The 144,179-nt window shown below is 38.4% G+C and overlaps 4 protein-coding genes and 2 long non-coding RNA genes across 25 annotated transcripts; 2 read left to right on the forward strand and 4 right to left on the reverse strand.

The window, feature by feature from the left end:
• Positions 1-261: 261 nt before the first annotated feature.
• On the reverse strand, positions 262-32,007 carry JCHAIN (joining chain of multimeric IgA and IgM). 2 transcript variants are annotated; one of them, XM_049093036.1, is made up of 4 exons: positions 31,658-32,007; positions 4,330-4,456; positions 1,798-1,878; positions 262-1,134 (listed from the first exon to the last, which is right to left on the reverse strand). In XM_049093036.1, exons 1-4 carry the CDS (start codon positions 31,668-31,670, stop codon positions 930-932), a joined length of 426 nt encoding a protein of 141 aa, XP_048948993.1. In that variant the 5' UTR covers positions 31,671-32,007; the 3' UTR covers positions 262-929. The 2 variants fall into 2 exon arrangements, with proteins under 2 accessions (XP_048948993.1, XP_025291480.1); XM_025435695.3 differs by lacking the exon at positions 31,658-32,007 and adding an exon at positions 8,312-8,480.
• A 113-nt stretch (positions 32,008-32,120) lies between these two features.
• Positions 32,121-33,905, forward strand: UTP3 (UTP3 small subunit processome component). Its single transcript, XM_025435684.3, is given in 2 exon segments — positions 32,121-33,267; positions 33,269-33,905. Coding segments are annotated over 2 exon segments (1,437 nt in total). The 5' UTR covers positions 32,121-32,391; the 3' UTR covers positions 33,830-33,905.
• Positions 33,906-44,928: 11,023 nt separating this feature from the next.
• On the forward strand, positions 44,929-117,201 carry RUFY3 (RUN and FYVE domain containing 3). Of its 18 annotated transcripts, none has more exons than XM_049093039.1 (19): positions 44,929-45,346; positions 46,653-46,769; positions 87,478-87,651; positions 88,448-88,565; positions 89,399-89,500; positions 90,941-91,064; positions 92,930-92,991; positions 94,201-94,266; positions 95,878-95,947; positions 98,421-98,478; positions 100,029-100,114; positions 102,061-102,228; positions 103,496-103,593; positions 107,680-107,799; positions 109,233-109,332; positions 110,978-111,057; positions 113,011-113,038; positions 113,813-113,881; positions 115,742-117,201. In XM_049093039.1, exons 1-19 carry the CDS (start codon positions 44,995-44,997, stop codon positions 115,883-115,885), a joined length of 2,136 nt encoding a protein of 711 aa, XP_048948996.1. In that variant the 5' UTR covers positions 44,929-44,994; the 3' UTR covers positions 115,886-117,201. The 18 variants fall into 18 exon arrangements, with proteins under 18 accessions (XP_048948996.1, XP_048948999.1, XP_048949002.1 ...); XM_049093037.1 differs by having other exon boundaries at positions 44,932-45,346; positions 98,421-98,513; positions 100,031-100,114; XM_049093038.1 differs by having other exon boundaries at positions 44,933-45,346; positions 98,421-98,513; positions 100,031-100,114; positions 110,978-111,042.
• On the reverse strand, positions 87,594-92,656 carry LOC112652256 (uncharacterized). The gene is made up of 3 exons (XR_003131314.3): positions 92,073-92,656; positions 90,576-90,605; positions 87,594-87,707 (listed from the first exon to the last, which is right to left on the reverse strand). It is a non-coding gene; the product is annotated as an uncharacterized LOC112652256 (long non-coding RNA).
• On the reverse strand, positions 106,395-110,501 carry LOC125752364 (uncharacterized). Its single transcript, XR_007401748.1, has 2 exons — positions 110,222-110,501; positions 106,395-107,820 (listed from the first exon to the last, which is right to left on the reverse strand). It is a non-coding gene; the product is annotated as an uncharacterized LOC125752364 (long non-coding RNA).
• Positions 117,202-126,201: 9,000 nt separating the features above from the next.
• On the reverse strand, positions 126,202-140,769 carry GRSF1 (G-rich RNA sequence binding factor 1). 2 transcript variants are annotated; one of them, XM_035712431.2, is made up of 10 exons: positions 140,351-140,769; positions 137,978-138,134; positions 136,386-136,541; positions 135,839-135,982; positions 134,961-135,096; positions 132,276-132,460; positions 131,178-131,299; positions 129,701-129,836; positions 129,260-129,335; positions 126,202-127,625 (listed from the first exon to the last, which is right to left on the reverse strand). In XM_035712431.2, exons 1-9 carry the CDS (start codon positions 140,714-140,716, stop codon positions 129,286-129,288), a joined length of 1,452 nt encoding a protein of 483 aa, XP_035568324.1. In that variant the 5' UTR covers positions 140,717-140,769; the 3' UTR covers positions 126,202-127,625; positions 129,260-129,285. The 2 variants fall into 2 exon arrangements, with proteins under 2 accessions (XP_035568324.1, XP_025291363.1); XM_025435578.3 differs by having other exon boundaries at positions 126,202-127,576; positions 140,351-140,768.
• Between the last annotated feature and the right edge of the window lie 3,410 nt (positions 140,770-144,179).

Below are 144,179 nucleotides of genomic sequence, written 5' to 3' on the forward strand. Positions count from 1 at the left end.
GGGTATATACATCAATTGGTCTTGGCTTTCTGCCCTAAGAACTCTTCTGTGCCATGATCAACACTATGTTTGTCAAGAGGGACCTTGCCTTTTAAAGTTTAAATTACAAAGCTATTTCAAATATGTATGTGTATGAATTCAGTGATTAATGCCTAATTATTTCATACTTACAAACTGTTCATCAGTAATAATTTATATTTTAACTTATATACAACAAAGTTAATACGAGTAAACTTTTCAATAAATTATTTCACACAGGTATATGCTTATGAATCTATTTAATTAAGCTGTGTTAGAGAATACATATTTTTATACATATTTCATTAGATTCAGTTACAACATAGATTATTTCCAATGGGTATTTCTTATACTACCTTGATTATCAAAAACAGTTTGTATCATCTGCCACCAAACCTGTGCTATGTCAATAGATATTTTTCTATTATCAACTTAATTACGTCACTTTCAGCTCATCAGTTTCTTAAATGGACATCCTATTTTAAATTATTTGCGAATTCCCAAAATATGTTTTCCAATTATTATTTCTCTAATGAAGATATGTAACTGACCTATATTTACATATGTTTTCTCTACACAGTGATACATTTTAGAAAGAGAATAGTGTGGAAGGTGCAAAAGCTCTGGCTCTCCAAGGCAAGGCCAAAAAAAAAAAAAAGTGATATTTAGTTATATCTTCTGATCTTTACTCTTTGAGTTTAAGTATGAGAGATTTCAATATTAGAGTGAGAACATACAGTTGAGATGTAATTTCAGTAAAAATAATAATGTTACTATTCTACTGGGGGTAGTTTTATAGTATCAAAAAAACACCACGGTTTCAAATTCATTGGTAGTAAATATATTAGCTTTCTGGGCCAAAATGAAGAGCCTTTTAAGAAAAGGAGCCGTGCAGTTAGCAATGACGTAAATTAGTCAGGGTAGCAGGAATCCGGAGTCAAGGCTGTTTCCACCATCTTGGTCTGACCGCCATACATAATTGGGACCCGATTTGTGTAGCATTTGTTTCTGTCATAAGTGTAGCAGGTCTCAGTGTCTTCATCACATAAATTGCTCTGCGAGGCAATAACTACTTGATTATCCAGCTCCACTTCTACAAGATCACATTTTTTACAGCTGAAAAATAAATACATTCATTAGACAATCCCCATCAAATGTTGCCTCAGAATCTGAGTGACTGTTCATTCCTATCCAAAATCAGCTAGATCTGACAACGGACAAAACATAACTTCTTTCAGACCTCAGCTACTCTCCAATACAGAATAGTTTATAGGATTTTTCAATCTTTAACATATAAAAGTTAGTTGAAAGTAAACAATGCAATTAATGCTATGATAATATGATTGTTTTGTCTATACCATACAACAACTCCTATTCTGTTAGGTTTGTTTCCACCTGTATACTGGGATTAAACAAATTCTCTATGGTGACAAGGAAAGCAGAATATCTTTAGGAAAAAGAAATTGTTTGCTGTTGGATTCCATAGCTTCTAAAGAAAATCTACATGTTAATATGTCTGAAATCCAATTATTTTACTATTAAGACAAACTGGCCCTTCCTGTACTAATGGCAATAATGTCTTATTTAGAATGAATTTATAGCTAATTTTTATGTGATAAAGTCATAAATTTATGATATCTAATAATTAACATAGAAATTAATGTATTCAAAATCTCAAATTGTATTGGTAAATGTTTGCACCCCATATTTTCAGAAACATTCCTACTAACAAATTTAAAGTTATTAACTTCTATATTAGCATGAAGGAAAATCTCTTACAGGTCAGACAAATGGTACACAAATTTCGTTCTCACTGGTGAGGTGGGATCAGAGATATTCTCCCTATTGTTCAGAGGAACACTAAAAAAAAAGAAAAAAGAAAAAGAAATAATGAAACAAGCAGATATTGCTATTTTTGGTAATAAGTATATTGCTGAGACAGTACCTACTATTTCATCAGGAATTTAGTACATTTAGCACTCTAAACACTCTAAAAGCACTCCACAGTAATACTACTGCTCAGATTTCACAGTAATTTGCCATATTTGAAACATTTCTCATTCAAAATAAACCTCAAAGAAACTCCTCTGTCAATGATCATTGCTCTCCTGGCAAATCCCTACTTTTCCTTCAAAAACCAGCTCAAGATTTACCCTCTATATAATGATCCATTCTCACTCCTGAACAAACTCCTTCCTCTTCTGTTTCACTGAAGTTCACATATCTTTATTATAACAAATGCCATATCATAGTTGCTTGTCTACAGAGAAGTTGCTTCCCCAGACTACATAAATTCTTTGAGGCAAAACCACTTAAGGGTTTTCAGTGCCTTTCTAGATGTGTGGTGTGTAGAATATGTTCAATATTTCTGGAATAAATGGACAGATATTATTATCCGTATTTTTGGAATGCAGAAATTATAAGCCAGAGATCTCAATGACCTACCCAAGTTCACACAACTAAATAGTAAAGCTGTAACTGGACTCGAGACCTCTTGATTTGGTGATGTTCCATGAAAAATTAAGTAACACTTATTAACTAGTTGAGGTGATTTCATTAATTTTTACATTTTTTCATATATGTCATCATTCCTCCACACATGCACCCCTCCCTACCAAATGGCACAAAGGAAAACGTGAAGAGGGATTTAGCAGTACTATCTACATAGATATCAAGCCAAAACCTTAGATACCATCCCTGAGTTCCCCCCACCCCGTGATGATCTGTATCTAATCCACCTCACAGTTCAACTGATCCGGATTCTTGTTAATCTGTGCACTTGGTTCAAGACACCGCCATTTCTCTCCTAGATTGTAGCAATACACTCCTTTAGTCTTGACCCCTCCAACGTATTAGTCACATTATTGCCAAAATGGCCTCTAAACTACAAGCCTGATATTCTCGGCTTAACAGTGTTTCCACAAAGAAAACAGAATAGCCCTTTGATGGCATAGAAGGCACTTCAGGATATGCCTCCACCTCTCCAACCCCATCTCTCCCCATACCATCCTCTTTACATGCCAGCTATAAACAACCACTTGCAATTCCACAAATTTACCATGCTTTTCCCATCTCGAAGTCTTAACAATAACAAAAACGATAAGAGTTCTAACATTAACTAAGTACTTACAGTGTGCCTGGAACTAGGGAAAGCATGTTATGTGATGATCTCATAAAACCCGCACAGCAACCATTTCCTTTTCCTGGAATGATCTGCCTCAACTAGCAACCCTGTCATTCCGCACACACATTTACCCAGTTAACTCCCACTCAACCAGCTAAAAGCGTCTTCCACTACTTATTCCAAACACCCCTGCCTGACTCCCAGTGCCACTCTCCCTTCACCCTCCAGGATTGGACCAGGTGCCCCTCTTTAGTCTCCTATAACATCGTGTGCTTATTCCTGCCATAGCATTTACAATACTGTATTGTAATTGCCTTTTAAATTATTTAAAGTTCCCTATTAGACTGTAAATTATTTCATGGCATGGACTGTGTTTTATATAAATTGTTGTATCAGCTCCAATCCTCAGTGGAATTCAGTAGAACTCAATAAATGTTTGCCAAATGAATGAATGAGTGAATGGATTTATTCTTCATTAGATTGTAAAGGCTCTAGTAATATCAGAAAAGGCTTTAAGTAATGAGAAAGATAAACACATATGAGTGTCTACTATGGGTTTTCAAACACTGTCCTAGATGCTTTTGTCTATTAGCATATTTAATTTTGTCCATTTAGCATATTTAATTCTTGCATATTTGGCAGCGTGGGTGGCTCAGTGGTTTAGTGCTGCCTTCAGCCCAGGGCGTGATCCTGGAGACCTGGGATACAGTCCCACGTCGGGTTCCCTGCATGAAGCCTGCTTCTCCCTCTGCCTGTGTCTCTGCCTCTCTCTCTCTCATGAATAAATAAATAAAATCTTTAAAAAAAATTCTCACATAAAGTCTATGTGTACATATACATACATAGATAATTATCTAACAGGTTCATGTAAGTGCTACATATCAAAAAGAGGAGTAGCGGGGCACCTGGGCGGCTCAGTTGGTTAAGTGGCTCACTCTTGATTTCGGCTCAGGTTATGATCTCAGGGCTGTGAGATAGAGCCCCCCAAAGAGCACCAGGCTGGGCATGGAGCCTGCTTAAGAGTCTCTCTTCCCTCTGCCCCTCTCCCCACCCCACTCTCTCACGTGTGTGCTCTCTAAAGAAAGAAAAGGAAAGGAGACATACGTATTGCGTTCAAACAATGACTAATATCAGAAAGTATCTCTGCTTACAACATGAAGAAAAAAGAAATTTAAAGTGCCACGTACATAATTCTGATGTTTCTCTCCACAATGTCTTCATTAGGATCATCGGGAGAAGGGATGATCCTGGAAGTAATCCGGGCACACTGACATTTGTTGTCAACAAGAACAGTCCTTTCTTCTTCATCTTGGGCTTGAAAGACAAAACATATTAAGAAGAAAGGGGAGAAAGGCCTATTCATATAGTTTTATTGAGTTAATTTATCTTTTTTCAGTAGAAAAATTAAGTCTTATGATCAGTTTCAGCTTTCTTCCCCCCCCCCTTTTTTTTAAGATTTTATTTATTTATTCATGAGAAACAGAGACAGAGACATAGGCAGAGGGAGAAGCAGGCTCCATGCAAGGAGCCCGAAGTGAGGCTCAACCCCAGGACCCTGGGATCACACTCTGAGCTGATGGCAAAAGCTCAACCGCTGAGCCATCCAGGAGTCCCCAGATTTCTCCATTTTTGTTCTCTTTCCTAATCTAAAATGCTAAGTGGAATCTCACAGCATCATGAAGGAAATCCAAATGCCCTCCAAACAAATTGTTTTCTTTTTCCCTTACACCAGTCTGTGGGAACCTGGGCTAGTTTTCACCTAATGCTTTTAACAGAAGCCCAGCGTTCTGAATTAATGTAGCCTTGTAAAAATCAGTGCCAAATGACAAAATAATAGACTAGATTTCTCTCAGGCCAAAGTAATTATTCAAAAATGAACAAAAAATAACATCAGATTTTTAAGTCCCAGTTTGAAGTGTAACATCCTTCTTGAACTCCCACTTACACACTTTTTTCTCCTTAGATTGAATAAGAGTTAGGAACAGGAAAAAAAGAAGTGGGGGGGGTGGGCAGCCTGGGTGGCTCAGCAGTTTAGTGCTGCCTTCAGCCTGGGGTGTGATCCTGGAGACCCGGGGTCAAGTCCAACATCGGGCTCCTTGCATCGAGCCTGCTTCTCCCTCTGCCTGTGTCTCTGCCTCTGTGTGTGTGTGTGTATGTGTCTCATGAATAAATAAATAAAATCTTAAAAAAAAAAAAAGTTAAGAACAGGCTCATTTGGGGGCACCTGGGTGGCTCAATGTTTGAGCATCTACCTTTGGCTCAGGTCATGATCCTGAGGTCCTGGGATCGGGTCCTGCATCAGCCCCCCGCAGGGATCCTGCTTCTCCCTCTGCCTCTCTCTGTCTCTCTCATTCTATGTCTCTCATGTATTAAAAAAAACAGACAAAAAATAAATAAAACAGCTACCAACTTCCCCAATATAAGCCTACTTTGTGAGACCTTTAAATATTCTCCACTATAATTTTCCCAAACTTGATTATATTCTTCTTTTTCATAACAATCAGGTTATTATTGCATAAGGATTCAATCAAATAAAATAATAAGTGCTATATTTATGAATATTTCTTATAAGAATTATTTTTAAAGATATGGCATAGATAGATGTAAAGTGCTATAAATTTGCAAAAACAAACAATAATAATGATGTTTGATACATTTTTGTTCTATTTTGTTTTTAAATTAAACTTTTTATTTTTAGATCACTGTAAATTCATATGCAGTCATAATAAATACTAGAGAGAGAACCCAAGTACATTTTACCCAGTTTTTCCCAGTGGTAACATCCTGTAAAACTATAGTACAATTTCCCAACTAGAATGCTGAATTTGATAGAATTTACTAATGTGAGCTTTTACTCAATGTAGGGTACTTAAACAAAAAAACTTATAACACAATACCATAAAATTAACCCACTAAATATGTTTTTTATTTCTATAATTTTAACTAAATGACCTTTAAAATTTCCTCCCATCAAGCCTCAACTTAAAAAAATATTTAGCACATTAATCCAAGTTATAAAGGTTAAATGATCAGGATATATATAATTGTAACAGGAAGTCTACTTATTTCAGAGGTGTCCCAGAGCAGAAAGGACCTAATTACAGTATTTCAGTCCCAATGATATCAGTCATTACAAAAACACTTTAGACCATTGTTTTGTCTTCTAATTGTTGGAAGTACTTTACAAGCATTATTATGGCATTATTCATAACTTTTTAATACATCTTCTGATAAAAGTGTATAGTATTGGAAAAGAAACATCAGGAATTCAATCCAAGATAATAATATAACTCTTCCTAACATTTTGAAAAGAATGAGATGACTTAAATTGTATTCTCTTCGCTACTCCTATATTCCTAAATGTTTTTTTTTAATTTAAATTCAATTAATTAGCATATAGTGTTTTATTAGTTTCAAAGATAGAGTTTAGTGATTCATCGGTTGCACATAATACTCAGTGTTCATTTTTTCAAGTGCCCTCCTTAATGCCCATCACCCAGTTACCCCATCCCCCACCCTCTAGCAACCTTCAGTTTGTTTCCTATAGTTAAGAGTCTCTCATGGTTTGTCTCCCTCTCCAATTTCATCTTATTTTGTTAAATGTTTTTCTCAATAAAACACAAACGAATGTGTAATGCCTGACCAAAAATACAGACTGAGTATGAGACTTGACTATTAAGTCTTAAATAGAAAATTGCTGTATTTTACTTATAGCATATAACTTATTTTCTTACCAGAAACCTAGGAAATAGCTATCACTTTTTATTACTATTTACTGTTATTACATAAAAATATTAGGCAGCCTAATATATCTACCAGAAAATGTACAAATACAGTTAATTCACCAGGACTTAGAAAATTCTAACGTTCTCACTGACAGGCAATATTTTTCCAAATAAATCTGTTGTTATAGATTGTGCCTTGCTTTATCCAAGAGTACCTGAGACATATACCAGGTGCTCAGTAAATATTGTTAAATTTAATTTAGTTCAAACAAATAAGAAAATATACTTAACAACACATACTTGATATGAACATAATGAGTTTACTAAAAGGTGATTCTTCAATACAGGCAAAATAGGACAGAAGTTAGGAGTGTGGGCTATAGGGTCCAATAGCCTGGGTTCTACCTACCACATGTTTACTGTGTGACTGTAGGTAAGTTATTTCATCTCTTTAAATCACAGTGGACTCAACTATATGTTAGAAATATTAATAGTACCTATCCTCAAATGGTTATTGTGAGAATTAAATGGAATAGTACATGTAAAGCAGTAAGCATAATGCCTGGAAAATAGTATGTACTCAAAAAATGATAGATCTTTTATATATATTTTAGGTATATAAACATGTTCATAAACATGTATTTATTATGTATAATTATAAATACTGTACATGTTTTAATACTATCATTGTGTTTAAATATTATTAGAAATTTATTATTTCTAATGCTACATTAGTTTAAAATATATGTAAAATGACTATTCTTAATTACATCATACCCTGTTCTGAAATAAGAATAGTAAGCTCAGTAAGTGTTAGAAACAATCAGGCCAAATTATATCACTTCTAACTCATTACCCTTCTCGGTGAAAATTACTACATATTCAGAGTGTATTCCATTTTCTACATTAGTTTGAAAGGTTAACAAACAAAATAACCAAAGTTATGCCATCAAGTCATAGGCAACCTGTGTAACATTAAACATTGTTAAAGTTTACATAATAAATCTGTAGGCTCAAATCCAGGAAAGTTATTAGAACTAATATCAGTCTCTAGGGAAGTAAAATCCCAATGCATTCCATATTGTAGTATAGTAATTATTACTTCATTTCTCCAAAATATTTATTTAAGAAACTCAAGGAGAGGATTACTTACTTTCAAGATTCAATATGAATATTTATATAAGTATAGCTATCAATACTTATCCAGAAATACATATTTTCTAAGTTATAGTAGGCAAATGAATAAGAGAAAAAAAAAGAATAAAAAGAATTACAATGAATCTTCTCTACAAAAGATCACTGCCCATATAAAGATTAAGGAATGTTAGAAAAAGTAGCCAGCTAGCTAGCTAACCAAAGCACAAACACAAATGTTTAAATCTGAAGAGCAGATCTGTGTTATATTTTTCCTTTTATGTGGGTTAATTTTCAAAATACCACATACCTGTCACAAGAACAGCCTTAACAAAAATGGCTAGGAATCCCCAGAAAAGCAAATAGTTCTTCATCATGACTTCACTTCTTTTTGAGAAACTGAAGCTAAAAAGTCAGGGTTAAGGTGTGTGATCTATAAGGAATGTGCAAATGATGGCGCTTCTGCTTTCTTAAAATAACACTCGAGGTAGCTAACAAACTAAAAACAATCACAACTGCGGTTGGAGTCTGAAATTCAAATGCTGCACTAGACAGATTACCCTATTTTCTTCCAAAGTATCCCCCCAAAAGCCATGATTGATGCAATTATTCTTTATTTTACATTTACTGTATAATATTAAACCAAGAAGATTAATGATAATTTCAAGTAGGAGTACATTACGAATGTTTAAATAGGGGTTCTCAACTTTATTTCCTAGATAATAAAGTTTTCAAATCAAATATGTGACATTTGTTGTGCCCAGAACAGAAACTGAAGAGAAAAAGAAATTCATTTAAAGCCTTTGAAGGAAAAAATAAATAAATAAATAAATTAATTAATTAATTTAATTAAATTTAAAAAATAAAGTCTTTGAAGGTCCCAACTGTATCTTACGTCAACTTTTTCTCCAAGTCCTCAATTAACCAAGCTACCATATTTAAATATACATATTATATATGATATACCTAATATATACATATTCTGATTGCTTTCAGTTATTATATAAACTCAAACATGAAATTGGAATTTGAAACAGATGGATACTAGATGTATCAGTTGCCATGGTTTAATTTGATAGCATTAAGGCAGACCTTGTGTTTGATCATCTAGTAACAGCTTTCAGAATTATAAACCCATGAAATGATTTTCATTTGAGATGCCTCAATAGAAAACTGAATCACTACAGGATATTTTGTAAGTTTTTGTCATTAATGAGTGTCAAAAAGCAAACAAACTAACAAACAAACAAATAAACAAAACTCTGAGCTTTTGGACAGGACTGCCTCAATATGTTAAGAATTTCCTGTCTCTTAGGCAAGGCTGGTTCCAAGAACATGTTGGTTTTATATATATATATATGCAACATCAAATCTATGTTACTTTTGGTTCTCAGTTCTCTAATTTTTTTAAGGGTCTCCTAGAATTTTGAGAGGCACTAAAGAAGTATTTCAGGATCATAAGTAGGCAAGCAGATTTCATAGCTAATGGCAGAAGACAGCAGAGTAAAAACTAATTATTAAAGGCTGGCACATAATTGCACTCTTTCAATCATGTACTGAATGTCTAACATGAACAAAGTGCCAGACACTAGAACATACAATGCTACTATACTGTCAAACTGTACTTTCATTTTAATTTCTACTACCATAGAACTTAGAAACTACTTGGGGTTAAGGAAAACATACTGGATCCACATGAACAATCGTATCTATAGAGAAAAAAATAAATCTGGAAACACATTATTTTAGTGTATGGTCAGGATGTCAAAACAACTATCAACACTAACTCTAACTGTAGTTTCTAAATGACTGATTTATTCATTCACTCTAAAACAGAGTAATTAAAAATTAGCTGGATACTATTTTTTTTTAAGTCATTATTTCCTTGAAAATAAACTCAAAGCTAGATTTCCTCACCAAAGCAAATTGAGTAAATCTCTGGGGACAAAATTTTCCCCTAAAACTTGTTTTGTTTTTAATAAAGCAAATATTATTTAATCCATAGTTACTAAGCTAAAGAAAGTTCCATAGTTACTAAGCTAAAGAAAAGTTCTATATTTGATGTTTCTATTCTTTCAATTTTACAATTTTATATTTCTATTATGGAAACTATGCATCTAAAGGAAAAAAAAATAAAAGAGATTTACCCAATAAAAATAAGGTGTGGAAACAAAGTGGCACTTTTGCCACCAAAAAGGAATTACCCATACCTGCAATATAGGATCAGGACCAGAGTATTGCCAAGCATGGTCCAAGGATTATTTTCCCTAGACCCATGTGGAATAAGTCAAAATATGGATTTCCCGGCTACATCCAATCAGAATTTCTAGAGATATGACTTGTAATGTGTATTTTTAAAAGTCTTCCAGTTGATTCTAATGTAAAGTTTGAAAATTTGTAGACTAGAAGCATGAGAGGGAGGGTGATAACTAGCAGTATCATCTATTTATAGAAGACCAAGGGGTCATTAAAGGTGATTTTAAAAAAATAAATAGGCTTACATTGAAAATAATTCTGTTATATAGGCAAATTGGTTCATAATTTTTTAGCACTAACCAATTATATATAAATAACAGGTCCTGGTTTAATTTTTAAACCATTTCGTCTCCAGTTGTAGTTATTTTCTTCCCACCAAAATATGTGAATAGTAGAACACTTCCATGCAAGTGAGCTAAGTTACTGGGAGCTCAGCCACATGTTCTAAATTCTTCACCAAAAATGGTTTATTTTTCTACATTCATATATAAGATTCTTCTAATAAGAGTTTCAGTGATAGACTCATCTGGATGAAAGAGATCCTAACATAATCTAGTCTTATCTTCTTTACTCCCACTCAGGTTTTATTTCAATTTCCTATACAGCAGACAGTCTGAGTTCAGCATTTGTTTAAAAACCATCTGAAATAGGTTGATGCATCACTTCCTCACAGCTTATTATATATTTGAGATATTCAAGTCATGAAAAAGACTTTATTCTCTTGGGACACAGAGAAGACACTCTCCTTGTTTTGCTCCTATCTCATAAGTGACTCTTTCTCTGTCTCTTGCTGAATTTTCCAATGAATATTGAAGTTTGATCCTCAGCCTATTCTTTTCTCTCATCCTCTCCTTAATTAACTTTATCTGATCCCATGGCTTTGACTACAGGACATGTTGTGACTTTCAAGTGCATAATTCTGGGGTAGCCCAGGTGGCTTGGCAGTTTGGTGCTGCCTTCAGCCGAGGGTGTGATCCTGGAGACCCGGGATCGAGTCCCATGTCGGGCTCCCTGCATGGAGCCTGCTCCTCCCTCTGCCTGTGTTTCTCCCTTTGTGTCTCTCATGAATAAATAAATAAAAAAAAAGATTCAAGTGCATAATTCTAGACTTTGCCTTGCCCATTGAGCTCTAAACTCCTACATCCAACTTTCCATTTGATATTTCCACTTGTCTGCCTAACAAGTATCCAAAATTTAACCAGGCAAAACAGTACTCTTGATAATCAAGCCACCTGCGCACCTCCAATCCAATCTTTTACTGTCTCTAGTCTTACTTATCTCAGTACATCCACCTGTTTTTTTTTCTTTTTCTTAATATTTTATTTATTTATTCACAAGAGACACAGAGAGAGAGAGGCAGAGACACATGCAGAGGGAGAAGCAGGCTCCATGCAGGGAGCCCGACGTGGGACTCGATCCCAGTCTCCAGGATCAGGCCCTGGGCTGAAAGCGGCGCTAAACCGCCGAGCCCCCCGGGCTGCCCTCCACCTGGCTTTTTAAGCCAAAATCCTCTTTTTTGATTCCCTTGTTTTCTTCTTCCCCATGTTCAGTTTACCACCATATCCTGTTGGTTTTATTTGGAGAATATATCTCAAATTTATCTGATTCTCTCCATTTCCACTGCCACCCTGGTCCAAGTCTCTATCCTCCATCCTGGATGATTACAATAGCCTCAATCATGAAATTATTCTTCCTTTGCCCTAGCAATGGCTACTATGGCTCACAGCTAACAAGAATAGCTAAGTATCCTAAATTCTAAAGAGAGTCAGACACTTCCTCCAAGCCTTACCAGGAGGCAAAAGAACTCAATTTATGACCATCAACCACCAACCCCAATCATGAGCTCTCTCCTCTAGTCTTTAGAGGACATTGGAGGGAAAAGGGAAATGATATCATTGGAGTTGTTGGCTTTGTGGAAATACTAGTGTTTGTGGTAAGACACTTTCCCCCTTTACTCTTGGGAGAGGGAAATACAGGGGCCTTTTTCCTCCCCAAGGTCAAGTGAGGGAAAGATTCAAGAAAATAATTCAAAGAAATCATGGACTCTGCAAAAAGGGAAAACTGAGAAGCAATAGAGCATAATAGCTAAGAGAAAGGATTTTGAGTCTGACTGCACGAGTTTTTTCCCAATTCATCATTTACTAGCTCTGTGAAGTTGGTAAACTGAGCACTCATTTGACTTCTATCTGTAAAATGAGGATAATAACAATATATATTTCATAGGGTTATTGTGGAGCTTAACATGTATTATAACATAAAAAGAAGTTAGAAAAGATCTTGGCATATGGTAAGCACTCCATAAGTAGTAGTGATTATCATCAGAACCATCATCATTATGTCGGTCACTCCCTGTTGAGTTGCAGAAAATGCAAACCCAGCCTAGAACTGTCTACTGCAGTGAAGTTTGAAGAAAGCATTCATGGGAGAACTGGACATTTCCCCTTGGGTTGTGGGCACGTAGGAACATAGAAACTGAGATGTGCTCGTGCTATATGACCATTATGAGGTATAAATGAAAATATCTTTAAAAGGCTATAATAACCAAAACAATATGTTACTGGCATAAAAAACAGACACATATAAAATAAAAAACAAATAAACAAAAACAAATACATAGACCAATGGAACAGAATCTAGAGCTCAGAAATAAATTCACACAGATAGGGTTTACTATTATTTGACAAGGGAGATGAGAATATTCAATGGCAAAAGGAAAGTCTTTTCAATAAATGGTCTTGGGAAAACTGGATATTCATATGCAAAAGAGTGAAACTGGATCCCTATCTTCCACCATTCACAAAAACTAACTTGAAATGGATTAAGGACAAAAATGCAAGACCTAAAACCATAAAACTCCTAGACAAAAGCAGTAAAAAATTTCCTTGACATTGGCCTTGGCAATGAGTTTTTGGATATGCCACCAAAAGCATAAATAACAAAAGCAAAAATCAACAACTGGAACTGCATCCTAAAATCTTTTGCAGAGCAAAAGAAATAATCAACAAAATTAAAATGCAATTTACAGAATGGAAGAAAATATTTGCAAACCATATATCTGATAGGAAATTTACAGAAGATACAAGGAACCAATACAACTCCATAGCAAAAAACCCAAACAATCTGATTTAAAAACGGATGCAGGACTTGAACAGACATTTCTCCAAAAAAGACATTCAAATGACTAACATGTACATGAAAGGTGCTCAACATCACCAAACATCAGGGAAATGCAAATCAAAACCACAATAAAGATATTACCTCACACCTATTAGAATGGCTATTAGCACAAAGAGAAGAGATAAATGCTGGTGAGGATATGGAGTAAAGGGAGCCCTTGCGCACTGTGGGTGGGAATGAATGTTCATTGGTACAGTGACTATGGAAAACAGTATGAATGTTTTTCAAAAAATCAAAAATAGAACTACCATATGATCCAGCAATCCCACTTCTGGGTAATATCCAAAAGAAAACCGAAGGAAATTAAGCCACTGTCTCAAAAAGATATCTGCACACCTATGTTCACTGTATTATTATTCACAATAATTGATTCACAATAGCCAGGACATGGAAACAACCCAAGTGTCCACAAACACACAAATGAATAAAGAAAATGTGATATATATGATGGAATATTTTTCAGCCATAAAAAAAGAAGGAATTCCTGCCATTTCTAACAATACAGATGGACCTTAAGGGCATTGTGCTAAGTGAAATAAGTCAGACAGACAAAAACAAATACTTATTGATCTCACTTATATGTGGAATTTAAAAACATTGAACTCATAGAAATAAAGAGTAGAATTAGTGGTTGCCAGGGACTGAGGGGTGGAAGAAATGGGAAGATGTTGGCCAAAAGGTACAAACTTCGTTATAAGATGAATAAACTCTGGGATGTAAGGGATAGGATGGTGACTATAGTTAATAATACTGTACTGTATACTTAAAAGTTGCTATTAGAGAAGTTTAATGTTGTAGGATATGTTAACTAATCTTCCTGTGGTAACCATTTCACAATATGTATCAAATCATCATATTATACACCTTAATCAGTTACATGCCAATTATTCCTCAATAAAGCTGGAAAAGAAACAGAATACATCCAGAGTTTTTCTAACCTGGGGAAGGAAGACAACACTTGGAAGAAGTGTTAGCTTTATTTGTAATAGCCTAAAACTGGAGCAGCCTAAATATCCATATACAAATTGAATGAACAAATTGTAGTATGTTATTCAGCAATGAAAGTGAATAAACTGGGGATCCCTGGGTGGCTCAGTGGTTTGGCGCCTGCCTTTGGCCCAGGGCACGATCCCGGAGTCCCCAGATCGAGTCCCGCATCGGGCTCCCGGCATGGAGCCTGCTTCTCCCTCTGCCTGTGTCTCTGCCTCTCTCTCTCTCTCTCTCTCTCTCTGTCTATCATAAATAAATAAATAAATCTTAAAAAAAAGTGAATAAACTATTCATACACACAACATGAATGAAAAAAAGTAATTATTAAAAGTGGAAGAGAGCAGCCACTCTGGAAAACTGTGTGGAGGTTCCTCAAAGAGTTAAAAATAAATCTACCCTATAACCCAGCACTGCTGGGGATTTACCCCAAAGATACAGATGCAATGAAACGCAGGGACACCTGCACCCCGATGTTTCTAGCAGCAATGGCCACAATAGCCAAACTGTGGAAGGAGCCTCGTGTCCATTGAAAGATGAGTGGATAAAGAAGATGTGGTTTATGTATACAATGGAATATTCCTCAGCCATTAGAAATGACAAATACCCACCATTTGCTTCAACGTGGATGGAACTGGAGGGTATTATGCTGAGTGAAGTAAGTCAGTCGGAGAAGGACAAACATTATATGTTCTCATTCATTTGGGGAATATAAATAATAGTGAAAGGGAATATAAGGGAAGGGGGAAGAAATGTGTGGGAAATATCAGAAAGGGAGACAGAACGTAAAGACTGCTAACTCTGGGAAACGAACTAGGGGTGGTGGAAGGGGAGGAGGGCAGGGGGTGGGAGTGAATGGGTGACGGGCACTGGGTGTTATTCTGTATGTTGGTAAATTGAACACCAATAAAAAATAAATTAAAAAAATAAAAATAAAAGTGAAAGAGCCAGACAAAATATTTGAAAAAGAGTATATACTGTATGATTAAATGTGTGTATAGATACACAAAATATAGAATTTGAATATAGAGACTTCATCAAGACAAAAAATTTCGGGATCCCTGGGTGGCGCAGCGGTTTGGCGCCTGCCTTTGGCCCAGGGCGCGATCCTGGAGACCCGGGATCGAATCCCACATCGGGCTCCCGGTGCATGGAGCCTGCTTCTCCCTCTGCCTATGTCTCTGCCTCTCTCTCTTTCTCTCTCTGTGACTATCATAAATAAATAAAAATTAAAAAAAAAAAAAAGAAAAAAAAAAGACAAAAAATTTCTACACAGCAAAGGAAACAATCAACAAAACTAAAAGGCAGCCAGGACACCTGGGTCACTCAGTTGTTTGGGCATCTGACTTCTTGTTTCTGCTCCAGTCTTGATGTCAGGGTTGTGGGATCGAACCACCTGTCAGGCTCCACACCCAGCATGGAGCCAGCTTGTCCCCCTCCCTGCTAAGTGAAATAAGTCAGTCAGAGAAAGACAAATACCACCATATGATTTCACTCATATGTGGAATTTAATAAATAAACCATATGAACATAGGGGAAGGGAAAGAAAGGAAAAATAAAATAAGATAAAAACAGAGAGGGAGGCAAATCATAAGAGACTCTTAACTATAGGGAACAATCTGAGGGTTGCTAGAGGGGAAGGTGGGGGGGTAGGATTTGGTAAGTTGGTGATGGGCACTAAGAAAGGCACTGGTAGTAAGCAGTGGATGTTATATGCAAGTGGTGAATCACTAAATCCTACCCCTGAAACAAATACTACACTATATGTCAATTAAATTGAATTGAAATAAAACCTTGAAAGAAAAAAATTTGAACATATATTATAAAAATAGTTGTACATTTTAAATAGTATTTTAAAAGTGTATTTTAATATATTTATATTAAATTTGGTGTTATATTAAATAATAAATTAATTTAAATAATTATAATAAAATTATAATTTAATAAAATTTTATTTTTGTATTTTATTTAATTTTTAATACAAATAATCCTAGAAAATGCAAACAAACCTACAGAGAACAGTCATTGCCTGGGAAGGGAGGGACCAGGAGAGAAGAGAAGAAGAGAAGGAACACAAGGGTGCCTAAGGAAACTTTTGGGAATAGATATGCTCATTGTCTTGATAGTGGTTACAAATTCCTGACTGTACATACATGTCAAAATTTATTGTACAGTTTAAATGTGTGCATTTCATTGTGTATCTATTACATCTCAATAAAGCTATTAAACAATTCACATCTTCAGAATTCAGTGTTTAAGTTTCATGTTAGGTTTTACTTGAATGTTCTTTATCAAGTTGAGGAAGTTCTGTCCTATTCCTGGTTTGCTGAGATTTTTTATTTTTTCAGAAATGGATATCTCACTTTTTCAAATGGCTTTTCTCTAATTATTGAGATGACCACACAATTTTTGCTTTTTTGTTAATACAGTGAATTATAATGATTTTAAATGTTAAACTAATTTGGCATTCCTGGCATAAGTTTCACTTACTCATGATGTAATATCCTTTTTATAAATTGATGGATTTAGGGATCCCTGGGTGGCGCAGCGGTTTGGCGCCTGCCTTTGGCCCAGGGCGCGATCCTGGAGACCCGGGATCGAATCCCACGTCAGGCTCCCGGTGCATGGAGCCTGCTTCTCCCTCTGCCTGTGTCTCTGCCTCTCTCTCTCTCTCTCTCTCTGTGACTGTCATAAATAAATAAAAAAAAAATATATATAAAAAAAAAAAAAAAAAAAAATTGATGGATTTAATTTACTAAAATTTTGCTTTGAATTTCTGCAATTATGTTCATAAAAGATATTGGTCTGAAACGGTTTCTTTTCTTCCAATATCTTTGCCTGATTTTGTTATCAGGATAATCCTAACCCAATAGAATAAGTTTAGAAGTATCTTTCCTCTCCAATTTGCTGGAAGAGTTTGTGTAGAATTAGTATTATTTTTCTCTTTAAATGTCTGGCAAATTTCACCAGTGAAGCCAGGCCCTGGAAACTCTCTCTAGGCAAGAAGCTGGGGCAATTGCAGATGTCTTCACATTTGTTTCTGGTCTCTCAGAAATCATTGCCCTTTGTCCAATTTCTTAAAAATTATTGTTTCATATGTTTTTCAGGTTCTTTTAGTTGTTTCTGGTGGGAGGGTAAATCTGGTCTCTGCTACTTGTTCAAATTATACTGGAGATTTGAAGTTAAAAGTGAGTTTGGGATATAAGTTTTCACACTGAAATAGACTTTTTTTTTTTTAATTGACTACTCTCTTTTTTTTTTTAAGATTTTATTTATTTATTTATTTATGAGAGACAGGCAGAGACACAGGCAGAGGGAGAAGCAGACTCCATGCAGGGAGCCTGATGTGGGATTTGATCCCGGAACTCAAGGATCATGCCCTGGGCCAAAGGCAGGTGCCAAACCACTGAGCAACCCAGGTATCCCTAAATTGACTATCCTTTAAGCCTGTTTTGGGTTCAGAGAAATTAAATTAGACATTTAATGATAGAAAATTTCCAAAATTATTGAATCTCCTTAAATCACTATCAAGGGAAGGCAAAGAAAAATTTAATCATGGTATTTTGGAAGCAATAATATGGAGAAAAAAAAATTGTTTCATGTTTACGATTCACTAAACTATTCACTGCTCCAAATTCTTCTCTATACCCAGTCTTATCCATTACTCATTGTCTACCCAGCAGACAGTGATCTTTTCAAAAGGTAAATTAGATCATATCTGACTCAAAACCCTCTACTGGCTTCTCATTATACTTAGAATAAATTCAAACTCATTATCTTGCCTGATTTCCCATAATTCTCTTATCACTCTCCAGCTACTTACACTCAGGGCCTTTGGACTTTTTAGTCCCTCTACATGAAAAACTTTTCATATCTTTGCATGTCTGGCCCCTCATCATCATTCAAGTCTCCAGTCAAGGGTCATTGCCTCAGAGAGAATTTCCCTGGTTGTTAATCATCCTAACCAATCACTAGTCACTGTCTTATTACCCTATTTTACTTTCTTCATGGTATTTATCATAGTTTAAATTTCCTATTTAGTTTATTTAGTAACTATCTCCTACCCATTAGAATAAGAGCTCCTTAATCATGGCCTTGTCTTGTTGCTCACTTGTTTTGGAAAACAAATAATATCAAAGCATAATAATATCTAAAATCTATTGATTAAATAAAGGATGAATGGAGAACATTTTTACAAGGAGTTGAAAACTGTCTGTAATTTTAACTGTTTCTAGCAATATTAGTCTCTTTTTTTAACAGACTTTATAGTGTCAATGTTGCTTTTTTTAAGTGTAGTTTCCAGCTATGCATACAGTAGTCCAAGTGTTATTTGACAAGTATAAAACAGCAGAAGAGTAATATTTTTCAAAAAATGCCACTTAGGATAACATTATCTCTCTTTTGGCAGCTATTACACTACTGGCTTCTAACAACTCTATAGTCAACTAAAATCCCCTTTAAAAAAAATGCTCCTATATAGTAATAACTTCCCCATGTTTAATACTAAACAGTTGGAATTTGGGTATGAGATTTAGCATTTATCCTTAAGTTTCATCTTACTAAACTCACACCAACACTACAACTTATTATTTTTAAGTCCAGATTCTGAAACCTAGCACATTAGTTATTTCTCTCAGCTTCAGAGCATCTACAACCTCAATACGCATGCCATTAGGATCCTTATTTGTTTAGAAAAATGTTCAATGGGCTAGTGCTGAAGACAGATTTCTTTGGCATACATCTAAAGTCTCACCTCCAAGCTACCACCAATCTGTTAATAATCACATTTTGAGTACAGCACTTCAAGATAATTCATATAATTCCATACTATCACACAGACTGTAATTCTCCACATCATCCATAAGGATAGTATGAATACTTACCTTAAATAATCTTTCCTTAGCCCCTATTTTTAATATCATATGATTTCTCCCCTTGAAAGTCTTTCATAATATAAAAAGATCCTTGATATCCTGGCATCTTGCCACTTACATACTTAAAAGGGATGATGATATTTTTTAATAGCCTTCTTGGCTTTAAATCCAAGATGTAGCTGAATTCTATTTTCCCTTTAATGGATTAAATTCTGCATTCAGCATAACAAATTATTGTTCCCATTTGTCCTTGAACTTTATATGGAAAACAAGTTTTGGTAATGAATAGTATTGTCCAAATCTGCTACAAAAACACAGCATCTCAAATAGGATGATCAGGAACACGGCCTCTATACCTACATCTACCATATCTCTACTTTCTATACCTCTGAAATGCTAGTCAATATAAAAGTAACTTTTGAATCAACCCAGAAAAATAAACTGAGAGAAGATCCTATTAGCACCCGAGGAAGGATCTTCAGCCAAGACAAACTAACAAAAAATAATCTCCAAGAGAAGTGAACGAAGATAAAGCATTCAAAAGTGGGAAATTCTTTATGTGTGTATATATACACAATATAAGGAACATATAATTGCAACCAGTTTAATTTCAAACATCCTGAAAGTCCCAAACATCCTGTAGTCACTCAGAGTTCCACAAATCTGTTGTAGATAAAGTATTCACAAAGATTAAAAAGGAAGTTTTCTAAAATGAGCTAAAGCCTTTTATCTGACTGGCAATCTACTCTTGCCCGCAAGATCATCCTGACTGGGTTGCTCTGGACTTCCCAAAACTCCTGTAAGGTACTCTCTTCTCAATTCCACAAGAGCAGATGTAACTTATCAAGAATCATTATCAGCTCTCTTTCATGGTGCCTTGGAGGCAGTGAGCTACTTTAGGATGAAGACGAACACCTCTTTCTCAGCTACTGGCTGCCAGAAACTCACTCATTGAAGTGGACGATGAACGCAAACTTTGTACCCTTTATGAGGAGCATATCACCACAGAAGTTGCTGCTAACACTCTTGGTGCAGCATGGAAGGGTTACAAGGTCTGAATCGGTGGTGGTAATGACAAACAAGGCTTCCCCAGAGTGTCCTGACTCATGGCTATATCTACTTGCAGCTGAATAAAGAGCATTCTTGCTATAAGCCAAGGAGGACTAGAGAAATAAAGGGCAAATCTGTTTGGGGTTGCATTGTGGATCCCAATCTCAGTGCTCTCAACTTGGTCATTGTAAAAAAAAAGGGGGGGGGGATATTTCTGGACTCACTGATATGATTATGCCTCATTGCTTGGAGCCCAAAATAGCTAGCAGAACCCACAAATTTTTCAATCTCTCTAAAAAAGATGATATCTGCCTGTATGTTGTGATATAGCCCCTAAACAAAAATGAGAAACCTAGAACCAAAGTGTCCGAGATTCAACGTGTTGTTACTCCACGTGTCTTCTAACACAAACACCAGCATATTGCTCTGAAGAAACAGCATACTAAAAAAAGTAAGAAAGAGGCTGCAGAATATGCTAAACTTTTGGCCAAGAAAATGATGGAGTCCAGAGAAAAACACCAGGAACAGACTGCCAAGAGACAGAGCCTCGCTCTTATCTTGAGGTTCTGACGAAGAATATACTTCTAAACTCATTCCGGGTTTTGGCAATATTCAGTACTTAAGCTTTAGGGGTGACATCTCCATTTCCTTGCCTACTATCAGGTGGAGGTTGTTCTCAGCTTCTAGATGATGACAGTATCCCTGGCTAGTGGCCTCCTTAATCTTTAAAGGTAGTAATAATGGGTCAAGTCCTGCTCTGATCTCTGCTTTTGCTTCATCTCCCTTGTTTCCAGCCAGGGAGGTCTCTGCTTTTAGGATGTCATGTGACTACATTGGGCCCATCCAGATAATTGAGGATAAACTCCCCATGTTAAAGCCCACTCCCTTAGCCACATCTGTAAATCTCCTTTGCTATGTAACAGTTAACATATTCACAGGTTCTAGGGATTACATGCACTTGGGGTGGGGGTGGGGGTAGGGGTTGCAGGGGACATTATTTTGCCTGCCACAGAATCAAACACTGTTCCAAAAAGAAAGGAAATATCAAGTAAAAGGCTCAAGATGGGAAAGAGATTGGTTAGGTCAAGTATCAGGGAAGATGACCCTAGAACTGTAGCAGAACTACAGTAAATGATACCATTCACTTCTTTATAGGAGTAACCTTTTTTCCCATTTGAATTGTCTAAGTTTAGGATCTATTTTGAATTTCAGAATTAAGTCATTCTAAAGCTAAAAGTGGAGCATAGGTCTCCTAACTGCCAATCCAATTTATCTGCCACAAAACTAAGTCATTATTTTTTCATATCTATGAGGAAAAATTTCATCTAATTGAAATTTTTTAATCCTAAACATTTTTTGCTGATTGCACACAGAATTTCTTATTATTTATCTGTACCTAATCACAGCATATGTAAAACTTATATTTAGACATCAGGAGGCAAAAACTAAGTTTTAAAAGAACACAAATTATGAGGAAGAAACTTTTCCCAAGTTCTTTTTAAAACTTAAAAAATTAAGACAAAAACCTGACCTCTCTTTTTTCCAACGGCTTTCCACAGAGACTTTTAGGGTAATCTTTTGTGGTTAAATGTTTATGAGGAGAATTGCACCTGTGTTGTGGTCTGTTTTTAAATAAACTTGCACCTGCAGTGGCTTTTCATAGAACTGCTATTTGGGATGTTACATGTCAGTCGTCTGACTATAACGCAGAGCTCTTTCCTCTTACCGTGTGGGCAGGTCCTGGTTTATAATCAGCCTATTTCTAAAAATCCATTAAAAAAGTCCAACAGTGTAGATTTCACAATAATTTCTTTAGAGATACAATGATTAACAAGATTTCCCGGAAACCCCTCAAACAACAATATTCTCCTTTCAGTTCATGAATTCCAGTGGTCTGGTCCCTTGCTGCTTTAAGGAAATTGTAATCTATTTTTGGAGGAGGCCTCTGCTCTATTCAAATATGTCTGCTTTCCTTTTCCTATACATGATTTGCTAATTCCTGTTTCAGAATCTTTTTTACTCTGTCATTCTCCTCACCATAAATTTCTTCTTCCTTTCTGTCAGTTCTTGTCAAAAATCCTAAAATCTTTAAAATTAATTCTCCTAAGTCTTCCCCACATAATGTCATTCCATTCTGTTCACTCCACTATTCTCTGTACTCATTGCTCATCTTATATCTGTCATTTTTCATGAGTTAGCATATTATTTTACATTTTTATCACTTCTCTTCATGTGTGTTTAATTTATCCCTTGTACTAAATTAATGTTTTCTAAATGCAGAGAGAGGTTCATAAAGAATGGTAGCAATTGGCACCAAAGAACAGGATATGAGGAAACACCAAAGAAGAATTATAAAGAATCAGTTAGAAAAATGGATGAGAAAATAAAAGTTTTCTTGCTCTAACTCTTCTATTCAGAGTTTTTATGTCATATATAAGTGCCGTACTAAATCTTTTTTCCCTGATAAGAAAGCATAGATTCATGCTGGAGAATATTGAGTTAATTATTTTTAAAATACCTAATGCATTCTTGTAAGACAATCATAGTAATTCTTTTGTATCTCCCTCAGAGTTTCAAATAAGCTGCTTTGGCCCAAAAGATATGCAATAATTGATTAATTCCCAACCAATTTTGCAACATTATACTCATAAATTTATCTTAATTTTAATAATTTATATAATACCTAGAACAACATAATACTTTACACTGTAGAGATATGTTTTAAGAGACACACTGCTCTATCTACCATCTTCCTACTGAACAAAGCAAAGGCTCTGAAGTCAGATTGCCTGGGTTTAAATGGGGCTTTGGTAAGTTATTTAAACTCCTTTTAACTCAATTTCATCTGTAAAATGAGCATAGCCATGGTCCATACTTCATGGGATTGATGAGAATTAACAGTCGTAAAGCACCTAGGACATGCCTGCAACATATATAAAAACTCATTTATTTTAACAACTATTATTATTCTTCTTTTATGTTGAGAAAAGATAGCATCTTCTTTCAGAATGACATAAATACCAAGGTATAATGGTTGGCAGAACAGTGGCCCATCTAAGATATGTCCATGTCCTAATTCTCAGAACCTATGAATATGATATTACATGACAAGAAGGAATATAGGTTGCGGGTGGAATTTTGGTTGCTAATCAGCTAATCTGCAGATGGGTACATTATCCTAGATTATCCAGGTGGGTCCAATATAATCACAAGGATCCTTATAAGGGAAAGATGGAGGCACGGCATCAAAGACTGAAGGAGAGGCTTGAAGATCCTGCACTGCTGGCTTTGAAGTTAAAGGAAAAAGCCATTAGCCAGGGCATGTAGGTAGCATCTAGAAGCTGGAAAAGGCAAGGAAACAGATTCTCCCTTAGAGCCTCCAGAAGGAACACAGCCCTGCTGACACCTTGATTTTAGCCCAATCAGACCATGTCGGACTTCTAACCTACAGAACTGTAAGGATAATAAATGTGTATTGTCATAAGCCACTAAGTTTGTGGTAATATATTATAGCACCAATCAGAAATTAATTAGGTATCATTTTAGCTCATACTATCCTAGTATAAATGGGGCAACCATGTATTTTTATTTTAAAAAAAGTTTCTCTTTACGGGCACCTGGCTGGCTCCATCAGGAGAACATGCAACTCTTGATCTAGAGGTTTTGAGTTCGAGCCCCATGCTGGGTGGAGAGATTACTTAAAAATAAAAATCTTTTTAGGGTCACCTGGGTGGGTGGCTCAGTGGTTGAGCATCTGCCTTTGGCTCAGGTCGTGATCCCAGGATCCTGGGATCAAGTCCCACACTGGGCTTTCCTCATGAAGCCTGCTTCTCCCTCTGCCTATGTTTCTGCACACTCTCTGTGTCTTTATGAATAAATAAAATATTTAAAAATCTTTTTAAAAAATTTCTCTTTAAGGCACTGAAATAAATTTGCCATTATAGTAAATATTTATGAGGCGGTCTATAAGGCCAATGCTTCTTACCTACCCCTTAATTCAAATGTTCATTCATTCATTTATTTTTTCTTTCAAAAAATATCTATTGACATCTACTCTACATGGCAGGGATACAAGTGAACAAGAAAAGTTTGACCTTTAATCAGAGGGTTCACTGTTTATTAGGTAATAATAACATATATTTACATAATGACAAAGTACAATGTGCCATAGGAGCACAGATGTTCAGGGGAGAGGGTAGGCAGTGTCAAGAAAAGCTTCCAAGAGGAAGGAATATCTACAGTGAGATTGAAAGATGAGTAGAAGTCAGGCAAAAAAGGGATGAATATGGTTTAGGATAAAATATAACACTGACAATTTGGAGTTGAGAGAAAACACAGCTATTCAAGGAAATGAATGTTCAATATGGGCAACAGAAATTCAGAAACTGTGTATTATATGTTTCAACATATCCTCCCTTAAGTATCTAGTGCAATTTTGTATGCTGTGCAAAATAAAAATATTTTACATGGATGTAAATTTAGCATTATTGTATGAATTGGTTGTAGAGTAGTGATTTTGTTTAGATAATTATATTATACTTGACTATCAAATATCTTTAGTTCAGTTTCTTAGCAACATAAAATAAGTTTTTTTTTTAAAGATTTCATTTATTTATTTGAGAGAGAATTAGAAAGAGAGAACACAAACAGGCAGAGCGGCAGGCAGAGGAAGAAGAAGCAGGCTCTCTGCTGAGCAGAGAGCCTGATGTGGGGCTTGATCCCAGGACCCTGGGATCATAACCAGACCCAAAGTCAGACACTTAACAAATGAGTCACCCAGGCACCCATAAAACAAGTTTTCAAATATAAACAGAATATTTTCAGTTATTTACATTTATACAAAAGGAAATACTTCTGTAAACACTAATGTGTTCACTATTACTTTAAATATTGTATAGCAGAACATTAATTATAGTGGCTCATAATCACAGTGTGAAGTAATGCTCCAATATGGCAATCAGTGTAGACAGAAAGAAGTTGAAGGAAAATAATTTACAACAAATAAACAATTTTACCAAAATCAGAGAAGAAAAACAGAATAAACCTGCCCAAAATGAATCAATGTGGAAACAGCAGAACAGTCTCTGAATGATAGCCTCTAACTATGCCTTATGTTTATTTGCCTGTATTCTGAACACATCTACTACATCCATGCCAGAACGAGAGAGATGAAATATAGCTGATCGCTCTTCTCTTGTTTTTCTGCCATTTTGTTGGTTGAATTTCATATCATATCTATGAGCAATCTGAGTTTATAAATCTGAGAGTCCAGGTTTTTCAGCACATATTGAAAAAGAAATGCGTAGGTTTTGGGGCTCTACAAGTTTTCCATTAGTGATAAAATATGTTAGGAAAAAGTAGAATAAAATGATTTTAAAAACCAACCTCAGTGTGAGACAGACTTGAGTTGAACTGCCAGTTATATAACCTTGGGTAAATTACTTTACATTTCTGAGCCTCATCTGAGAAAAGAGAATAATAATAGCACCCTTCTCATTGACATAGTGTAGTAAGATAATGTACTTAAAATACCTAACACAGGGTAGCCCGGGTGGCTCAGCGGCTTAGCGCCACCTTCAGCCCAGAGCCTGATCCTGGAGACCTGGGATCAAGTCCCACATCAGGCTCCATGCATGGAACCTGCTTTTCCCTCTGCCTGTGTCTCTGCACCCCACCCCCACTCTCTCTCTGTCTCATGAATAAATAAATAAAATCTTTAAAAATAATAATAAAATAAAATACCTAACACAGTACCAGATACACAATCAGTATCTCCCAAAATATTCAATGTTAAAAATTGATAATAGCTAGTGGAGAAAGCCCAGACAGGTATTAAAACCTGGACATGATAAAAATGCAAGTTGAGCACACATGGAGGCTTTATTCAGATGTATTTTGTTGTTGTTTTTGGTGGTATGTTCACAGGGTACATGTCTTAAACTAGATGTCTTAAACTTTAATAGGTTTACATTATATATTTAACTGCGTTAGAACTTATTTATGAACCTGAACCTTTTAAGTTTCATACTTAATGATAGACGCTCTTATAACTGTAGTGGCAAACAGGTAGTATATTTCTTCTAGTTCATGTGTGCTAGCTACTTAAGTAAAGACAATCAAAAGTTGTTGTCTGTTTTCAATTAAATATCATATAGTTCCATGTTCCATCTGAATGTTGAAGACTCCCAAATGTCTTTTCTGGTTTAAATATTTTTCCTAAGCTTCAGGCTCATATATTCTACTGTCAATAAACATTAGACACTTGAACCTCTTCACAGACACCTCAAATGCAGCATGTCTAAAGCTTATTGTCTCATTTCCTGCACCCTGCTAACCTCTTTCCTCCTGAGTTTTCTATCCTGGGGGGGGGGGGGGGCGGGGGAGTAGTTTACTATCATCTTACTCATTTGTCCAAGAAAATCTGGGAGTCACTGTAACTCTTTGTCCCTTACACTTAATCAGACACTAAATCTTATAATACCACCTCCCAAATAGTTCCTAATCTGTCCACTGTTTATATCCTTGTTCACAGGGCCCTAGTTTAGACACTAAATCATCACCTAAATGCTGTAACAAACTCAATACAAACATTCTGCCTATAATCTTACCTCTTCCCTTTACTCCATGGTTTTCCTTTGCTCTTAGCATAGAGTTTAATTTATCTCTTAATATCAAAAATAGGTATAGACCAATGTCCCATTTGCAGAAGCTTATTAACTTCTTAGGTTGCTTTTAATAACTTCTAATACCTTACTGAAATTTAACAGAGCTCAATTTAACTCTCATTACTTGATTAGCTATTTATCAGTACTTACTATGTATAGTAACTGAGTAATTGTATTAGATATCGTAATGGTTGGAGATGAACAGTGATATATCTTGGAGGAAAGATGAGACAAGTGTATAAATATTCTTAACACAATGACACAATGAAGACAATGTTTTAAAATCCCAACATAGGAGGAGTTAAAGGGCTGTCAGATGCTAATGGAAGGAAGATCAGAGAATGCAGCCTGGAGAAGATGAGAGTTTAGGTGGGCCTTGGAGGCCATCTAAGAATTGAGCTGTAGGGCAGCATAAGCAAAGGCCAAGAGAAGGAAATCTCAAAAAGAAAAAATAACAATGAGTATTTTAGTTTGGCTGGATGGTAGAATTCCTCGCGGAAAATAGTAGGAAAGTAGCTGGAAAAATAAGTTGGGACCACATAAAGGAAAACCCTGAATATTAGGCTAAGAGCTAAGTCCTTTTTTCTATAGAGAATGAGAAATGGCTTAAAGAAAAATATTTTATCTGAACCATGTTTCAAAAGACCTTCCCCATCAAAGCTATAATTTTCATTGAATCAATGGCTACTATATAAATAATTATATCTACAAGGTTCCTTATGATAAAGAAAAACAAAAAGGATTAAAATCATGTTTGGGAAACAATTACACAGTATTTAGTTATATTAGAGTTTGGAAGGGGAAGTGTGTGTTACAATCTCAGTAAATTCTTCATTTTTTAATTAAGGCCACCAAACCCAAGTCATCTTCAGTTAAAAGCTTAGAAGAGTTCATATGTTTATTCCATATTTCAGTACAAGTTCTATATTTTACTTCCAGATCACTTTTAGGATTTTTTTGTGTCTTTAAATAGATACAGTGCTTAGTTGCAAAAAGAAACTAACCTACTGGTTTCAGGGTAAGTGGTTTTTGAGAGAAAAGAAAGCAGATGGCAACTATATTTCTTCTCTTCCATTTTCTTTTTTACAGTTAAAAATAATCCTTCTTTCTTTTCTGCACCCAAAAATAGCTCAAGGAGTTTCTGTGATTATGTCGAACTATCTAAAGAATTTGGTAGCATTAACATCAAGGATGCATTTTCCCATTATTACTACATATAAAATTATTTTCACCTTTACTATTTCTCTGAGCATTAAAAAAGAAAACAAAAAACAAGCTACTTTGGACAACTTCAGTCATCACTACCTACTCTGTGATACTGGTATTAAGAGTAAAAATGCATTTAACTATGAGCCAAAGTACACAAAGCCATGTAATAAATATTTCATGTTTCAAATGTTACTTTTAAATTAAAAAAAAAAAAACTGCTGATGACTGGAGAGGCAAAAAAGACACTGTGTAATTCATTGTTTTAAAGGCTGCCATTCTGATATGCTGAGACTGAGTGTAGAAACATTTACTCAAGTACTGACCTGGATTCTGGGGATTCAAAAAATGACTACATGGATCTAGACTTAATGGGGCTCATAGACTTAGGGGAGGGAAGTAGAGTAGTAGAGCATGTAAATTAGAGGGAAAAGTTTTAGTTGAGGAGTAATCAAAGATATGGCTGGAAAGGTTACTTTTTGGTAAAATTGAGGGAGGGTCACATATGCTGTGAACTTTATCTTGATAGTAACTGAGAGTCATTGCAAGTTTTATTTTTTTTTTAATTTTTATTTATTTATGATAGTCAGAGAGAGAGAGAGAGAGAGGCAGAGACATAGGCAGAGGGAGAAGCAGGCTCCATGCACCGGGAGCCCAACGTGGGATTCGATCCCAGGTCTCCAGGATCGCGCCCTGGGCCAAAGGCAGGCGCCAAACCGCTGCACCACCCAGGGATCCCTCATTGCGAGTTTTAAAACAAGGATGTGTGATGATAGAGATGATATTCTAGGAAGGTATATCTGGCGATCCTGAATCAAATGTACAGCAGAGACTGGAAATGAGAGTCATAAAGGGAACATTTGAAAGCCAGTAATAGCCAAGTAGTTAGCTACAGTACAGTGTGGATTTGAAGCCAGACTATCTGGGTTCAAACCTACCTCTACCACGTACTAGCCTTATGACCTCCTCTAGATTCTATGTATCTCAGTTTCTTCAGTTGGAGATTATTATAGTACCTTCCTCATACAGCTGAATGCCAAGAGCTTGTAACGCTCTTGGCACATAATAACCGCTCTCAGTGCTAGCTATTGTTGCTGTTGTTGCTATTATTATTGCTATTGCTGCACAGTCACAAGGGATATCGATTCCAGCACGTCTGGTGGTAGAATACCTTCAACACCCAAGACTCATGCCTTGAATAAAGAAAGCATCCTCATATCACCCAGCCTGCCATTCACCAATCCCTATCTTCCACAGTAAGCAAGTCTCCCAAAGGTCCTAGAATAAGGCCAAAGGGTATTCTGAGAAAACAAAAACCTGTTGGCCCTCATTAAGTGTAGTTTGCTAACTCCTAAGCCAGGCATCACAATAATGTAATAAATATTAAGGTTGATGATGAATTATAGTTGCCACAAATATAATGGTTAAATGTCAAATATTATTCAATATTTGTTCATTTCCTCTGGGGATCAGGTGTTTTTCACTTTATTTTTTTTAAGACTTTATTTATTTATTTTAGAGAAAGAGACAGACCAAGAGCAAAGGGAAGAGCAGAAGGACGGACAAGCAAACTCTACACTGAGCTCAAGCCTCATGGGAGGCTCAGTCTCATGACCCTGAGATCGTGACCTGAGCCGAAACCAAGAGTCAAGGATGCTTAACTGACTGAGCTACCCAAGCATCTTGTTTTCCACTTTGGTTGGCATAGGCTCATAACAAAACTATTAACCTGTCTTTTCAGAAATACAAATTTTTGAGGTGAAAAAAAAAAAATCTCCTCACCTAAATGGTAAATTAAAAAACTTGTAAGATTAAGCCATGGAAGGCCAGGCTAGAGGAGCTGTTGGAATCGAAAAACTGGCTTCTGAACGGTTCTTTATCAAAAAAGTCTCAGAATGTTGGACTACAGCTCTCTCTCCACGCACATTGGATATTGCAACTCTTTTTCTGGTCAGGAAATGTAATCTTTAGTAGAAATAATATTAGAGCAATCTGATCATTCCCATCAAAAATATTTCTCTAACTTTTCTATAAAAATATATGCATTCTGGTCCTGAAGAATGGCCATAAATTCCAAATAAGTTGCAATAAAATTAAGCAGAAAAACTGGGATTTGTGGGCCTCAGCGAAACTTAATTTTTTATGTATAATGAAAATTTAATACATTTAAAGCAGGATATAATTACAGTCCCACTTAGGTGCAACATTCTTTAAGCAGTATTTCAGAATAACAGTCCAGAACCAATCTCTCACCCCTCCTCCAACCTCTCGCAGCACTAAGTTTACATCACAGATTGCTTTGTATTTTAGTAATTTGTATGTATGTCTTCTTTTATACCTGATTATAAACTCTTTGAGGGGGCAGCCCGGTGGCTCAGCGGCTTAATGCCGCCTTTGGCCCAGGGCGTGATCCTGGAGACCCAGGGTCGAGTCCCACGTCGGGCTCCCTGCGTGGAGCCTGCTTCTGTCTCTGCCTCTCTCTCTCTCTCATAAATAAATCAAAAAATAAAAATAAACTCTTTGAGGGAAGACACTCTGGCTAATTCACCTTAGGATCTACATGTAGCAGCTGCTACAGTTACTAAGCGGCTAATATTTGCTCAATAATAAAATCCATTAAAATTTACATTCAAAAGTGAATTCTGTGCTTACCGTCAGAACATAGGGCTTTTTTTTTTTAATTTATTTTTTATTGGTGTTCAATTTACCAACATACAGAATAACTCCCCTCCCCCCCCCAACCCAGAACATAGGGCTTTTCTCCACACCTTTTAATTTCACTACATTGCATTTGTCTAAAAGCTTACAAAGGCTTTGAAGTGCTTAAGAGAACATTTAGCATTTCGAAAATATTTAATCCGAAACGTCACTCTTCTAAAAATGTGTATGATTTTTCCAAAAAAAAGGACGCTTTTTGTTCTTCAAGGAAACTGTACGTCGCTCCTAGGTTTAGGATCTTGCTGAGGGTTCAGACTCCAACTCCCTACATCTGAAGGCGTCATTAATACTGAATCTATTCTGTGTAGTGTCTGAAAACTTAAACCTTGAATCATTCCAAGATTATAGGACAGTCTTTTCGTACCTGTAGCCCTAATAATACTTCTGAAGACAAGTTGGATGGATTCTTCTCTATTATGACCACCCTCTTCCTCAAAAAACAAAAACAAAAACAAAAACAAAAACAAAAAAACAAAAAAAAAACAAAAACAAAAAACAAAAAACAAAACAAAAAAAAACAAAAAAACAAAAAAACAAAAAAAACACAAAAAAACAAAAACCCTTTCCACACGTATAAAACGACAGTCTCCGGAATGAGTGATTCCTAAGAGCCAGTGCAGCCAGGCTGCCCCCTCCGGGATGCGCGCACCCCTGCGGGCATCATTCGATCTCGTGAAGCACCTGAGATGCCAGGAGGTCAGATACCCTAACTTCAGTACTTACTCGTGAAACACATACTGACTCTGTGCCAGGCCACTGTGCCGGGGACCCCGCCAGGGCCGCAAGCCCCCGTGGGGTCCCCGCGCCCGGGGCCAGCAGCCGGGGGCCCGCCAGGATGCCCGACACCCGCGGCGCCACGCGGGCCTCAGGCCACGGTGCCCAAGAGGTGTAGTATCTGCACGTTGCGGGGAGAAGGGCTGTTTGACCTCTCGGCAGGAAGAGGAGAGGAGCTACGACAACTGCACAGCCGGAGACTTGCGAGAGACCCACATCGGCCCCGGCCCCGGCCCCGGCCCCGGGCCCGAGGCGTAGAGACGGAGCCCCCCCTACTGGCCCCGCTGCCCTCGCGCTCCCGGCCACAGCCACGCCCAGACTCGCGAGAGTTCAGAACAGGCCGACGGAACGGAACTTCCCACGTCTGTTGTTCCTACACGGACGGGGTTCGATTCACCGGAATCGATTGGCGTTAAAGGGCGAACGCGAAGGGAGGGCGGTGCTCTGGCCGACACGGAGTGGACGCGACGGAGCGGAAGTCCCGGTGCGCACGCGGCGGGGAGAGCATCCTGGGGGCCGGAAGGAGGCGGCGCCCCCGCGGCCTAGCGACCGGCCCGCAAGCTCCCCGCGGAGGAGGGCGCGTGGCCGAACAAGGAAGCGTGTTGCCCGAGCGCGCGGCTGGTTCGCGGAGGTCGCCGGTGGCCGAAAGCCCGACTTCGGCGTAGGACGTGAGACCGTGAGTTATGGCGGGGGGATCCCGGCGGCGCGGAGCGGCCAAGTGGGCCGCGGTGCGAGGCAAGGCGGGCCCCGGCCCAGCGGACGGAAATGAAGACGGTCTGGAACTGCCACCCTCGCCGGGGGACTCCAGCTACTACCAAGATCAGGTGGATGATTTCCATGAGGCCCGATCTCGGGCCGCCTTGGCTAAAGGCTGGAGCGGAGTGGAGAGTGAGGAGGAGGATGGCGATGAGGAGGAGGAGGAGGAGGAGGAGGTTCTAGCCCTAGATGTTGCTGATGAGGACGATGAAGATGGAGACAGCGCGGGGGAGGAAGAGGACGACGAGGATGACGGCGGGAGCTCCGTGCAGAGCGAGGCCGAGGCATCTGGGGATCCCAGTCTGTCGTGGGGTCAGAGGAAAAAACTTTACTACGACACAGACTATGGTTCCAAGGCCCGAAGCCGACAAAGTCAACAGGAAGTAGAGGAGGAGGAAAGGGAGGAGGAAGAGGAAGCCCAGCTCATTCAGCGGCGCCTAGCCCAGGCCCTGCAGGAGGAGGATTTTGGGGTGACCTGGGTAGAGGCCTTCGCAAAACCAGTATCTCAGGTAGATGAGGCCGAGACCCGGGTCGTGAAGGATCTGGCGAAAGTTTCAGTGAAGGAGAAGCTGAAGATGCTGCGGAAAGAGTCACCAGAACTCTTGGAACTGATAGAAGACCTGAAACTTAAGTTGACTGAAGTGAAGGATGAGCTGGAGCCATTGCTACAGTTGGTGGAGCAAGGGATCATTCCCCCCGGAAAAGGAAGCCAATACCTGAGGACCAAGTACAACCTCTATTTGAACTATTGCGCCAACATCAGCTTTTATTTGATCCTGAAAGCCAGGAGAGTCCCTGCACACTGGACATCCTGTCATAGAAAGGCTTGTCACCTACCGAAATTTGATCAACAAGCTGTCAGTTGTAGATCAGAAGCTGTCTTCTGAAATTCGTCATCTCCTCACACTTAAAGGTGATGCTGGAAACAAAGAACCGATTTCAAAAGCGAAATTCACCAAGGCCAAGCCAAAATCTGTTTCAGAGACTCCTGCTGCTGCCTCTGCTGTTACAGACGTATCTGATGATTCTGATTTTGATGAAGAAGCTGCACGGAAATACTATAAAGAAATAGAAGACCAGCAAAAGTTGAAGAGAAAGAAAGAAGAAGACAGTATTGAAGAACAGGCTCTTGAAGATCAAAATGCGAAGAGAGCCATTACCTATCAGATTGCTAAAAATAGGGGACTTACACCCAGAAGAAAGAAGATTGATCGCAATCCTAGAGTGAAACACCGGGAGAAGTTCAGAAGAGCCAAAATCCGCAGGAGAGGCCAAGTTCGTGAAGTTCGTAGAGAAGAGCAACGTTACAGTGGTGAACTCTCTGGCATCCGTGCAGGAGTTAAAAAGAGCATTAAGCTTAAATAAAGTTTTCTACTTAGCTTAATGTTTTTGGTTTGGCAATAATTTTAAGATCAATAAATTTTTATTTTTATCTAGTGAAGTGATTGTATTGATACATATATAACACTAACCTTAAACTTAAAAAAAATTTTGTCAACAGGGAAATTTGGCTTACTGCTCAGTATTTTTTGTTCTTTATATTATTAAAGTCATATAAGAATTTGGGAGCAATACAGGAGTTCTTGGTAAGAGACGGTGTTGAAAAGAGTTGTCCAATATTGTCAAATAGTAGCCTAGGAAAATTTCACAGCTGGTTGGGGAGCAACAGTCAAATTTAGAACACTTTTGTAATTTTCCTTGGGAAGAGAATGCACCTTTGGAATCATCTTATTTGTAAGATAGTCTATAAAATAGTTCTGACAGATTTCATTTACTTAAGTGTCATTCTTGAGCAGGATACTTGTAATTAATAGATTTTAATTAAAGATCTTGTACATTGTGGTAAACGCTTAGGAATGAAGAGGAACTTTGGTTAAAAGCAGAAAAAGATATGCCTTAATTACATTAATTGTGAACATTTTTCTAATAGTCCTTAATGTGGTAAATAAGGTTAAAATTCCATTTTCAATATTGTACTGGTGACTTGCAGCTGTTGCTGTTTGTACACCACATTTGCCGAAAACTTGGTAGGATTACTACAAGGTAAGAGACAAGTTCAAGTGGTAAAAAACGTTATATTTTTCTTTAGTTATTCTGACCTTTTATAGTAGGATAGAGATGCAGAACTTGAAACTATTTGGGATGATGCCAGGGAAGAAAATGACAAAGACTAGTGAAGGAAAGCACAAAAGATGTTTTAACTATATCATTGTTCATTAACTATTCATTAAATCTCTCTAGCTGCTAAAGATGCAGAGATGATCAGTGGTTAATACTTATTAAACACTTGCCATGTGCCGGTTGTGCATTACCTCATTTAATTTGTACAATAACTTTGTGAAGTGTGGTACTGTTCTCTGTAGCACTTAGGAGGATGCTGAAATTCCTGGAGGTTAACTTTACAAAGGACATAGGCTTGGAATTTGGAACCAAACCGGCTTAATTTGAGCCTTATCTTAACCTCTGGTTTACAGCTGCCATATCAAAATTATTTTATCTTTTGTTTTCTTGTAGAGAGGTAGATTGGAAATAAAATTAATAGTAAGTGCTAAGAGACTTTTGTAAGCACTTTGATTTGTATTTAACTTTCTTACAACTTTTGTGCAGTAAATTCTATTAGCCCTATTTTAAAGAGGAAACTGACAAAAAATGACTTTCAAGGTCACATAGCTATTTAGTAGAGTTAGGATTTCAATCCAGCCTTTGAGGCTTCAGAGCCCTGTCCTACACTTCTTTTTCTGATATAGTGGGAAAAAGTACAGGTTAGGGTGCTTTTGAGTTTCTTACTTGATCTCCAACTCATTTCTTTCATCTATATGGTACAATGCTACCTACTTTGGAGAGTTGATGTAACAATGGTGAGAGTTGTGAAATCATAGAAAATACGTGTTTTGGCTTGGCGCCTGGTTCTTGGCACAGAACTCCTAAACCCTTGTTATTTCCTAAGTGATAAGAGTACGAGGAGCATTTTTTGTTCTAATTAGGTGACTTGTGTAGGGCTCCTGCTTGGCTCCAGGATGGGGGCTGCTCCCCAGAAAGACCATATCATAATTAGAAGCTTGGAATTATCAGTCCCACTCCCCAGTCAACAGACAGGGGAGAGAGGCTGGAAATGGAATTAGTGATTTGTTGTGCTTATGGTAGAAAGCCTTCATAAAATCTCAATAGTATGAGGTTCAGGGAGCTTCAGATTGGTGAGCACATCCACACCCACAGGGTGATGCACTCCCAACTCCACAGGGACAGTAGCTTCTGTGCTTGGCACCATCCCATACCTCACCATATGCATCTCCATCTGACTGTTCGCCTGTATACTTTGTCATACCCTTTTATAAGCTGGTAAACCAAGTAAGTTTTTGCAAGTTTTTCTGTGAGCCACTCTAGCAAATTAATTGGACTCTAGCAAGTTAATGAGAACTTCAGATTTATAGCTGATCAGTCAGAAGCACAGGTAATAACTTTGAACCATCCAGTAGAGTGTCAGAATTTAGTTAAATTGTACAATACCCAACCAGTGTCAAAGAATTGCTTAATAAAGGGAAAGCTCACATCTGGTGTTAGAAGTATTATGAGTGTAGTAGTAGTGTAAAGGAGAGAGGTGTAAAACAGTTTTCCCAATTCTAGGGCAGACTAGACCACCCAGGTTCCTAACCCATTTCCAACACTTAGCCCATGACTTCGGGTAAGCTACTTCATCTCTCTTCCTTAGTTTTTTCATCTAAACTGGGAGTATTAGTAGTAGTACCTACTTCATAGGGTTTTTATGAGGATTAGTAGAATTATTAATTAAAGCAGTTAGAACGACTCATGTTATACAGTAATCACCTAGTGTTGGCTCTTACTACATAGTGTTAGGACAACACATCTCACAGGTGCCCAATGAGTTGTAGCTAGGGAACATAGAGAATAAAGTATAGTCCTATGTAAAAATGGTTGAGAAATTAATACCCTAAGTTTGAAAGAAGAGGGTGAGTACATGACTGGAGAAAACCTGGCACAAGACAAAAAGCAAGGAAATAAAGGTTAAAAAATATTTGATGTTCTATGTCAAATCCCTGCCAGATATATAAAGTTGTGGTGAGGGAAAAATGTTTTAAAGGAAGAAAAGCCTTCCATTTAGGAAAGTGGAAAAAGTTATGCCTGTTAAATATTTCTCCAAATATTCCTTCGGAGACCTCACAACACATTGTAAACCTTAATTCATTTGGAATAGTTAGGACATAGATGGTGCTATCCTAATTACAAATGTAAAAAATGACCTTGCCTGATGTGAACTGATAGCTTTGTAACAAAGAAATTGCTGGATATAATATTTACATCATCCAAATTTTGTCCTTACTCAAACATTTAAAGGGCACTGAGATGCTGGGTACCATCCTAACATGGGAATAATTAACTACTCAGTGTGATCACTTTACCATAGTGACTCACTTTGTGAACTCAGGAGTGTCATGGGTAACAGTTCTAATAAAAATCAATACAAAGCAACACCCTGTTAGTTTTATGTCAGCATGTTAAGTTATGGGTAACTTGAAAATAAAAATATTAACAATTAAGGTAGAAAATACCAAATTAGTGATTTACTCTACCACTAACCAGCTGACTAGCTTTGAGTAGTAGTTTCTCTAAGCCACAGTTTCTTACCTATATTTTTATGAAGGAATTAAATAAATGTATCTCTTTAATTTTTGTGTAAAAATAAATGTATTTCCTTATCAGACCTCTAAAGCTACCTTAATGGTCAAAGCTTTTGGCACCTGGGAAATTCCTTTTTGTGGTCTTAAAGATTAAAAAAATAGCTTAGATAACTTGAACAATTCACATATCTGACACAAAAGAGGTATCTCTGAGGAACCACTAGAATTGCTTATTTCTTGCTTGTCTGAAGTAAAAGAATTTTAAGTTAATATGTTACAGTAATATAAGTTAACATTACCAAAACAATTTAAGAAAAGTGAAGGTCAGTATAATTTACATCTCAAGAGATCACAATGAGGAACATGTACCACTGCCTGAATAGTAAATGATCTCAAAAAAATCATGTTCAACTAGAGTTCCAAATCTTTCAAACAATATTGCTTCAGGTAATTAGAATTTAAAAATTCTTTTAGTTATTAATTTTTTCAACACATTTGCATTTTGCCTTAGTTTAGGCACAGAAACAATTAAAAATTTAACAGCACCGAAATCAAGAAATGTTAACATGTATGTTTTAAATTTACTTAAAGTATATTTCTCAATATCAGTATTTTTGATTTAATGTAGTTACTTTAACTATGCATTCCAGATGTTTTCTGGATTCCTTCAGCTATACACTTTTGAAGAAAAATTGGTTTTTTTTTTTACATTTGCTTCAAAGTGAAGCTTTAAATGATAGTATTAAAAATCCACATTTTTAAAACTATAAACAAAACAAAAACCCTGGAGGAAGTGAATAAAATGGTGGGCCTTAAGAGAAACAATGTAAAAAAATAAACAATGTAGGGTAGCATTAAGAGTTTGACCTCTGGAGCCAGACTGAGTTTAAATCCCAGTGTCACCACTTACAATGTGTCTTTGATCTACCAGACTTCAGTCCCAATTTCCTCATGTTGAATAATGTATGATGTTAATAGCCATTTAAATAGTTAAACCAGATAGGGACACCTGGGTGGCTCAGCAGTTGAGCATCTGCTTTTGGTTCAGGGCATGATCCCGGGGTCCCAGGATGGAGTCCCACACCGGGTTCCCACGGGGAACCCTGCTTCTCCCTCTGCCTGTGTCTGCTTCTCTTTCTCTGTATCTCTCATGAATAAATAAAATCTTTTAAATAAATAAATAGTTAAACCATATAGTAAGCATTTAGAACAGCAGCTGGCAGGTAAAGTGCTTAGTGTTAGTTAATATCTTTTTTTTTTTTTTTTACTATTAATCATTTTAAAAAATAATTTACTGCACCTGAGTTAATTTTTTCCTTGGTTCTCTCATAGTTGCTTTTCAAACCAGAGTGCCTAAGGATGAGGTGGTAAGTTTTAAAAAAGATTTCTGTGCCCTACCATTACAAATTCTGATTTAGATGGCCTGGTGTTAATTCAGGGACCAGTATTTTTAACAGACAAAACAGATGATGCTGATTCAGATAGTCTATAGAATACACTTTGGGAAACATTGCCCCGGGCACACTAGTTTTAGGTTTCTCTTAGCCAATAACAGAGACATGGATGAAATTAATAACAAGAATGAAATATGATATATTAACATGATGTATAAAACCTAACTGGTAGTTCCATGGATCTTACCCCCCAGAACTATACCCTAGGCTTAATCACATTTAACATACCACAAGTAGGTTCCTGGACTCTGAAACCAGGAGTCGTTGGGACTCCGGAAACCCTACACTAGAGAACTGTTGGCTTTTATTCACCCTTAAGCATTGCTTTAAGTGGCCTATGCTAATATATATCCCAGGAGATCATCTTACAATAAGTAGGAAAAGGGATAATTCAAAATAAGTAGATGACTAAACAGAACTTTATTAGCAGCCGTAATTCTTTTATACTTATTAAATGAGCTCTTTCAGACATACACTTGACACTTGAACAATATGGGGATTAAGGATGCCAACATCCCTCACCCCATGCAGGTGAAAATCCACTTATCATTTTGACTCCCCCCAGATTTAACTAATAGCCTACTCTTGACCAGAAGCTTTACTGATAATATAAACAGTCGATTAACATGTACTTTTTATGTTATATGCATTGTATACTGTATTTTTTTTTTTTTAAGATTTTACCTATTTATTCATGGGAGACACAGAGACAGAGAGGCAGAGACACAGGCAGAGGGAGAAGCAGGCTCCATGCAGGGAGCCTGACGTGGGACTCAATCATGGGTCTCCAAGATCACACCCCAGGCTAAAGGTGGCACTAAACCGCTGGGCCACCAGGGCTAACCTGTATACTGTATTCTTAAAGTAAGCTAGAGAAAAGAAAATATTAAAATCATACGATAGAGAAAATACATTTACCAAAATGTTCTGTATTGAAAAGAATCCACATAGAAGAGTACCTGCTTAGTTCAAAATCACATTGTCAAGAGTCAACTGTACTTAACATTTCTAATTGCAACACATTCAAACATACATGTAAAGGGAAATTAAGGCCAAATAATTAAGTTTATTCTTTAAATTTTATTTCAGTCCAACTTTTCTTGATCACTTCTATTTAGGGTCCCAATGGCACAGAATTTTGATAAGATTTTAGAGGAAAGAGATTTCTGCGAACCACTAGAGGAGTAAATCTGTAGTGTATTGTAAAAAGGAGAAATTCAAAGATGTCAACTTTGGGAGTAGACACACCGGTAGAAGAGATAGGTCTGTTGCAGTTGGAGCAATTAACTCCTTAGTTAGGATACTATGGGAACTTAAAAGAGGCACGTACCTCTTACATAAGGAAGGCAGAGAAGTTCTATTTGAGTAGAATCTTGGAGGAAGAGTGAGTATGGCAATATGGGGAATGCCAAACATTTTAAAGTTTATCCAAAGGCAACAAGGGCGAAACAAGTTTGGAAGATAATATTAGGAAGGTGGAGAGGGGTTAGATCATGAAAGACTTTACATTGTATCCAGATATGAAGATGACAAGCAAGGTTCTTAAGAATCTATGCAACATAATTAGATCAGCCTTCAGATAAGTAAATTACTCATTCTAACTGCTGTTGAGCAGTGGAATTGGAATAGATTAAAAATAGAGGCAGGAAAACCAGCTAGGAGTCATTTGCAATGATACAGGCAAGAAAAGAAGATTTCAATTAAAGCAGAGAAAAGTCAATTAAGCAAAAGATTTGACATAAATTTATTTTTAAGATTTTATTTATTCATGAGACACAGGCAGAGGGAGAAGAATGCTCCCTTTGGGGAGCCTGATGCCGGACTCGATCCCAGGACCCCAGGATCATGACCTGGGCCGAAGGCTGACGCTCAACCACTGAGCCACCCAGGCATCCCTGACACAAATTTAAAAGAGAACTTGATCAATGTGTAAGAAGAGGAACAAACGGTGAATAAAAAATAGAAGGTCAGAAAGCAGAACAACCAAATAATTTCGCAACACTACTGAGGTATTAAAATTCCAAGCTGACACAAAATATTTATAAGCTTCTCTAGCATAAGCTTGTTGAACTCTACTTCTCCACAGTAAACACAGGGATCACCACTTTGCTCTTTACTGTTAGAACTTCATAAAAAAGATATAATCATCAAACTACTAATCCAAATCATCCCTCAACTATAGACTACTTGCAAATACAGGAAAATAGAAAAATGGAAAAATACATCCATATTTCTTCCACCCAAAGAAAACTGCCACTGTTTGACCAAGGTTAAATATATTGCTGAAAGGAAATATATTTCTTAAAAATCCATTGTAGGGATCCCTGGGTGGCGCAGCGGTTTAGCGCCTGCCTTTGGCCCAGGGCGTGATCCTGGAGACCCGGGATCGAATCCCATATCAGGCTCCCGGTGCATGGAGCCTGCTTCTCCCTCTGCCTGTGTCTCTGCCTCTCTCTCTCTCTCTCTGTGACTATCATACATAAATAAATAAATATTAAAAAAAAATTAAAAAAAATTCATTATTAAAAAAAAAAATCCATTGTAATCTCATTAAGAATACTGCATTAAGAGTAGTACTTATAGGGGAGCCTGGGTGCCTCAGTCAGTTAAGTGCCCAGCTCTTGATATTGGCTCAGGTCATGGTCTTGGGGTCCTGGGATTGAGACCTGTATTGGGCTCTGCACTCAGCAGAAAGTCTGCCTCAGGATTCTTTCTTTCCTCCTTCCTCTGCCCCTGCCTGCTGCTTACTTTCACTCTCTCTGGGATAAATCAATCAATCTTAAAAAAAAAAAAAAAAGTAGCGCTTATATTTCTAAGAGTATATGAATAAAATAAACATGGAGAGGACACATATATCGACTAAGTATTTTTGTAATTAATGTTTTGCAAAAATAACAGTCATCACAACCTTGTGATTCAAAAATAAAGAACAGTGGACTCTACAGAGAACTTTCACACTGAGGCTTTATATAAATAAATTCCTGTATTTTTAAAATCAGAAGTTAAATATGAAGCCTTAAATTGAGTGTATAGTTTTCAAATAAGTCTTTTCCCAAGTACGACACAATGAAAAACGAACAGCTCAAGTAAACCATTATTTTTTTAAGTTTTATTTAAGTAATCTCTGCATTCAACATGGGGCTTGAACTCATGACCCTGAGATCATGAATCGCTTGCTCTTCTGACTGAGCCAGCTAGGGGCCCAGAAAACCATTATTTTAGAATCATAAGAAGCCTATACACTACACTGAAAAAGAAAAAAACAAAAAAACAAAAACCCCAACCATTCCAACTGTCCCAAATAGTGTTTTTTTTTCCTTTCACTACAGCTCTAAAAAGCTTATGCTAAAAAATGCATGCATGACATTGATCTCTAAAAAGCTTTGTCATATATATAAGGGTCCATCCTTAAGATCACCAAAGGATTTCAAAAACTTACGATGGATAACTAAAAACAAAATGCAGTTAAGTTGAAACACATCTCTTTTGCTTATTCCACAAGAAAATTAATAAAGCTTAATTCTTAAAGTGGCTTGGATTTTCTCACTTTAAACAGTGACAAAAGCAACATGTTTAGGCTTGTTTTGATAATCTCAGCGTACTTAAATGTGTATAGCCGCTGAATCAACCCTTATTGTGCTGAAGCTTATGCACAGTTGTGATCATATTATTGATCCAAAAAGCTAAAAGCGGGATCCCTGGGTGGCGCAGCGGTTTGGCGCCTGCCTTTGGCCCAGGGCGCGATCCTGGAGACCCGGGATCGAATCCCACGTCAGGCTCCTGGTGCATGGAGCCTGCTTCTCCTTCTGCCTATGTCTCTGCCTCTCTCTCTCTGTGTGTGTGTGTGACTATCATAAATAAATAAAAATTAAAAACAAAACAAAAAAAAAAAACAAAAAGCTAAAAGCATAAGCAACTAGGAACTTGGAATACCATCCACCTTTAACAAAAAGGCTCATAAATAGTCTTACCTGTAAATTTTATTTTTTTACTTTTTTTTAACCTGTAAATTTTAAAGAACTCATATTTCAGCTGGTTTTCTATATTCATTACACAGCCACTTAATTAATGACATAAAACATAAACAGAACTGCTTTTTAAAATGCAGAGAGACACATACAAAAAACAATTATACTGCAAGGTTGATTCCACAGCAAGTCAGTGTTCTAATACCTAGAGGGATCTTGGCTAACTAGAAAGGAGAATGCTGGCAATGTAGACTAGTTAACATTTTGTACTTTAATTCGGTGACTTTCTTGGCTGATTGTGATTTGTGAGGACTCTGCTCCTCTTCCTTCCATGGAGTCAGTATGTATTCTTGTCAAATTCCTTACTGAAACGCTGCAAAACATCCCAGTGAAGGAAATATAATGATACTTAAAATTTTCTGCATGCAAAAACAAGTTAAAAGATCCAGTTAAGGATGAACATTAGAACCATTTACTACATCTGGATCTTTTTCTTTTAAAAGAGATTAATTATGTATTTGACAGAGAGAGAGCACACGCACCGGGAGCGGGAGAGGGAGAAGCAGGCTCCTGGCTGAGCAGTGAGCAGGACCAGGACTCCATCCCAGGACCCTGGGAGCCTGACCTGAGCAGAAGGAAGACACTTAGCCAAACTGAGCCACCCAGGTACTCCATACATCTGGAATCTTTTAGTTTTTCTAAGGTATTTTACAGTTTGTAATTCCTAAAAGGCAAACATGTTTTTTAAATCAAGACCCTCACCAAGACTGAAATGAAAAGGCCCAACAACCTCCCAAAATGTTAAAGACACAATGAAAAAGGTTTTTCTTTTTCCCCCTTAGTTGGGTTTGTTACTGTAGGTTATATGCGGTTTTGCCATAGTGATAAAATATAGCTAATAATACTTTACCCTATGCCAGCTCTTGTTTTAAAGGCTCCACGTGTATTTCTCATTTAATCCCCACAACACCTCTACAAGTAATACAACGATTTTTACAAAAGAGGAATCCTGGCTCAGATGAGAATAAGTTAACTCAAGTGGGCAGCCGCGCTGGGATCAACAGGTCAGGGAAATGCCAGAGACCGAAAAGCTACTAAGAAATTGTCAGACTCCTTGAAGTTAGCTTCTTGCAAACATTTTTCAAAATACTTTTTGTCTAAAGGTTTTGGTTAAATATAGTAAGTTTCACGTTAAGTCTTTGAAATTCCAGGAGTGATTTTTCAGAGAATAATCACAATAAAAAGGGCTCCTTTCCCAGAGAAGCAGAACTTCCTCTCTAGAGGGAAAGACAGATCAAAGAGAGAGAGAAAAGCAGGTGGGCAAAATGTCACACAGCAGTGATCTTTAATCCTAAGTCAGCGTGGATTCCACGCCAGCATTTTGCAACCTGAACACAAAGCTAGTGTGCTAGGAAATACGGGGCACGTTCACGGAATCCAGCGTGAGAAATCACGATAATGACTGGAAATCGTATTAGAGAAAGAAACGTGTACTTCTGGGAATTACCGGGTCAGTAATCATTGGTTCAAACGTTCAAAATCAAGCACCGGCGGCCAATTACTAGCGAGACATCGGCACAATGGAAGTGGGAACTGTCGACCTGTAGCAGACGCTTTGCCCTACAAATTCTGTTTGGCTTAAGATGCAGCCTGGGCCCCGGGGCGCGGGGACACGGGGGGGGGGGGGGGGGGGGGCGCGAAGCCCGAGCAGCCCGAGGTCTCTGCACCGCGCACAGGCGGGGAACAAAGGAGGGCTCGGGGGAAGGGAAGGCACCCGCCTGCAGGGTCTCTCGGGAAAAGCTCGGGAATCCGAGCCGTGAGTCCACGGTTCTAGTGTGTGAAACGCGGTGGTGCAGTTTGGTACCTGCGGGGGGGGGGGGGGGGAGGTTCCTTTTAAGATTAGCTTTCGCCTCTTCTCCCACCCAGACCTCGGGGCCTCCCCGGGGCCTCCCCGGTGCCTCCCCGGGGCCTCGGCTCCAGTTAGGCGGCCGCGCCGAAAGCCTCCCGGCGACTCGCGGGCCTCCCGCCTGCGGGCACCGGGCGGGGCGCACACACCTGGGGCGCCGCCTGCCCCGCCGGTGCGGGGGGTGGGGAGGGGGAGGGCGCGGCCGGGGGAAGCCGGGGAGGAGCACGCCGCCCCCTAGGGGAGCCGCGCCGCCCGCGGGGTCGGGCGGGAGGGGCGGGAGGGGCGGGCGAGACCGCGCCGTCGGGCGGGGCTGCGGCTCGGCTGGCTCGGCTGGCTCGGGCCCCGGCGGGGCGGGCTGCGCGCTGCGGGCCGCGGGCCGGGGGCCGGGGGCCGGGGGCTGGGGACGGCGCGGCGGCGCCCAGACGCCCAGACGCCCGCCCGCGGCCACGGGGAGAGGCGGCGGCGCGGACGGGCGGCCGGGCCGGGCCGGGACGAGGCGGCCCCTCGCCGCCAGGGCCCTCTGCTCGCCCGCGCAGGCCGGGAGCCGGGGAAGGAGCGAGCGAGCATGGCCGAGCCCTCGCCGCCGCCCGCCGCCCGCGCGCAAAGTTGCGGCGAGGAGCCGGCCCGGGGCGGGCAGCAGCTGCGGGGGGAGCCGCGCGGCGCTGCAGCCGGGGCCGCGGGCCGGGAGGGCGAGGCGGGGCCGCCGCTCGCCTCCCCCGCGGGGCGCTCGGAGCCCAGCTCGCCGGCGGCCGCCCCGTTCTTCCTGCTCTACCCGGGCGATGGAGGCGCCGGCTTCGCGGCCCGCCCGCCGCCGCAGCGCGCCTGGAGGACCCCGCCGTCGCCGGGCTCCCCGCTGCCCTTCCTGCTGCTGAGCCACCCGGGCGGCGGCGGCGGCGGCGGCGGCGGCGCCAAGCACCGTGAGTGGCGGCGGGAAGGGGCCTCGGCCGGGACGGGAAGGGGCGGGGGGCGCGGCCGCTCCCGGCGCCCGACTGTTTCCCTCCGCGCCTGCCCAGGCCGCGGGCTCCCGCCCGGCCTCCCTCGGCTCGGGGCCGGCTCCGGGCCTCCCACGTGCTCGCCGGCCCGGCCCCGGGCCCCGGACCCCCGACCCCAGACCCCGGGCGGGGAGCCTTCCGGAGGCGCGGCGGCCGCCGAGTGGGTGTGGCGCCCGGCGGTGCGGCGGGAAGCTCCGGAGCGTCCACGCGGCCCGGGGCTGCCGCGGCTGCGAGGCGAGGCGAGGCGAGGCCGGGGACGGGGACGGGGACCGGGACGGGGCGCGTGGGGAGGCCGCGGCCCCCCTGGCGCTCTGCGGGCGGCGGGTGCTGGTTGCACGTGCGTGGGCCGGCCCGGAGCAGGCGGTCGCGCGGGGCCCGCGGGGTGGGGGCGGCCTTGTAGGACGGGCCTCGGCCTGCGACGCCGCGACCCCGGCACACGCAGCGCTGTCCGTGTGCACCGCGGTGCTGCCCGGAGTTCCCAAAAGGGACGAAACTTGCGTGGGGTGCAAGCGGGAGCCCCCGCCCCTGGAGCTAGAGCTACGGGCGCTTCCTTCATCACCAGCCCGAGCCTCTTGGCCGCTTTCCTCTACACAATCAAGAACTGGGCCTCGCCTTTTCCGCCCCCTCCCGTCCGTCCCCTGAAGAGCGACACTAGTCGAGTATTTCTGTGCGCCTGTGCCGCGATCCTCACTTCCCTGGGGCACAGGTACGATGCCCCGCTTTCAGGTAAAGCGAAGGGATCCGCGTTCCTGAGTGATGGGTCCCAAGGAACAGCCCCAGAGAAGGAAGTTGACCCAGATGCCGCGCCCGCCCGGCCCGTGCTCTCTGCAAACACCAGACTTCAGACCCTGGAAGCTGGTCGCATGGTTTCCCTTGCTTAGGGGCCCCTGGATTCAGCCGGAGGTAGCAGCCCAGGGTCTCCTTTCCCCTGTTCCCTAGAAACAGGCCCAACACCGGCCACTAACAGTCTCGGCCGGAACCGGAGTTTCTGTGTTGGGAGTGGTCTGTGCTGATCTCCAGGTGGGAGTGTCTAGTCAAGGTAGAAACTAGTCCTTTAACTAGAGGAGTTAGAGATAAGAATATTCACATCACTTTCAGTTTTCTAAGGAAACTGCTTTCTAGTTTGTTCTTTAAGCACAGCCTCATTTTTTCTCCTTAAAATTTCATTTCTGTGCAATCTGCCTATTAGCCACATCACTATAGAGTGAGGACACTCCTCTCTGTTTTTTAGGACTCTTTCTAACAGCTGTGGTACAAAATTTGACAAGAAATGTTCAACTGTTGGCTGGCGTCACGTGTTGGGATTGCCTGAATTTAGTTCATTTGACTCTTCCCCCCCCTAGTAAAGGTTGGCTGCTTTTTTTTTTTTTTTTTTTTTTTTTTTGGAGTATTGTTAGAAAATTAGGGCCTAAGCATGTTCAAGATCAGGAATGGAAAACTTAAAGCTAAAGTTTCATAGTACCTGTGATCTCTTTTTAGTCTGTGCCTTACAGTAGTAGTGGATAATTAAAGTAGTTCTTGTTTTGAGTTTTTATTTTTACCTTGTTATATGTACTTTAGAACATACACATGCTTGGAAAAAAGGGATACTTGTATATTCATTGCAACATTTCTTTGTGGCTGCCCTGCAGAGTCAATGCAATATTACTTCCCGTGTTGTACTTGGATATCAGAACTCTGAGTCTTCTGGCTGTTAAGTCAACAACCTTAGACGAAACCGTTTTTACGAAATTTCTCATTTCACTTACCAGGACAGTACTTGGATTTTCAACGTCAACACCCAGTGAATATTTGCCTCCTCAACACCCGATTTTTAACTCTTCCTCATGTATTTGCCAAAAGTGCATAATGTATAATAATTTTGAGGTATTGTATATTAAGGCATCTTTTTATTCCAGAAATCTTGACTGTATTCAGGGATCTTAAAAATTAACATTTACCTTTGAGTTCAGAAGCTTTGTTTTGAATGGCACTGATAAAGAATCGCAAAAAGGTGTGCAGGGGATGTAGCCTAAACTTTTCAGGGTCCATGATGTGTACTGTTTCAGTGCAAAACCTTGCTAGATCTAATGCCCTTAAATTACTCAGCATGGGCAAACCAGTATGAAGGAAGGCTTCTGTTGTGCTTTGTTGGATCATGTCCCTTTCTGAGTCTTCATTCGAGTACTAATCTGCTTAATTTTTATGCTTCTGGCTTTTAAACATCCATGCCTTTTCAAAAATATTTGATTTATAAAAATAACAAGTAACACATGAATCTTCTCATTGTTTAAATGTTTATGATACGAGTACACTGAGTACAAAGTGAACTTTCCTCTTAGGGGGACACTCCCTCCCTCATTTCTTTTCAGAGGTTACCACTCTTGAGTTTGGTGAGTTTTCTTCCAGAACTTCTGCATGTATTCACAGATATGCATATATTCATATTTCTTGAGGCCTTTTCCCCCATGGTGTATGACATTCCATACCAAGTTCTCATAAACTGTATATGAAGGAGCTACTTTGATGCCATGGTGCAGTACTTTTAATGCTTTTCTTTTCCATCCTAACAGTAAGTAAGTCTTCTCGTGGGTGGATAAGATGAATAAGAGATGGCTTCTTGGTGTTGGAGGGAAGAGGCACTCCTGCCATGTGCATAGTTATCAACTTCAAATGACAATTGCTCATTTCTTCTTCCAACTCTCAGAGCTAGAGCATACCTTGATGTTTATGGCAATGAGATGCAAGTAACCCACATGTCTGCCCTTGTCTTTTCTCTTCAAATTACAGCAGTATACGAAAAAAAAAAAAAAAGTCCCACTCAACAAAGAAGCAGCTTTCTGTATTTGTATGTGCTGTTTTTTAGATGGTGGGGAGCCAGGAGGCTAGGAGAATAGAAGAGAAAAGTGGAAAGAACTGACAGCATTAACTATGACCACCTATTTGAAGTTGAATATACCTAACAGTGATTACTTTGGTTGAGCCATGGAAAATGCAGAGAGAATGAGGCTTCTGGCGACATTACATATGCACTTTCTCACAGATGCACTTTAAGAGTCTCTTATTTGGGACGCGATCTTTCTCATTTATGTATAAACGCAAGAGTAAGGGAAGAAAAATAGGTTTATGTCTAGTTTATACACATACACACAATATAAAAAATATGTAGATGCACATGTGCATGTGTATATATTATGTGTATATGTATATATTCATTGATCATAATTTCTCTTCCACAGACATTTCTGGTTTTGTCTTTCTTCTTTTTTCATTATTTACTAGTATTCCAGAAAACATTATACCTGGTTGAATGCACATTAAGAAAACACAAAAATACTTTATTTTCTAAATATAGACACATCTGCTCAAAACTAAGAGGTACCGAGGATAGGATTGAACTATCAGAACTCCAATATTTTGACCATTCATCTTTATAGGAGTAGATTTTAGAATAGCAGCTGGGGTTGTGACTTTTTTAAAGACAGCTTTTTGGTATAATTGATGTAGAGCAATGTCTCAATTTACAATGCTGTGATTCACAAGCCTTCAGCTCTTTTCTGTGTTAAGAATGCTTTAACTGAAAGAAAGAAAAAAAACTGTATTAAGAATCACTATCTGATCCATTAAATGCTATTTTGTCAAACAGCAGGTATAAACAGCCATAAAAAAAGAAAAAAAGCCTTCAGGAATATCACATTTTCAGATAGTGTATAATTGTAAGTTAGTGCCTACCAGAGAACTGGAGTTTAGAACTCAAGAATGAGTACGCAGGTGGTTCCCTTCCACATACCGCTGCAGGTGTGGGGACCTGAGCTGGGATGTGGGGAGCTGGGTCACACCCCTATTTCCTGTGTCCTGTGGCTAGAGTAACCTGTGTACCGCTGCTTCCCCTTGCCCAGCTGGCTTCTGTCACCACTGCTGCCTCAGCTATCAGAGCTCGTCTTCCCAGTCAATATCCCCCCTTCTCTTCTGCCTCCTCTTTTGCTTTACTTGCTCTTCTGGCCTGGCATTATCAAAAAGTCAGAGCATGCACTGATTCACAAAGCAATGATTTCAGAATACCAGATGTAATCTTCGAGACTTTGTTTTCACGGCTCCCCTCTTGATAATCATAGATTGATTCTTTATACAGTTTTCTTTTTTCTTATTTCTGAACTTCGCTTCATTCTGGATACTAGAGGGTCCAAAAAGGCTCTCCGTTAGATGGAAGAAGTTTTATTACAGTTCTGTAACCCAAACAATTCTAAATAAAGAATGTGAATAGTAAGATAATAGTGGTACTTAGTGGCTGCCATTTATAGAATATTTTTATGTGCCATGCAGAGAGCTAAAAAGTTCACACGTATCGATACTTACCGATTTTCTTAAAATTTCCAATAGGTAGAAGTGCCAATACATAAAAGTATTCTAACAATGGAAACTGAAAAGAAAAAAATGGGAAAGAAAAGTAGTCCATATAGAGTTCATATAAGTAGAGGGATACAACATGTTTTCCATCAGATTACTTGATTCAGTATCTCTAAGTAATTTATCTAAATTATTATAAAATACAAAAATTCTGATAGGGTAACCTTGGATTTAGACGTTTACATTCTGGAGTCAGATTCTGTGGTTTTAGGTTAGTTCTTATCTCAAATTTTAGCACATATCAGAATCACCTGGACGTCGTACTAGCACAGATTTCTGGCCTTGTCTCCAGAGGTGTTTTGTTTATTTTTTGTGAAGTATAATTGGCATACAACATTGTATTAGTTTTGTGTCTCTACCACATAATGATTCAATATTCATGTATAATGCAATTTTTAAAATGAAGGTCAGAGAATGAATTCATATTCCTGCATTGTGTGATACCATGGTTCATGTTCTTAAGCACCGTATGCTCCCTCACCAAGGCCTTGAGTAGATTTGAGTGGAAGGCAGTAAAATTCGTTGAGAGAGAACAAAGGAAAGGTGTCAAAGAAAGCAACTTTTTGGGCTAAAAGACTAGTATTAGCTTCAAAATATATCCACGTGACTTAGTCTATCTTGTGTCTTTTTCCTCTTTTGACTTTTAACAGAAATCTGGGTTCAAAAGGTAGAATCTTACAAAGAAATTAAAAGAACATATTTTTGTAGGTTATAGATGGTAAAAAGTCTGGGAGGAGGAGGATGGAGTGTAACAATTAACTGGATGAAATAATGGTATTTCCTTGTTGTCTAGTATTTTTGAAAATTCCTTAAATAATTAAAAAGAGTTGCCTAAAAGACATGCTGCCTCTTTATGATAGTACAGAGGTAGTGTGTAACCATCATGAATAAAAGAATCCCCCCCTTTTTTAAGTAAGCCCTACACCCATCATGGGGCTTGAACTTAAAACTCTGAGATAGAGAATCACATGTTCTACTGGCTGAGCCAGCCAGGCACCCTAAAGAATCCCATTTTAATGAATTTTGCAGGCAATCACAACTGTTATATTTCCACCTAAACCTTATTAGCATGGAAACTTCTTGTTGTTGTAAAGTGGCTCAACTATGAGCTATAACATTTATTTTGGGATGTCAGGAACATCTACATAAGTATGGTTTGAAAGGAAATGCTTTCAGGGTTTTAAAAGCAGTAGTACTTGAGAAAGTATCAGTATGCTTCTCACTCTCCTCTAGCTGCATTTGCATAATTGTGAAAGATTCAGTCTTCCTAGAACATCAGTCGCGGGGCGCTGGCCAGAGTGGTATCATCTCTGTTGGCAGGGCCCTTCTTAGTTACTGGTTCTCTAGTTGCTCCATGCCAGGTAGACTTGACAAGCAGCAAGCGTCAAAGGGAGTGGCATGGGGGTGGGAGGCAGAGGTGGGAAAGTTTGCAACCCTATGAAACATAGAAGAGAGACTGTCAGATTGACAGCAAGAGGCGTGTAGAAAGCAGAAGTTGTTGGAGCATGTTGCCTTTTAGAATATTCTTCTTCTAACTTTATTATGATTCTTCTAACTAAATCGGTTTAGGGACTCTCCAGTGACATATACATCTGTTTCCTCTGCCTTTTTTATGAACTTAAGAAATCTGGTTGCCTGATACGAATGCTTGGTAAAATTCTGACCCATCTCTTCTTCCTTCCTGAAGGCCTGAGAGATGCCCCAGCATGCCCTTTGGTCACATTTCCTTTTTCCTTTCCTTTACCTTAGTCTGGTGAGCTTTCATCCTTCCTGACTTATATTTCAAGTGGTGATAGTATGGTGGTCCCCCCACACACACACACACAAAATTGTCAATGTGGCCATGATAATGGCTAGTATTTACTGACTGCTTACTTTGTACAAAGTGCTGCGCTGAGCATTTTATTTACATTACTTCCTTTAACTCTGAAGAAGTTAATACTATATCCCTATTCATCATTGAAGAAACAGGCACAGAAACAAGTAATTTGCCAAGGTTACTCAGCTTCTAAGTGGTGGATCTGGGATTCACTGTGGGTATTCTGACCCTGAGAGTCCACATGCTCTCAGCCTCCTTCATCATCTCCCATTACTGGAATCCCATCCTAAATTGAAGGCTCCTTTTCAGACAGCAGCAACCCTCCAGTTCCTCATTCTACTCAGCAGAGCCCTATTGCAAAATGAATAAATGAATGTGAAATTCATAAGTCACCAATTTGATAGAGAAAATAGTTACATATGTAAACAACACTGAATAGCCATCTGTGTGACAGGTCTTAGGAATTTCTTAAACACCTATAATTGCCTGTTTGTCTGTTACCTTGTTCTTCATGTCTCGAGTGACTAACACATAGTAGGTGCCTTGTGCATCTTAAATGAATGAATTTGTTTTGTACAAATGAATAAAGGCTGTGTTAGAATGACTTGTTTGTTAGGGCATAAATACAGCTTGATTTTGTAAAAGTTGGGGGTTTTCCTGGTTAAGGTAAAACAGGAAGGTGGAAAATACACCATTGCAAGAATGTAGAGTACTTTGGAGTCACATATCTATACCAAGTATCTATTGAGACTCTCATATTTGGTAGGTACTATTATAAGCAGATGTGTAAAAGTGTGCAAAGCAGGCAAATTCTCAAGGAGCCCATGATCTTTGTGAAGCTAGTTATTTAGTTTTATTTTATAACTGAGTAAATTAGGACAAGAGCAGGATAAATTTCCCAAGATCATCTATTAAGTTGCTGGCAGCTTTACATCTGTAAATCATTGCCTACTGCCACTTAGCCGTGAAATCAGGTTTTGTCATTAAGGTAGGAGTTAGCTCTAGTCTTATGTAGATTAATTTTAACAAGTGAAAAGATTATGCATTATAATACTTCTGGTGTTGTTTCTAACAAAATAATGATAACTCAACTTCTCAGGTATAATTTTATAGTACTTACTATCTACAAAGTTAATGCTGTAGATACTATGTAGATACTATTAATATCTACAAACTAATACTGAGTCAAATGTAAACCTAAAATTGTAGAAATCTCGGCATCAGTGGTGGACATAATAGATTTTTGTCTGAGAGAGGGAAGGAAGTGAGACGGAGGGTAGTGGGAAGAACTGGAGCATGTGAAAAAATCATGATCATCCAACTGAATAATCTTATATTTTAGGGGCCCTTGTGTGGCTCAGTTGGTTAAGCCTCAGACTCTTGATTTCATTTCAAGCCATGATCTCAGGGTCATGAGATGGAGTCCTGTGTTGTCAAGCTCCCGCTGGGCATAGAGCCTAATTAAGACACTTTCTTTCTCTCTCTCAATCTCTCTCTCAGAAAAAAAAAATCCTATAATTTAGCAGAAACATCTGGACCTTCCACCAATGTCATCATGATGGTGATTTATCAAAGAAACCCTTCTATGCTAATGGCAACTAGTAAAATGACTGGGGTGTGGGGGTGAGATTTTTCTTAATTGTAGAACTGTGATCAGGAATCTTTGGGAAGTAGAACTTGTGAGCTTTACAAACTGATTTTGTTGCACAAATTGATAAATTTTAAAAAGCACCATTATGTGCAGAATAGAAACTAGATAATAGGACTAGACAACTGCCTTTAAAAGAAGTAAGTGAAATGGTTTCTTACCTTCAGACCTGTTAAGAAATGGTATACCTAGGGTCCCTGGATGGCTCAGTCAGTTAAGTGTCTGCCTTTGGCTTGGGTAATGATATCAAGGGTCCTGGGATCCAGTCCTTTGTCTGACTTCCTGCTCAGTGAGAAGTCTGCTTCTCCCTCTCCCTCTCCCTTTGCCCCTCTCCTCGCTTGTGCTCTGTCTCTGTCTCCGATAAACAAATAAAATCTTAAAAAAAAAAACAGAAGTGGCATATCTACAAGAAATCTATTTCTGAAAAGTATCTAAATAACATCATTGGAAACAAAAAAAATTAGAAATAACCCATATATGCTCACCAGCATGAAAATGGATCAGAAAATTGTTTACATATACAATAAAATATTAACACATAATATAGCAGCCAAAAGGATAAACTATAGCTGCACACTACAATGTGGATGAATCTTTAAAAATGTAATGTTGAGTGAAAGGCTTTCATAAAGCATAAAACCCTTTCTGTAAAGTTGAAAGAAGATGAAGCTAAATACGTTAAGTCTCCATATATTCATAATATTTTTAAAGCAAGGTAATGATTTACACAAAATTCAAAAGTAATTGCCTCATTACGGGAGGCAGGAATTCATAAGGAAAACAAAATTTAAGTTGTTCATCAGTTGGGCAGTGGTTTCATGGTTGTTGGTTATATTTTTTTTAAGAATAAAAATTAAACATTGAAGTTAACTTAGCTATTTGAAGAAGTTCTGGAATAAGCCATTTTAGAAAATAATTCCCCCCTTCATTTATTTTTCCTGAACGTATCAAGTATTCTTAATATGCCCAACTAAGTTAGTGGATGAGGAGGGAACTTGGTAGGATGGTTATTTCCAGCTCTTTCCTGAGTGGAGGTATAGTAAATAGTATATCCTTCAGGAAAAATTTGGTTTCCGCACACAGCAGGAAAGATCTATGCTAGGTTCTCAGTTTCTCAGAAAATGACCATTATAAACCTGACCTGTGTGTAGAAGAGTAAGTGGAATATATGGTTTGTAGAGTGTGAAAGCTGATAAAGATGTCCTCTTCCCCAAATCTTAGATTTGTTGAAATTTTTATTTGGGAATTTTAGGGGGATGTTGCCTGTATTATTTTGTTTTTGCTTTTTGTTTTGTTTTTACTTTCCCTAAGTAAAATTTAATCCTTGGGTTGGAATGCTGACATTTCAACGTATGAAGGAAAACATGGACTTTGGTTTGGGGGCATTAAGACAGATCTTGGGGGTGCCTGGATGGCTCAGTCAGTTAAGCATCCAACCCTTGATTTCAGCTCAGGTCATAATCTTAGGGTTGTGAGATCAAGCCCTATGTTGGGCTCAGTGCTGAGCATGCAGCCTGCTTGATTTCTCTTTCCCCTATCTCTGCCCCTCCCCCTCCAAAAGGCAAATCTTGGAATCCTAGATATGCTGCTTGCTACTCATGTGATCTTGGGTCAGTTACTTGGCCCAACTTTGGTTTCTTGATATATAAAGAGGAGATACCAATATCTGCAAACAGGATTCTCGTGAGGATATGATACGGTATTTATAAAGCACCTAAAGGAAAATAGAGACTCAAAAAATGATAGCTACCTTAATTATTTTTCCATATTGTATAACAGGGACATTGAGCATGACAAATCAGTCTTTGTCTTATAATAGTAGCTGAGTAAATATTCTTTAAAAAGAATGTGACTTCTGACTTCGACATGTGAATCTCATTTGCTTTGAATCAATTACAATGTGGAAAATTTGAGCTGTGTAAGCAGCTAGAACATAGTATTATTCAGATCATCACCTTGGGTTTGAATTTCACTTAAGCCTGTTAGCTCTGTTTTAGGGCCACAGACTATATACCTACCTCAGTCCTCCTCACAACTACCTTACAAATAGATGCCTTTATGCGCAGGTAAGATCAAATAAGAAAAGTTTGTCTCACTGATGTCTTAATGTTACCTTTACATTCTAAGCTAATATGTTTGCCTAGTTAAGACCCAAATGTAAAAGCAGCACGAAACAATGTTTAGAATTATTTTTGTTAGTCTACAAATAATGTCTGTTTTCATATAAATTCATTGCTTGTGAACAATGAGTAACTGTTCATGCTGAAGACTCAAGGGTGTTTACCTGCAGGAAAGTATGCCGTCAAGAGTGGAAATACAGGTTTTCCTGCTCTCCCACAGTTCTTATTTCTGAAATGACTGCTAATACCTCCTCAAACTGATAGATAAGGGAAACTAAAGGATAGCTAATGCAGAAAGGTTTTTTTCTCTGGCTTTGGGCTTCTTTCCTGGTGTCTTCTCCCTGGAGAGAAGGACCTTTGCAAGGAATGTTAACCAAGTTTCTTCGTTTATTGACCTAGATGTTCTCGTTAGGCCAGTGTGTGGTAATCAGTCCATATCTGTTCAGGGTTAGTAAATGCTTCTTGGTTTGTTGGTAAAAAGATTGTCATGGTTTGTGTGACAGGCTCCATTCAGGTATTGATGGACCTAGGGAATCCCAAAGCATTCAGATCTCTTTTTGTTTTCACCATTCTATATTTTAAGAATATCTTGGTGTCTGTCATATGGACAGATCAGCAGGGCTCTTTGGCATTGTGATTCTAGGAACTATTCAGTAAGTTTAATTTAAAGGTTTTAACGACTGCTTACTAGGTTTTGAAGTATTGCATAGCTTAAAGTGAAGCTATGAACTATTCCCTTTAAATTTTAACATGTAAGACAGAAATGTGTATGGCTAGAAAGGAATCAACCTGTAATTAAATGTGAATGTGTTAAGTGAAATTTTGTGTTCAGTATCTGGATACATAAGCACTACTTCGTTTGAGAAGGTGATCTTTTCTTACTACTACCTGCCCAGTGCCTGCATTGCTACCTGGCATGTAGAATACTCTTAGTGAATATTTACTGAATGAGTAAGTGAATAAATGAGTAACTCTGGGTCCAGATGTAGGATAATGGTGACAGAGACTTAAATAGAAATGAATAAACCTGGGATATTTTGTTTTCCTTAGTAACTTGCTGATTTTCTTCCTAATTGTAAATAATCATATACATATATGCATTTTGACATTGTGCCAGTTTGCTTTCCCTCTAACAGTATGAGAAATGCCTGTTTACCTACAGAGTCTGGTTCTTAGCCTTTTTTCTGTGAGCTCAATCTCAAATTAGGACAAAGCATTTATGAAATTTTAATATTATATTTAAATATATTATATATAAAATACAATTATAGGAGAATTTTCTTCTCTTAGTTCTCAGAAATCAAGGTATCCTTCTGATAAGAAACCCCTCGAATATAACAAATCATCTTGATATATTTCTCGAAGCTGTAGGTTTCTCCTTAAAACCAGATCCTTAAATAGAACAAACACTTGTTTTTAATCGTTGAAAACATTTTCGAAGAATATTTTTATCATTCCTTACCTCCTTGTTATTTATGTGGCTCAGAAAGCAAACACCTAACTTTTTGCTACCAAGGTATTGATGTCTCATTGGATAATATAGATATGTATATGGGTGGGTGAATAGGTAGGTCGGTTTAAGAGAACATGATAATATGCCCTTATGATAGTCTAAGATGAGAGACTTTTAAAAATATAACAATTTTATCTTCTGATTAGAAACATAATACATACTTTATGCAGAAACTTAGTATATACAGCAACATCAAAAGAGGGGAGATTACCATTGATTGGAAGAGATTTTGCTTTTTTAACATCAGGTTTTTTTCTTACACTTCTGTCCAATCTAGAAAGTCAGATTTTTGTATCTTGGAGAAGGAAATTTTAAATGCCTGAAAGTATGATATTTAACTTGAAAATCTGCTTTAGCTTTTTCTTAAAACACCACCACCCTTTAGCAGAGTAAAGGATTTTAGTAGCTAGATGTATGACGATAAAAGATTCGAGGTAAATTATGTACTTGTTACATTAATCTGCCTCTTTTATCATCTTTGCTGTGGAGTATTACCCAGTGTTAATTGTCCTCCTATTATCCATCCCTTTTATCCCAAAGGGAGGGAATTGATGAGGATATGTGCATTGTGTTATGTCTGATCACAGTTTGACTAGCACAGTCTGGAAGTGGGTTGTACAGGATGAGAGCAGCAGCCTAATTGCTCTCCCTGCATCAGCAGCATCTATAAAGCATCCTGGGAATTGCTCGCCCTACGTTCGGAGCAGCTGGTCACATGAGCCCGGATTTTCAGTTCAGTTCATTAGTCAGCCATTTTGGTCAACACCCTGCTTACTGCGCACAACCAATCCTGTTAGAACTCAGCATCCCAGCTCATCTGAGCAGATCCTGGAAGTGATTTCTGCAGTTCAGGATTTTTTTAAGCTAAATTGAAAATATTGGTTTATTTTTGTTTTTTTGTTTTTTGGGGGTTTTTTTTTGTATTTTTTCCTGCACAAAGGAGGATTTTTCACTTATTCATGCAGAGGCCAGTTTTTTAAAGCCAGCGAAGGTGGCATCGGCTGTGCAGGATTTAAAGCCTACAGCTCAGCTGAAAAAGGAGGGGGTAGGGAAGGGCAGATCAAAGGAGAGAAGCTGGGAGAAAACCAGGAATCCTCTTATTTTGCTATGTGGTAGGAACTGTCTATGAGACAAGATAGTGTAGAATTTTTTATCTTGAGCCATTGGTTCTTAAACCGTAAGGTATTTTTCCTCGTGTTTTGTTTTAATCTCCCCCACCCTTTTCCTTGAGAGCTTTGTTCCAGAGCTTTGGATTTGGGGTTTTTTGGGCAGGAGGTTTTATTTATTTTTGTTGGGGTAAGTGTGTGCGCGTGTGTGTGTGTGTGCGTGTGTGTGTTGTGTGTTGTGGTCCCAGCTGAGTCATCATGTCTGCTCTGACGCCTCCAACCGATATGCCAACCCCCACTACTGACAAGATCACACAGGCTGCCATGGAGACCATCTACCTTTGCAAATTCCGAGTGTCTATGGACGGAGAATGGCTCTGCCTGCGAGAGCTGGATGACATCTCACTTACACCTGACCCAGAGCCTACCCATGAAGGTATGGTCAGACCCTGTCCACTAGTATCTCACCAGCATCCTCATTGTTACAGTAGGCTGGGAGGGTCAGGGAGAGGCAGGAAGAACCCATACCGTAACCTGTTAGCAACCATGAAAACCTTTCATCCTTACCTACCACCCAATTCCCCTTCTCTACTTCATGGAGGGAAAAAAATATTTTTTTCCCCTGCTCCCTGAGGTATCCTTTCAAAAGATGCTGGTGCCTATTTACAGCTCTTTGTCTTTAAGCCTCTAAAGAGAATATTTGAGGTCACTTACCATATTTGGCCCTAATTGATCATGAAGAAACTATTAATATTGATTATATACTAAAATATTATAGAAAATGCAGTAATCCCTTAATAGAGTAGATTAAGACAGCATGACTGTAAGATTGTACATGACATAGTTGTAACACTCAGTGTTTTACCAAAGGGCATCAGAGTATAATATTACACATGCTAGATATCTAGAAAATATTTGGACAAATACTATCTTTTTCTAATAATGTGGACTATAGATGAGAAAGCAGTTTTATTTTCAGTGACTATGAAAGAATATGGACACTTAAAAAAGGATAATGCTTTGAAAAGGCTAAACATGATTAATAAGGTAACCTCAACCCATGGAATCTATTGGCCATGGCTCTTTATAAGTTATTTGTGGTGACAGTGATGACCCATTTGAAATTTCCACTGTCAGTACTCTTGAGACCATTGTGGTCGCTTAACTTGTGACTTTCTCCCAGAACCTTTTCTAAATTATCAGAGGTTTTCAGCTTGTACCCCTTAATTCTCTTAACTCAATGCCATAAGGAAGAGAATAGAGAATTTGCATAGATGCAGATATTTTTGTTTTTTATGTAGTAGCCTCTTGGCTGGTATTTATTCTCTTGCTTTAAAGTAATGAAGACAAATGCTCACAAATGAGAAATTCTTCATAAACATCTGCCTGGTATTTAGGCATATCTGCAGAATAGAGGGCATAAGGTAAATTCCACATAGCAGATTGGGTTAGGGAGAAGTGATTCCTTGCCCTTGACCTTGTATTGCAATCTTACCGTGACTCAGACCTTACCCTTTATTCTGAAAAGGATTTTATTTTCCCAATTGGGGTTGGCCTTGAGAAAGTTTTAGAGAGGATTAGTATCACAGAACACAAAGTAGTCATTACGGGTGTATCTTTAAGGGTAATATTTAAGTAGTTTTTAAGACTCTGCATCTTTTAACAATTGGTTTGTCAGTTGGACAGCTTCCTTTGGCTCTGAGTCTCAGAATAAGAATGTGCACAAGGGTGGAAGACATCAGCTGGAATTCCATAGAATGCCAGTACTGTTTAAAACAGCCTCCGAAGGTTTGAGAAGCTCTAGGGAAGAAAAATACATTTTGAAAAGGCTACCAAGAAGTCTTTTAGTGAACGTCTCATTTGCATATTTTGTTTTCAAAAATATTCTCATCCATATTGAAACTAACACAGTACTCCCTTAATTATAAAATCCAGTGTATCAATGTCTCAAAAAGAATTTCTAATAATTTTAGTACTTTGAATATGTATTTGTTTCTTAAGATTCCAAGGAGTGAGCAAAAGTGAGCTGTTTGGTTAATGTAAGCATTTGTAGTGGTGCTGTACGAATCCTTCATGGGACAATCTATGATGGAAAATGTACAAGGGCTACAACCTAAACTCTTAAGTGGCACGTCCTTTGATTAAGGAAAGTAGACAAATAGGAAGTTCCCAACACCTTAGAATCAATTGTAAAAGGATGTAGAGGAAAATAGAAAAATGCTGTCACTGAATTTTGGAATTTTGCCTTAAATCAGCCAAGAGAAATGATAATTTCAAATGATTAGAAATGGAAATAATAAAAGTCCAGGCCCAGGAAGGCATCTGTAGATTTAGCAATCTAGGAAACAAGGCAGTACTTTTATAGGGCTTTTATTTCCTTGCTCCGCTGTCTGAATCAAGATGTCTGAACAGTCATTTGGACTCAGGAAGTGTCTGCTTTAATATTAATACCAGTGATAATTGTTAGGTGTAATTTAGCTCTCAGCCTTTAAGTAGTGATCACCAGGTCAGTGATAATATGAATCTCACCGTGTTGAGCACCCGGTTTCTGGGCACATAGGAGCATTCATACTATACTTTACAGCTGATTCATAGAGGGAAAGACATCTGACCACACAAATCCTGTAATGAGGCGTCCTGACTCCCACAAGAGAAAATGGGCAAAAAGCATCATATACCGTCGTAAGACAATAAGGTAGATTTTGTGTGTCCTCAGCAATAGAAGCTTTACAGTTTCCAACTTTTGTTTTCTGAAAATAGAGCTCCTGCCTCTCACTGTGCAGCCCATGGTGTAGACCTGGACCCAGAGTTTCTGACTACCTTTACCCTTAAATAGATGGGAATAGGAGCATTTGTTTCATGTTTCAGTGCTTATTGGTAGTGAAGGAGGTGATCTCTTTCTCAGTATACTTTTTTTAAAACCAGGAGGAAATCTACAAATCTATGATTGTAAGTAGATTTCCCCTAAAGACAGAAGCCTAGGATTGATTCCATGTGAGAGGAGACGGTTCAGGAAAGGCTTCGTTCAGTGAGTGAAACTGGGCTGGACACTGTACCATAACTAAGCGATCATCAGGCAGACGTGGGGTGAAAGGGGGACGTTACCAGCTGGCTGAGCTGGAGGATAGCAGGTAGTTAGGAGTGGTAACTATCTTATTGTAGGTTAGAAAGATTAAGTGAGATAATTGATGTAAAGCACCCTCGAGACATTAGTTGTGTGTATAATAGTTATTCACGGAGCTGCACCATGTTCTTAAATACATTACCAATTTAATGTATATTTTTGGTTTTATAGCTAACTTTTTGGAGCAGTCTAAACTAGTTGTTTATCAGACAGACTATAATAGAACATGATTAGCTTAAATTCATGTTTTAGCATTGTCCTTCCTTGGACCACCATAAGTAAGAAAATAATTGGCTAAAAATACTGCTCAGTTATCGAGCAATGCTTGTTTTCCTATTAACCTTTTAAAGAATAGGAATCCAATATCAAGAGACAGTGCATTCAGATGAGTAATTTAACACAATAAAATATACGATCTTGTTATGAAGACAGCTGTAAGCTTTGAAATTACTTTTTTGACTTTGGAAACTTCCTTTTCAAATACAGATAATAAGAGACAGACTATGGAAGAAGTAATATATTGGACAGACACCCTGATTTTTGGGTGACTGTAGAAAACTGTGATGGTGGACTTCATACGTGCTGCTATTGCATAACTCTGCAGTGTCCCTGGTACTTACGTTTTGCTTTACTGTTCATTAGAATAGCTGGCATTTTACTGTAATGCATAAATAAATAGCTTATATGAAACATCTGCAAGTGTAATAATGATACTGCTGTATATGTAAGCGTGTGTTTTGGTCTATTGATCAGAAATATTTATTGGACATCCCTTGATGCAAAGTCCAGTTTTAGAGACTAAGAAATTGATAGCCCTTCACATTTCCCAGAGGACAATCTGGGTGCAGATTATGGGTGCAGATTTGTGATCAGGTTTTTCCATTCAATAGGAAATTCTTTACTGCCAAGATATAATAGGGAATACTCTACTAATAAGATAAGTAGAGAAAAATCCCCTAAAGATGTAATGGAAAGTGTTTGTTATTCAGTGACTGGGAAGTGTCTGGTGCTGAGATAACCCCACTGAAATTTACTAATGTACTTTTACTTATTAATATCACTGCACCCTAGTATAACCCCATTCTGCTTGGAGAACTGCGTATGTTTTCATGTAAAAAGTGCATGTCCCATGGGGATCCCTGAGTGGCTCAGCAGTTTGGCGCCTGCCTCCAGCCCAGGGCGTGATCCTGGAGTCCGGGGCTCCCTGCATGGAGCCTGCTTCTCCCTCTGCCTGTGTCTCTGCCTCTCTCTCTCTCTGTGTATCTCATGAATAAATAAATAAAATCTAAAAAAAAAAAAAAAAAAAAGCCCATCTTTAAAAAAAAAAAGTGCAGGGATCCCTGGGTGGCGCAGCAGTTTGGCGCCTGCCTTTGGCCCAGGGCGCTATCCTGGAGACCCAGGATCGAATCCCAAGTCAGGCTCCCGGTGCATGGAGACTGCTTCTCCCTCTGCCTGTGTCTCTGCCTCTCTCTCTCTCTCTCTCTCTCTGTATGACTATCATAAATAAAAATAAATAAATTAAAATAAAATAAAATAAAAAGTGCATGTCCCAAAGGGCATTTTGGCAGAGAAGCCAAATGGCTATTTACCAAGAAACTTCATAGCATGAGTTCACTATAGTCTAGTGCAGGGCTTCTAAACCTGGGTCCTTGATCCTAAAAATCATACATAAATTTTTTTATCTGTGTATTTTTTTTTCTGGAAGAAAAATCCTTAATGTCCGTTAGAACCCCCAAAGAAAACAAGTAATACTTTTAAAACTCAGTTTTTATCATACAGACCCTTGGTCCTTCATTCAACATACATTTAAGTATCCTACTTGTAATTTATGCCCTATACTGTAATAGGTCCTAAAGTATAGCACAGTGAGCAATCCAGTCTTCTTTATTTTCTGGACTTATTGACAAGTGGAGGGTGCAGGGTGGGCTATTTCAAGCAAGTGAAATGACAGTCGTTGCAGTACAATGGTACAGAGTCAGAAATCTTATTCCAGGGAAGATTTCCAATTTAAGTAATGTTAGCTAAGACCAAAAATATGTACAAGAGTTATCTGGGCATAAAGTGGAGGCTTTGGGTATTAGGGGGTAGAAGTGGTGAGGAGACAGTACTTTCAAAGACCCAAATGCCAGAACTGAAAGATTGCCGGTATATGTTTTCAGCTACTTTCCAAATTTCCTTTCAAGTAAATTTTCACCTTTTTAATCAGAAATATTAATAAAGCCACATACTCTACTGAGAACAAAATGTTAGAGGTAGTGATGAGATAGCACATCTTTTTTTCTCTTCTGATTGTGCACAATGTTAATTTTTTAACCATAAAATCTTAAGTGTTTTAAAAGTGAATAAGTTTATTATGTATATGCATTTACTCCTATACTATACTTTAATAAAATGAGCATATATTATACAATATGTGAATTTTAAAAGCCCTCCTAAATAAGACTTAGTAATAATAGTCATTTCTCTGAATTAATAGAAAAATCAAATATTACTTTTATTTTATAAAAAAGTATCATTTATTTTGTAGCTAGTTTCATTTTTAAGTAAGAGCTGTTGGGAACTTTTGTAACAAAATTCTTTATCAGAAGAAGGGAAACAGTGAAAAGTTATTAAATCCTAACAGTGAACAAAATTGTGGGATCATCTATTTATAAAAGCCATGCTTAATGGCAAAAAGTTTAAAACAACTATTACTCTTAATATTGAAACCCAGTAACATGCTGATCTGTGATCAGACTTCCTATTTTCACTTATTTATATGTGATCATTCCCTTATCTTTTTGATGATGAGCATGTATTTGCTGAGAAAAGTATAAGCATGCAATGCCCAATTCTTATGTAAAACTAACTGAATCTGATGAAAAGTCAAGGCTACAATTAGTTTCGTAAGTGAACATGTTAATCGTATGATGAGTGAATGATATAATTGATCTTTTTCTGCTTTTAACACAGTACCTATATACACACAAGGCATCTGGCTATTCTAGTTTTCTGTTATGATTAAATAAGCAAACAGTATTATATGTGTTAGGGCGTAAAAGAGGGATATATGTGCTATGTTCCACAACAAAGTCTTAATTTTGTCTTTCATTTTCATTTCTACAACTACCAGGAGCTCATTATGTCACATCCAGATTCCTACACCTACTTGCAGCTTTTCCCCAAACCCATTATTCTCCCTGTACTAATTCATTCTTTACAAAATCGCTGAAGAAATCTTTTTTTTTTTTTTTTAATTTATTTATTTATGATAGTCACAGAGAGAGAGAGAGGCAGAGACACAGGCAGAGGGAGAAGCAGGCTCCATGCACCGGGAGCCCGACGTGGGATTCGATCCCGGGTCTCCAGGATCGCACCCTGGGCCAAAGGCAGGCGCCATACCGCTGCACCACCCAGGGATCCCCGCTGAAGAAATCTTTATGAAAGCAAACTTTTCATCCTTGTACAGAGCCCTGTTTCAGGCAGTCTTGTCTATTATGTCTAGAGTACTCCTGAAAAAAGGGGTGATGGGATTGTCATGAGAGATGTTATCATTTATCAAGCCGTGATTTTGTGCCAAGAACTGTTCCCTCTAAGTAATATGTATATAGTATCCGTTTGAGCCTAAGTACAATTTTCACCCTCCTTTTACTAATTGACACTTGGGAGGGTAGTAAGTGGTAGAGCCAGGATCCAAACTCAGGCAGCCACAGTTCAACCTGCTTGGGGCACTCCTATACCAAAACTAAGTGAATGTAAGTTCAATGATAGATCTGCCTGTAACAAAGGGCATCTTCTCTGGTGACCTATTTCTAGCGGTTTTGTACACAATTGATCACGGCATTGGCCAGTCTAAGTCTGGTGAACATCAAAATGAGGCCAAAGCACATCATTTAGGGCATGCTCAGTGATTGCCATCAATTAAATCGGAGATGTTAGCTTTTATCCATTTGTTTTCATTTTCTTCTTTCCACTCATTTTTTGAAGTATATGAAAATATTACATAATTGCACAGATACTACCCGATAGCAGAAATGCCACATTGCTGAAACTGACCTGGCTGGCAGGCAGCGAGCACCTTTATGTACTAAATTTAAAATGTTTCTCAAATATTGAACCTTAGTCTTTAAAGGCCAAGTATTTTCATGCCCTTCTTTGGGTAATTTTACTTATCTAATGTTTTTTTCAAACTCCTATTCAGTCCTTCCCTATTTCAGCCAAGCTGGCTGATTCTCGCTTCACCAGGATCCTGATTATTCTTGCTGTTACACTGTTCCCTCTTGAGATTCTGCATGCTGGCATCAAATCCGGAAATGGAAGGCCCCTTGACTTCCTTCGTCCACAGGACCTCCTCTAGCATGTGCAACACTCTTCATTTCCTGAATTTTGGGGTACTTTCTGTGCCACTTGGTTGAATGCATTTGGAATCATTCTCCAATGATTGATTTTAATTCATATGATTCCTCATTTATGAAATTATGTAGAAAGTTCTTTGGAGCAAAACTTTTGCATCCTTCAGAAGCCCTTATAGTACTGTGTACTGTTTATAGTAGCTATCCAGCACATTTTGGGTGAATTTAGTAATACCTCATAATCCCAGAAAGTAGTCAGTGGTGAAAGAAAAGGTTATTGGAAAATCTTCCCTCCAAAATACACAGTTTATGTTTTTTGAGTTTTTTTAATTTAATTTTTTTTACTCATTTATCACCTATTCCAGACTCACTGTATCTTACTTAGAAAATTGAAGTTTGGCGTAACATAGTGATTGATTGATTATTATTGTTTTCTAACATATCCATGAATAATATTCAGTGATGATGAAAGTACAAGAAGACTTGGGCGAGGGCTCTGCTGGTAAGCATATACATTCGTACAGCTTTGTTGGAAATCACGTTATCACTAAGAATCAAGAGCCTCAAGAAATTAAGTTGCAGTGATTATACCAGATAGCCATCTTCAGGAAATAATCAGAGATAAAGGCAAGGCACAGTCTTATGATTTATAGTAGCAAAACCCTTAAAAAGCAACTTCAGTAACCGAACAGGAAAACGGTTCAATAAATTCTAGAACATCTATACAAAAGACACTAAAAATGATGTTGTGGGAGAATATTTAATGGCATAAGGTATTGTTTAGAATGTAATTTTTAAAAGCTGCCTCCCAAACTGCATACACTGTGGTCACAATTTGTGTTAAAGTTAGGGGTACACATTCACCACAAGTAAAACAAAATGTGCCAAAAATATAAAAAATGACTGCCTCTGGATAGTGGAATGACAGGTGGTTATTATGATATCCTTAATGCTTCTTTTCTTCCACATCTTCTACAAAAGGATATATTACCATAATCAGGAAAAGTTGCTATTTTTTAAAGCAGAATGCTTTGTGAAGACTATAGGTGTGCAGTTATCCGACTCATATTAAGTACTTTCCCTAACAGTTTCACATATCCATGAACAGGAACAGTTGCCTAAAAGCAGAGCTGCTGCTTTGAATTTAGCTGTCAGTATGATTTTTTTATACATCTAGTAGACGTTTTGAGTTTCCCATGTCACAGGCCTGCATTTCTTTACTGGCACGCTTGGTTTTCAGAGCTGTCTGAAAGCTGGATGCAATGCACAAGGGTGACCACAGGGTCTGACTGGGTGTGTTCGGTACGGCGTTTGATTTAGTCCTTTCAGAAGTGTTCAGAAAATAAAACCTGCATTGTTTGGGTTCTGGTTTTCCCAGAATTCTGTCACTATTCTCTGCTTTCAATATGGCACCCCACCTTTTGCCATCTGCCCATGGTGAGATTATGGGACCATTTGCTACCACCAGCCAGGATAGCCTCCGAGGTACATTGTCGGGTTCCCCAAGTCGTGATTACGTGTGCACCAGGCGGTCTTTGTGAACTTCTCGAAGTGTGGAGGTGGCAGCTTTCACCACCACCTCAGAGGCCTACTGGGCAAAGTGCCTGGACAAAGTTCATCCCTTCTTGTTGCTCTGCTGTGGAATAGCTTGGCTAGTCACCCTTTTGAGGTAAGTTTTGCCCAACGTTTATAAAATCCTGTCTGGGAGAGAAATACAGTCGGAGCTCCAGGAGGCCTCTCAGCGGACTGTAAGGCGCTCTCCATAAAACCCGCTTCCTCCTCCTCATTCCACTTCCTTCCCACCCCCTGGGTCCACCTTAGCCTACTGTTCCTAATCACAGACATTTAATCTGTCTTTCCTCCCTCCTGGTGAACCTTTGTGGACCTTTCTTAGAGCTTTTTCTTAACCTTTCATTTGTGCCTTTCTTTTCTTTTTTTTTTTTTTAAGATTTTATTTATTTATTCATTAGAGACACAAATTGAGGGGCAGAGACATGGACAGAGGGAGAAGCAGGCTCCATGCGGGGAGCCTGATGCAGACCCTGATCCTAGGATCCTGGGACCATGACCTCTACCGCTCCACGGCTGAGCGACCCAGGTGCCGCTCATTTGTGCTTTTCTTAACGGAGTTTACAGTAACTTTTTTGGGTTATCAGCTTTCAGTGCCAGAAGGTCATTTCTCCTAACCTTTTCTACTTCTATAAATGGTATATTCACATTGTAAGAATATCAAACACAAAATAGTAGAACTCACCTAAAGTTCAAGCACCTATTGATAACCACAGATGACATTTAGGAACCAGATTCTCTTTTTAAATAAATATATGTAGAGTTTCACTCACAGTTTTTTACATGTAAAAATCATACCATTCCTGTGGTGTGTGACCCGCTTTTTTTCCTCCGCAGTATCCTTCCACATCAGTAAATAGAAACCGGTCTCACCTTTTCTGGATATGCCATAATTTCTTTGACTTCCTTGTTACAGACTTTTAGGTTGTTTCTAAGTCTGGCCACCACTGACAATTATAAACACCATTAGGTTTATAATTTGAACACTTTATCAATTTTCTTTTTTAGACGTGGAGTTTCTGGGTCAAATAGTAAAATATTTTAGTTTTTTAGACACATTTCCAAGCTGCCATAAGCATTAAAAAAATTTTTTTAACAGTATGGTATGTCATGAACTTTCATATTGGCTGCTACTTTGCAATTTAGTTTTGTCTTCTGCTACTGCAGTTGGTTGTGGTTTCTCGCAGTACTAAAATCTGGACTTTCCAAAGGAAACAGTTGTGGTTTTTTTTTTTTTTTTTTAAGACAATTGTGATATTTTTTTAAGACAGTTGATTTAGAGCTGCATGATTGTATTTTACCTGGTTTATTTCCTTTAAGCTAATGACAATATCCTAAGTAGAAGAGAATGAGTTTTACTGTTAAATGTGCAATGAGAAATTTCATGGTTTTCTGTGGTTACTGGAGTTTGTTTTCTGGGATGAAAAGGCTGCTGAGATTTCTCTTTTCTTTCTCCTACAGCTGTAAAATGCAGGATGTGGACTAGATTTCATTTGAGAATTCTATAGTGTCTAGTCCTGTGGGCAGCAAGCTTCCCAGTTGAAGGTATCAGAAACCTCATGATTATTTCTGCCCAGGCAAGGTGGCCGAGGGTCTACTGATGTGGGGAGGCCCTTTCTTCATCCCCTCAGTCCCTATCAGCCCGTGGCCTCCCTAGCCTTCCAGTGTCCCATAGCTGCTCACCTGACTTAGGAATCTATTTCATCTTCTCTTATCTCTCTAATACCAATTCCTTTTTACCTTGTGCCACAGTTACCTAGTTCTCAAGGACAGTGACTGGATGTTTCCTTTTTGTGACTTCTGTATAAACTATACTTACTGCCTTAGTAAAATCCTTTGCTTAGTGTACATACTAAATATTCAATGGCTTGGATGTTAATAACTGTATTAGGAAAGCCTGTGTTTCTCTTGTATCTTTCTCCTTTCACACAGAACATTTTACTTCTAACACTTCTGGTCACCAAGTGGGTGTGTGTGGGGGGGGGGGGGGGTTGAACACCAAGCAGTTTTGTGACACCAGCTACGTATCCTACAGTTTCTCAGTTCTGACTCTATCCACCTGGAGATAGTGTCACCCAAAGTTAAAGGCTCAGCCCCATAAAACTGCCTCTCCTCCAAATACTAATCACAAGTAGTAGATCCCCAGGTTACCCACAATTTTTATCCAACTTGGCTACAAATCGGAGGTTCCCATGAGCTCTTTCCCCTTAGATTCGGTTATTTGCTAATTTACAGAACTTAAGGAAAAAATGTAAGTTTGCCAGTTTATTAAAGGAATAACCAGATGAAGAGATACATAGGATGAGGTCTGGGAGGGTTCCAAATGCAGGAGCTTCTTCCTGGTAGATTTGGGGTAGTCATCCTCCTGGTAGGTAGATGTGTTCACCAGCTGGAAAGCTTTCCACTCCATATTACTGGAATTTTATGAGGCTTCCTCACATAAGCATGATCAACAAACTCCATTTCTAGCCCTTCTCCCGTCTCTAAAGAAGTGGGAAGTTGGGCTGAAAATTCCAAGCTTATAATCATGGCTTGATCTTTCTGGGGACCAGCCCCCATCCAGGAGCCCACCAAGAGTCACCTCATTAGAACAGGAAATGCCCCTAGTGCTCTTATCACTAAGGGGAATTTACAAGGGTTCTAGGAGCCCTGTGCCAGGCACTTGGGAGGAAGACCAAATATTTATTATAAAGCACAGGATCACAGTCACTTAATGTTACTTTTTTCAGGATCATTTGTGTTTCTTTCCTGATATTTTTGTTATTACTGTGGGGAAAAGATGATCTTGACCTCAATTACTGGTTTATTAGAACAGAACCTCTTAGCATTTTTTAAAATCAGTTTGATAATTCCTTCACTAATTTTTATATTACTAAGCAAATGTATTATTAGTTATTTTAACAACACTTTGGCTGTTAAACTTATCATTTGGTCTGCTTATGTTGACTTGTTTTCTCCCCCATGTTTATTATTTAGTTTAATTGGGGTTTATTTTGTTTTTTACATTAGTCTATTTTCTTTTTTAATTATGGCAGATATACTTAGAACAATACAGCTTGTAACCAAATGAAAATATAGGGCACGTGTTGGTTTCTTGTAAAGGTAAAGTTGACATTGAATACCTGAGGTGTGCTAAGTGCTTTAAATTAATTAGCTTTTATTTTCACAGCAGTCCTTTAAAGGGCTATTTATGATCAGTAGTTGGGGCTTCAGAAGGCTTTTCCCCAAGTAACTGTAATACACTTTTTAAATCAGAGCCACCAGCTTCAAGGAGACAGTGTAACTTGGTTACATTTATCTCTAAACTTGACTCTAACTTGGTTGTCTATAGTAAGGACACTCCCGAAAAAAAAGAATCTATCAAGAAGAGAGATCGCACAGCCTGGATACATAAACAATGGAGAGGCACTTTGAGTTCATTCAGGCATTTCTTAATGAGAAGGAGCTTCAGCTAATTCCCTCATCCAAAGGAAAAATATGGGACTACGCTGGGCCCAGGCCCCACCCTAAATCTGTATCAATGTCAAAGCCAAGGCCCCTTCTATCAGATCACACTGCCATTGCCACTGACCAAATATTTTACGATACTACCTAGTCTACTGACTTACTCATTCTTAGACCCAAAGCAGAATGATAGCCGAGCAGATAGTTCATTGAACCTCCAATAAGCTATGCTTCCTAATTTGGGGCCTTTGTACAGCTCCAGCCTTGTCTCTTATCCCTTTACTTAAAAAATGTCTTTGTTCATGTGCATCTCATGAGTCTGTCAGGTGCGGCATTTCTCACCATTTAGTCCAAGTGTTCAGAGTGGAGCGACGGTCCTTATGTTTCATCACCAGACTCAGGGCACCACACACAATGGCAGGCCAATATGGCATTTCCAAGCTATGGGACTTCTTACCTTGGTAAGAAGTGGGTGGGAACTGAGTGGGTGGGAACTGAGGCTGTCTGTTTAGCCAGAGTAACTTTGGAAGCTCTCTTTATTTTTTAATGTTTGCAGTGCACATTTGGCATAGTTCTGATTGGTACAGGTCTGAATTATGCATTATCTGTAGGAAAATTTTAATGCAGGCCTATCTTTTCTATCAGCAAACCTTTAGATCATTGCTCTCTGAAATTTATGAATATGTATTATATGATACAAATTAAAGTTAATATAGATTTTTAGATCGGGCAAAACATACTCAAAAGCAGCAAAATATTACCCCTAGGGAAGCCTGGGTGGCTCAGCGGTTGAGCATCTGCCTTTGGCTTGGGGCATGATCCCAGAGTTCTGGGATCGAGTCCCGCATCGGACTCCCTGCAGGGAGCCTGCTTCTCCCTCTGCCTCTGTCTCTGCCTCTCATGAACAAATAAATAAAGTCTTTTAAAAAAATGTCATTAGAAAAAAAAAATATTACCCCTAAAAAAACTGAAATGTTCTGGGGAAAATACCAGAATTGTCCATGGTACTACCATCTTCGATTCATGTGTTAGGTACTTTCCTTGTTGTTTTAATAATTTGAACATATTGCAGAGGGCATAATTTTTAAACTATTTTATGAATCCTTCTTTGAGAAGATTATAAAAGAATGTCACAGTATCTATTCTTTATTGCAATAAAACACTGAGCATGTCATGATAAGTGGAGAACAACTTTAGAAGAAGGAAATACACCTTCTATCTTTCGGAGGAAGAGGGCTCTTTTAAATTGCGTTCATCACTGTGGCACTCATAACTTTAAATTTGTTTTAAAAGCGAAACAAAATATATCTGATTGAGACAGATTGGGAAACTTCTGTAGATGGGACACAGCACGGGAAAAGTCAGAGAATCCCTTATACTCACCATGCATTCCTATCTAGAAATTCACTTTCCAGAACTCCTCTGTGCACAAGTCTTGGAGAACCTTTATATTTTGCTCTAATAATTTTGTAGACTTTTATTAGGTGACAAATACAGGTTTCTAAGTAAATGTAGGCTAAAATAGGGATATTCACCATACTGACTTTCACAAGGTTTAACAAAGCAAGTCCTTAGAGTAAACTCATGTGATGGTTTGTTTATTTATTTATTTTAAGATTTTATTTATTATTTATTCATAGAGACACAGCTAGAGAGAGAGGCAGAGACACAGGCAGAGGGAGAAGCAGGCTCCATGCAGGGAGCCTGATGTGGGACTCGATCCGGGTCTCCAGGATCACGCCCTGGGCTGCAGGCAGGGCTAAACCGCTGCGCCACTGGGGGCTGCCCTCATGTGATGGTTTAGAGTACATTCTTGTAAATCTGTAGTCCTACATGATATAAATCTGTAGTATATTGTCAGGAGATTATATTTGAAAATGATATATGGAAATATATAATGTATTTTGACACTAACTTACTGTAAAATAATAATAACTAAGACAGATATTGTACTTTTTCTCTATGAAACACTATCTTAGGCACCTGGGTGGCTTAGTGGTTGAGCATCTGCCTTTGGCTCAGGTCATGATCCCCGGGTCCTGGGATCAAGTCCTTAATCGGACTCCCTACATGGAGCCTGCTTCTCCCTCTGCCTATGTCTCTGCCTCTCTGTGTCTCTCATGAATAAATAAATTAAAAATCTTTAAAAACAAAAACACTATCTTAGTGCTTTGTGCATACATATTCACAACTGCAGAATCCAAAAAGCTCTGAAAACCGCATGTATCATAAATTAGCCTGAATGCATTTGCTGCTAAAACATGATCTGAATTTATTTGAGGCTATTTATAGTCTTTATCATATTTAATTTGAATATTCATTTATTTCCTGCAGAAATATTAATGTGCTTGATTGTAAAGTACTGCCCTAGGTCCTGTCTGATGTTTTTTTGGCCTCAGTATTTACCATTTTACCTTTCTAAAATTAAAAAAAGTAATCTGAATTTCAAAATATATTTGGTTAGAAAATAATAATATGAAGGATTTGGGCCTGTGCTTACTCTTTTTTCCTCATAATAGTGCTATAGGATAGGTACTGTTCTTTTCCCTGTTTTGTAGATTGAAAAAACTGAGGAAAAAGATGAAGTAGGGGACAAGGTCACATGGCCATTAGGGGAAGAGCTGGGACATCAGCCCTAGGGATTCGGCTCCTGAGTCTGTTTTCTGAACCCCGTGATGTGTCACAAGTTAGGGATTTAATCCTGGATTTCTGTGTACTACTCCTATGCTTGGTTTTCTAATTATTAATTTCTAGGCTTTTGAATTGGGAGACAATAAAAGTGCCAAAGGTTATTGATACTTTCATTCTTATATTATCTGTCCCCATGTCTGGCCTAACCAACAGTCTATATATAGCTTTCCCAAAAAGTGCTGCTTTAATCACATATCACATTATTAGATCCTCATCTGCTTCCCTGTTTTCTGAATCTAAATTTTATTGTATTTGTATCATTTTTACACATTTTTATAACTATGTATTTATTTAACACTAGAATGTACTCTTAAAAAATCACCAAACTACATCAGAACTAAAAATTAACCAATTAAGTTACAGTGATAATTTAACATACTAGTGAGAAAACAGGACAAATGATAAATTCTTTTCCTAGGTGATAATTCCGAGTTACTGCTTCAGACCCTTTGCTGGTGTCTGTGATAAATTTTTCCAGAAGGAAGGCTTACTGTGGGCAGAGTATTGTTTGCCCATTTTCTCATTTTTGTTATGCTTCTTCCTCTGATAATTTATTTTTATTTGCTGCATGTTACACATAATGAAACTCACATGATTTTGTGAGTTTGCATATGAATCTTGCAGTTGTATACAGTATAATAGCTTCAGAATTCCTGAAGGATGAAGCTAGTGTACTTTTAAAAAAAATTCTGTAGGGTCTCAAAATTTACTTCCAAATAGTCATCTTACAGCTTTAAGACACAGAAATGTCTATTTGTAATCTTCCATGTTCTTTCCTGTCCTTTTTTGCCTCACATGGAATATTCTGTGTACAAGAACATTGCATTTATAGTAAAAGGAGAGAGTACTGTACTTTTAAACTGAATAGACATCTTTATTGAATTATAAGTGACTTATTTCGTCTGTCTTCAAAGCAGCATCTTCTTTATTTTTGGTTTGGGGAAGAACTATGGGAGTGGGAAGGCTTTGGTTGTTTTAAGAAAAGTCACTAGTTTGTATCATGATACTTGCTTTGAATCTTAAAAAGCATTCCACATATTTTTCAGCACTGAAGTGGTCAAAATAAATGTTGAATGAAGTCAATGTTGTATACACTTAAAGATACTAACAGTCTAGTCTTGATTTTCAATGGAAAAAAATCTTACTTTTTTATGGGATATGTTTGCTTTTTTTTAGAAAAAAATCTTTGTTTGCTTTCATTAGAAACTCTGAAATTGTTTTAGCTTTGGAACAGATTTAATAGTCTTAGTTGATATCTCTGTTTAGTGACATATTCTTCCTTGAGTATGTTCCCAGCCCTTTTCACTGTTAATCTCTAGGTTAAGCTGAAAGCTTTCTAGGAAATCTCCCTTTCAGTTATCCCTTTTGAAACCTTGTTTTTAATAGCACTTTTCTTTCTTGGCTTGCATGACATTTTATCTTTCTTTTCCTTTCTTTTTGCCGTTTGCAAAGACTCTTGGGAGGATTTGACAGATTTGGTGGAGCAAATGCGCGATGATACAGAAGGTGCGTGCCACACCAACATCTTTCAGCTTTTTTTTCCTATCTTTTTCTTTCTTTATTACTTTCTTTTTTTTAATTTCTAACCACCTTTTGATCGTTTTCCATAAGCCAGATTGTCAGCTTTGGTTTTATTTCCCATGGCAATAACTGGAGTAATAAAAATATTTGCCAGATTTACCATACAGGTACTTCATTTGTATGGGATTAGGCTTTTCAGAATCTTGCATTTAAAAATCTTTCTCCTGTGGTTCCAAGTAAAGTGTCATAAATATATGTTTATGCAGTTCCTTTAGGATATTTGTTAAACATGTTTTAAGGGGACTTTATACCAAAATATATCAGGTTTTTTGGCTGTTTTTTCATTTATTTGTTGGGAAGATGTAAATCTTTTTCTCATTCGTGAAAATGTATATTCCTGTTAATTCCACAGTAGTCAAAAACAAACAGATCCCAGGAATCTGAAGTATCCAGTCTGGAATGTTGTTCAGATTTGTAGATTTCCATAACATTAAGCACTTGGAGCTTGGTCCTGTCATAGCATTACTTCCTGGTGGAATTACTTTCAAAAGTAGCACATGTGTTCCAAAATAGAAAGTCCCCCTAACAAGAATTGTTTCTTCTGTAAGGGGCTGCTAACTTTAGGGAGCTCAAGGTAATTCACACATTTTATAATAAAAATAGAAAAATTGAAGTTTGGCTTCACTGTATCTCCCCCTTTGCCTGAGTCCTAAAGTGTGTCGTGTTTGTGTGCCTACCCCACCAACACCCCCACCCGGCTTGAGCACATACACATCCCCTGCCCTGCGTGCACACTGACCTTTTCATTGCCTGTGCATAGTGTATCAGCCTCCTCCTGCCTGGCCCTGCAGCCTTACCCCTGGGAGTGTACTACCCTCCTCTCCCCACCACCAAGTTCCCCCCACCTCAGTCCAGACGGAAGCTCTGCTAAGGAACTGCTCCTTGACAGCCATGGCCCACATTCAGGTCTCCATTCACTCACGTCCTGCATTGGAGCTTAAGGCTCTTTACTTGTTCTCTACTTCTGATGTGTTTATCGTCCTACTCAAGTGTAAAATCCTTACAGGTCTTAAACTTCTCAGTATCTGTGTGAGACCTGGGGTGGTACTGTGCTCAGTCTGTTTGGTCATACCAGGCAAGACTACTGATGCCCAGTAGTTTCTGTCGCCACTGATGCCCATTAGTTTCTTCTTCAGCCCTTAACTTTGAATGAGTAAATTATTCCGAGTTTCATGTCATTTTCTATAGTCAAGCTGTCCTTATTCCGTCTCTGATTCTGCTTGTATTGTAACTAGTTACTTATAATTCAATGAAAAAAATCAGTATTACATAGGCGATTGACAGTTCATAGAGAAAGAAAAACAAAGAGAAGGGTGTTGATTCATTCAGTGAGTAGCATTTCCTATTATGTTAGCTGTTGTTATTTACCAGGTACAACACAAGTGTAAGGTTTTGATTCCTTTAATAGACTAGGCACTAAAGAAAAATGCTGCATAAAAACCAACAAATCTATGCCTTTCTTGATACTTCTTCCCTAGGACTCACCCTGGTAATATTCCATTTCTTTAATACAAAGTACTACTTCAAGAATCAAGCCTAGTGTGAGAGTAAGCCGCCTCTTTTCATTTTGTTTTTGTGGGATTTTTGTGAATGATTATCATAGATGAAATCAGAAAGGGAAATAAGATGAGTTATAACATAATAGCACATTAAAAACCCAGAAGATGTGAACTGTCTCAATATTTTGATGATCTTAGTAGATTAGCAGTCACATGGTATATGGTAATATTTCAAGAATGTATTTACAGACAAGTCTTTCTGGAATGTAGTTTTTAAAGAAATCAGAATGAGGAAGGGAAATAGCTTTACTCATTAACTTTTTTTGAGTCATTTCATCCCTTTATTATTATTATTTTCTGTTTCTCTTGCCTTATTTCAGTTACATGAAATGTTAGAGTTTTACTGTACTATTATATAACTTAAGGATTTTTATAAAAATGAGTACTTGTAACAAAAATAAACATGAGTTAAGGAGTGTTGCCCACATATAACACACTTAGCAGCTTAGGGACTGGGGTGAATCTCAGTTTCAGACCCTGAGAAAGCTGACGATGTTTGTAGGCTCAGATCTTTTCAGAAAACTTTCACTGCTGAGCTATTTCAATTCTGTTTCTCGTCTGTTATTATGAATGTGTCATAACAGTTGGTTTTTTAGTAAAGGAAGTGTTAACATTGGTTTCCAGCCTCCTGAAAATTTGCTTTTTAAAATAACAGACCCTAGGAAGTTGCAGATTTGAACTGTTAGCTTTGGGGTTTTGTTTTGTTCTAAATTTTGCAAGATTGAAGTTTTTTCTGGTGATCCGATTTCTTAAAGTGATGGTTGGTTTTACAGTCAATGTGTCTGTAACTCCTGTCTAATAGAATATGAAGTGCCTTCTTAAAGTAGAAAGTATCCTGCTTTCAACACTGATCAATTATCTGGCATCCCATCTCATTGTATACTATTAATTTGTGCCTAAAAGATTGGAAACTCACTAGAAAATTCTGAAGATTAAATGAATAAAAACACACAGTTTGCTATCTTTAGTTTCTCAATAAATATTAAATTCTTCTGTACTTATTACTAATTAGCCTCTGAAACAGACTGAAATTGCAATTACCCAGATTAAGCATTTCTAAATACTTAACATGCAGATATTTGTTTAGTCTTCAAAACTCTATTATCAGTTCACAGATGAGGAAAGTGAGGCCTGCAGAATTCAGAAAGGTTCTGAGTGGAATACTGCTCAGCAATAAAAAGGAACAAACTATTGATACCCCCAACAACCTGGATGAATCTCTAAGGAACTATTGCTGAGTGGAGGGAAAGAAGCCAATTTAAAAATTTACATACTATGTGATTGCATTTATATAATATTATTGAAGTGACAAAACTATAAAAATGGAAAATAATAGTTGCCAAGGGTTAGGAGAGGGTAATGGCTGGGGGGAAGGCTAGGTTGTCACCCCTGCTTCTGACCAAGCACATAGAAATCAGAGGTTCTTATTTAAGGGAGACAAGGCTAAACATAAAGTTCGGTAGGTTAGGTGTATTAAAATGCATTGGTTAACTTATATTTTCAACTTACAGTGGGTTTATTGGGATGTAACCCCATCATATCTTGAAGATGTGTTATTTTATTTTATTATTTTTTTATTTATTCATGAGAGAGAGAGAGAGAGAGGCAGAGACACAAGAGGAGGGAGAAGCAGGCTCCATGCCGGGAGCCTGACGCGGGGGGACTCAATCCCGGGACTCCAGGATCGCGCCCTGGGCCAAAGGCAGGCGCTAAACTGCTGAGCCACCCAGGGATCCCCGAAGATGTGTTATTTTAAAGGAAACTCCAAACACTATGATTCTCCATTCCCAGATACTTCAGTATGACACCTAACAAGATTAACAATAATTCCTTAATAGTACCTAATATTTATTCAGCACATTTTCAAAGGCTGCTTGTCTCAAATATGTCTCTTTTCAGTTAGTTTGTTTGAATCAGGATCCACACAAGACTCTAAGTCTCTGGGGTTTCTTTTACTTTTTTAAATTACTTTTTATACTTTTATTACCCTCATTGTATTTCCAGCTTTTTATTTAAATTCCAGTTGGTTAATATGGAGTGTAATATTAGTTTCAGGTGAAGAATTTAGGGACTCCTCACTTAGATCAACATCCAGTGCTCATTACAAGTGCCCTCCTTAATACCTATCATTTACTTAACCCATCCCCCTGCCCACCTCCCCTCCTGTAAGTCTCTAATTGTGTTGAAGAACAGCTTTATTGAGAGAGAATTCACATACTGTAAGAGTCACCACTTTAAACTATACAGTTCAGTGGTTGTTAGTATGTTTACAGAGTTGGGCATCCATCACCACTACCCAATCCCAGAATATTTTCAACACTCGATAAGAAACCCTGTACCCATTAACATTGACTTTTGTTCTCTCTTCTCCCCAGATCCTGGCAACTACTAATCTATTTTCTGTTTTTTATAGTTTTGCCTGTTCTGGACATTTCATATAAACAAAGTCATTAAATATGAGGCCTTTTGTGCCTGGCTTCTTTCACTCAGCGTGATGTTTTCAAGGTTCAGGCATAATAGGACATTTATCAATAGTTCATCCTTTTTATTTCTGAATAATATCTCATCATACATACTATATTTTATTCATTCATCGATAGATGGACATTTGGGCCACTTCCACGTTTAGGTTATTATGAGTAGAGTTGTTATGAACATCCACTTAGGAATTTAAATGGACATATGTTTTCACTTTGGGGTGTATACCTAAGAGTGGAATTGCTAGGTCATATTGGTGACTATGGTTTAACCTTTTGAAGAATGAACTGCCAGGCTGTTTTCCAAAGCTGTTGTACCATTTTAGATTCTTGTCAACAATTATTATTTTTCTCTTAAAATTCTTTAAAAAATTATATCCATCTTAGTGAATGTGGACTGGTATTTCATTTGCATTTCCCTAATGGCATTTTTTTCATGTACTTATTAGCCATTTGCATATCCTCTCCAAAGAAATGCCTATTCAAATCCTTTGCCCATTCCTTTTTACTGGGTTATTTGTCTTTTGTTGAATTGTAAGTTCTTTGTATATTCGAGATACTGGATATAATATGTAGATATCCACCCCCCCCCCCATTTCATGGGTTGCCTTTCATTTTCTTAATGATATCCTTTGAAGCACAGATGTTTTTAATTTGAACAAAATCCAGTTTAAATTTTTTTATCATTGTTCTTTTTAATCCAGTTAATTTTTTTCTGTTGCTTGTGTTTTTGGTGTCATCTAAAAAACCATTTGGTTCTGTTGTATAATCCTTTTTATATGTTGCTAGATTTGGTTTGCAAGTACTTTATTGAGGGTTTTGCATCTATATTCATATGAGGTTCGATTTCAAATTCAGTATCTTGTTATAGATTTTCTTTTTCTCAAGTTAGTTTTGGCAGTTTGTATTTTTCTTAGAAATTGTTCATTTTATCTAGGTTGTCTAATATTTGGGCATACAATTGCCAATTAAATAGTATTCCCTTATAATCCTTTTTGTTTCTATAGGGTCAACATGCCTCCTCTTCCTTCCTGATTTTGGAAATTTGAATCTTCTGTCTTTCTGTTGGTCACTCAAGCTAGATGCTTGTCGGTGTTGTTGGTCTTTTCAAAGAATCAACTTTGGGTTTTATTGATTTTTCTCAGTGCTTTAATGTGCTGCTTATTTCTGTTCTAATCTTTATTATAGCTTCCTCCTGGGGCTTTCCACTGATGTCTGTATTTATTGGTTGCCCTTGAGGAAGCAGTCTCTGAAATCATGGAATTATGATAATGCTGGAGCTGAAGAGTCATCTAGGTCAGTGTTTCTCAAAATTTAATGCACATGCAGATGACCCTGGGGTCTGGTTAAAGTGCAGAACCTGATTCAGCGGTACATTGGAGCCTAAGGTTTCCCATTTCTAAAAGCTTCCAGGTGATGCCAGTGTTGATGCCAGGGCTGTATGTTCAGTGGGGAGGATCTAGTTCATTTGGTATCAGAGTCATTGGTGGGGTTTTCTAAGCCATGTTGTTTCTCTCCATTCCAGGGATACTCGCACCCCACCCCCCCCACCCCCACCCCCGCCTTGAGAATTGGTGCTGCAATGAGTCATTGTGACTGATACGGGTGTGTATTGTTTCAAAGATGAAAGAATTATTGAACAAGCTTAACCTTCTCATTTGACAGATGAGGATATTGAGGCCCCAAAGAAGTAAGACTCCTTGTTTGGTATCATATAGGTAATTGTTGCAAATAGGTGATTAAGATTAATAGGTGGATATAATCTTTCTGCTGATAAAGCTTGATTTTAACAAAGTACATTAAGTGAATTTCCTCTTTAGTACTCTTGAGTAGAAGTTTATATAATATTTGGAATGGCATTAGGGAGACTAAATAGATATGGACATAGATATATAGGTAATCTAAGGGTCCAAAGACTCTTCTGTTATTTTTAATTTTTTTGAAATATCCCGAAAATACTTTATTAGACCTGAAAGAGTTGCCAGAGAAAAACATACCATTTGAATTTCCGAATGCGGGAGTACACAGGTTCCTTCATCACCTAAAAGCTGGGAATTATAGTTAGGAAATTGCAACGGCTTCTCAGCTGGATTGAAGTTTCTTTGCCTAATGCTCTATTTTTATTATTTTTTTAAGATTTTGTTTTTAAGTAATCTCACATCCAACATGGGCTCGAACTTAAAACCCTGAGATCAAGAGTCATATGATCTACCAACTGAGCAAGCCAGGGTCTCCTTCTATTGATTATTCTTAAATGAGGATTGAGTAAAAAGTTCCTGATTCTCTTGTACAAATACGTGTCATCAGACTAGTTAAATGGTGTTTTATTACAGGATCTTTTTAGTGCTTTCATTAATTTCTTTCACTCTCAAGGACACCTCATTTTGCATCAGTTTTATACTCCAAGAAATATTACCAAAATAGTTCAAAATAGATTTATTTAGGAATTATTGGTCTTCAGACATTCTGAACACAAAGTAAGCTTTCCTTTCTGTATCTTTCCGTTAGTATGTCATTTTTAATCTCATATTAATGTTCTTAGGTATCTTTGGAAAAACTCCATATGACAATATTTGTTTCTCAAATGGGATACATTTTTGATCTGTCGGATAACCAGGAAGTTCTAAAGAGTAACTGCTTGTACATATGAATAGTTCCCACCTTAACAAAAATTGGGTACAATATAACAAACTTAATTTTGACATATGTTAAGTATAACTGAACTTTTCTTCAATTATTCATAAAACATTTCAAGATTTCTCTCTATGAACATTAGTCATTGCACTAAAGAGTTAAATAGGGTCTTGGTCAGATGATGGGTTTGCAGAGCAGTGTGACTCAGTGTCACTCTTAGCTATATGACTTTGCGTTCACTTTTGTCATCACTGTTAACAAAGTGAGCCTCATTACTCTGTAAAGTTCATTAAAATTTTCCTCATATGGAAATTAACAGTCTTGAAGAGCTATAATGAAGATCTACATGTTCTTGAAAGAACTTTGGTTTGGAAATCAATTAATAGAGTTTATTATAGTAACTGGAGTTATTTTTGTACAGTTTCTTTAGTCCACTGCTCCTGCTCTGTTCCCTACCAAGGTGCTTTGTGCCAGCATCTATCTGCTCACCAAAACATAGGACTTACTCTCCATACTTCCCTCCTTCTCTCACATCCAAGTGGTCATCAAGTCCTGAAATCCTGCCATTCTACCCCTGGAATGTCCCCCAAAGCTATTTCCCCCTTCCACACAGCACCAACTGCTCTAGTTCCACCCTCTGCCATTTCTCTCTCCAGTTATTGCATTAGACCCTTACTTGCTCTGCAGCTTTGAGTTCTTGCACCCTTCCAATCCATCTTCCACACAGCTATGAGAATGGCTCCTCTAAAATTCAAATCTGTGACATACACCTCTCATTAAAATCTTTGACTTTAAGGTAAAATCCATATTCCTTAATAAAGATCCTTAGCAGTCTCTCCTTTACCTGTCTTCCCTCATCTCTTCTCACAGCATTCACTTATATGCACCATACATTTCTGACGCGTTTTCCATTTTATTTTTCCTGTTGTACCAAGTTCTCTCATACCTGAGCACCTTTGCCCGACCTTTCATCCTGCTCCCTTCCCAGCTCTACACTTACCCCCTCATCTGACTAAATGTCTTTTGGTCCTTTAAGATTGAATTCAGGAGCACCTGGGAGGCTGTCAGTTAAGCATCCACCTTCAGCTCAGGTCATGATCCCAGAGTCCTGGAATTGAGCCCACATTAGGCTCCCTGCTCAGTGGAGAGCTTGCTTCTCCCTTTCCCGTTCCCCCTGCTTGTGTTCTCTCTCTCTCTGTCAAATAAATAAATACAATTAAAAAAACAAAAAAGACTGAATTCAAAAGTCTTATTCTCTGGTACTGAAATATATGGCACATAATGATGAATTTTTTTTTAAGATTTATTTATTTATTTTATTTTATTTTATTTTATTTTATTTTATTTTATTTATTTATTTATTTATGATAGTTACAGAGAGAAAGAGAGGCAGAGACACAGGCAGAGGGAGAAGCAGGCTCCATGCACCGGGAGCCCGATGTGGGATTCGATCCTGGGTCTCCAGGATCGCGCCCTGGGCCAAAGGCAGGCGCCAAACCGCTGCGCCACTCAGGGATCCCAGATTTATTTATTTTAGAGAGAATGCACGTGAGCAGGGGATGGAGCAAAGGGAGAGAGGATCCTCAAGCTGATTCCTCCCAGAGCACAGAGCCCCAAGGTTGGGCTCAATCCTGAGATCATGACTAGAGCCAAAATCAAGAGTTGGCCACTTAACCGACTGAGCTACCCGGACATCCCTCCTGATGATTTCTGTATATTAATTTTGAACTCTGCTACCTCTGTGAATTCGTATATTTTTGTACAGATTTTGTTTGATTTTCTGGATATAAAATCAGATCATGTGAGAGCAGTAATATTTGATCTACTCTTTCACAGGTTATATGTTTGTAATTTCTTTATCTTCTTTAATTGCATTCCTCTACCACCCTCAGGACAATGTCAAGTAATAGCCATGTTAATGGATATTTCTTAATTTCCTCAAAATGCTACAGATTGAATAAACATCTCTTATAAGCCTAAAAAAAAAAAAGCCTTCTCCTCTGAGAACTTATGTCTACATTACCTGCCCTTTATGCATGAAAGGAAAAGGGGATCAGGTCAGGTACCTTTCTTCTGTGCATATTCCTGTAATATTTTGTGTATACTTTTGTTAGTGTTTTTATTGTAGTACATTTGCACTGCTTCTCAAACCTTTCCAGATCCAGTGGCATAGGAAATTGTATTGGACTTACATATAGCCTGCCTGAAATTTTATATTAATATCACATCTAGTATCTTAGCCTTCAAAAATTATATAAAATGTACATTTGATTCCATAGAAAGGGTATAGTTGACCTAATATAAAAATATTTTAGTTTTATTTGTCCTGGAATAAATTTTTTTTTTGTCCTGGAATAAAATTGATCTTTGTCAAAGATGATAATGTTTATTGTGAAATTTCAAGTTTTCTCTGTAAGCTCCCCAGTTTTGTTCTCCAGACATCTGCCTAACCCAAGTTTGATAAATAGTAAGCACTTTGATGTCAAGAACTAGGTCTTCTATCTCTGGAATCCCAGCATTAAATATAGTATCTAATACACAGTAGATGTTCAGTATTTATTGAAAATAAATAATGAATGAACAAAAGTTCAGTTTTGGAATAATAGTGTTAAGTGTTAGCATCGTTAAACATTTTAATTTTGGATATTTTTCTCATAAAAAATATGACTAATGACACTGGGAAAGTCATGCATTTTAAAAATAGTTTTCTGGCCTATACAATTTATCAAAACCTTAAAAAGAAACCTTTTATAGTTAAAATATACAGAAAGATCACATTGTAAATATTCAGCTATTCAGTGCAATGAATTTTCACACAATCAGCAGTTTCACATAACTAACACACATATCAAAAACCAGAACAAGAACCTGCCCCTCAGGACTTCCATGCTCTCATTGTGTCACTACAGCCCTTTTTAACAGCATATGTTCGTTCTGTAAAATCATTTTATATTTGAGTACAATTTAAAACAAGTAAACTGATTGAATATTTTTTATTGCTATGACAAATTAAGTTAATGATTTAGTGATCATTACTAGTAGCCAACATTACAAAATGGGAAAAAATAATTTTAAGTAATTATTAGTAATAAAAACTATTTTCATTAGTTTACATTAGCACTAACCAGAAAATGTAATTAAAATTATTTGCAATGCCCATACTCTTGTCTACTCTTCAACACAAAAATGCTGTTAATAATAAACATTAAATAATAATTTTAGTTTTTGCATTAAATAATAATGAGCAGTAAATTCTTTTAAACTTTTATGCCTAATTGTCAAATTGCCCTGATTTTTGTCTTTTATTTGTTTAGAGAAGTAGTTCTCAATGGAGGGGGAGCCCAATTTTGTCTCCCAAGGGACAGGCACATGGCAAGATCTAGAGCCATTTTTGCTGGTCAGAACTAGAGGGTGCTACTACTGACACCTAGTGGGTAAAAGCCTGGGTTGCTGCTAGACTTAATACACAGAGCAGCCCCCACAAAAAATAGTTATCTGGCCCAAAATGTCAGTAGTACCAAAGTTGAGAGCAATATTTTCTAAAGAATGAGTGGGTTGTGTTTGGTGTAGATTCATTCCAACGGGGTATAGCAGCATACTAATAAAGTACAAGGTATTAAGACTTCAGTTTCCCTTGGTATTAGCTCCTATTTGTTTATTTTATTCACCTCAGACCCCAAACAGGTGTCTTGAACATTTTGTTAATGATTATAAGAAGAATGAGATGACGCAGTGTAGGAGGATAAATCCATCACCACTTTTGGCAAAAGTCTCAAATCCAGCTCTCTTACAAAATTTTCTTGCCGCCTGTTGGAGGTGTTAAATAGAGAATCTAGTTGCTCTTCACAGACATCCATGTATACCCACACAGCTGTACCCCATTCCTTTCTTCCAGTGATTATGGAAGGTTAGAACCACTGGAGTGCAGGGTGCCTAGGTACTCAGTCCGTTAAGCGGCTTACTCTTGAGTTTGGCTCAGGTCGTGAGATCAAGTCCCCTCAAGGTCTACACTCAGAGTGGAGTCTGCTTAAGATTCTCCCCCCCCCCCCCGCTCATACTTTCTCTCTCTCTCTCTCTCTCTCAAATAAACAAGTCTTAGAAACACTGGAGTGCACATAAATGCCAGTAACAAAGTTTGAGACTAATGTCTAATTAGGTTGTTTCTCATGGTGGTTTTTTAGGGGATAGTTCTGTGTGTATTTCAGTGTCCCCTTGTGAGATTATTCTGATCTTGACAAGTTGACCTGCCCTGAGCAAAGAGTCACTTGAAGATGGCCTTAAAACAGATGTTGTGCAAGAAAGAATTAATGACAATATATACCAATTCTGACTTTATAATAAAATATTTCTCTCAAAGTATTACCTCAGAGAACAAACCCAGATTTATAAGTTGGAATTATAAATCTACAAGTCCTTAAATTTAATGAAGAAGATTAGCTTAGAATTTGGCATTTGATTGCCCTTATTTAATTGTGAAAGCAGATACAAATGAAAACAATTGTATGAAGAAAATTAGGGACATTTTGAATAAAATAATCTGTTTTATGTTGTAGCTTTTTTGTTTTGTGGAGCATGGGTTTTTTAGTATTTTTTGTCAACCTAAGAAGAGTTAAAATAGTTCATAGATCTCTAGGCCTTTTCTAGTTTTTAAAGAATATAATATATTTGATGTTTGGGAGGATGCATTAGCTCTCGTGTCAGGTCTAGGTGTAATTCTGCCAGTTATGAACTGGTTGGCCTTGGGCTGTAAACTCTTATGGGCTTTCTTTACCACCCTAAAAGAAGGGACAATACTTAATGATAGAGTCACAAGAATTAAATAAGATAGTCATGTAAAAGAACGACCAACAAGGGGATCCCTGGGTGGCTCAGCGGTTTAGCGTCTGCCATTGGCTAAGGGCGTGATCCTGGAGACCCGGGATCGAGTCCCGCATCGGGCTCCCTGCATGGAGCCTGCTTCTCCCTCTGCCTGTGTCTCTGCCTCTGTGTGTGTGTGTGTGTGTGTGTGTGTGTGTGTGTGTGTGTGTCTCATGAAAAAATAAATAAATAAAATCTTAAAAAAAAGAACGACCAACAAGAGGGAAGGATAAATATTCAACTGGAGTTATGGGTTCATTTGCAAGTGGATTATAGTGGTCAAGAACATGGGTTTTGGAGTCAGAGAGTCAGGGTTTAGACTCTAGCTTTGTTATCTCTTACTGGCTGTGCTCAGGGGACCAGCTTTACACTCTTAAGCTGCATTCCTAAGTTGACACTATCACTAACTGTCTTGCCACCTGCTGTAAGGAGGGATTGAAACCGTACCTGTCAGAAGCAGCCCACAGTACCTGGCACAGGGTAGGCACCAATAGGTGAAGGTAGTGAGAGCCTGGGTTGTTCTGAGTTCTATGTGGTACTTAGTCCCTCTTCTCAAATAATTTGTCACACTGTACGCTAAGTCTTAAAAATTTGGAAGCTAATGCTAATTATTTTTAGTTTATTTAATAATGCTTAGTTTAAATAGTGTAATTAACATAAATAGTAATGCTAATAATGTAAATAGTATATTTGGAACAAAGTTTAAGTACTTTTTTTTTTTTTTTTTTTTTCTACATTGGCTTTAATTTTTAGAGCACTTCACACCCTGTAGAGAATGAGTGTCAGGGCCAGGGTGGAATTTCAGAGACTAGTGTGAAGGTTGGACAATAGTGAGCTTATGATGGACACTCAAGTTAAGGTGGTAGCAGAGGTGGTGGTGAGAATATTAAGACTGTACTCAAGGCTTGAAATTTGATAAAAATAAGTAATCTCACTTGCATCAAGAATATTCCTAAGGGAAACTGGCATCTTTTTTTTTTTTTTTTTTTTTTTTTTTTAACAGCGAGTACCTGGCAGAGAATATAAAACCTAAGAGTATACTTTGGCACCACCGTCTTCATTGCTGCCAAGAGACCAACAGTCCCACACAGCATTGCTTTTGTGCTTTCGATGCTAATGTCAACACAGTGACATGCTAAATTTTTAAATGTGCTGTTTCCAGTAACCATGGTCCATCCTCTCCCTCTTTGGCTATAGATCCTAATTATCTCATGGCTAACGAACGCATGAACCTAATGAATATGGCCAAGCTGAGTATCAAGGGCTTGATTGAATCTGCTCTAAACCTGGGGAGAACTCTGGACTCAGACTACGCACCTCTCCAGCAGTTCTTCGTGGTGATGGAGCACTGCCTGAAACACGGCTTGAAGGGTGAGCCATGGCCCCAGATTGCAAATGTGCACACAGCTGTATTCTGGCAATACATGCTCAAAAAAAAAAAAAAAAAAAAAAAAAAAAACCGTTCATTATGGAGCCCAAGAATAAGAGACTTGAATAATACTAATCTATTGGAATGCACCCTATATGGGGACAGGGGTATGGTTGAATTAAAGGACATTCAGGGCTTACAAAACAGATCACTAAATGCTAGAGCTGGAACAGACATCACTAGTCCAATATGGCCTTTCTGTTTGGCAGGTGGAAACAGGTGTGGAATGGGAGGTAACTTGTCCAAGGTCACACAGTGAATGGGTAGAACAAGTGCTAGAACTCAGATTCCCTGATTCTTGCTTTTGTGTTCTTCCATTTAACCGTAAGCTTTTCAGGGCCAGACCTGGTCTTATTGCTTCCTTCCCTTCTCCCTCCTCAGTATATAAGAGCCTGCTTCTGGATTACATATTCTGTTCCATTGGACCATTTTCTTCACTAATGCCACGTAGCTTTAAGTACTATATTCTTAGGATGTTTTATTATATCATAGGGCTTGTTATAAATTCTTCCTGAAAGAGGAAGAACAGTCTCGGGAAGTGGGAGATTTTTTGATTGTCACAAAGTATTGTGTGTTCTGAATGCATGAATAGTTTTAGAGCTTCTGATAACCCAGGACTAGTTCCCTGAAAAAAAGGATTGAACATCTGAGAGAGAAGTGTATGTATGTGTTGGTGTGTTGAGGGAATGTTTATGCTGTAAAGAATATTAAAACACTATTCTGTTTTTATCACCTTAGCAAAGAAAACTTTTCTTGGACAAAATAAATCCTTCTGGGGGCCTCTAGAATTGGTAGAAAAGCTCGTTCCAGAAGCTGCCGAGATAACAGCAAGTGTTAAAGATCTTCCAGGACTTAAGTAAGTTTAGGGTTGAATTCTCTTAGGGAAATATTCTTAATATTAACTATCTCCTTGAAGACAAAAGATAACAATGACCATAATAATTTATTTTCTAGCAATCCAAAAAGCATACTCTTATTTATGAACAGGCGCTGTTGCCAGAGAACTGCTTATATAAAATATTAAGAGAATTAATGCCTGTGAGAGATAATTATTTTGAATTTAAAAGAGGTTCGTATTCATGTTAAGAGACGAAACATTGTCTTATTTTTTTCACTTGTGGGATCAGAATGTCAAGAAATTCGATCTAAGGAGAGAGAATGCTAGACATGACTAAGAAAAAGAATGTGTTCAATGCTGTTTGAGAGTCAAGATTAAAACAGTTGTCAAGTGAACCTCAGGAACTGACACGGGGACTCAGAACTCAAAAAAGAGTAGTAATCCTCCTCCCAAAGTAGACTGCTCTAACTTTGATGGAGCCCTCAATGGCCTGTGTCCACATTACTAGTATTTGGGTGCTTACATGATCCACCCTAAGTTTATAGGATTAACCAGTGTTCATGTGCCAGAACATTTCAGTTGGGTGTCCCAGGGGTTTTGCCATCAAACTGCAGTCTCAGTCAATAATTAATTCTTCAGAAGGCGAATTGCTAACACACCACCAGTCCCACTAGCGCCCTCATCCCAGCCAGCCCCCAGAGTTCCTCGCATGGGAATGTCGTGAAGGAGGTTGTAAGGAGCACCTCCCTGTGCATGTTATACTGGGCACTATGAGCAAGAGAAAGTGAATCTGTGCCACGATGGCCCCTATCTCTGCTACTTTTAGTTCTTTGGTTCCTGTGTTTCTGTAGGACACCAGTAGGCAGAGGAAGAGCCTGGCTTCGTTTGGCATTGATGCAAAAGAAACTCTCAGAATATATGAAAGCTTTGATCAATAAGAAGGAACTTCTCAGGTATGAACATCTTGTTAAACTTTGTTCTTTTCTTGCTATGTTCCTATTGTACAAGGTTGAATCGTATATAAATTTGAAATTGCTACAGATCAAAAACAGTTGGTTCATGGCAATTTCATGTAGTTCAACTAATATCTTCTCCCACACCTCATCAAGAATAGATGTTTGTTACATATGTTCAGTCTGTCACTGTGGCATATATACGGGACAGGCCAAAATGTTATCCCCCCCAAAAAACAAGAAAGGCTTTTGACACCTTAGCATGTACTTACACTCAGTAAGACAGGAAGTTGACATATAACATTAAATTTTAAAATAGCATACACAAATTTCCAGATGGATTATAGATACAAATGGGAAAAAGAAAACAGTAAAACTTTTAGAAGAATATATGAGGTAGACAAAAATTTCTTGAACAAGACATAAAAAGTTCTACCTTTAAAGGAAAAAAATGGATACATTGGTCTACATTAAAATGAAGAACTTCATTCATCAAAAGACACAAGATTAAAAGGCAACCCAGGGAGTGAAAGGAGATATTTGTAATATTCAACAAATGCATATTCAGGGTATGTGAAGAACTTCTTCAGGCCAGTAAGAAAAAGACAGATGAGTAAATGTAAGAGTAGATAACAGATTTGAACAGGCATTTCACAAGAGAAAATCAAAATGGCTAGTAAACATGAAAAGGGGGGTAGCTGGCTGGTTCAGTCAGCAGAGCATGCAACTCTTGATCTCCCAGTCATGAGTTCAGCCCCACATTGGGTGTTTTACTTTAAAAATTGATATAGGAGCGCCTGGTGGCTCAGTTGATTAAGTGTCAGACCGTTGGTTTCAGCTCAGGTGGTGGTCTCAGGGTCAGGGGATGAAGCCCTGCCTCAGGTTCCGTGCTCAGCAGGGAGTCTGCTTGAGGATTTCTCTCCTTTTCCCTCTGCCCCTCTCTCCACCTGCATGCACACACCCTGTCTCTCTCAAATAAATAAATAAGTCTTTTATATGTAAACATACACACAAGTTCACTAGCTATCATGTAATTGCAAATTAAAATAACAGTGTGGTATCAGGACACACTTACCTATAACTAAGCAGATCTCTGAGGCAAATTCTGAAAAACAAAATAATTTTTTAAAGACCCATTAAAGATCGAAAAATTATGCCTTGCATCTTAAATACAAATATATGGGGAAAGCATAGGTAATCATTTCAGTGAAAATCTCATTCTGATCACTTTTCTTTCAGCTGGAAAGCTAGAGTCTAGTCATGTACCTGTTATCTAAAACAAACTATCCAAGCCCATACTTTTTTTTTTTTTTTTAACTTTTTTACTGTTATCATAGTATCCATATTTAACTATGAGGCCAGAATTTTCTGCTTGTCTCAAGATTACATCATTGGATTCTTGAGGTTTTATTATTGGTATTCCATGGATTTCTCTTACAGTGAATTCTATGAACCCAATGCCCTCATGATGGAAGAAGAAGGAGCCATAATTGCTGGTCTCTTGGTGGGTCTGAATGTCATTGATGCCAATTTTTGTATGAAAGGAGAAGACTTGGACTCTCAGGTATGCAAAAGATGCTCAGTTACCAAGTGTGTAACTCTGAGTTCTGCTATCTCAGAATTTGGATTGATCAGATTATACCAACCAAATTAAGGGAAATTCTGTGAGTCACTAGTAGGATTTTTAAAACTTTTGATGTAAATGTAAACAACTGGTTTTTCCTTCGAAGTTGACTCACTTATGTATTATGAAAGTTTTACAGAATTATTGTCTTGACGTGGTCCCTGTTTAAAATATTTTGTACAGGCTAAAATACCTTCCCCCCAACCCCCCGCCCACACACACAAGCTAAAATATATATACAAGCATGGTAGTTACAAATACAGACTGAAGGGACGCCTGGGAGGCTCAGTGGCTGAGTGTCTCTGCCTTTGGCTCAGGGCGTGATCCCAGGGTCCTGAGATCGAGTCCCTGCATCAGGCTCCTTGCGGGGAGGGAGCCTGGTTCTCCCTCTGCCTGTGTCTCTGCCTCTCTCTGTGTGTCTCTCATGAATAAATAAAATCTTTTAAAAAAAATACAGACTGAAGCCACTCTTTAGGTTCAGATTCTCCTTCTTTATTTTCTTGCTGAATTAATTTTGTCATTAGTTTTTTGATGCTTCACACTTCTTAGCTATACTACAGGGACAGAAAAAAAAAAAAAAGAGTATCTCTATTTCATAGAATTATGGTGTGGAATAAAAAAGTACATGTGATGTACCTGGTACAGAGCCTGGCACATATTAATTGCTCAATAGGTAAAGTCATTTTCACTCTCTTTCTCACCCCTTCTCTTTGAAATACTACAGCAAATTTCTGTTACTTTTTCTCTGAGAAAATGGAAAAGGAAGTATGATATTTTAACCTGGATTTTAAAAAAGAAATAAGCTGAATGATGATAATAATATAGCAGTCCTGAAAAATTTAGATATAGTACATCAGTGAAAGTTTGGAAGAATAATTACAAAATGTTACAGTGGTCCTGTCTGAGTGTTGGGACAATGGGTGTTTTGTATTACTTCCTTTTACTTACCTGTATTTTCTGAAACTTCTTCAAGGAGATATGCTTTCTTTCTGTATTTAGAATTTTTAAAATATTATTCCTAAAAGTGAATAGCGGTTCAGTAGAAGAATACTTGAGAAAAACAAAAGAGAAAGAAACTTTAAGCCTTAAATTTATAATAAGCATTCTGTGGACTTTCTTGGAGTCTTGTGTTGACTTTCATGACCTGGTCTTCGGGTCCTATTGCCTTAATCTCGATTCATTACTTACTTTCACCCCTTTTCAAGTTCTTGATTATAAGAAAATAAAACATTAAATTTTCATCAAAAATTTCAAATAATTGTGATTCCTGGGCTCAGTAGTTGAATGTCTGCCGTTGGCTCAGGGCCTGATTCTGGAGTTCTGGATTGAGTCCTGCATCAGCCTCCCAGTGGGGAGCCTGCTTCTCCCTATGCCTCTGTCTCTGCCTCTCTGTGTCTCTCATGAATAAATAAGTAAAATCTTTTTTTTTAATTAAAAATAATAAAAATAGGGGGATCCCTGGGTGGCTCAGCGGTTTAGTGCCCTCCTTTGGCCCAGGGCGCAATCCTGGAGTCCCGGGATTGAGTCCCACGTCGGGCTCCCAGCATGGAGCCTGCTTCTCCCTCCTCCGGTGTCTCTGCCTCTCTCTCTCTCTCTCTCTCTTTCTATGTCTATCATAAATAAATAAATAAACCTGAAAACTAACTTAATTAATTAATTGATTGATTAAAAATAAGAATAATAAAAATAAATTTCAAATAACTGCCATGACTTTATTATTGTTTTGAGTGCCCAGAAAGAGACATTGTATTATGCCTTGGAAAAAGTATCTGATTTACATTAAATTCTGAAAATTCTCTCTGTAGGTTGGAGTTATAGATTTTTCAATGTATCTCAAGGATGGGAACAGCAGTAAAGGTAGTGAAGGGTATGTATGGGAAAATTAAGTTGTTTTTTTCTTTAATTTTCTTTGATAGCATTTAAAGTTTATAACAGTAGTGCTTTAACAGAATTGCTGAAAGAATTTATGATAACATAGTTTTAATAGTCTTGCCAAAAAGATCTGACAGTTGTGCCTGTTAAGCCCTAAAAGAGGTTTTAGTTAAGTGATTTTCCTACTGTGAAGTTTAAGGGCTTACGAAATGAAAGGGTTTATAAAGGAATTCGGTGTTCCATCTTTTGAAGTAGTGTTTGAAAACATGGTCCTCTTAATCCAGGAGGATTGCATTTTCAGTTTTCTTAAAATTTGAAATATTAAACATGTACTGTGGTTTATGTAAAATGTTGACATTAAGGGTAATGGAGTGAAGAGTCTGTGGGAGCTCTGTACTAGTGTTTCAACTCTTGTAAATCTAAAGTTATTTCAAAAAAGTTGTTAAAATGTCCATACAGTCCTTAGAAATTAGACATCAGAATGTACCTGATACTCTTTGTAAATTTAGCAGTTCAAAGCACAATTAATCTGAAGTTCTTAACTTTGGACATTGAGCCAATACTATGTCATTTGTTCTTTAAGTGTAGCAGTAGAGGTGTGTGGCCTTGATCTTACTTTATTTGAAAAGTCTGGTTCTTTAACTTGCCTGTTATAAATTAGTTGGTTCCAGAAGTGAACCTCCTGTTTCCACTCTTATTTTCTCATGTAATAATAAACACTTGATCTTTATGAAAGTTTTTATACCATTCACTTTGAAATAAAATTAGCATGGAAAAGCAAATAAATAACATCTGGGAACAAATGTTATTATACCAAAATCAGTTTAATTCAATTCCCATGATAAATGGAAAATTGTTGTTATAAGTAGTAATGGCAAAACTAAAAAGTGTCTCATTTGTGACAAGAAAATTTTTATTTTTTAAATGCCTCTGATAGATTATAATGTTACACCCTTAACCTAAGTTACTAAGGTATGCAAGCTATAACAAAGGCTTTATTAATATGGGGAATTTTTTGTTTCATTTTTTAAATGTGTCTTTCTTATTAGGAGCATTATATATCAGGTCTGTCTTCTGGTTCAGTGTATCTGTGGCACAATTTTCCTTTATTATATAAAAAGATTGAGGAAGGGGAGCTCTTGGGACTTCTAATCTTATTATTTTATTTCTATTTTAACCCCCCCAACTCTGCCTTCCACCCTAGAGATGGCCAGATTACTGCAATTCTGGATCAGAAGAACTATGTAGAAGAACTCAACAGACATCTAAAGTAAAGAATAAATACTTTTACTTTACTGGGGATTTTGTTATGAAGGAAAGGAAGAATAAACTCATGAGCCATGAGGATTAAATTCAGGCAGTCGATACTCAACAAAAATACATAGAATTCCTGCCTGCCAGGCACTGAGCTAGGCACTCAATAAATGTCATTTAACAATTTGGGCACTTTTAGTGAAAGGCAGTATAAGATTAGTATGTAATTAATAGCTAGTGATTAAATAAGTATATTCAGTTAAGAATTCTTAAACATGTGACATACACAGTTGAAAGTGGCAGCCCTCTTGGTTCATATTTTAAGACTGATCTTGGGCAAACCACTCATTGCCTTAGTACCTTTAGATGAATTGTATCATGTTGGTCCCTTGCATTTTTCATTTATACATTGAATTGATAATATTAACTTACCCTTTCTTCACCATCACTACCATTAATTTACCAAATACTAAGTATTTTTCAGAACTGTCCAGAACATGAAATAGTCTATCGGTATTCTCAAGTACATTGATGTTCTTGTTATGCTAATGACTGTTGAATAATTCAGAAAAATTTATATATCCAGTAACTCTTATTTTGTTTATAATTCTCTTATAAAGATAATTTAAGTAAGAACTATAATATGAGTATACTGGTAGCAGTATAAATTTTGAGTAGTCTTGGTTTCAGCTAGAAAATCCAAGAATAATTTAAGTATATTTTCTTTGGAGACAAAGAACTAATAATGACTACAGTGAATTATGGGGGTGTTAGTCAAGTAAAAGTACACTTACATTTGCTAGTGAACTAGAAACATGACAGTTACTATTTTCATGTCTTAGTTTCTTTATCTGTATTTGGGTGTTTTGTATTACTTCCTTTTACTTACCTGTATTTTCTGAAACTTCTTCAAGGAGATGTGCTTTCTTTCTGTATTTAGAATTTTTAAAATATTATTCCTAAAAGTGAATAGGGGTTCAGTAGAAGAATACTTGAGAAAAACAAAAGAGAAAGAAACTTTAAGCCTTAAATTTATAATAAGCATTCTGTGGACTTTCTTGGAGTCTTGTGTTGACTTTCATGACCTGGTCTTCGGGTCCTATTGCCTTAATCTCGATTCATTACTTACTTTCACCCCTTTTCAAGTTCTTGATTATAAGAAAATAAAACATTAAATTTTCATCAAAAATTTCAAATAATTGTGATTCCTGGGCTCAGTAGTTGAATGTCTGCCTTTGGCTCAGGGCCTCATTTATTCTTTTCAACACATAGGGTTGTTGAAAAGAATAAATGAAATAATGCAAATAAAATAATTCAGAAAAGTTTTTAGTGTATGGCAAGCACTTCTTCAGATAGCTTGTTATTAAATAAGTAGTCTTTAAAGTTGACTGTGCAGTGCATCAGCTCTTTTATTTTATCCAACAAGTGCTTATTAAATACAGACTTTAGTACCAAGAGTAAAATAGGTAGGATCCGTAGCTACTGTGAACTGTCTCAGAGCCTGCAAGTCCATCATGAATTGTGGACATTTGATGATGGATAATACCTGTGATGGATGTTTACCTGGGAAGTACAGGATGTTCTATTTTTTCAAGAGAAATCATCGTGTTTTTTCTTCTCTTGATAGTGCTACGGTAAACAATCTTCAGGCAAAAGTGGACGCATTAGAAAAATCCAACACTAAACTGACAGAGGAGGTAAGTGTTTTGGAAATTCTTTGACATACAACTTAATAATGTGCATTAGTGGAAGCATATCTCTTGATACTCATCATTTGTTCATTCAGTAAACATTTGAGGACTGCTTTTGTGCCAGAACTAGACAAAGATTTATGTGTGCGTTGATTTATGTGTGCCAGATAAGCAAGCTCCCACACTCATGGGCCTTATTTTCTCCTTGACCCCAAGGAGATAGTGTAGATAACTTAGTACTGGTCAGAAGGCCGGCAGTCCCTGCTTGCCTGTCATGCTGCTTACAAGTCATGTGCTTCTGAGCACATAACTCACTTGACCTCCCAAGAGGCCCAGTTCCCTTCCTGGCAGAAGAGGGTGTTTATACTTCTCCTTTCAGCCTCATAGTTACTCTGAAGATCACAGAAGAATATATATGTGAAAACTCTTGGAAAATCCCCCAAAGTAAGAATAAAAATTAACCTCATGTTTTGCTTCTGATTAATAAAGAAATATTTTAACTCGTCAGTGGCAAAACTACAAATTTTTTTCTTCAATCGCATTAGAGGTTTCTATGAAAAATCTTAAATTTTCCAGGTGGCAAAGACTTTATCTTAACTATATCTTCCCTATCTTACTGATTTCTTATTATAGGAAATATCAGTATATCCTCTTATATACCATGGCATAAATTTGGTTTATATAAAACCAAATTCAAGCAGTAGTCAAGAGGATGCTGTTTAGAGTTTTCTTCAGAACATTTCCATTGTTACAACTTTAAAACACCTTCCTTATTACTCAGCTCTGTGGACCTCACTTTTCAATATAAATTCTTAAATTATATTAAAACTTAATGGAAATGATCCTTAGAATTTCACCCTACAAAGCTTTTGAAATAATCTGATTAGACATTTTGTACTGTGATTCTGCTGTGAGTTACTCTATTGAGGCAATATGGCCCAGCAGTGAAGCATGGTCTCTAGAGCGAGGCTCCTTGGGTTCATGTCCCACCCAGCTCTGGCACTTGCTAACTTTCTAATCCTGGCCAATAACTTAAGCCTCTATTTCTTGGTCTTCTCTGTAAAATGGGAATGATAAAATAATAGTAAGATTTTGGGTGAATTAAATGATCATACATAAAGACTCAGGCCAATGCTTGATATACCATAAGCAGCCAGTAAATATAGTCATTAATTTTATTCCCTCAGTCACAAGACTTTTCCTCCTGACCTAGATTTATTTTATTAGCAATATTAATTTATTCATTCATGTACTTATTTTGCCAGTAACATTTATTTCCTTTAAACTTTGAATTTTTAGAGACAGGTAAGCCCTGTGCATAGGCTTTATAAAGAACAGATAAGGCAAATCAGATCTATCTTTTCCCATTTCCATCCATTTTGGATTTAAGAGGGCCGGTAAAAAACAAAAACCCTCCTTTCCTCTCCTGAGTTCTGAACTGGTGTGATAAAATGAGTAGAATTAAATAGATGAAGATAGATAAATATCCACTTTATTATTGGTAAAGCTGAATTAGAAGCCCCGCTTGGATGTACAGCCGTAATTTCCTAATCCTCTCTCTGATGTTAAGGTCTTGGGAGAACCTCTTTGAAGATACCTCTGGATCTAGGAAGCAGGCCCACTTGCCCAGAGTTAACTTTTTTTATGTCTTGTTAGGCCCATGGAGCAGAGAGGTATATATGGGCTTCCAGACCTGCCTTTGGGAAGCATGCATGAGCCCTGGCTCCTCTGCACTTACGCACTTAGAACAGGAACCAAACAGAACCTGTGCCCACTGCTAGTGAGGAGATCATGTTAAGGGAGACTAGCCTGGCCAAGAGGAGCCTACTGAGTGCCTTTCCTATGCTCACTCAGGCTCTTCCATCTTCTCTGTGGGGAATCAAGTTTAGCAGGTGCGGAAGAGGAACAAATGTTTCCATTTTACTCTTCCATCCTGTGGAATGCAGATATAAATGTGCCCTCTGAACAGTAAACTGTTAATAACATTACCTTACCTTTCTAGGTGCTGAAATGACTTTGTTCAATTTCAGTACTTAATGGCATCTTTTAGAGTGAGAACTTTGGAGTTCCATTTTTTCACTTTTAAAAATCATCTACCAAAAATCTTACGTAGGGTTTGTAAGATGAGTTTCAAGGCCTGAGGTGACCTCTTTATTAAACATTTTAGAAATAGGTATTGTAACTAAATAGAAGTTACCCATGAGAACACTGTTGAGGTAAACAATCTTTAAGTTAACATTTTGGTGCTGAAAAGAGTTTACACAAAAAGCAGCAATAGGAGGTATTTTTTATTTTTATATACCTAGTTTAAAAATACATTTCCTGATATATTTTTATGTGGTTTGGTTAAAGATAACCTTCTCTCCATCTAAGAATATTCAAGCCTGAAAATTATGTCCCACCAGCGGATCATGAATTATCTTACTCTCTGTTTAAAAAGAAAGATAAAAGATTATTTTTTAAATTTGTTTTTCCACAGCTTGCAGTTGCAAACAACAGGATTATTACCTTACAAGAAGAAATGGAACGAGTTAAAGAGGAAAGTTCCTACATATTGGAATCCAATCGGAAGGTTAACCTTACTGGATTTATAAAATATTCCCAGAGAGTGTGTTAATGTGTGAGCAGGGGGAGGGGAGCCTCTACTCTAGAGGACTGTTTGAAAGCAGCAAGCACTTGCACCTACCAAGCACACTGTTTTTACTGAGACTCCATGCAGAATCGGGTAATGATGGAGGTTATTGCAGGCCTGAGGCCCCGCCTACAGATGTGCCTTGGCTTCCCCACCACCTCTATTGAGAGATTTCAAGAACTGTTCTCACTCAATTTCTTACTGTTATATACTAATGATTTGTACTATATTTAAGTGTTAAATTTATTATATTAAATATACCACTGTTTTCAGACCATGTTACTGCTTTGTAAGAAGTGTTTATCTGGTACCAGGGGAAGTTACCACGTAATGAGTTTTCTAGATAACTTAATCTCTTAAAGTATCAAACTTGTTGTATATGTCTACACAGATTTTTTGCAAACCTTTTATGTACTGCACAGTCTTAAGCAGCCTTAGGTAGAGTATATAATTTAACACATCATTAGCCTATTATGATGACTGAAGATCCTAATTATCAACATCGACAATTCCATGCTAACTTATGATGACGCTGCTGCAATTGATAGAGCTTCTAGCACCTATACTTAAATGTTTCCAGATTGCTCTGGGTGCTTTATCTCTGCTTTAATGATCTCACTGGCATCTCTTGTTTCTCACTGCTATTTGTATTGGGGTCTCCCCACTCCTTTCTATCTGCATGCTTCTAACCTTCTGTGACCTAGGAATCCACATTTATCCATAGTTATTAAAGTTGTTCCTAAAGAGTAAGCAGCAAGGGCAGCCCCGGTGGCGCAGTGGTTTAGCGCCACCTGCAGCCCGGGGTGTGATCCTGGAGACCCGGGATCAAGTCCCACGTTGGGGTCCCTGCATGGAGCCTGCTTCTCCCTCTGCCTGGGTCTCCGCCTCTCTCTCTCTCTCTCTCTCTGAATGAATGAATGAATGAATGAATGAATGAATAAAAAAGAGTAAGCAGTGAGGCTCTGAGTGGGGACTAAGCGAGGCTCTGAGTGGGGACTAAAGTAGTTTTCTATGAGTAATGTGTTTAATGTGTGGACTTTGTGAAAACCACTGTGACTGCTCAGAAGAATTTTCTGGTGACCTACTTATTTCAAGCAGTGATCTCTCTGGGTGGCTGAAGACTCCAAATGTGAGATCTATGGAGAAGGAATAGACTATTTGAACCTTTGGTCTAATTCTATTTTACAGTGAATGCTACTTTGTTTTTAGAAGATGACTTTTAAGACTTCTTCCCCTTGATTTGGTAACCTGTCTTAGGGCTTTAAACAAAATGGCAAGAAACCCAATTCTGCTGATAATTTTTTATTTACTAAGCTGCTTCAGTTTCTTTGTTGTCTTTATTCATTGTTATACCTGTTTAATTAAATATAATCATTTTCCCGTAGTAAACAGCAGTGCTATGTATAGATTTTTTTTAAAACCTTAAAAATATGTACTATTTTATTTTTCTTTTTAAGGGTCCTAAGCAGGACAGAACTTCAGAAGGGCAAGCACTGAGTGAAGCCAGAAAGCATTTAAAGGAGGAGACACAATTGCGACTGGTAACTTCACTTATGTTCTGTAGTTCAGGAACCCATTAAACATAAAGGCCCACTTAGAGGTTTGATCTTACAGACCAGGCTCAGGAAAATTAGTAGTGGTTCAGCAGATTTTTTTTAGATCTAAGAAACTGTTTCTCACTCTTCCTTTTTTAAATTTTGAGTATATTTATTGTGAATATAATTAGCCATAAAGACAAACTTTCATATGGTTGATTTTTACCTTTACTGGACATTACTTGCATAAAACATCCTTAATCAAGGAACTTCTTCCATAGGAAAGGCTAGCAGCTTATTGATTAACATAGTGGATTTTGCATATTGGAAAACTGTAGAAAGTTTTTAATTATGTGATTCAACTAAAATGGCATCTAGGAAGCCCTCTTAGCTAAGTCTTATTAGCATGGATTTTTTTCCATATCATAATATTTGCTAAAGAGATTGTTGTGCATACAGAGGCCTTCTGTAACTCTTACAATGATAACTTTAGTTGCTTCTAAGACTTCTTTTTTCTTTTTTTAGTTAATTTTCTTTGAGTATTGTTCAGACACAGTGTTACATTAGTTTTAGGTGTATGTTTCTCACTCCTTTTAACCCATATGCCCTAAAATGCTTTCCCAGTCCATTTTCTGAGTATTCTCAATAGCCAACAGGATTTTGCTAATTTTTTTTTTTCTTTTATAGTTTGTGTTACAAGAACATTAGGTGTAGGTGTATGGAACCTACTCTTTTAAACTTTGTGATCCTCACTCCTACTTCAGTCCTTACTCTGCAAAGATTGTGATGTGTCTCTTTGGAGGGGGCAGTGTGTGTGTAAATGTATAATAATGAATAATATTCCTGTGATAGATTTTATCCAAGTTTTAGTATTCTGAAACATCCCTGGTGTTTGGTAAATTAACTCCTCCTGCAATTTGGATGGTATGACAAACAAAAGAATCTCCCACAACCAATAGTGTCTCTGAAAACAGGGAGAAGCCTGAATATAAAGGTGATTTAGTTTATACTCAAAATGATCACCAACTAAGTCTCCAGAATAGAATTTCAGATGTTCTGAGAAAGCGGCAATATAATTTTAACGTCCTTGAAATAATTAGCATCTTTCTCCTATGTGTTTATGGATTAGATCTCAAAATACTTTCTATAAGATCCTAGAAATAATACATGTCTGCATTTTAAGAAGCAATATCATTTAATCATGCTACCTGTACACAGAGGAATACCTCAATTAAGTGACACATGGGACTTAAAAATCTTACACAAAATTTTCCACAGCCTTTTGTCACAATAAGGTACATGGTTGTTCAGAAGGGAAGGAAGCCAAGCAAGTAGGTCCTAGATAAGCCCTAGACATAGCATGGATACAGAAGAACCTCAGATCTTTGTATCTTTGATCATCCAAATAATGTTGCATTAAAAATAGTTGAACCAAAAAGTGGTTTCATGTTAAGTTAATATAAAAATTCAGTTAGCCATATCGATCATTCCCACTTACTGAGATGTTTACCCTGGGGACCCAGAGTATCTTTTGGGTTCCTTGGGCTCTTGAATATGTCAACAACATCCAAATTGAAGAGACTTGCAAGTGCTTCATTGTATGCTGGCTACTGTAGTACTCTATATACATTCTATAATAAGACATGACACCGGTTATCTTACTGTAATGAAGTGCCTCAAATGTGTGTGTATTTTAGACATATTAAATAGGACTATCTCTGGCCTACTAAGTTTTTCAGGTTTGTAAATTATTGAGTAAATATTTTTATATTTTTATAATTATCCTAATTACTATTCTTGTTAATATCCTTGCATTGAATGATAGCTTGTACCTATTTTGCCAAAATATTCAGTCCTGAGAGTTTTGGAATTTACACCTTTTCCTGTGGAATTTCATAGTTTGTACTTAGTTGAGGAAAGAGAATAAGCAATTTATTTACTTTTGGGGGCAGGATGTCGAAAAAGAACTGGAGATCCAGATCAGCATGAGACAGGAGATGGAATTGGCTATGAAGATGCTGGAGAAGGATGTCTGTGAGAAGCAGGACGCCCTGGTGTCTCTGCGACAGCAGCTGGATGATCTCAGGGCTCTCAAGCATGAACTTGCCTTTAAACTGCAGGTAGGGGAATAAGGAATAGGCTCACTAGCTCTAAACTCCCAGGGTTCCCTCTGCCCCTCTTGTTCTCTAGAATCACACTTTACATACTAGAGGGAAAAGTCACATCTCATTTTGAGGCTAGCTGCCTACAAACCACTTAAGAAGTCAGACCAGCTGAGTGAAGTAAGTCATTCGGAGAAGCTGAGTGAAGTAAGTCAGTCGGAGAAGGACAAACATTATATGTTCTCATTCATTTGGGGAATATAAATAATAGTGAAAGGGAATATAAGGGAAGGGAGAAGAAATGTGTGGGAAATATCAGAAAGGGAGACAGAACGTAAAGACTCCTAACTCTGGGAAACGAACTAGGGGTGGTAGAAGGGGAGGAGGGCGGGCGGTGGGAGTGAATGGGTGACGGGCACTGGGGGTTATTCTGTATGTTAGTAAATTGAACACCAATAAAAAATAAATTAAAAAAAAAAAAGAATCTGGAAAACAAACAAACAAAAAAAGATAAAAAAAAAAAAAAAAAGAAGAAGTCAGACCATCATAGGATTCTGTGTTGCTGTTCTGGAAAGCTATGGCTACTTTTCAAATTTTAGTGGGAAAAGAGGTCTTTTTTATCCTATAAGATCATTTCTACACTTTAGCCTAATCTGCCAACTGAGTTATATATTCCATTAGCTTTTTTTTCATTCTTTATTTAAATTCAGTTTTTAACACCTACTGTATTATTAGTTTCAGGGGTAGACTTTGGTGATTCATCACTTGCATATAACACCCAGTGCTCATTCCATCAGGTGCCCCCTTGAAAGCCCATCACCCAGTTATCTGATCCCCCATTCACCTCCCCTCCAGCAACCCTGAGCTTGTTTCCTAGAGTCTGCCATCTCTTAATGGTTGCTTCCATTTTCCTCTTATTTTATTTCTCCTTCCCTTCTCCAATGTTCATCTGTTTTGTTTCTTAAATTCCACATAAGTGAAATCATATGGTATGTGTCTTTCTCTGACTGACTTGTTTTGCTGAGCAATATTCCATTAGTTCTTATACTGAAATATAAATTGATGAGCCTTCTGATGTTCAGTTTTGTGACAAAGCTGCATATAGCAATACTAGTTTTGAAGGTTGCTTTTTATTTTTTCTCCATTTGGGAATTAACTGATACACAAATATGTGAGCATTTCTATTTCTCAATTTCCCACTTACCATTAGGTTCAACAGGCATGTGTGATTTATTTCAGGATTTTATGTTCTGTGTCCATCACTCATACTTCTTCTCCATAACAGAGTTCAGACTTAGGAGTAAAACAGAAAAGTGAATTAAACAGTCGTTTGGAAGAGAAGACTAATCAGATGGCTGCTACCATCAAACAACTCGAACAAAGGTAAAAGTGCTATTTCTTTAGTGAAACATTTTGGGCTTTCACTACACGGTAGGAGGGAAGAGAATGTGTTTATGCATTTGGCAAATGAAGTGTATTAAATTCTCCCAACTTAACACCAGACATGCTGGTAGAGAGAGCCAGTTAAATTTTGTGTTTCTCTAAGATGTCACTGAAAACATAATTTTAAGAAACATCAGCCTCTTGAGAGGCTGTTATGAACAGCAGAACAAATAACACTCTGACATAATCCCATTTCAGTGTCATGTTGAGGGAGGGATATAGATACAAGGATGAAAGCACTTTTAAATATGTTTGCAGTTTTTTTATTCTTCATTACTAAAGTCTTGGAATGCACTCATGCCCATGATGCCAGGATCCTGAAGGCCCTTCTCATACTTTAACTCCTTTCTCTCCTCCTTCCCGTCTCCCTTGTCTCTCTTCTTTCTCCTGAGCACTTCTGTCATGTCCACTGTCACCCCAGCCCACAATCTTAGATCTGTCTCCAGCTCTGTCCCCCTCTGGAGACCAGTCTTGAGTTTTCATCAACTTTGACCAGCTTTTCCCGATGGGTACCTACAATTCAGTCTGCCTGAAACACATTCCTTCTCTGTGCTGCTTTTGTTTCTCTATATGACTGAAACCACCATTTTCTTCCTGGTGACTCAGCTGCCAAGAGAAATGGCTGAGATTTCAAGATTGAAGGAGCCCCGGCACCTACGGTCATTCTGTGTTGACAGTCTGCGTTGCCACTTTAACACCCACTGATGACCCTTCTTTTGTTTGAGCCAAACTGCCCGTGCTTGCACTTTCCCCTTCCATTGCCTGCCCTGATATTTCCACCAGTTAGAAAGGCCCTTGCTCCTCCCACTTCTTCATTCTTCAGATCCATTTTTTACACTCAGGCTCAAATGCCACCACCTCTCCAAAGCTTCCTCTGTGGCTGCTGCTCAGCTAACAATCATATCCCCATTGTCCTGGTTGGAATTCCTGTAGCCATCTATACCTGTTCATCCTGCTTTCTCGTCACTTTCTGCCTCATGTTATAGCCCTTTACATATGTATCTCCTGATGCGAGTGTGAGTTCCTCAAGGTTAGTGAATGAGTTTTTAAGTTCCCTCGTTGGATCTTAATGCCATGAACATACAAGGCGTTCACTTAGCAGATGCATGAATGAACAGATGAATGGATGTCTTTTATTCAGATAAGTCTTGACCAGGGAGGGTCCTGAATGACACTGCACATTAATGGTAACTCACAAGTTAATTCCAAATTAGTAAATATGTTTGAAACTTCTGGTTTGGCCAACTTTAAGTAAGAAGGAATCAGTCTATCTAAGTGCTTGCTCATAAGCAGTTATATGTTTATGATTTTAACAAATTTTGGTGTTCATAAATTGTGTTTCTGAAATGTTGTGTAGAATCATTTTTCAGTAGTTTTTGTGACTTGGCATTTGAAGTAGACAGAACTAAAATAATGACTGACTTCAAATTTTAAGCTGACTTAATCTCTTGCTATTTTTGTCTTTCCCGTTTATTCATTTTTCTCATTCCCCTTTCACTCCATTTTATTTTTATTTTACTAATTTAGTGAAAAGGATTTGGTGAAACAGGCAAAGACCTTAAATAGTGCAGCAAATAAACTGATCCCAAAACATCATTAGGCATTTTGCAGTTGGTCATCTCTCAAGTCTGAAGTACAACTTAATTGTAAAGAAAGAAATCTGAAAGTTATTACATTTAAGTTCTGATTCTATATAAAATGTCACCAAAAATTGACTCTGAATTTGTTGGATTTAAAAAAAAAAAATTGATATATAGGCCGTGGGTTTTTTTCTTCTTTATTTTCTCCCCAGAGTTAGAACATTTAGTGTAGGTTCTTAATTAATTGCCAAATAAACTTTGAGAAATTACATCTGAGTTGACCAATAAATAAACACACCATTAAAAAAAAAAAAAAAACACCTAGGGATTGGACCCTGTGTGCATATATTATTGATGCCTTTGCAACTCAGCCCCAGACAATATCAGATTCTAGGTGCGCTGTCTGTACCAATGAGCCTGCTGTGCCACTGCGAGTGGTGAACTGGAGGTGACAGCGTATGGACTTGAACTCTTCTAAAGTAGCTCTGTCTCCTAGGCCATGGCCCCTTCCCACTTTCCTTGTGTAGGTTTACCCCCCAAGCCACGGATAAGTACTTAGTATTTCACTACAGTTCTGTTCTCAGTAACTAAGATTGCTTGCAACTTTTTTGCCTTAGTGACTTTTGGGGGGAAAACCCGCATCCTTACATTTCTTTAAAGTACATAGAGATAAAGTTAGTGATTTAGGTAACTTATGATAACATAATAATGTGGAAGCTTGGAAAACCCTCCTAATATTTGTCATCTTCTACCTCTGCCATTTTCCTGCAATTCCACTTCCTATTTAGGTAGCTCAGAAAAAATAATTTTAATGAAAAAAACTCATCTCCTATAAAAAAACAAACAAACCGCACAACACTACACAATTTTCAAATCTATCCTGCTTTTCCTTTTGGAGTAAAGACAACAAGGTATAGACATGGGTGATGGTTTTCCACTGTCATTTCTTGCTAGAAACATTTCCTCCAGAGTTTCTATTACTTTCTGTTCCGAAGGGAGATTTGCTAACATCTCCGGGAAACTAACCATCTAATTATTAGAGAACCATTTCAGCGTAGGAAATACATGATAAACTCTTTATTATTATTTAGTCTAAAAATAAAAATTCCCAGTAGATATCCATACACAGTAATTAGCAGGGCTTCTTTTTCTAAGTGACCACAGATCTACCCCTTTCTAGGCTTTACATTGTAAATAATCCTATAAATACTTGGATTTTTTTTAATGACTTTTGATTTGGGGGAACAAGCTTTACATAAGCCTTCATTCCTTCAAAAAGTTTTGACAAAAATTTTCTCACTTTGATATGATTTGCAGCATTTCAGCTGCTTAGGTGGGAACAAAGATAACCCCCCTTTGCTTCTAGCTTTTGAAACTCTTTACCTTCTTGGAAAAAAAACAGAATTAAGAGAGTAAGACAGATTTCATGTGTGCTTCTGTAGATCCTTACAGACTTGAACCAAAGTCAAGTCAAAGAGCATATGACCAACCTCATGGAATAACCTGTGCTCTTGAACTTATTTTAGTTGTTATAATTTTGCACCTGTTCATACCTTCATCAACCTTTTGTGGTGATGAATTGCCTTTTCTATGAGCATTTGGGAAGAGTGCTCAAACACTAAAGCATTTCAAAGACTACAGATAGCATGCTTTCCAGTTCTATTCTATAGAGCCCCAGATGTTTCACCTTTTAGAACATGCTTCTTTAGAGGTGCAAAGTTATGGGATATATAGAAGAAAATATTCATTAGAATTTTCCAGAGAATATGATCAGGACTCTTATATAGACCCGGTGCGAAGTTGTTTGTCCACTTAGTCACACACCACCTGGTAGGAATGGAAAAGGAAAGAGATGGCCAAACTCTGACAGAGGCTTTTCCTTTTAGAAGAACTCAAAGCCTAGGTAAGGGTTAATGTATAATGTCAGTGATTTAATATAATTGTGATATAGGGAAGGGACCAGGAAAATGTTCTAATTTCACATGTAAGAAGGTAGTTGCCCGTTTGCAAGTTCCAGTTGTGTGTGTAAAGCAGAAATATAAGGTACCAAACCTATTAGGAAATAAACACAAACAAAAAAGTGGATTTGACTTTAATTACTGTGTACTTGAGGTTGGTTTTGGATATGGATTTTCTAAAAAGTGATGTTTTATTGTTTATCATCTAATGGCTGTAAACTGTAGTACTAGAATAAAAAAAAATGGAAAATCAACTTTTCCTCTGCCTGGTTCACCTTCATCTTGCTTTTCTTTTAGAATTTTTTTCTCCATCTCCCCACCTCACCCCATTCCCATATAATTTCTTCCCCTGTGTCCTACAAGGCTTTTTTTCCCTCTGTCTCTCCATGCCCTCTTCCTCGGGTTGCTTTATTTTGTGTTGTAAACTTGGTCTTCCTCCCCACCATGGCTTTTGTTTTTTATCACGAGTTCATATGACTCACATCCAGATTGCGCCAGGCTGAGCGGGGCCGCCAGTCTGCCGAGTTGGACAACCGGCTCTTCAAGCAGGACTTTGGAGACAAGATAAACAGTCTGCAGCTGGAAGTGGAGGAGCTCACAAGGCAGCGGTGAAGAGAGGGCGGCAGGACCTGCAAGGGTGGTCGTGGGTAATGCTAAGGCTAGCAGTGAGAGAAGGGGGGTCCCATGATCCAGCCCTCTCCGTTCTGTCTCTGCGATGTCCTTTCTCTGGAATTAGCATCCAGGAAGCTTCACATATATCAGCATTCCCAAATCATGTCAACATGCTTTGCGATCAAAGAATTAGGAAGGTAGAACCTCAAGTCCCAGACAAATAGAAAGGAATAAGAGAATTAATAGCCAACATAACACTAATAACAGTATTCCCTACATTTTTACTGTGTGCCAGAAACCTTACAAATTACTACGTAGGCATTTTGTCCTAATACTTCCCATTGATCCTGTTAGTAGGTCACTGTATTACCCATTTTCAGATGAAATTAAAGCTTAGATGGGTTCATTTGTCCAGATCGACACAGTTCAGCTAGTAAGAGGCAGCACTTTAAAAGTCTTTCTCTGATTCCCAAGTCCTTAGCCACTCTTCCATATATTGTCTGTCAAATGAGACTCAATTCTTTGCCAAAGCCACTGACTTCAAATAAAGAAAACTTTGTTGTTCCATATAAAAGCACGTGGCTAGTAAGGACACTGGTGGCTAACAGTATAACTGGGCATTGAGGGATCCCTGGGTGGCTCAGCGGTTTGGCGCTTGCCTTTGGCCCAGGGCGCGATCCTGGAGTCCCGGGATCCTGCGTCGGGCTCCCGGCATGGAGCCTGCTTCTCCCTCTGCCTCTGTCTCTGCCCACCACCCCCCCCATCATGAATAAATGAATAAACCTTTAAAAAAAAATAACTGGGCATTGAACATTAAAGAGAGACCAGCTAATTAAGATGAAATGGGACTACAGTGTTGGTGCTTTCATATTGTTTTCTAGTTGACATTTTGTAAATACTGTCTTGTAATTATAGTAAATCCTACTAAATGTCATTCAGTTGACTACAACTCTTTATTAAGAGTTAATATTAAATACTGATATTCAGAGTGGTAACCCATAGGCACTGGGAGATCTTAAAGCACATTCTTTTTTTGTTTTTTAACATTTTATTTATTTATTGAGAGAGTGAGCACAAGCAAGAGGAGTGGCAGGCAGAGGGAGAGGGAGCCCCACCTGGGGCTGGATCCCAGGACTCTGAATTCGTGACCCGAGCCAAAGGCAGACACTTAACCGAGCCACCCCTCAAAGTACATTCTTAATTATCCAAGAAAAATTAAACATATTGTCTATATTTTAGTGTTAGTGGTTTTACTGTAGTGTGTTTTAGCACCTTAAAACTTGATTGTTCATATATATCTGGTAACTTTTTATTAATCAAGTATTAAAATTGAATTGCTGCGCTCTCTAAGAAAGGGGTTTGGCATTCTTTAGAGAATGTATGTGCAGAAATCCAAATTTTGATCCTTTTCCTTTCCTGCCCATCCCAGGCACCAGCTTGAGTTAGAACTAAAACAGGAAAGAGAAAGAAGGTTACAAAACAACAGGAGCATCCCAGGAAAGGGTTCTCAGAAGCCAGAACCCAAAACGGTAATATTTGTTATTACCTTGTTCATTTATTTTTAGAAGCTACCTTGACGAGCCAGACAGTATGCAGATGGCAGACAAAACCCAGAGGGAACACAAGGCCTTGATTCTCATGCTACCTCTAGATACTCTCTTTAACTTGATTTCACTTGGAAAAGAGGATTCATAACCATGATTTTCAGTGACCCTCTTAGCCCTTTCACTTTAGGTTATTTTTGGTATCTTAATAGAAACTTGTGTTCCTTGGACTTCTGCTGACTAATATCTTTAATAATATGTTACAGTAATCCTTCCCAACTCTGATTTCCATTTAACAGAATTGTCTTAAATGTTGATTTGCTTCCGTATGCCTTTTTCAGAATCATGAGGATTTCAGTTTTGGTATACTCAAGGTACTTCTCTTGGGAAAACTAGAACTAGAGTTGCTTGGGAAAAAGAAAGTAATACAGACCCCTTAAAGTGCAACAGTAGAAGTTTATACAGAACAGTCTTAAGAGAGAGACCCCCCCAGCTTATGCTGAGGAAGCTAAAATTGAGTGAGACCATCTCTGGGACCCAGGAAACAGGAGCCAGCCTCTTCAAATAATAAAATGAGAAAAGTATGGAATACCTTTTCTGTCAAAGACAAACCCAGAGGAAAAAGTAGCTTTTTTGTTTATATTATATATAGCAAAGCAGGACAAATTTATAAGCAAGAAATTAAAATATCTAGAGAAAGAGATGCTAATTTGCTGGAGAATAGCAAATAGTCAACAGAAATTTATTATATAGTAGTCATTATTACTAATTAAAAGTGTGCAAATACTACTCTTTTTGTAGCATGGCACCTTTATTAGTTTAGTTTAGCAAACAAAATCTAATTAGATTTACTTAAATTCTTGGTCTGTCTTACCGTGCTTTTCCAGTGAGGCCTTAAATTTCTCAATCTTGGATTGCCCTGCAGTAGGGGTTCCAGGAGTGTAAATGTTGATTTAACCTCCTTTCCTTGATACTTGAGTGGTCTGAGAACATGCATTCTATTTTCGGAGGCTGAGAGATAGCAGCTCAAGGCAGACAGCAGTGTGTGTGTGCCACAGAAAGAATTTGTCACTAAAGTTGCCCAGGCAGGGTTTACAAGCATTGGTAAAAAAGCAGTTTAGAACTTTACATTGGTCCTTCAGAATAGAAAACTCCTCAAGCTGTGTAAGTTGTCATGGCATTGTGGCAGTGGCTTGACTGCGTGTCCAGAGGATTGCAGTCTGCTAGATATGGGGGTTCTTGGTTTTACCAGTTTTCTAGAGCTCAGCTGGGAGTGGGGGGGTGGAGACAAATACAGATATATAGAAGTAACTAAGATACCCTAAGAAGTAACTGGTACCTTGAGCTCACTTTGTAAATAATTAAGATATATTCTGAATTTTATTTGAATTACAAGAGTTAAGGAAAATACCTACTCTGAAAATCATTAGTTGCAAACTCAATCAGAATAATTAGTAAAGAAACGACTTACAGCAAAGAAAGAGGGAAAATATCTTGAAAGTTTAATTCCTTCCCTAAGAAAAAAGCTGCTTAGTTTTATACGTAGGCTAAAACAGTACAGGAAAAATAAATCTGCAGCATCGTTTAGCATTCTGAATAATTAATAAATTGGGCTGTTTTCTTTTGGCAGGATGGGAAGCACAAAATTCAAGAGGAAAATGTTAAACTAAAAAAGCCCCTGGACGAAAGCCACAGGTGTTTGTTAATAAAGTACTAAGAACATTATTTTGGGATGGTGGGAAAGGGGGGGCTTTTGATATATATTGGCAATGGCACAGAACAGACACTGACTTGTAAGATCAACACTCCAGAAAGACATTTTGACAGGGGAGTGAATAAATCAACCAGAGAACACACATGAAACCAACCCATTTAGTACATTTCAGAAGAAGCATAGGATCCCTTCAAGGAAGTTGACTTTTAACAAAACAAAATATTACATAGTACCACTGCATTAAAAAATGAAGGAGGTCCAACTGTATACCATTCTGGAAGAGCCAAAATCATGGAGGCAGTGGTCGCCAGGGGTTTAGGAGGTATGTGTGGATGAGCACAGAGGATTTTTTTGACAGTGAAAATACTGACATGGTACTATAATAATAGGTAAATGATCTACATTTGTCCAAACCCCTAGAATGTACAATACCAAGAGTGAACCCTAATGCAAACTGCAGACTTGAGAAGTTAATGATGTGTTAATGTAGGTTCATCGATGATTATAACACCAGAGTTTACCCCTTTGCTGTGGAATGTTGATATTGGGGGGAGGGCAGGCAAAGTATATGGGGAATGTCAGGACTTCCTGTTCAGTTTTGCGGTGAACCTAAAACTGCTCCAAAAATCAGTCTATCATAGCAACAGCAGCAACAGCAAAGGTTAGTCACAAGAGAGATCCCATAGAGGGGATTGGAGAGAACCGTACAGCATTTTTAGCAGCTTTCCCTATCCAGGCTTTGCTGCCTCAAGAATGAGACAAGTGTGTCACTATTAGAACAAAGTAGCTGCTGCAGAAGATAAATCACACAGTCCAACAAAAGACTCATGATGCAGGTACTTGGCCTCCAAAGCCAGAATGATTCCAAAGCCTCGAAGTTTACTCCCTAAGAGAGCATGGCCTTATCCAGGACTAACCTTAAACTACCCTACAGGTCAGGGGGGCCACAAAAAGGAACTAGAAAGGCTGTAAAATTAACGAGGGCTTAATAGAGCTTGGAGAGTTGGCCCCATTCCGGACTAAAGCCTAGTCATTTACCAACAACGAGGAGTGCGTTGGGTGCCAGCCTCTGATTTAGGCCTGGGGAATGTAAGACCACACACTTCCTATGTCTCTGTTGTGCTCTGCGGCTTAAGAAGTGTGTTTCGCATTCATGATCTTAAAAGTGTCATTCTCCTTGGGAAAATTGAATCATCTATTTCTCCCTTAGAGACGAGAAAACTGAGGAGCACAGAGAGGCGAAGTGGCACACCTAAGTGGTCCCTGCTTATCAGGTCTTCTTTGTTGACATCCTTGGTCTCTGTTCTCCATGTTCTCCAGAATAGCTGCTTCTGGAGCCTGTCTTGGCCGGAACAGCAATCCTTAACCATACCCATGGGATTATGGCCCAGGGAACAGCTTGAAAACCTAGTCACTCCAGTGGTCACGCTGCCACTCAGTGAAAGAATCTGAGCCCCTGTAGGTCTGTGGTATATTATCCCCAGAACTGCGTCTCTTCTTCAGTGCTGCTCCAAATTGGGAAAATCGGGGTTAGCCCAGCCAGGTCTCAGGAAGAAATAGTTCAGCCTCAATAGTTCAGCCTCAACTAATGCACGACCTATGACGGGTGCATTTCTATAATAGCATTACAAAACTATTAAAATGTATTGCATTGACCACTGGAGTTTTACAGGCTGGGGTACAAATGCTCAACTACTTTCTTGTTTGAAAAAAGGAACATACTATAACTCCAAGTCCATTTTTAAACAGGAACCATAACGTGGGTCAAGCATCAGATTGTAATAGATTTAACAACCAAAGTTTCCTCTCGTTGGAGATCAAGATTAACAATTAGGTCACTCGCAACAACATAAAAGAACCATGGTATTGCTTTGTCTGTGCTTTTGGGATGTCTATATTTAGAAATATAATAAATTGCTGTTTGTTACTGTTTTTAATCTTCATTATAGGCTGCCGTCTCGCCCTGTGGATGGACAGGTAATGGATTCTCCTGTTCACACACAGCTTGTATAAATGATGTGATGGCTCTGCCGTCCCTAGCTGTACACGGGCAGCATGGAAAGTCGGTGAATGCACACAGGCCCCTGTGGCCCCTCCTTTTAACAGTATCCTAACAAACAGGCATTTGCCTGAAGCTGTCATCAGAAGTAGCTCAGCTCTGAGCAGTTTACTAAGTAAACAGCACGTCTTACTTCTTGCTTGAAATTCTCTTCGTGAGGCCTAAGGGGGCTCACTGTACCTCTTTTTCCCTGTTTCCCCTTCCATAAAACAGAAAAAAAAATACTTCTTGATCACTTGGAAATAAATATAAATGGTTGCAAGATGATTTGCAAATGTAATAGGATATGACAACTGCGTGAGAAAGATGATAAATGTGGCCGTGACTGAGCCATTCCAGTATTTATCCAATAGGTTATAAGAAAAAAAAGCCTACTCCTTTCCATTCTCGATGATACAGGAGGACAGGAGGAATGGAGCTTTTTTAAACTTCGTACTTCACACTCATATCCTTGAATTTTCTTTTTATAAGTAAAATCACATTATTATAAAAACAAAAATAACTCCAAAGATCGTGACAGGATTACCAGAGTTGCATTAAAGTGTTAGGACCATATGTAATTTGTTTCTTTAGTTTCCAGATAGTCTATACTGTATATTAATTTTGTGACTAAAAAAATGACTATTCTGAAAGTTTTAGTTTTTAATATTTCTGGGGCTAAGAGAAACTAACTGGCTTAATATGTGGTTTAGGATCAGCCACCGCCCTCTGAAAAGCCACAGATATGTCAGCTGTGCCAGGAAGATGGCAGCCTAACAAAGGTAACAGTGGTGAGAACCCAAAAGCCCTTCATGGGGATTTCCCTTTAATATAGGGATCTTGCTGTGTAGACTGCAGAGTGGGGAGAAAGGCAAAGGAGCAAGCATTTATAAAATAGGGATTTTTTTCTGTCACAGTCAGTAAATTCCCTTTAAAATAAATACAAATAATTTAAAGCATAAATTTGTAACTAAATGTTTTATTTTTTTCCTTTTTTTTTATTTATTTATAGTCACACACACACACAGAGAGAGAGGCAGAGACACAGGCAGAGGGAGAGGGAGAAGCAGGCTCCATGCACCGGGAGCCCGATGTGGGATTCGATCCCGGGTCTCCAGGATCGCGCCCTGGGCCAAAGGCAGGCGCTAAACCGCTGCGCCACCCAGGGATCCCCTAAATGTTTTATTGAGTGCCTACTGTGTGGAATGTGCTATTTAACATGAAGAAAGTAATAAAGTGTAGGCCAAGTCCCTGTCTTATCTCCTTTGTGCCATCAGTTTATAGAAAAACCACTTTAGGCTCAGATATTTTAAGTACATTTACATTTCTCAAAGTTACTCAAGTTGTAAGTCACAGAGCCCAGCTGCAACCTGACTTTGGCCCCCAAATCCATACTCTTCTAATGCTTCATCCTGCTTAGAACAAATCAATAGTTTCTTTTGGCGGGGGTGGGGGTGGAGATCAACCTCTGTAAAGGAAATGAGCTGTCTACACCAAAACCACTTGTTTTCCCCATGGATCCTCAAGGGTCTCTGCCAGAGGACTTCCCCAGTCTTAGAGTGGGCAGCGTGGGAACGTTCAGGTACAGTAGGTGTTCTGATGGCCAGATCTTTGACCCGCTCACAGCATATCCCCCAGCATGTAATATGGTGCCCATTTCATAGTAGATGCCCAAGAAATGGGCAAATCACTGTAAGAAACAAGTGCTTCAAGGAGATAAGGAAATGGGCCCAAATTCTGGATTCCAATCCGCATGCCACTATTTGTAATCATGCTGAATTTTAACAAGCAAAATTATAATATGACCTAGTCTTAAATTAGCAGAATCAGATAAAGATGAACTGCCTTTATAGAATTGGAATTCTATAAATACGTCCCCAAATAAACAGCTAGTCTAATTCTGGCTTTTCTGAGGCCACGCAGAGTAACTGCAGTAGGTCAGAGGAAAATTCTTCCCAGGCTTTCAATAACAGTGACCCCTGCCTCTCCTGCACCCTCAGGAAGGTGACTTGTTTGGGAGAAAGTGGCATTATTAACAGGGGAAATTACCCTTCACGGCCTTCACAGTACAGGTCATTCTTCACCAGAGTGACCCACGTGCTGCCCCATGGCATGGCCACTAAAGATTTGAAGTGCTTAGTAAAGAGACTAACTTCCCTACAAAGCTGTGCTCCTGCTACACTGATCTCCCAAAGGATGTGCGTATAGAGCATTATAGGAAAACAGTAAGCACATCAGTGTATTAGGAATCCTGCTCAGCAACATTAACCCAGGCTACCGGTTCTTTGCCAGTCACTCACCCTGCCTTATATGGAGTATGCTTAGGTACTTACAAACTGGTAGCCCACCCAAAAGCGAATACAATGAATGAAACTATTCTAAAGATAAGTTATGTGTTTATTATCTATTCTTTGGAATTGTTTCACTGCTTCTCTTCATTTAGATCTGAGAACCAGACAGCAAGCTTCTTTGTAGACAGAGATGGTGTGTCGTCAGATACTTTCTGCACATAGCACTCGTTCAGCCGACACTTGATTAGGCATTTAGGCGTTGGCCATTTACTGTCATTTGGCCTTTTACGTTCCATGCATCTGTTCACTCTGCTCTTCTGTTCCCCACCTAACCTCCTCTTCTCCTTGTAGAACGTGTGTAAGAACTGCAGAGGAACCTTCTGTAATGCCTGCTCAACAAATGAACTGCCTCTTCCTTCAAGTATCAAGCCTGAGCGAGTTTGCAATCCCTGCCACGAGCATCTGATGAAACAATATTCTTCCAGCCCATCGTAAGACCGGAAGCCAAGACCTGGACAAGTGTCTCTACCTGTGTTAGATGTCAGGATCTCCTAGAGCCCAGAACTCAAGAATCAACTCCAGCGTTGATAGGAGTGATTTAAATCAGCCAGGTCCAGGGAGAAAAGGCAGTAGTAGTTGGGGGTGCTGGAAATTTTGCTCTTTTTCCCTAATGACTGAATAAAAGTTACTCAGTTGAGCCTCTCTCTTCTAAATCTAAACAACCCACACTGAAGGCTTTATTTTATGACGTCTTTGGAGGGGCTATTCATATTTATGCTAATAGGGATAAAACTAGGGTGGATGATAATGAGAGAGAAGGTTCATACAGATAAGAGAAAAAGGAAAATGATCATCTCTATTATATTTGCAGATTCAAGGGGAAAAGGATGTTAACTGAGATCAAAATAATGTTCTCTATTTTCCCCAGGTGCTGCTAGACAAACCTTGTTTCTTCACCCCCACTGACTACCTCTTTAAAGTACCTACCAAACTGTGAACCCAAACTCAGGGAGAAGAAATTAAAGAGTAATATAAATTTTGAATGTACTTAAAACAATATAATTTATTATAGTTTCAGGACCAAAAAAGGTCCTGGCCTACAAGTGTTTTAAATATCAGAATAAGAGGAACATTTGCCATTTCTTCACTTAATGACTCCAAAAGTAAACATCTGCCCTTTTCAGAATGTCCTACTGCAAAATAAAAGCCAACTCCCTTCCTAGTCCTTCTCTGCTCTCCCAAGTTATAAAATTGTGTTTTAGAGATAGGGTTTGACTCTTGCAACTAGGAGGTATTGAAAGCAAAGCTTAGGTGTAAAGTAAAACAAATTTAATTTATACATGGCTGAGAGCAATTAGTGCAGAATATTTATTAAATTTTCTTGAATAAGAACCTTATGCTGAGCCAAGAATTAGAATTGGTAGACCAGTTTCTTGGAAAGTGTGATGCTCAAATATCTCTGTAGCAAACGCTTTGGGGTAAAAGAGGCAGTTTCTTGGAAAGTGTGATACTCAAATATCTGTAGCAAACACTTTGGGGTAAAAGAGGTAAGTGCATTCCACAAGAAAAAAAGTGGAATGTGCTATTTTGATTGTTACATGTGTCTAGATTGTTTGATTCCAATTAAGACCTATGATTCTGTAACTGGTTTAGAATTCTGGGGTGGAAACATCCTAGAACCATGGTACTTGATAAATTCTCCTGAAAAACATTATAGCCTGGGAAAGAGTTGTTATTCCAGAAGTCTGGCCTGTTACATGGTGAAACTGAGCTTTAAGAGTACTAGGGAAAAATAAAATCTAATAATTCTAGCCTAGATTGTTGGCTGTTTTTTTTTTCCCCTTTAAATAAAATTTTGTGTGTGATTCTTCACTCTCCTTATTTTGGGCCACCTTCATGTTTTCAGCACTGTTCTAGGTGCTATAGGTAATATGGGGAATTATCCTAAATTAGCAAAAGCTATTTTGTAATTAGTTTTGAATGAAACTGAAAAGTGGCAGCCCTGTACATGGAATGTAAGGAAGAAAAGTAATTAGCCACTTGAGATTTTATTATGATTTACACATAAGCTATTTAGCCCTTTTTTTTAAACAAAACTCCAAAAATCTTAGTGCAGCTGTCCACAGAACCAAGGGAACCAAGTCATGAACACCTTGACTTAACATTAGTTGCATGTTCCTTAAAAGCTGTTTTCCACTATTCACGGTAGCATCAATAAGAATACTATTCTGAGGAATAAACAACCAAAGAAGCAAAAAGACTTGTACACTGCACACTATAAAACACTGCCTAAAGAAATTAAAGATACCAACAAAAGGAAGGACACCCCATGTTTATGAATTGAAGACTTAATATTGTTAAGTATATTGTTAATATACTACCCAAAACCATCTGCAGATTCCATGTAATCTTACCACTTCCAGTATTTTTTGCAGAAATAGAAACATCCATCCTAAATTCACAGAATCTCAGAGGACATCCAAACAGGCAAAAAAAAATCTTGAAAAAACAGTTGGGAGATCTCATTTCTGATGGCAAAACTTGGTACAAAGCTATAGTGATCAAAACAGTTGGTAAAAAAAACAAACTATGGTACTGGCATAAAGACCTATACACCAATGGAAAAGAAGAGAACTTAGAAATAAACCTTCACATATATATGGTCTAATGATTTTTGAGAGGAGTGCCAAGACCAGAGGGACTTAAAGGACAGTTTTTTTTCAACAAATGTGTTGAGAAAATCAGATGTCCACATGAAAAGGGGGGTGGGGTGGGACCTCTACTATAACATCTACAAATATTAACGCAAAATTATTCAAAGGTCTAAACAAACGAGCTAGAACTCCTAGGGGGAAAAAAGATTTGTGACATTAGATTTGGCAATAATTTATTGGGTAAGGCACCAAAAGCATAGGCAACAACATGGTTGGACTTCAAAATTAACTTGCGGAGAAATTGGAACTCCTGTGCGTTGTTGGTAGCCATGAAGCCACTGCAGAACAGTAGGATAGTTCCCAAAGAAACAAAACTACCATGTAATACAGCAATTCCCCTTCTGGGTATATACTATACTCAAAAGTGAAAGCAGGGACTCAAAGATCCTTTATACACTTCTGTTCATAGCATTCTTTACAATAGTCAAAAGGTGAAGCGACCCAAGCATCCACTGACCAATTAAAGAATAAAATATGATAGAGAGGGCAGCCTGGAGGGCTCAGCAGTTTAGCGCCACCTTTAGCTCAGGGCGTGATGCTAGGGACCCAGGACTGAGTCCCACATCGGGCTCCCTGTGTGGAGTCTTCTCCCTCTGCCTGTGTCTCTGTCTCTCATGAGTAAATAAATAAAATCCTTAAAAAATATATGGTAGAGGGATCCCTGGGTGGCGCAGCGGTTTGGCGCCTGCCTTTGGCCCAGGGCACGATCCTGGAGACCTGGGATCGAATCACACATCAGGCTCCCGGTGCATGGAGCCTGCTTCTCCCTCTGCCTGTGTCTCTGCCTCTCTCTCTCTCTCTCTGTGTGTGACTATCATAAATAAATAAAAATTAAAATAAAAAATATATATATGGTAGATATATATATATATATGTACATACAATGGAATATTATTCAGCCTTGGAAAAATTCTGATACATTCTACTACACAGATGAACCCTGAAGATACCATGAAACAAGCCAGTCATAGGACAGCTAGGACTCCACGTCTATGAGGTCCTGAGGGCAATCAAATTCAGGCACGGTAGAATGGTCGTTGCCAGAAGCAGGGGGAATGAGGTGGTGAATAGAGAATTTTGGTTGAAGATGAATATACGTTGGCACACGGCTCTGCTAGAGGGTCTAGAAGCCAACACAGTAGCAGTGGGCACAATCCCATATCCAATCTTTCATTAGAAACTAAAGCTTGTGGGCAGCCCGGGTGGCTCAGCAGTTTAGCGCTGCCTTTGGCCCAGGGCGTGATCCTGGAGACCCGGGATCGAGTCCCGCATTGGGCTCCCTGCAGGGAGCCTGCTTCTCCCTCTGCCTGTGTCTCTGTCTCTCTATCTCTCATGAATAAATAAATAAAATCTTAAAAAAATAAAAAGAAACAAAACGAAAGCTTGGTTTCTAGCACCATTCTCCACTAAAAGGAACCAGGGTTCTTTGGAGAAACGGCTGATGCTACTAGGTTTGGGACATCTTGTAATACCACAAAGTAAGGAAGTGGCATAAAAACCAAGGGATGGGGGACATTGAAGGGATATAGAAGCCAACAGAAGAGCTACCCGTGGCCAAAGCCAAAACAATGTGAGCAAGATGATGTCTATAGGATTTTAAAGCCAAAGCACAAAATATCTGAGTCCATATCAATATAAAAGATAAGTGACGGAGAAGCAGCACATCTGCACAGAAAACCTCCAAATGATATATGAAGCTCCTATTCTTTCAAGGAGAGGAAGCTTAACTCCCACCTCCTGAATGTGGGCTGCGCTTATTAGTAATTTGCATAATATAGAAAATGCAATTTTTAAAAGTACGATATAGAAAGAAAAAAAATTTATAGTCACCAGCAAACACCATCTCGGCCAGGTGATCAAAATTAACGCCAGTGATGAGTCACACGGATAACATGAATCTTTGGTTAAGATGTACTGAAAACAGCACCCTTGTGTTCTCTCTCCCCAGGTCCTATAACCCCAATCTAACCATGAGAAACACCTCAAAATTCCAACTGAGGGACCTTTTACGAAACACCTGGCCAGTACAGTGCTCCTTAAAATTGTCAAGGTCAGGGACACCTGGGTGGCTCAGCAGTTGAGCGCCTGCCTTTGGCCCAGGGTGTGATCCTGGAATCCCAGGATCGAATCCCACATCAGGCTCCCGGCATGGAGCCTGCTTCTCCCTCTGCCTGTGTCTGTGCCTCTCTCTCTCTCTGTCTCTCATGAATAAATAAATAAAATCTTTCTTTTTTTTCTTTTATTTATGATAGTTACAGAGAGGGAGGGAGGCAGAGACACAGGTAGAGGGAGAAGCAGGCTCCATGCACCGGGAGCTCGATGTGGGATTCGATCCCGGGTCTCCGGGATCACGCCCTGGGCCAAAGGCAGGCGCCAAACCGCTACGCCACCCAGGGATCCCAAATAAAATCTTTAAAAGAAAAATAAATAGATTTCAGAAGTCACCATGTTTTTATTTATAGTAAAAATCTTTCAAATAACTTCACCTAATATTTCCTCCTACAGGTCCTATTTGTTGGCTTGGGGATTTGTAAATTATTGAGATCTTTTATTCTCAACATTCCTGACAAGTAATTTTGTTCACACATTAATCACTTCTGTAGAAGAAAATTTTCTAAGCATGTCAGTCTACCAAATAAGAAATCAAGTATCTGACACGCAGAATTTCTACACCTAGGATAAAAGGCAAATTTTATTCAAAGACAGCGTATTATCTTAAAATGTAAAATTAGCTAAAAATAGAGCCGGTGACTAGTTGTAAGCATTGCTGAGGATGTCAGACTCCTAAAAATCTATAATTAAGTTTGGTAAAGAGAGCACTCAGGCCTCCAATAGGTAGAGTAGAAAAGCTATACAAGTCCACAAGCAGCAACGATGCCTTTCCATTTGAGGGTGCTGCTTCTGACACAATAGCATCACTCATATTCAATTATAAAGTATATCAAAAATAATTTTTTCTAAGTTAAAGCAGGTTAAAAATTAGTCCAATATTATAACTTATATTCCCTCAGTTGCATTCTTGAGACCAAGAAATGGGCAATATTACAGCCAGCCTATCAGAAATTGTGAATAACTCAATTTCTTTTGAACTCTTGGTTCCAAAATGTCATTGTCAAGTGACAGAAAAAAAGGTTGAGAGCCTCTTTAGTTCAGTTAGAACCAGGTATGTTTTGGGATCACAGGTCTTTGAATATACTTGTGAAATCTCACCTATGCACTTCAGTCTATCACTTGAAAGCACCTTGGTGATCCTTGTTTCACTGAGTCCATCAATATTCTTGTCACACCTTTTCACCAGGTACTTTAAAAATCATTTCATTAGGATGACCTAATTCTGACACAAAACCTAGCAGCCATAAAAGGGGAGATTTAAGAATTGCACCACATAGGGGTACCTGGATGGCTCAGTTGGTTGAGTGTCTGACTCTTGATTTTTGGCTCAGATTATGATCTCAAGGTCATGAGATCAAGACTCACATCATGCTCCACACTCAGCATGGAGTCGGCTTGGGATTCTCTCTCTCTCCCTCTACTCCTCCTGCTCACGCATTCTCTCTCTAAAATAATAAAAAGAATTGCACCACATAAAAAGAATTTCTGTAATGATAAGTAAACAAAATGAGAAAGTGCTGGGGGGAGGGGTATTTAGTTAACTCATTAAAAGAATATAGGGCCCGTTAAGAAAAAAACCCAAACACAATAAAAAAGTGGTCAATAAACATCACAGAAAGACAATCAGCAAAATTCAGTTTGTGGAAACCTCTACAGGTTAATCTTATTTCTTCAAATAAGGGCAAAAGAAATGGAACAGGGAACAACATATAGACTAAAAAAACAGGCACTTCATCTTCATTAATGATATTTGTATGACCAATAAGCTTATATGAAAAAATGTTCAACGTTATCAATTGTCATGAACAGCAAATTAAAACCACAAACAGCGAATTATTACGTATCACACACAGAATGGCTAAAATTACAAGCTGGCAGCAAACGGTGAAGATGTGGACCTACTAGAACTCCTAGTGTTGTTTTTTATAAAATAGGAGGACCACTTTAGAAAAATGAATGTCAATTTCTAGTAGAATTAAAAATACATCAATCTTACAACTCAGGATACTCTACTAAGTACCCAAAAGAAATTAAAACATAGATCCACAAAAAGGCTTGCACAACAATGTTCATAGCAACTTTATTCATAAGAACCCAAAACTAGAAAAAGCCCAATGTCCATCAGTTGTTCACCTAAGTGAAAGGTTAAATAAACTGTGGCATTTACCCACAATGGAATACTATTCAGCAACAAAAAAGGAGCTGAAACATACAGATGAATCTCAAAACATGCTGAGTGAGAATTTACACAAGAATACATACTGTATGATTCCATTTAGAAGAAACCAATCCATGGTAAAAACAGAATTCTAAAAGGAGAAAGGGACAGAAGTGCAGAACTTGACTGGGTAAAGAAATTTTCTGATGTGATGGAAATGTCCCATAGCTTGCTAGAGGTTACGTTACACAGTTGTACATTAAAACTCATCTTGCAGTAGGTACACTTAACATTTGTTCACTTCACTGTAAATTTTACCTCAAGAAAAAAAAACTCTAGTTAACAATTATGTATTCCAAAAAGCTTAAGAGTCAAGTAGGTCTACAACTTTGATATCTATAAAGAAAGAAAAAGATTGATGGATGCACAGATATAATGTGATGAAGAAAATATGATAAAATAGGGGTGCCTGGGGGGCTCAGTCGGTTAAGTATCTGCCTTCGGCTAAGGTCATTGTCCCAAGGTCCTGGGATCCAGCCCCAAAGTCAGGCTCCCTGGTCAGTGGGGAGCCTGCTTCTCCCTGCTTCTGCCTGCCACTCCCCCTGCTTGCTGTCAAATAAATAAAATCTTTAAAAAATATATGATAAAATATTACTTGTATAATCTATGTGCATGTCTAGGCATGTTTACAATTCAACTGTTCTGTATGCTTGAAATTTATTTAAAAATGTTGCAGGGAGGATCCGTGGGTGGTGGCTCAGTGGTTTAGCGCCTGCCTTCAGCCCAAGGCATGATCCTGGGGTCCCAGAATCAAGTCCCGCATCGGGCTCCCTGCATGGAGCCTGCTTCTCCCTCTGCCTGTGTCTCTGCCTCTCTCTGTCTCTCATGAATAAATAAATTTAAAAATCTTTAAAAAAAAATGTTGCAGGGGAATCAGAATAACCAATTACAATGTGTGGATTGTTGTTTAAATCCGGATTCAAATAAAAATTTTTTAAAATTACCTTTCAGATAGATATTTGTGATAAGAAATTAGTATTTTTAGGAATGGTGGTATTTTTTAAAAGTCCTTTTTACAGAAGACATCATGTATACTGAAATAGATAAAATGATGCTATGTCTTGGATTTGCTTTAAGATTAATAAAAGGAGAATGAGTAGATGGGGATAATAAAAGGGGGGGGAACAGGTACAGGATATAAAGATAATTCACAGAAAATGAAATCCCAGAAGTCTTAAACATGAAATGCTACCTCCTAAGAGAATACCATCGTGGATGTTTTTAAACCTGGCATATTGGCAGACTGCTAATATGCTGTGTCTGTGAGGCTAAGGGAAAATGGGCACTTGCGTTGCTGGTACAAACTAAGAAAAAACAAATTATAGATAGGAGTTTAATTTTAGATATAAATTACAAGTGCACATACTCTGATCATTTATCCTAGAGAAATTTATGTATGTACAAAAGGACATAAATTTATACAAGGTAATTCATTTCAGCATTACAATAGCAAAAGATTGGAAACAATTTACCTGTTCATCACTAAGGGATAGGTTAAATTACTTACACCCATAATTTTTTTTAAATGAGAAGATTTTATATATGGATATAAAATGATCTTTGGAATGTATTAAATGGGGAAAAATGGCACAAGAGCATGTATAGTATGCTACAATTTATATTTTTTTAAAAAATGAAGATGTCTATTAGGTATTGGTTTATCTATACAGTAAATATCACTGGATGTTTGCATTGGAAACTGATGACACCACTGCCCAAGTAGAGAAACTAAGTAGCTAAAGTATAGGATGGGAGGGAGACTTTATTGTAAACCCTTTCATAGCTCTTGAATTTTATTTCGTTCAAAAAATAAAATATAAACAAATTACCCCATCATTTATTTTCATATCATCAAGGTGTAAGAACCAAACCAAACCTTCCTATATCCCTGTCCTAAAATTCAGTAAGAAAGCCACCCAACTAAAAAACTGAGCAAGAGATCTAAACAGACATCTTACCAAAGACAATATGCAGATGCAAATCAATATATATAAAAGATGCTCGCCATGTTAGGCCATTACAGAATTGCAAATTAAAACAAGATAACCAGTGAACACCTATTACAATACCTCAAATTCAAAACACTGACAACACCCAACGCTGACAAGAATCAACTGCTGCTGCAGGAACTCTCATTCATTGCTAGTGGGAATGCAAAATGGCATAGCTACCTTGGAAGAGTTTGGCAGTTTCTTACAAAACTAAACATAGTCTTACCATATGATCCAGCAATCGTACTCCTTGGTATTTACCCAAATGAGCTGAAATCTTATGTACACACAGAAACCTACACATGAATGTTTATAGCAGCTTTATTCCCTTTCTACAAACTTCAGAATTCTAATCTGCTGAACCGAGGGAAAATGTATTCCTACATGACAGCATGTTTTTAAAGCCTCTGGAACTGCCTCTACTTTACTGCTGAGTTACAACACTCTATAATACAGGTCCTGCCAATTGAATGTGAACCCTTGTACGTAATTTAGGGGAAACTCTTAAAACACTGCTTTTTTAGTTATAAGGAGAAAAAGATATAACCCAGAGAAAAAAGCCCCATTGAGAATCTGCTAGGGGGACTGTTTATGGCAGAGGATGCCAATAGGGCATGTTCACCATTAAGAAGCAGGGCCATCGCCTCAAAACGGCATGCAGCTCTAAGTAGCCTTCTCCTACTTCCTCCTCCCCACACCGGCAGAGGCACTGAGAAGAATGTAGAGCCTTCCACTCCACAGTGGACTTGGTCTCCCTCTCCACCTAGCAGAAGCCTTAGTCTTCCAGGCGGAGGGACACTCTGGTTCTGCTTCATTCATTCTCTGCTATCAGTGAGCCCATCAATCAGATCACAATCTTCAGCAATCTTCTCCTCGGTATCTACATGCAACCCATCAGAGTTCCTCCTTGCAATTCAAGTAGCTAACCACAGCAAGATGAGTAACCTGTCCGTATCTAAACCTGCTATTTTGTATAGATTTACCACCAGAGATTATAAAGACACAAAGGACCCAAATGCAAGAGCAAAATTCACTGTCATTACTTCTTTCAATTATCATTAGCAGGTAATGAGATAATACACAACCCAGTTTTGTCAGATTTTAGTAAAGAGAAATATGTCTTTTGACTGGATGAAAATAAAAAATTACTTTTAATCTCTTATGTGCTTTTCTTCTCCTTCTAGTAGCTACATTTTCCTTCTCAGCATTTACTAGCCTAAATTATGAGCTCTAACATACTGAAGGAGTAAAGTGTATTAATTCATACGATGACTTCCCAAGAATGGCCACCTTTTGTACTGAGCACTCACTCACTAGTGTGGCAAGATACACCCTCTTCATGCTTACCTACCACATAAATTTGCATGCTTTTGCTCTCATTCTTTTCTTAGAGATGTACAAATGGAATTTATTAGCTTTAAAAGAAAGTGATTGCAAATGAATTAATTTCTCACCAATCCTATCCCAACAGTCCCTATAGAATTTTTTCCACAGCAAATTAGATACCTACTGCTATACAGAGAAAAGATCATATTCCAATAGATCACACAGCTACAGACACCAGTTCTGATAGCTTGGTACACTCAATCATATATGAAAACACATTTCTATTTAAGTAGTAATACTAAAGATGTTAGGATGGTTAATTAAGTCATGTTCATATAGGATGATAAATATACAAATAAAAATTACAATTTCTTCTTATACTATACCAGGACGTGATGTAACAAAAATATATTTGGTTGATACACACACTCCAAAATAAATACTCTTAGGTAATCTGCAGCCTGAAACAAGCCTTCATTTATTGACTACTTACAGTACAGTGATTTCATATCTTAGCTGGTAATCAAAGATGGTTCTGTATTAAGTGAGAGAACACGTCATCTCTCTTCCAGATATCACCTCTCAGAAATCTGGGCTAATTCAATTTTAAGAACTAGAATTGTATCTCCTGGTAACTATGTGGCAGTCGTCACCCTGAGAACAGGAACAAGGCAAAAAAAAGTATACAGGACTTTGATTCTCCTACATAGGTGCACATAAAGTTAGTTTATTAAGGACTACATTTTGAAGCCAGCCATTTTGATCCAGTATTTAAATAACAAGCTGTTTAATATTAAAGCAGAAGATACTGTCACAATGTGACAGAAGTACAGCTTTATCCATAAACCCTTCACACAATTATACATTAAATGCTATTTTTATTTAAGCAAGGCACCCCTACTTGTTCTAAAATATGGGATGTGCTATCCCACTGAGAAAGCAAATGAGGAGACAGATTTTTTTTTTCCTCTCAGGAGCTGGTTTAAATTCAAGTGAAGCCATTAATGTTCTTACCAGTCAGGACTGTTTTGACATGTCACTTCACAGTTTTGAGACTAACAAACACCCTTAAGGTTTACCCAAAATCAAAAAGGGGGGTAAATGTTGAGAGAACTTTCAAGTTGAGACTAGAATTCTCTCCTTAAGGATACAGGCACCGAAGTCAAATGCCTTTCCACAAAGCTTAGAAAGGCAAGATGTTTCTAAAGACATAAAACTGCCAAATCGTTGTCACTTACACTCACTAATCTGTGGTACTTACTTTTTGTTTTGATTCTTTAAATTTCTACCCCTACCTAAGTAATCTAATACGTCTAAAATTAAAACTACTCTGCCAAACCTTAATGGTTCAAAGGTCTGAAACCTTTCCTTGCTTTGGTGAGTATTTGGTTAAAATAAATCAGTATTTCATTCCAGAAAAGTTTTACATCAAAGCCTTAATTCATAGGCAAAAAGACAAAACTTCAAACAGAGTATCTGTAAAATGGGAGAAAGATTTTCAAGCACAGTGCTGAATAAAAATATGTAGTCTTTACATTGGGTAACACATCTCCTATGAAAACAAACTGTTTTATCATATAAAATAAAAACCAGATTTTTAAATCAGATCCTGAACAGAATAAACAAAAATTTAAATTTGTGTTTATTTTGTAATTCCAAACTGAATCTTTCCTTTTCCTTTCTAAACAGTCCACTATGTTATTTGTCTTATAAGAAATTAACCCAAAATCCCCAAATCCATTCTCTAGCAGTTGCTGCTACAAAACTGGAACTTTATATTCCACGTCCAAAAGAGATGTGCAAATGAAATGCTTCTTGCTTCATCCTGAAAATAAAATGAAAAATGTTGCGCATTTACTCAAAATGAAGAAGTGGTGCAAAATAAATAAAGAAAAGAAAAAGTGTTACCATATCATACCCTTTCCCAGACCATTTAGAATTACAAATTTAATAACTTCTTTTTCCTACCCAGCATGGAGCCCAACACAGGGCTTAAACTCTCACCATCGTGAGATTGAGACCTAAACTGAGATCAAGAGTTGGACGTTTACCTGACCTGTCTAAGCCACCAATCGCCCCAATACTTTCTTTTCTGACTCAGTGCAAATCCATTTAGTGACAAATCCATTAAGTTAACATAAAGAAAACTAGTTAGGCATTAGTGTTTATAGCCTGGTATGAAACAGCAGGTTTTCAGAGTTGAGCACAAAATATATTTTACAATAGATTTTAGCTAATATTTAACATGGCAAGATTGTGGGACTCTGTATCAAAAATAGCCTGTGATTGGGGGATCCCTGGGTGGCTCAGTGGTTTAGCGCCTGCCTTTAGCCCAGGGCGCGATCCTGGAGTCCCGGGATCGAGTACCGCGTCAGGCTCCCTGCATGGAGCCTGCTTCTCCCTCTGCCTGTGTTTCTGCCTCTCTCTCTCTATGTCTATTGTGAATAAATAAATAAAATCTTTAAAAAAAAAACAGCCTGTGATAACTACAGTAAAGAAATGCCTCATGTATTTCCAAGAAATAATTACAGTTAATTATCTCAAATGCACCACTACATATAGAAAAATGATTATAATACATTAATGTGGGGAAACAAAAGATACCACATAATAGTCAAGGGAAACGACATCAAGACATTTAGTAGATTTGTCACACGTTAACACAACACTATGAAATCATGTACTTCCTAGAACAGACAACTATTTTCATAACACTTTTTAGGAAGAGACAGTGTAGAGAATTTCAAATGTATCATTTTAAACATTTTAAGATCTTACAATTGACAAGATGTGTTTAAATTTTATAAGGAAAAAAGCCAATAAAAGCACCTTTTCAGATATTAAAGGTAAAAATAATTTTTAGGCACATAGCATGATCACTATTGGGAATGATGCCGAAAGATTCTATACAGGAAAAATACCCAAATACAATCATAATGAATACTATTTCCTAGGAGAGTTTCATTCCTTGTTTTTTTTTTTTTTTTTTTTTAATTTTTATTTATTTATGATAGTCACACAGAGAGAGAGAGAGGCAGAGACACAGGCAGAGGGAGAAGCAGGCTCCATGCACTGGGAACCCGACGTGGGATTCGATCCCGGGTCTCCAGGATCGCGCCCCGGGCCAAAGGCAGGCGCTAAACCGCTGCGCCACCCAGGGATCCCTCATTCCTTATTTTGATACTTCAATTACCTTGATTAATTTGATCATTATTAAGGGGTGCCTGGGTAGTTCAGTCAGCTGAGCATCCGGCTCTTGATCTGGGCTTAGGTCATGATCTCAGGGTCGTGGGATCGAGCTCCACAACAGGCCCTGCACAGCAGAGTCTGCTTGTCCCTTTCCCTCTGTGTCTCACCCTGCATGTACACGCATGAGTACATGCTCTCTCAAATAAATAAATAAAATCTTAAAAAAAAAAAAAAGAATGGCTTCCACCATATTACAAATTTAGTGAGTTAATGCTTAATTTATCAAAATAATTCTCACAATTGTACCTCTTAAATTTACCTTATTATCTGGAGTCCCTGGAAGTCTTATTTTCCCTTTGGACATGAATTCAGGAACAATTCAATATATCTATGGTCTAAGAATGACAAAAGAGGATTTATTTTAAGAAACTGAAAAGGGAGAAATAATACTACAGTCATTTTCTCATAGTTCAAACAGCAACTCAAAACCCTTTGTCCATTACATTTCCTAACTAAAAACAAAAACAAAATTAAAAAGCAAAAAAAAAAAATCCTACCTCTGTACAGAAATATGAAGGACAATTAGCAAATGCTTTTCATTACAATATAGTATCTTGCCCTTTTTACAGTTAATTTTAGTAGTATTAACAGAGCACTTTTCCCAAGGAAAAAGTCGAGGCAAACTCCAAAACAGAAAAAGCCATTTGTAAGCAAAAACAGAAGTAAAAAAATGACCATAAAAACCATGGGCAGCACTTACGAACATGGGACCGATCCTTGAGCATAGCTGCAACAGCATCCTCATGGGTATCGAAGTGCACATCAGCTTCTCCAGTGGCCTTCCCATTAGAACTGTATTCCATGGTGATTCTAACAGGCTTCAGTGGAGCAAAGAACTAAATGATAAACAAAAGCAACAGAATGGTAAGAGGCCGAATTTCTAGCAGTCTAAGGCTCCGCATTTTTCTTTCAGAATCTGATTCATAGACTCAAGAAATTTGTTTTTAGAAAATCTCTTTAAGTAACACAGTAGTTACATTACATATCTACCATCTCTCCCGGCCTTTCTGATCCTCTTAGAACTCAAGGTTACATATCAAATATCTGTCCACAGAAAACTTAAATATAAGTACAATAACACAAGAATTCTCAAACTTTCTTATGCCAATAAGGATTGCTTTTATCACTCCTCCCAAACACATCCTCTCCTTGTATCTAAAGAGTGCTCATCAAATAAACTACATGTCTTTTTTTTTTTTAAGATTCTTTTTTTATTTATTAATGACAGACACAGAGAGAGAGGCAGAGACATAGGCAGAGGGAGAAGCAGGCTCCATGCAGGGAGCCTGATGTGGGACTCGATCCCAGGATTGGTCTCCAGGATCACGCCCTGGGCCGAAGGCAGGCGCCAAACCGTTGAGCCACCCAGGGATCCCCAAACTACATGTCTTAATAAGTCACTTTTACTATTTTTTAAATCAGGTATGTACCTATTCCCCGGTTTTTTACCAGCACTACATTGAGAGCTACCACACTGAGTGGTTATCATTTCAAACCAAAGCAACAGAATGTAATGCTTTAATGACACTTTTTGACCTTTGTCTGGTTCAAGATATGATTCCTATCAGGCTTTTTGAAGCAATGAAGACAACTTTGAGGCCCCACTACTAACTGAAGACTCTAGGTTTGGATCTACATTAAGTATATGTACTCAAATTCATGAAGTCAACATGGCTACTGTTGTTTTCCTTTCTTTTCATATATAGTGGGTCATAAAATAAAAATATTTTTAAAATTCCTTTTCTCAAATATCACGGAATCCTGATGAAGAAGTCTACATGCATCTAAGCATTTAGGAGCACTGGGATTCTTATTTAGTGTATAACTCCTCTGTGACAAATTCCCTGAGTCTGTTTCCTAAACTCAAAAATAAGTAAGTTGAAATAGTTTAGAGAAAAACCAAACTTTTCTACTTTGAATACTAAAGCTACACCATATTATTCTGTATTTACAAAATCCTCTATCATTATACATTTGACCTTTAAATGTAATAAAATCCACACTTCTCAGCTGAAGAAAATAAAACAAGCTTCCATAACCAAGGAGATGGCACCTTACTGTCCAGGGAGAGTTCAGAAATAGGGTATTTTCTTCTGTATCTTTCCCAAATTAATGTAAGTTCAATCTTAGAATTTTTGTTCAAACCTATTCAGATTGGATATCTTACTGCCACACACATTTATAATGTCTTGGGCATTAGCTTGGAAAGGCAATCCTCTCATGTGGACAAAATGTAGTGAAGATGTAGCTCCAAAATCAACAGCCTCTGGAAGCTTTTCTGACATCTCCTTAGGCAATTCTGAGAAGTGGAACAAAAAGCACTGTCAGTAACACAAGAGCTTCAGAGTTATTAACAGATTATAATTATGTATGACCTTTATGTCAAAATCCTCAATTCTTCGTGAACCAGTAAGGAAGAAGGGCTTTAATTTTAAAAGCAAAAATGGTCTGAAATTTCTGCCACCTAACAGGTATCACCTGAACACCCATTAAGATTTAGTGCGAAGATTTAGTGCATCAAACCATTACCAGATTACAAAAAAAAAAAAACACACAAACAGATCTTTCTATAAGAACAGAGAGAAGGAAAAATGATTATCAATGGAAAAATAAAAGGCAGAAGAAACTTTCTGGGTGCCTATAGGCACTTAAAAAAAAAAGAAGAAATATGATAATGGGAGTTTAAAGATTCATTTATTGAGAGACAGAGAGTGTGCACGCACACAACAGCTAGGGGAGGGGCAGAGGGAAAGAGAATCCTGAAGTAGACTCCCTGCTGAGCTCAGAGCCCAACTCAGGGCTCAGTCCAGGACCCCCAGGTCATGACTTAAGCAGAAATCAAGTGTCTGTCACTCAACCAGCTGAGTCATCTAGGCTCCCCACCATGGCATGGGTTTAAAAAGGTTTTATCAAACTTCAAAGATTCTACATGTTACTTTGGGCTTAGGAATCAGAGGAATTATTAAATAGATCTTTTTTTTTTTTTTTTACCTTAGTTTAAAGGCTGACTTTTTATATCCTTTTATTATATTTGTGCCACCCAGCTTTTTATATGAAATCCAACAAAAATGATTATATAAAACAAACTTTATGAAATAACTAAGGCCTCCTCCTTATATTCAAAGTACTTAACTACACTCAAAGACAGAGAAATCTTCCAACTCAATAACCTGGTCCTATAATCTAATAATTTCAACAACACGGTCATAAAAAATATTTTAAATATCAAAACATACAAGATAGACCCAATAAGTCTCAACAATGCAGGTCCTTACCTATTTCCTTCTCACTTTCAAAAGCTGTCATGGGTCGAATATCCTCATTTACTTCATGTTCTTCAAAGGCCATTTCTGGCTCAGTTATATACTTAGCAGTAGGAGAAGATGCCATTTTCTTTCCCTTATGAGAACCAACATGTGTTCGGACTTCATTCCTTCTGCTTGGAAATATCTCTATATACCTATGTCAAAGCAAAAGTGAACAGGCACAAACAATGCAAAGTAACTTTACACTGAACTCATTTAAAATAAAACATGCATACAGAATATTCCCAATAGCTTATGAAACACAAGTGTCCAAAGATAACAAATGACGGAAAAAGTAAAACTAGATATACATACATATTAGGCCATGAAAAGTACTCTTAAGAGAACATGTCATCAATGTAATCTTCCCCACATCCCCACTCAAGATAACAGCTTTCTTCATATATAATTTAAAAGTATTTTCTATTGTTTTGCTTCATGAGAACAGCTATGCAAAGATTGTGTATATCAAAATAATCTGGTAGAAGGGTTTTTTTACAGTTGGTTAACAATCTTTTGAAGCCTTACAAGTCAATTCTGTAAAAATTAGTGTCTGTATAAGATATTAAAAGTCATAGTATATGAAGAGCTAATACCCTCCAGAACTTCAATAAGATGCCAACGAGAATGCATGAACTAAATGTCAGTTCTGACTTGCTATCTGCTTGGCAGGAGGATTATCTATTAAATCTAAGCTTCTGAAACCAATTTTTTTTCTCAATACTGCTTTTCCAAATTAGGTTAAGCTTGAGTTGCAAAAATCATTTGTATTTATATAGATATATAAAGATTAGATAGGCACCACTTCTTAATGTATTGAAGAGATTTATACACTGCCATAATGTTCCCACATAAAAAGATAAAAGTGATGTATTTGTTCTAAGACGTATTAAAGAAAATATGAAGAGTACTGAAAGAAAATGGGAGTAGAGGGTTGTTTGCATACACATTTTATTTTAAAAAATTACTAAAGACCTCTGAATCAGGGAATCCCTGGGTGGCTCAGTTCTTTAACACCTGCCTTCAGCCCAGGGCATGATCCTGGAGACCCAGGATCAAGTCCCACATCAGGCTCCCTGCATGGAGCCTGCTTCTTCCTCTGCCTATGTCTCTGCCTCTGTCTCTCTCCTCTGTGTCCTTCATGAATAAATAAAATCTTTAAAAAAAAAAAAAAAAAAAAAGACCTCTGAATCAATTCTATACACAGATCTTGAAAGACATGGCTTTAAAATGGCTTTTTAATTTTTAAAACTTCAATGAAGCCAAGTAAAACAGCCAGAAAGCAGCAAAATAGCAATCTGAAATTTGACACTTTTGAGTACTCTTCCAAATTTGACACAAATGAACCCATCCATCACTACATGCATCCTAATGTGATGTGATATGTAGTATACAGCAATATCTATAATGTATCCATACCAAAATGTTAACCTGAATCAATTCAAGACTAGCTTTAACTTCCAGTTTTCTGGGACATCTGGGTGGCTCAGCAGTTGAGCATCTACCTTTGGCTCAGGGCTTGATCCCAGACTTCCAGAATAGAGTCCCACACCAGGTTCCCTGCATGGAGCCTGCTTCTCCCTCTGCCTATGTCTCTGCCTCTCTCTCTCTGTCTCTCATGAATAAATAAATGAAATCTTTAAAAAAAAAAAATTCCAGTTTTCAGGAAATAACTGAAGATACAAAGGAACAAAGTGACACCAGGAAGAAGCATAAGATCAATATAAAACATGAGACAGGGGATGCCTGGGTGGCTCAGTCTGCCTTCATGCCTTAGGTCATGATCCCAGGGTCCTGGGATTGAGCCCCGTATCAGGCTCCTTGGCAAGGAATCTGCTTCTCTCTCCAACCTTCACCTTGTTCATGCTCTTTTACTCGCTTTCTCACTTTCTCTCAAATAAATAAAAATAAAAATGTTAAAAAAAAAAAAAAGAGAGAAAAAGAGATTGTACAGGATGATTGACTCAGTATCTCCAAAAGTTAATTATATGTAAAAAGGGGAAGGGAGGGGCACCTGGGAGGCTCAGTCAAACGGCTATCTTTGGCTCAGGTCATGATCCCAGGGCCCTGAAATCAAGCCCCATATCAGGCTCCCTGCTCAATGAGAGCCTGCTTCTCCCTCTCCTGCCCTCCTTGCTTGTGCTGTCAGATAAATAAAAATCCTCAAAAACTAATTAATTAATTAATTAAAATAAATTACAAGGGAAAGGGAATAAAAATATGAAGGAGAAGGGGACTTGCTCTAGTTTAAGAGAACTGCAGACATAACAATCAAATGCAACGTGTGGACCATATCCAGATTCTGGTAACTAAAAGGAAAAAAAAAACCAACTCTGAAAAGACATTTTTGGTTTAAATGGGAAAATGTGGTAATAAATATATATTTATTACGATAATAAATTCCTGCTAATTTTGTTAGTCATGACAATATTAGGATCGCATGAGAAAATGTTTTTTAAAGATGCATACTGAAAAAAAACAGATGCAGCAAATATAACAAATGTTAATAATTTGTTAATCCTAAGTGATGGGCACTTAGCAGATCATACTATTCTACTTTTCTGTGATTAGATAATTTTACAGTTATATAACAGTGCATTCATCAAAATGACCCAATGTAGGATACTTCACATTATTAGAATCTGCTTCACTCACCTGTTACCAATTTCTTCCCTATGTTTCAATAGGGCTTGGTTAGCCATTTCTGGTTCTTCAAACTGCACATAGGCTTCTCCTGTTTTTCTTCTCCCTCTGTAATCCATGACAAAAGTGATGTCTACTATATTCAGTCCTATGACACCAAAAAAATTATTATGAATTAGTGCTGCTAAAAGGAGCCTTTCTTATCCTTAGGAATAATACATTCATTCACATAGTAGTAATTTTTAAAATCTTATCAGTAAAATTTTATGTCTGTTTGCTAGTCGGATACATGCCTAATGGGAAGAAAATTATTATGTGGCAAAGCCAGTAACACCTACACATTTGTATTTCCAGAATATTTAGGATCCATGCAATCCATCTAAAACACACAATCGGGGATTCCTGGGTGGCTCAGCGGTTTAGTGCCTGCCTTTGGCCCGGGGCGTGATCCTGGGGTTCCAGGATCAAGTCCCATGTCGGGCTCCTTGCGTGGACCCTGCCTTTCCCTCTGCCTGTGTCTCTGCCTCTCTCTGTCTCTCGTGAATAAATAAATAAAATCTTAAAAAAAAAAAAAGAGAGAGATGATAATGCTTTTAAACCATAGAAATTGTTATTGTTTTAGACAAATACAGCCATGCTTATGAGGTTATATTCCTCAACAGTAAAATAAACCTGCATGAAATAATTTTGAAATGTGACATTCTCCTAAGATCAGCAGAATAGGTCAAAACACTTATATAAACACTGAATACCCAAGTAAAAATTTCTCCCCTAAAGAACCTAATATAACTTCATGCAGTTATCTAGAAAAAAGGTTCATCTAAGACATAAAATGAAACAATAAGGAAAAGAAAAATGAGGCCCCAAACAGGATATAACTGAAAAAGTACCTGCAAAGAAGTCTACAATGTCTTTCTCATTGCAGCTATAAGGAAGTCCTCTCAAACGAACCACACCATCATTTACCACAGGTGAAGATTTGACCTGCAGGCTCTTCATTAAGGCATCCACATCTTCATTGTTTATCTCATACACTACAAAGAAAAACACACAAAAATTACAGAAACTTACAAAGCAAAGGAAGACACTAAAAAAAAAAAAAAAAAATCACACTTGGTGAGTTATCTTAGAATAAAAACTAGTATTTTTAACCTTTGTGTACTTCTCTGGAGAAAATAACAAATGACATTTACTGAATATGAATATTTACTGTGTGCCAGCTGTGACTTAAGCATCCCAACTTGTGAGGTAAACTTGGTCAACATCCTCATTTTTATAGGTAAGAAACTGAGATTACCTCAGTGTTTCATTTTCATATCCTATAAAAGGGTGTATTCATAATATCTACTTCATTATTGCTAAGGATCAAACGAAACTGCCTTAGAAAGTACAGGCTAAAGTACTGATCACACAAAGCCAGAATATGACTTCACATACCTTCCACATATCGTTGTCCCATGTACATGCGATGCTTTTCTAAGGCTTTTTGCACATCCTGCTCTGACTCCATTTCAATTAAGGCATCACCTCTTCTTTTCCCATCTCTATTTAAGAGGAAGTGTATTCCATTCTCACCATTGCGGATTCTGCAGTCTAAAAATACGTGAGTAAAATCAAAACCAGAAACCAAACTTTTAACTCAATTATACAAGTCGCTAGAATGGAATCTTCCAATTCCAACAACAAAGCAGGAACCAAAATGTCTATCATATTCCTTATAGAAACCCCCGTCACTGAAGACATCCAAATACTAATGAGGCAATAGTCTATAAAATTTTACTTGAAAAAGATAAGCAAACCTTAGCACATAAGTTTATGACCTCCTGATCATTAAAATAGCAAACAGGCTCAACATAGAATATATTATGTCCTTCTCAATGCTTCTATAATCAGTTTCAAATCACATAAAGAATTAAAATATGGTTAAGTTTACACATGTTTTCTTCTGTTATAATCATAAGAACTTCAAAATAAATCCTGTAATAATAATTTTGTTACCATAATTGAACTTTGCCCCTTTTTCATTACCAAAGAAAGATCCTCACACTGCATACTTCTAATGGCAGCAAATTGAAGATGTAAAGAGCCTCATAAAATACTTGACCCACACAATGCTATGCACATTAAGGTACTCTATATTATTACATCATTTTACAATATTTAAAGTGGCATCTTCTAAAAGCCTTTTTTCGAGGGGGCACCTAGGTGGCTTAGTCAGTTAGGCATCTGATCTCAGCTCAAGTCATGATCTCAGGGTCCTGGGATTGAGCCCCAAGCTGGGTTCTGGGCTGAGTAGGGAGTCTGCTTATCCCTCCATGTCTTGCTCTCTCTCAAATAAAATATTAAAAAATAAATAATTAAATAAATAAAGCCCTTAAAATTTTTTATTTTGTTTGAGGGCGAGAAAGCACAAGCTAGGAGAAGCAGAGGAAGGGAATCCTCAGGCCAACTCTCCACTGAGCACCAAGCCAGTCAGTCGCAGGGCTCAATCCCAGGACTCTAAGATCATGACCTGAGCTGAAATTGAGAGTCAGACGCTTAACAGACTGAGTCACTCAGATGCCGCTTTCTAAAACCCTTTTAAAAGGAAAGTTAAAAATCATAGTCAGGTACAGAACTTAGAAACCAGTCACAGATATGTAAACATTCCAAAAATGTTACTAAGGAAATTATGCCACTTGACACTAAGTGATCTTGTATTCTAAATGCATGTATTACATAAAGAGCTACACTTAACTGGTTTTGCTTTTTGATAGGTAAATACTAAAACTTCAGAGGAAAAAAAAAAAAACTGGTTTCTACCGTGCAGTTTTAACATTACACTTTTGTATTGCATTTAAAATCTTTACATCTGGTATATGCCACAAATGGTACACATGATGTCAGTTGGTATGCACATACAACCACTCAGAACTAGACAACTTGCCAACCACCAAATAAGATGTCTACAGTATAGTTTAACTCGGTTTCCATGAGACTACTTTTTTACTCAGACAAAATTATATATTCCAAACATACATAAAAGGTACCTGAGAAAAAGTTAACCACATCTTCTATAGTGCACGACCACGGTAATCCTTGAGCTCGAATGAGATAAACATCATCTACTTCTTCTCCTAACTTGGAGGAAGCCAATTCATACTCAGGTAGAGGTGGAATGTCTTCCAGGTAGGTAGTTTTGGACTCCTTCCAAGAGAGATAAAGAAATGTAAAAATGCTGCTCTGACCATCTCACTTAGAAAATGTTTATTTCTGCAAACTAATGCTCTGGATGTTATCCTTAGGAGACAGTTACTATTTCAGAGGCGAGAAGTAAACTTCACCAGTGTAACTCATCCTTTTTTGGCATAAATTGTACATTCTAAAGCAACAAGCAGGTAGCAACAAATCCCAATGATTTGGCGGGACATAAATTTTATCCAGGGCTTCTTTTTAAATTCATCAGTCCCAAATTACACCTAATAATAGTGTTTAAGTTAAAGCAGAACAAGAAGGGTCTCTTCAATTTGACAAATATGAGTGCCTCCTATATACCATGTGCCATATTAGGCCCTCATCTCAAAGAGCTTACAATCTAGACTAAGACAAGCATTACAAGACAGGATGCTTTAAGTACTACAGTCAAGATACAGAGTATTATAGGAATTCAAAACAGAACACTAAAAGAATCAAGTCATCATAAAAGATGGGCCTCAAAGGAAGGACAGAATTTTGACAGCAATATATAAATGATAGGGCACTCCAGCTTGAGAGGTGAGAGGAAGAGGCAGTATGAACAAAAGCCCATTTGCAAAACAGCAATAATCCCATTTGGCTAAACTTCAGGGTATAATTAGGAGCCAGAGAAGATGAGCTGGCAAAAGGAACTTGGTATCATACAACAGAGAGGCTTGAGTGTCAAGCTCAATGTGTCCCCTCAACCTGGCAAAATAGAGTTAATAAAAGGCATTTACCAGTAGGTAAAACTACAAGAGAGCAGGATGCATGGACCGACTAATCTGTCAACTGGTAAGTCAGACCAACTAAATAAGGGAAAGATCCTAAGAGGTGACAGCAGTAGTGTGTTAAGGTAACAGGCGCCTGAGACATGCCTAAAGAACTCTATTTTACAAGACCTAGAAAAAACTGGAATTTACTAAGATTTCAATAAGCACTACAAAAAAAACCAGGATTGACAGTGAAGAAGTCTTACAACTTGCGCTCTCCTGGGCTAACAAGAGAGATGTTCCTTCGTCCCATTCCATGATTTACCTTGAGGCTTAAGCCTACCTGCGAGGAGTCAATGATCGATGTAAACCTCTAGCGGATGTCTTTCTACGTATCTAATAAAAATGCAACAAACACACTTACTAATGTGGAAAGACAACTCAACTTTAAATCAGGTGGCTTGCCAATCTATCGCTCTAAGAAGATACTTCACTCCTTTGTAGGTTCCCAGTCATTTTCATGAAGACTTACATATAATTTTAAAACTTATTTTTTTTTAATTTTCTTATTTATTGATGATAGTCACCGAGAGAGAGAGAGAGAGAGAGAGAGAGGCAGAGACACAGGCAGAGGGAGAAGCAGGCTCCATGCACCGGGAGCCCGACGTGGGACTCGATCCCGGGTCTCCAGGATCGCGCCCTGGGCCAAAGGCAGGTGCCAAACCGCTGCGCCACGCAGGGATCCCCTATAATTCTAAAAATCAAGGATAAATGCAAGCAGTGCGTTAACAGCAGTCGAGAGATTCAACAGATATCATCAGAGCCAATTCCATAGAAAATAACCGAGAGAGTAGCTAGTTCACAAAAGCTTATTAGAGATGGGGGGGGGGGGTGTTTGTTGTTGTTTGTTTGTTTGTTTGTTTTCAGTAAAGGCAATATTCCCCGTTGTCCCGGAATTCCGTAAGCCCCCCAAGCCTTTACCGAAAAGGGCGGCACCAGTATTGGGCCAGAATCCGAGTCAATCGGCTCCGGCAGTGGCCGGCAGAAGCCGGGCCGCGCTCGTGACCCCCCGGTCGCCCTGAGCTCAAGGAGAAGCGCGCGTGGACTCAAAGGCAAGTGGGGCCCAAGGTGTCAGGGGCTCCGCCGGCGCGCACGCGAGCTGCTAGCGGAGAAGAGGGCCTCCCCCGGGGCGCCGGCATCTGCCATCGGGGCCCCCGAGGGACACGCGGGCCGAGCGCGGAGACGGCGCAGGCTCGTCCGCGCCCGGGGCAGGTGGAGGCGCGGCGGTGACCTTCAGGAGCGGCCCGCGAGCGCTCCGGGACCGGCCTCGCGACAGCCCAGCGGCCGGCGGGAGCCAGGGCCCCGGCACCCAGGCCGGCCGCACGCAACGAGGAGGGCCCCGGGGCCCGGGGGGGGTGCGCGGCGCGAGGCGCAGGCGGCCGGGGAGGTCCCGCGCGGCCCCGGGCGCCCCCGTACCTGGCTGTAGGTCCGCGCCGGGCCCGCGGCCGCCGCCAGCGACTGCGGCAGCAGCGGGGCCCGCAGCGCCGGGTAGGAGGCCGCGGCGGCGGCGGCGGCGGCGGCGGCGGCGGAGGGGGCCGCGGGGGGAGGCCCCGCCAGTCTCCCGGCGGGCGCAGGCCCGGCCTGGAGGCCCCGCGCGTGAGAGGCGGCGGCCGCGGCGGCCCCGAGCAGCAGCAGCAGGCGGCGGCGGCCCGAGACGCCCGACGGGAAGGAGCCGGCGGCCGAGTAGAAGGGCAGGCAGGCGGCGCCGGTGCGTCGGCAGCTGCTGCAGTTGCAGCCGCAGCCGCGGAGCAGCGCCCCGAGCACCCAGCGCGTCCCGGCCATGGACTCCGGAGGCGGCGCGGGGCCCGGAGGCGGCGGCGGCGGCGGCGGCGGCCGCGGCGCGAGCGGGGCGGGGGTGGACTCCAGGGCGGGGGAGGGGGCCCGGCACATGCGCCGCCGGCAGCCGGGCCGCGGCCGCGGGAGGAGGCGAGGGCAGGCGCTGCTCCGCCCGGTCTCCGCCCTCGGGGCGGGGCTGCCGGCGGGCGGGGGGGGCGGGGGGCGCCGCTCGTCTTCCCCCGGCAGGAAACTGAGGCCCTGAGGGGCCCGGGGCGGGGGCGGGGCGGGGCGGGGCGGGGCGCGCCGGGGGCAGCGACGCGGGCGCCGTCCCGTGAGGCGCGGAAGGGCGGGCTGTGGAGGCGGCGCGGCCCTCGGCCTCGGGAGGCTGGACGGCGGACGCGGACTCGAGACCTGTGGGGAGGCCGCCTCTCTTTGTTTTAAGGTGAAATACAGACTTCTTTTTTTTTATTTATTTATTTATTTATTTTTTTTTTTTTTTTTTTTTTTTTTTTTTTTCTGAAACACAGACTTCTATGCTGACTCCGCGTGCAGCAAAAAATAAAGCCTCCTCCGGTAAGTTAGTGTGTTCGCGAGTTTTGCAGAAAGACCGGTTGTGCAGTTTTCCTCTTTCTGAGAGCAGGATCCGTCTCCGATGAATAAGCAAAAAACGGAGCGCTGAGGGGGAAGATAGGACAAGCTGAAAATTCTAAGACTTTTTATTTTATTCTTATTTTTTTTAATTTATTTTTTATTGGTGTTCAGTTCACCAACATACAGAATAACCCCCAGTGCCCGTCACGCATTCACTCCCACCCCCCGTCTAAAACTTCTTATTCATGAAAATTTCGAAGTGCCGTGAAGTCCTAGAGTTTCAGAAATCATCGTTTTTCTGTCTCGTATCCGTCACCACCATCACCACCCCGCAAACACTTTTCTCTTTTTTTTTTCTCATTAAACTTTTGTTTTAATGGGTCTCGAAATTCCGTGACAGATTTTTGGTCAAGTGGTTTCCATTAAAAAGTACCGATTTTAAAAACTAATGACTTAAAACTGCCACACACGCACAAGAGAAAACAAACAAACAAACAAACAAAAAACATGGTCCACATGCTGCAATATTTTAAAGCAAATCCCAAATATCACGTCAGTCATCCTTTCACTGTCATCCTAAACTGATCAGGACTTAAAAAAAAAACACAAAAACACCACGATGATTCTTGGATTAACTGTTCTGAAGTATTCAAGAAGATTGTTTAAAATTTGAGTTGTTTACTCTGGCCTACTTTTATTAAAAGGAAAGCTCAGGGGTTCCTTGGGGGCGCAGCGGTTTAGCACCTGCCTTTGGCCCAGGGCGTGATCCTGGAGACCTGGGATCGAGTCCTGCCTCCGGCTCCCTGCATGGAGCCTGCTTCTCCCTCTGCCTCTGTCTCTGCCTCTCTCTCTCTCTCTCTCTCTGTGTGACTATCACAAATAAATAAAAATTTAAAAAATAAAATAAAATAAAAGGAAAGCTCAGTATTTCCCAGAAAACCCTTTCCCCACCAAAAAAGAAAAGAACAGGGGAAAAAAATAAATAAATAAAACCTGATTAACTTGGCTCTATGGATTTAGAGTATCCAAGAAAAGACTTCCTCATCTGCAAGATTTAGGAATCCTAGAGATTTTTTTTCTTAACTCTCCGTTTCAAGCAGGAAAATGGGTTAGCCCGTCATAACGGATTATCACTATAAATCATAATCTGTGAATGTGCTAGAGATTCTGCCCATATGTACCCTTGCCTTCATTTTCGTAATAGCTGAAGCCATCATCCGTAATATGCAAATCTGAATGGATTAGCAACCTAAATACATAGAATGAAATCTTGCGGATTATAATCAGGAGTCTACACCAAAGCATTAAAATAGGAAGCTTCAATTTTTTACCTAGAGGAAGTTGGGAGAATATAAAGGGAAAAAAGAAACTAATTTTGGACAATTACCCATTTACCTAAAACATTTATTTATTCAGTGCTCTTTGTGTTCCAGGCATGATGCTATGCCCTGTCCAGTCAAGTATAATAACAGGCTTACAGACCAAATATCAAAGTGATGTTTAGATTTACATATGTCTAGATTATAGAACGAGAAGAACTAGTTTTTTAAATTAAAACTAATAACTTATGAAAAGGTTTTAAAAGTTGTATTAAATATTATTTTAACCCAAACAAGTACAGCTCTGTTTACTAGGGCTAGTTAAACTTTTATTATGGAAACAAAAAGATTCTTGGACAAAAAAATTTGGAGAGACTGGGGTGGTGACAATAGAGATGAAGAGGGAAGATTGAGATTTTAGGAAGTGAAATCAATAGGATTTGAGGCCAGATTAGAGAGGTAGTGTTTTCTGTAATTGTGTTATTTGGAGTTGGGAGAGCTGGATGGGGATGACTTTTCATCCCTGGGAAAGTTTAGAGATTAGAAATATTGGAAGCCAACGAACCCCATTTTCCGTTAAGCCAGAGAAGACTGTCCTGGAAATATTTGCTTGGGAGTTGTCAGTATAACCGAAGCTGCTGGTTTGGATGAGATTGCTAGGACCAAGGTTAGAGTGAAAAGGCCTAGAAACAAGTGAGGTGCTACAACAACGAATGCTCTGTAGAGGAAAATGAACTTGCAAGAAGAGCGAGAAGGATCAGTAAGAGAATTAAGAGCAGATTAATGAAAGCCAACAGTGTTTCTCCGGAAGGAGGTAGGGAGTATCTACCAGTGTCAAGTCCTTACTAAGATCATTACTTACTTGTCAAGTGAGAGGAGAATAGGAGAAAGCGTCTTGGATTTAGTGACATGGGAAGCCTTCAGTAATCTTGTCTACAGTCGTCTGGGGTAGTGGTAGCAGAGGCCACAATAAAGCAGGGGTGAGGAAATGGAGATAGAAGTGCAAAATAAGTTTGATTTTGTAGGTGAGAAAGGGATAAGGCAGTAAGTATATGTCAAAAGTGGATTTTGTTTTGCTTTGTTTGGATTAAATTAGGGTAGATTAGAGCATATTGAGATGATGTTGGGAGAGGATTCAATTACTAAGGATTTAATTGAGTGATCAAGAGAAAATAGACACAATTGATATCTGGGTTGCTAGAAGGGTGAAAGAGGATAGGTATCAAAGCTCAGGTGCAGACATGAGCTCTGTATAGGAGAGAGCTCCACGGTTTCTCTAAGTAACCATAAAGCATATTGCTCTTGTGGTACTTACTACAGTACTGTACAGAGTAGTACTGACAGTGTTAACCTTCTTCTCTGACAAGAATTTATGAGGTTGAGCTAGTCTTAATCGGTAGAAGGAAACACCGGAGATTTGGGAGAAAGTAAGGAGAGGGACTGAGAAAAACAATTCCCATTGCTACCAAAGAATTTTCAAAACAAGTCCTCTTAGCTCTAAATAGCACATTATTGTGAGCTGGGAGAGGACCTGGAAGGATCTGATTGTTCTGATTACT

The sequence above is a fragment of the Canis lupus genome, chromosome 13 (assembly GCF_003254725.2).
Source record: "Canis lupus dingo isolate Sandy chromosome 13, ASM325472v2, whole genome shotgun sequence".
NCBI lineage: Eukaryota > Metazoa > Chordata > Mammalia > Carnivora > Canidae > Canis > Canis lupus.

Excerpts from the sequence above, each read along its gene's own strand:
- JCHAIN (XM_025435695.3), bottom strand. The coding sequence starts at position 8,378 with ATGATGAAGAACTATTTGCTTTTCTGGGGATTCCTAGCCATTTTTGTT. Across the intron at positions 4,457-8,311 it reads TAAGGCTGTTCTTGTGACAG|CCCAAGATGAAGAAGAAAGG; the intron begins GTATGTGGTATT and ends TTGTCTTTCAAG. Across the intron at positions 1,135-1,797 it reads GTGTACCATTTGTCTGACCT|CTGTAAAAAATGTGATCTTG; the intron begins GTAAGAGATTTT and ends TTTATTTTTCAG.
- RUFY3 (XM_049093037.1), top strand. The coding sequence starts at position 44,995 with ATGGCCGAGCCCTCGCCGCCGCCCGCCGCCCGCGCGCAAAGTTGCGGC. Across the intron at positions 100,115-102,060 it reads AGGAGACACAATTGCGACTG|GATGTCGAAAAAGAACTGGA; the intron begins GTAACTTCACTT and ends TTTTGGGGGCAG. Across the intron at positions 111,058-113,010 it reads CACAGGTGTTTGTTAATAAA|GCTGCCGTCTCGCCCTGTGG; the intron begins GTACTAAGAACA and ends TCTTCATTATAG.
- GRSF1 (XM_035712431.2), bottom strand. The coding sequence starts at position 140,716 with ATGGCCGGGACGCGCTGGGTGCTCGGGGCGCTGCTCCGCGGCTGCGGC. Across the intron at positions 129,837-131,177 it reads ATGCCCAAGACATTATAAAT|TTCTTTGCTCCACTGAAGCC; the intron begins GTGTGTGGCAGT and ends TTTATCATTTAG. Across the intron at positions 129,336-129,700 it reads CAAGGATCGGTCCCATGTTC|ACCATAGATATATTGAATTG; the intron begins GTAAGTGCTGCC and ends TGTCATTCTTAG.